Consider the following 144179-nt stretch of genomic DNA (forward strand, 5'->3'; position numbering starts at 1 on the left):
GCGAGTACCATCGATGACTCATTCGATACTTTCCAATCACCAAAGAAATCACCCAATTAAAGCTTGGTAATGTCCCAGTTTGTACTTATTGGTCTGAGCAACAGTCGAAATCGCCATCTTTGTTTATATGAGATCCATACCTCGCACATGCGTGGCGCCTTTAAGCAAACCGCTAACAACATTCGGCCGAAGTCGTCGGTATCCCCTGCATACGAACACCTATTTACACGTAGAACAAGGAACACGTTTCTGAGGTATTCGAAACAGAAATTTCTTTATTTAGTTCTTATGCCGTATTCAAGATGGCGGCCCCCAAATAGTAAATATCGATAAATTGATCGCATTTATTTTTTATTATAACGTGTACGCCATCATATTGTGATTAATTGGTAGGTGGAGTATGATTGTCCTCGGTAAGTGGAGAAAAACAAATCGAAATAACAAAACGGGTGAAAGAGGGCGTACTCTAGAGGGCGTATTCTAATTTGAATGTGACCATCGTCCCGAATATGGAAGTAATTTTTTATTTTCATAATTACATGTATGTACCGAGTTCAATTCTGCTTTTCTTATATAATTAGTCATATCACGTATTATGTACTATATTGAGATTTTGGGTCACGCCCATACCACTTCTCATGAGCCAATTCTTCTATTTAAAAATAATACATTGTAGTTCGTTTTAACACATTTCCTGACTAAAGTGCACATTCATTTAGACGACTTGGCGTCTTAAAAATGCACAAGCGTTTTACTCTTTACACCTGCTTTTTCACTTTTGATCTAAGAAATAAGAACTTTACACATAACGTTAGTCTAATTTCTCATAAATCTCTAACACAATTTTCCACTAATGATAACTTTTGCATTCCTAAATTCAGACTTCCACTGTCACAGCACAATTTTAAATATTCAGCCACTATGCGCTGATTCAGAAATGAACTTTTAAATAACATCAAAATAATAAATGCCCGTCATATATTTCAAAGCTAAATTGAAACACATTCTCACATTGTGATCCGTTTTGTCTGCATTGATGGTTGTCTATAGCGGAATTTCATCTTGAATTGTAAAGTTGTTTTGTTGTTGTTGTCGTTTTGCCTCATGGAAACCTTGAATGTGTAGTCTATATATTATTTTTCTTTTTTTGCTCGTTTCTTTTTTTTCCTATGTACTTTACTCGTACGTTGTTAATAATTTCGTTTTTGTTTCAATGGTGGCAGAGCTCCAGAAGGAGTACCTACACTTTATGCAATTTTTTTAAAATTATGCTAATTTATTCATGACGTTGCAGTTTCTGTGCTCATGAATATTCATTAATTTGTGGCTCAATACATTTTAAAAGGGGCGATATATTATTTTTGGGGGAAGAGTTAGAAAGGGGGATTAGCAATCCTTAGGGGGTCAATACAAAAGAAGGGACCCATTTGGAGGGCAGCCATGCTCCTCGTGTCTGTTGTTGCACGTGACATACAGCTGTCAACTGAGTTCGTTCTTCGACTGTGTTCGTTCTTCGACGACTTCGACTGGCTTCCATGCGGGGTAGTATTCTTGTGTTCTGTTTTCATGACTTGAGTTTTTGAATCCGCTGTTTATGTTTTTAACGTCTTTCATGTCTTTTGTAGGAGTGTCCAATCCGTGACTCGAACTTGCGATTTTTGAGTTCCCAGCGCACTGTCTTGTCCACTGTACCACGAGTGTCTTCACACAGGAGTTAGGATTTAAGTCCTATTCATAATAGCACTGTCTTCACTAGCATTCAAAAATCTAACTAAACATACTGGATTCGAACCAGCGATCGCTCACATTGCTGACATAGTACAAATCAAATGAGCTATGTGGGTGGTCATGCAAATTAAATAATTTGTTGTCATATTTAGCTTTATTGCCAAATGGTGTTTGCGAGAAAAAGATGGGCAGGCAAGGGAATTGAACCCAGGTCCTCCTGATCACTATGTAAAGAACTGACCCACAAGACCACAATAGATTAACTGGATGTGTTTGCATTTGATAAGACTATGTAGTGTGTATATATATAGAAATACAACATATTTCTATTATTGAGTTACAATTGTCCAAAAAATTGCCAATTTTGTGTTTTTACTTGTGTAAACTATATGCATGCCATAACCCGTTAGTGTACATCTTGCCAATTGGGTGTTTGCCATTTGCGTTGCCCATACCTGACCCGACCCTAACCCTAATGTCAAGACACGTTCCTGTTAATAATTCCGTTGCCCATACCTGACCCGACCCTAACCCTAATGCCAAGACACGTTCCTGTTTATAATTGCTCAATAATGATACTCTGTTGTGCACTGTCTGCGGGTACTGTAAAATGACTAATTTTCATTAGGTTTAATTTTCACTGATTTACCATTTCAGGCATATTAAGTGGGTTTTAAATTCACGGTTTCGTCATTTAGATAATGTGTTCTATGCTAAATTGTACATATTCACTGTGTTTTAATTTAGCGCATTTTCCAGTCAGCGAAATAAGCTAAATTAAAACCCAGTGAATAATTACCCCATTTACAGTAAGTTGCATTGATGTCAACTGATTAAACAAGTCGCATTTAAGTAATTTCCACTATTAACAAGTGGTTAAATTGTGACAATAAATGTGTGGACAAATATTTGAGATTAATTTTGGTGTAGACAACTCTCGTTTAATTATGTTACACCATTACAAGTTGTTAAATTGAGAGAATAAATGTATGGACAAGTATTTGAAACTTATTTTGGTGTAGACAACTCTCATTTGATTAATTCCAACAATTACAAGTTATTAAATTGACAGAATGAATGTATGGACAAATATTGACCATTATATTTGTGAGTAAATACCTGTTGTTTAATTAATTTCCACCTCTACAAGGTTGAGAGAATAAATGTGTCGACAAATATTTGATACTTATTTAGGTGTAAGAACTCGTGTTTGACCAACTTCCACCATTGCAAGTTGTTAAAATAATGAAATAAATATACTGGTATCATTGGATATTTGATTTAATTGTGAAACTTTCTAACAAAATGTTAACTGCTGGCTTCGAACCCTCAATCAACAATTCCGCAGACACGGTATAAATTCCACAACACCACAGAAGATATTCGTCTGTTGCCTGAATTGTTTTCGTAATATAGGGAACGCCATCGACACTTTAACAAAACTTACCTTGACTCTTGTTTATCTCTTGTCACAATCTGGAAACTGTTGAACGTCGTCCAGTTTAAGACGTTAGTTATTTTATTATTTATTCATTCAGTCATTCATGGAGTTTTGTGAGGTTTATTATTTTTTTGCGACGTTCTGTGTTTACTTGTTTACGGTTTGAGAGATTTCAGTTTATTTGATTTACGTTTTTACGGTAGCTCTGAGCGGGACTCGAACCCACTGTCTTTTCAAGCTAATTTTGTTTTATTTTGATGGCACGCTTGTGTACCACGCCACGACGTTGGTCGTTAAGTGGTGTTCATTTTTCTAACTACTCCAGTGTTCCGATGAGTTGAACGGAAAAGCCAAAACGATTGCTGGTTTCTGATTGCTTCGGTTCTGGTGAGTGTGTATCTAGTGTGATTCGAACCATGGAACTATAAACCCCTAGTTCCATGTTCGAACCCATGTCGTTTGTATTGAACTCATAGTTGCTGTCGACATAGGAAGTAAAGTAAGCAAATAACACCGAATAAACGGCAAGGTAAAGACTATGTCTAATTATAGTAAATACGTACTGCGTGCGTGACTCGAACCGGCGCTCGCGTACGGCACCTAATCGCCTAGCTTCACGCCACTACACGTCTTCCCCTCGGCCACCGGGCATCCCCAAAAAAGGATGCTTAATAACCGAGCTTATTACGTGCAGAGAACATGAAACCCGTCCACGCGATACGCGCCACACAGCATGGCCAGAATGCGGCAAAGGCCTTCAGATCTGGCTGTAGTAGGATGGTGAAAGTAATGGTACAGCATTTTAACAGTGAATAAGTACTGAGAAATAATTTTTAAACTCATAGTTGCTGTCGACATAGGAAGTAAAGTAAGCAAATAACACCGAATAAACGGCAAGGTAAAGACTATGTCTAATTATAGTAAATACGTACTGCGTGCGTGACTCGAACCGGCGCTCGCGTACGGCACCTAATCGCCTAGCTTCACGCCACTACACGTCTTCCCCTCGGCCACCGGGCATCCCCAAAAAAGGATGCTTAATAACCGAGCTTATTACGTGCAGAGAACATGAAACCCGTCCACGCGATACGCGCCACACAGCATGGCCAGAATGCGGCAAAGGCCTTCAGATCTGGCTGTAGTAGGATGGTGAAAGTAATGGTACAGCATTTTAACAGTGAATAAGTACTGAGAAATAATTTTTAAACTCATAGTTGCTGTCGACATAGGAAGTAAAGTAAGCAAATAACACCGAATAAACGGCAAGGTAAAGACTATGTCTAATTATAGTAAATACGTACTGCGTGCGTGACTCGAACCGGCGCTCGCGTACGGCACCTAATCGCCTAGCTTCACGCCACTACACGTCTTCCCCTCGGCCACCGGGCATCCCCAAAAAAGGATGCTTAATAACCGAGCTTATTACGTGCAGAGAACATGAAACCCGTCCACGCGATACGCGCCACACAGCATGGCCAGAATGCGGCAAAGGCCTTCAGATCTGGCTGTAGTAGGATGGTGAAAGTAATGGTACAGCATTTTAACAGTGAATAAGTACTGAGAAATAATTTTTAAACTCATAGTTGCTGTCGACATAGGAAGTAAAGTAAGCAAATAACACCGAATAAACGGCAAGGTAAAGACTATGTCTAATTATAGTAAATACGTACTGCGTGCGTGACTCGAACCGGCGCTCGCGTACGGCACCTAATCGCCTAGCTTCACGCCACTACACGTCTTCCCCTCGGCCACCGGGCATCCCCAAAAAAGGATGCTTAATAACCGAGCTTATTACGTGCAGAGAACATGAAACCCGTCCACGCGATACGCGCCACACAGCATGGCCAGAATGCGGCAAAGGCCTTCAGATCTGGCTGTAGTAGGATGGTGAAAGTAATGGTACAGCATTTTAACAGTGAATAAGTACTGAGAAATAATTTTTAAACTCATAGTTGCTGTCGACATAGGAAGTAAAGTAAGCAAATAACACCGAATAAACGGCAAGGTAAAGACTATGTCTAATTATAGTAAATACGTACTGCGTGCGTGACTCGAACCGGCGCTCGCGTACGGCACCTAATCGCCTAGCTTCACGCCACTACACGTCTTCCCCTCGGCCACCGGGCATCCCCAAAAAAGGATGCTTAATAACCGAGCTTATTACGTGCAGAGAACATGAAACCCGTCCACGCGATACGCGCCACACAGCATGGCCAGAATGCGGCAAAGGCCTTCAGATCTGGCTGTAGTAGGATGGTGAAAGTAATGGTACAGCATTTTAACAGTGAATAAGTACTGAGAAATAATTTTTAAACTCATAGTTGCTGTCGACATAGGAAGTAAAGTAAGCAAATAACACCGAATAAACGGCAAGGTAAAGACTATGTCTAATTATAGTAAATACGTACTGCGTGCGTGACTCGAACCGGCGCTCGCGTACGGCACCTAATCGCCTAGCTTCACGCCACTACACGTCTTCCCCTCGGCCACCGGGCATCCCCAAAAAAGGATGCTTAATAACCGAGCTTATTACGTGCAGAGAACATGAAACCCGTCCACGCGATACGCGCCACACAGCATGGCCAGAATGCGGCAAAGGCCTTCAGATCTGGCTGTAGTAGGATGGTGAAAGTAATGGTACAGCATTTTAACAGTGAATAAGTACTGAGAAATAATTTTTAAACTCATAGTTGCTGTCGACATAGGAAGTAAAGTAAGCAAATAACACCGAATAAACGGCAAGGTAAAGACTATGTCTAATTATAGTAAATACGTACTGCGTGCGTGACTCGAACCGGCGCTCGCGTACGGCACCTAATCGCCTAGCTTCACGCCACTACACGTCTTCCCCTCGGCCACCGGGCATCCCCAAAAAAGGATGCTTAATAACCGAGCTTATTACGTGCAGAGAACATGAAACCCGTCCACGCGATACGCGCCACACAGCATGGCCAGAATGCGGCAAAGGCCTTCAGATCTGGCTGTAGTAGGATGGTGAAAGTAATGGTACAGCATTTTAACAGTGAATAAGTACTGAGAAATAATTTTTAAACTCATAGTTGCTGTCGACATAGGAAGTAAAGTAAGCAAATAACACCGAATAAACGGCAAGGTAAAGACTATGTCTAATTATAGTAAATACGTACTGCGTGCGTGACTCGAACCGGCGCTCGCGTACGGCACCTAATCGCCTAGCTTCACGCCACTACACGTCTTCCCCTCGGCCACCGGGCATCCCCAAAAAAGGATGCTTAATAACCGAGCTTATTACGTGCAGAGAACATGAAACCCGTCCACGCGATACGCGCCACACAGCATGGCCAGAATGCGGCAAAGGCCTTCAGATCTGGCTGTAGTAGGATGGTGAAAGTAATGGTACAGCATTTTAACAGTGAATAAGTACTGAGAAATAATTTTTAAACTCATAGTTGCTGTCGACATAGGAAGTAAAGTAAGCAAATAACACCGAATAAACGGCAAGGTAAAGACTATGTCTAATTATAGTAAATACGTACTGCGTGCGTGACTCGAACCGGCGCTCGCGTACGGCACCTAATCGCCTAGCTTCACGCCACTACACGTCTTCCCCTCGGCCACCGGGCATCCCCAAAAAAGGATGCTTAATAACCGAGCTTATTACGTGCAGAGAACATGAAACCCGTCCACGCGATACGCGCCACACAGCATGGCCAGAATGCGGCAAAGGCCTTCAGATCTGGCTGTAGTAGGATGGTGAAAGTAATGGTACAGCATTTTAACAGTGAATAAGTACTGAGAAATAATTTTTAAACTCATAGTTGCTGTCGACATAGGAAGTAAAGTAAGCAAATAACACCGAATAAACGGCAAGGTAAAGACTATGTCTAATTATAGTAAATACGTACTGCGTGCGTGACTCGAACCGGCGCTCGCGTACGGCACCTAATCGCCTAGCTTCACGCCACTACACGTCTTCCCCTCGGCCACCGGGCATCCCCAAAAAAGGATGCTTAATAACCGAGCTTATTACGTGCAGAGAACATGAAACCCGTCCACGCGATACGCGCCACACAGCATGGCCAGAATGCGGCAAAGGCCTTCAGATCTGGCTGTAGTAGGATGGTGAAAGTAATGGTACAGCATTTTAACAGTGAATAAGTACTGAGAAATAATTTTTAAACTCATAGTTGCTGTCGACATAGGAAGTAAAGTAAGCAAATAACACCGAATAAACGGCAAGGTAAAGACTATGTCTAATTATAGTAAATACGTACTGCGTGCGTGACTCGAACCGGCGCTCGCGTACGGCACCTAATCGCCTAGCTTCACGCCACTACACGTCTTCCCCTCGGCCACCGGGCATCCCCAAAAAAGGATGCTTAATAACCCAGCTTATTACGTGCAGAGAACATGAAACCCGTCCACGCGATACGCGCCACACAGCATGGCCAGAATGCGGCAAAGGCCTTCAGATCTGGCTGTAGTAGGATGGTGAAAGTAATGGTACAGCATTTTAACAGTGAATAAGTACTGAGAAATAATTTTTAAACTCATAGTTGCTGTCGACATAGGAAGTAAAGTAAGCAAATAACACCGAATAAACGGCAAGGTAAAGACTATGTCTAATTATAGTAAATACGTACTGCGTGCGTGACTCGAACCGGCGCTCGCGTACGGCACCTAATCGCCTAGCTTCACGCCACTACACGTCTTCCCCTCGGCCACCGGGCATCCCCAAAAAAGGATGCTTAATAACCGAGCTTATTACGTGCAGAGAACATGAAACCCGTCCACGCGATACGCGCCACACAGCATGGCCAGAATGCGGCAAAGGCCTTCAGATCTGGCTGTAGTAGGATGGTGAAAGTAATGGTACAGCATTTTAACAGTGAATAAGTACTGAGAAATAATTTTTAAACTCATAGTTGCTGTCGACATAGGAAGTAAAGTAAGCAAATAACACCGAATAAACGGCAAGGTAAAGACTATGTCTAATTATAGTAAATACGTACTGCGTGCGTGACTCGAACCGGCGCTCGCGTACGGCACCTAATCGCCTAGCTTCACGCCACTACACGTCTTCCCCTCGGCCACCGGGCATCCCCAAAAAAGGATGCTTAATAACCGAGCTTATTACGTGCAGAGAACATGAAACCCGTCCACGCGATACGCGCCACACAGCATGGCCAGAATGCGGCAAAGGCCTTCAGATCTGGCTGTAGTAGGATGGTGAAAGTAATGGTACAGCATTTTAACAGTGAATAAGTACTGAGAAATAATTTTTAAACTCATAGTTGCTGTCGACATAGGAAGTAAAGTAAGCAAATAACACCGAATAAACGGCAAGGTAAAGACTATGTCTAATTATAGTAAATACGTACTGCGTGCGTGACTCGAACCGGCGCTCGCGTACGGCACCTAATCGCCTAGCTTCACGCCACTACACGTCTTCCCCTCGGCCACCGGGCATCCCCAAAAAAGGATGCTTAATAACCGAGCTTATTACGTGCAGAGAACATGAAACCCGTCCACGCGATACGCGCCACACAGCATGGCCAGAATGCGGCAAAGGCCTTCAGATCTGGCTGTAGTAGGATGGTGAAAGTAATGGTACAGCATTTTAACAGTGAATAAGTACTGAGAAATAATTTTTAAACTCATAGTTGCTGTCGACATAGGAAGTAAAGTAAGCAAATAACACCGAATAAACGGCAAGGTAAAGACTATGTCTAATTATAGTAAATACGTACTGCGTGCGTGACTCGAACCGGCGCTCGCGTACGGCACCTAATCGCCTAGCTTCACGCCACTACACGTCTTCCCCTCGGCCACCGGGCATCCCCAAAAAAGGATGCTTAATAACCGAGCTTATTACGTGCAGAGAACATGAAACCCGTCCACGCGATACGCGCCACACAGCATGGCCAGAATGCGGCAAAGGCCTTCAGATCTGGCTGTAGTAGGATGGTGAAAGTAATGGTACAGCATTTTAACAGTGAATAAGTACTGAGAAATAATTTTTAAACTCATAGTTGCTGTCGACATAGGAAGTAAAGTAAGCAAATAACACCGAATAAACGGCAAGGTAAAGACTATGTCTAATTATAGTAAATACGTACTGCGTGCGTGACTCGAACCGGCGCTCGCGTACGGCACCTAATCGCCTAGCTTCACGCCACTACACGTCTTCCCCTCGGCCACCGGGCATCCCCAAAAAAAGGATGCTTAATAACCGAGCTTATTACGTGCAGAGAACATGAAACCCGTCCACGCGATACGCGCCACACAGCATGGCCAGAATGCGGCAAAGGCCTTCAGATCTGGCTGTAGTAGGATGGTGAAAGTAATGGTACAGCATTTTAACAGTGAATAAGTACTGAGAAATAATTTTTAAACTCATAGTTGCTGTCGACATAGGAAGTAAAGTAAGCAAATAACACCGAATAAACGGCAAGGTAAAGACTATGTCTAATTATAGTAAATACGTACTGCGTGCGTGACTCGAACCGGCGCTCGCGTACGGCACCTAATCGCCTAGCTTCACGCCACTACACGTCTTCCCCTCGGCCACCGGGCATCCCCAAAAAAGGATGCTTAATAACCGAGCTTATTACGTGCAGAGAACATGAAACCCGTCCACGCGATACGCGCCACACAGCATGGCCAGAATGCGGCAAAGGCCTTCAGATCTGGCTGTAGTAGGATGGTGAAAGTAATGGTACAGCATTTTAACAGTGAATAAGTACTGAGAAATAATTTTTAAACTCATAGTTGCTGTCGACATAGGAAGTAAAGTAAGCAAATAACACCGAATAAACGGCAAGGTAAAGACTATGTCTAATTATAGTAAATACGTACTGCGTGCGTGACTCGAACCGGCGCTCGCGTACGGCACCTAATCGCCTAGCTTCACGCCACTACACGTCTTCCCCTCGGCCACCGGGCATCCCCAAAAAAGGATGCTTAATAACCCAGCTTATTACGTGCAGAGAACATGAAACCCGTCCACGCGATACGCGCCACACAGCATGGCCAGAATGCGGCAAAGGCCTTCAGATCTGGCTGTAGTAGGATGGTGAAAGTAATGGTACAGCATTTTAACAGTGAATAAGTACTGAGAAATAATTTTTAAACTCATAGTTGCTGTCGACATAGGAAGTAAAGTAAGCAAATAACACCGAATAAACGGCAAGGTAAAGACTATGTCTAATTATAGTAAATACGTACTGCGTGCGTGACTCGAACCGGCGCTCGCGTACGGCACCTAATCGCCTAGCTTCACGCCACTACACGTCTTCCCCTCGGCCACCGGGCATCCCCAAAAAAGGATGCTTAATAACCGAGCTTATTACGTGCAGAGAACATGAAACCCGTCCACGCGATACGCGCCACACAGCATGGCCAGAATGCGGCAAAGGCCTTCAGATCTGGCTGTAGTAGGATGGTGAAAGTAATGGTACAGCATTTTAACAGTGAATAAGTACTGAGAAATAATTTTTAAACTCATAGTTGCTGTCGACATAGGAAGTAAAGTAAGCAAATAACACCGAATAAACGGCAAGGTAAAGACTATGTCTAATTATAGTAAATACGTACTGCGTGCGTGACTCGAACCGGCGCTCGCGTACGGCACCTAATCGCCTAGCTTCACGCCACTACACGTCTTCCCCTCGGCCACCGGGCATCCCCAAAAAAGGATGCTTAATAACCGAGCTTATTACGTGCAGAGAACATGAAACCCGTCCACGCGATATAAGCAAATAACACCGAATAAACGGCAAGGTAAAGACTATGTCTAATTATAGTAAATACGTACTGCGTGCGTGACTCGAACCGGCGCTCGCGTACGGCACCTAATCGCCTAGCTTCACGCGATACGCGTGGACGGGTTTCATGTTCTCTGCACGTAATAAGCTCGGTTATTAAGCATCCTTTTTTGGGGATGCCCGGTGGCCGAGGGGAAGACGTGTAGTGGCGTGAAGCTAGGCGATTAGGTGCCGTACGCGAGCGCCGGTTCGAGTCACGCACGCAGTACGTATTTACTATAATTAGACATAGTCTTTACCTTGCCGTTTATTCGGTGTTATTTGCTTACTTTACTTCCTATGTCGACAGCAACTATGAGTTTAAAAATTATTTCTCAGTACTTATTCACTGTTAAAATGCTGTACCATTACTTTCACCATCCTACTACAGCCAGATCTGAAGGCCTTTGCCGCATTCTGGCCATGCTGTGTGGCGCGTATCGCGTGGACGGGTTTCATGTTCTCTGCACGTAATAAGCTCGGTTATTAAGCATCCTTTTTTGGGGATGCCCGGTGGCCGAGGGGAAGACGTGTAGTGGCGTGAAGCTAGGCGATTAGGTGCCGTACGCGAGCGCCGGTTCGAGTCACGCACGCAGTACGTATTTACTATAATTAGACATAGTCTTTACCTTGCCGTTTATTCGGTGTTATTTGCTTACTTTACTTCCTATGTCGACAGCAACTATGAGTTTAAAAATTATTTCTCAGTACTTATTCACTGTTAAAATGCTGTACCATTACTTTCACCATCCTACTACAGCCAGATCTGAAGGCCTTTGCCGCATTCTGGCCATGCTGTGTGGCGCGTATCGCGTGGACGGGTTTCATGTTCTCTGCACGTAATAAGCTCGGTTATTAAGCATCCTTTTTTGGGGATGCCCGGTGGCCGAGGGGAAGACGTGTAGTGGCGTGAAGCTAGGCGATTAGGTGCCGTACGCGAGCGCCGGTTCGAGTCACGCACGCAGTACGTATTTACTATAATTAGACATAGTCTTTACCTTGCCGTTTATTCGGTGTTATTTGCTTACTTTACTTCCTATGTCGACAGCAACTATGAGTTTAAAAATTATTTCTCAGTACTTATTCACTGTTAAAATGCTGTACCATTACTTTCACCATCCTACTACAGCCAGATCTGAAGGCCTTTGCCGCATTCTGGCCATGCTGTGTGGCGCGTATCGCGTGGACGGGTTTCATGTTCTCTGCACGTAATAAGCTCGGTTATTAAGCATCCTTTTTTGGGGATGCCCGGTGGCCGAGGGGAAGACGTGTAGTGGCGTGAAGCTAGGCGATTAGGTGCCGTACGCGAGCGCCGGTTCGAGTCACGCACGCAGTACGTATTTACTATAATTAGACATAGTCTTTACCTTGCCGTTTATTCGGTGTTATTTGCTTACTTTACTTCCTATGTCGACAGCAACTATGAGTTTAAAAATTATTTCTCAGTACTTATTCACTGTTAAAATGCTGTACCATTACTTTCACCATCCTACTACAGCCAGATCTGAAGGCCTTTGCCGCATTCTGGCCATGCTGTGTGGCGCGTATCGCGTGGACGGGTTTCATGTTCTCTGCACGTAATAAGCTCGGTTATTAAGCATCCTTTTTTGGGGATGCCCGGTGGCCGAGGGGAAGACGTGTAGTGGCGTGAAGCTAGGCGATTAGGTGCCGTACGCGAGCGCCGGTTCGAGTCACGCACGCAGTACGTATTTACTATAATTAGACATAGTCTTTACCTTGCCGTTTATTCGGTGTTATTTGCTTACTTTACTTCCTATGTCGACAGCAACTATGAGTTTAAAAATTATTTCTCAGTACTTATTCACTGTTAAAATGCTGTACCATTACTTTCACCATCCTACTACAGCCAGATCTGAAGGCCTTTGCCGCATTCTGGCCATGCTGTGTGGCGCGTATCGCGTGGACGGGTTTCATGTTCTCTGCACGTAATAAGCTCGGTTATTAAGCATCCTTTTTTGGGGATGCCCGGTGGCCGAGGGGAAGACGTGTAGTGGCGTGAAGCTAGGCGATTAGGTGCCGTACGCGAGCGCCGGTTCGAGTCACGCACGCAGTACGTATTTACTATAATTAGACATAGTCTTTACCTTGCCGTTTATTCGGTGTTATTTGCTTACTTTACTTCCTATGTCGACAGCAACTATGAGTTTAAAAATTATTTCTCAGTACTTATTCACTGTTAAAATGCTGTACCATTACTTTCACCATCCTACTACAGCCAGATCTGAAGGCCTTTGCCGCATTCTGGCCATGCTGTGTGGCGCGTATCGCGTGGACGGGTTTCATGTTCTCTGCACGTAATAAGCTCGGTTATTAAGCATCCTTTTTTGGGGATGCCCGGTGGCCGAGGGGAAGACGTGTAGTGGCGTGAAGCTAGGCGATTAGGTGCCGTACGCGAGCGCCGGTTCGAGTCACGCACGCAGTACGTATTTACTATAATTAGACATAGTCTTTACCTTGCCGTTTATTCGGTGTTATTTGCTTCGTTTGTATTGGGCGTTTTTTTATTTTCCATGTTAGCTACGCCGTAATATGCAACCACTTCCCCGTTTTATTGTGATTTTGAGTGTTTAATGATGTCTTCCTCACCCGTCATGCCATGACCCAGTTTCAACCACACGGCCATTTTGCAACACAGTTCGTGACCCTCGGCGTCACCCGACTGACTATATGAGCGTTCTGTTCAACTGTTAAGCTAGGATTTATTACCGTTATTATCATTATATTGTCACGTGATTTGTTTTACCTTATGTGTAATGTCTTAAGTATCTTTATTGTAATTTGTATATACCAATTCGTATATACCGAGGAAACGACCCCGATTGAAGGTCATGTATTTTATGACGTCACCAATTCGTGTGTAGGTACTGCTTCTAGATCTGTGCCCATTTATGTCTCGTTTGAAGAAGAATAAACAACCGCTCAGAAAAATATGTTGCTAATATTTAAGTGCGGTGCCTTGAAATCGCCTGCCCGACGTCCAAATTTCAAAAGGATGTTCGATTTGCAATGACGACCGTTCATATGTACTAGGCGACGTTACTAATTACTACTAGGGTCGGTGTTTGCATTAAGAATTATAGAACAAAAGATCAGCAAAGCGGTGCTTTTGTCGGCGATTTTGTCAAAGGGAATATTGATAAAATGTTGCAAAACAGAATCGCGAGTTGGGTGAAAAATTGCGCCGGCGGCATTCTCAGCGATGGCGACACCCGAGAAACACCGTGTCACGGTGCATTCGTGCATCAGTACACCGAAGAAATACATACATATTGTTGCGGACGACTATTGTAGACTGTGTTCGTGTAGTCTTCGAGTTTGTGGACAGTTAAAGTCGTGTGTGAATTTATTCAAGCCAGGAAAAGCAGGAGGGATAACTTATGGAAATCGTCTTTCCAATTTGATCCAGTGCGACGTTGTGAAAGGAGCGACTCTGTCGTCTCATCTATGTCTAGTTTGTAAGAGAAAGATTGATAGCGCAGAAAAATCCGCCAATAATGTAAAACAGTGGCGTGAAATTGTCAGTCATTCTAATATCTCCCAACCTGTGAACGAAAGGGTTAAGCGTGCTGCCTTGAAATCACCTGCCAAAACTAAAATGGCGCGTGTCACGTGACTTTGTTTACTAAAGATAGCGTGGGCGTTTGATTGACACTCAACTCATTAGTATTCCACCAATCACAGCTACATCTACTTTCTGGATGTGCGCAGTCAAATTGTATAGGAGAGAAGCTGGAGTCTCGTGTGGCGATAGCGATAACACCGGGACGAATGGTCTGGGGTAATGGCATGGTGGATGTCGGAGTGAAGTTGTCCAGAAAGAGCAAAGGGCTATTATATAAATATAACATTGTTGTCCGTAAAAAATATATGTATACAATTCATTATATACTTATTAAAAGTGAGCGTGACAATTATTTGTATATAGCGTAAGTGTAATTACAATTATTTATATACAATTTATGTACGCTTTTTTCATGATTTGCAAATAATATTTAAATATTTATCACATAATTGAACAAATTATTTATACATAATTTTGACAATACAGTTTCTTTATATATTGGAAATAAAATTATCTTGTTTACTATACACAAATACAATTTAGGATTACTTAATATGTCATACTAATAATTAGTAATAGCATTGTATTATATATAAATGGAAATTGTATTTATTACAAATAATTTAATGATATTTTTTATATATATTACATACATACATTTTGGAAGCAAAATTATATATAAATAAATAATGAGCTGTATTTTATTATATACAAATAAGTCCAATAATTCATTTGTCATGTATTATGTAAATATAATTAATTATGTAATTATAATATATAATTTTCTTATATCAATAAATGAACAAACGGCACCACATAAAAAGCAAGTGTTTTGTTATAACTTGTTTTAAACTATGCCCCTGGAGACAATGTTATTCATTCACTTTATGATTGGAATTTACTTTTTCCCACTGTTTGAAGGATACTAATAAACTTCATTGAGTTTCTAAAATCTTAACTTGTCATTTTCAGTGTACACACAACAAATCGGGAAGAGATTACTTCTTTTGTTGAAAAAAAAGATATGTTATTAGGACTATGACGCTAGAAAGGATCAGTTTCTAGTTATATGTTAGGACTTTATTGACATATCTACATTATTAAATATATAAGCTGGAAACATGTAGCAATGTATATGAGGAATAATTCAACAGGCCGTTTTCTTTTTCGTAATGGAGTCACACAGTAATATTACGTTTATTTAGAAAAAATAGATCCGTACCCCCATGCACATATGACCTTGTGCAGCAATAAGCAGTATATTCGCAAAATATATATATATATATATATATATATATAAAATTCCTTGAACTTTATTTAGCCACCTTAAAAGTACGGCTACGAGGACATTAACGGGAGTTAACGGCCGGTTTAAGGTCGAGGTTCTAGTAAACGAGACCCCAAACAGGCCGTTAATTACCGTTAGCGTCAGAGGTACGACACCTTAAAGTGCCTGTGAAATGGCTGCTATTTTCACGCCAAAATTATCAATTGATACATAAATATTATTAATTTTTATGTTTCTAAGCATGAATTATTTTTTTTAAGTGAAAAAATGTGTTTTAAACTCAGTCTACGGCAACTTTATTTTTGTGTATTTTAAAACGAGGCAACTCATTAGCTTCTCATTTGCATACAGAAATTCCCCTTGTGACGTCAAAAGGGGAAGTCGCATGGCAGCTTGCATTGCCGATACGTGTAAATAAGGCAAATTTCTTGTGCAGTTTTCTCGTCTTTGACTATATTGTCACTTATGTACTTGTTCGTCGAGGAAGAATGGACCATAATGAACACATAGTATCTTTTTTTGTTGCATGGGGTTGAGTTAGATGCGAAATAAATATGTCCGTTCTGGTGTAGCTGGTCACCGTGATCGTCACCGACACCGGCGCACGTTTGTACACGGTTGCTGGACAAAATAGAATTTGACGTCGGAATTATCTCGTTATTTAGCAGGTTACTAGGCACGTCACTACACTGTTTTATTTCATCGATGGTCTGAGTAAAACTTTCAAAATTATAATAAAAGAGAACATATTTTAACATTCTAAACATTAGACTACAGTGATCACTATAAAATAATTAAAAAAACGACAAATCACAGTTACTAAATAAATGACAGCCGCGTGGAAATAAATTGACATTTTGTTGAAATAGGTGAACGCGTCGGGTCACGGCGAGGGCAAGTGCGTTAAAAGCGGCGTTTAATTGGATAACAAAAATAATCGAGATCGACTCACATACAGATAAATTCAGAGTGGATTCGAGTTAGCGTGATCCATGGCGTGATTGTCATAATTATAACATCATATTAAAACTTTATTTGGTGGAAACACATTGACCAAGCCCGGATTCTTATTTCATAAATTATTACGCAGATCAAGCTGCAAGCATGGAGGTAAAAAAGGACAGAGGTGTGAATTCGACATTCAACACCAATCACCAAACAATTCAGAAACTTTTAGCCTTCGAAAATGAAAACAGTTAGCAGTGTGTAAGGACTGTGTAATTTCCTGTTTGTCCGACGCTTCGTTTTCGTGTCACTGTCAAAATTATTGCTACCTTTTACTTAAAAGGGCCTAAATGGCCTCTATAAAACGATAATCAGGATCGCAAAAAAAGTCAACTGATTTGAAACTCTTGCTGGACGTCCTTCTTTCTTCTGAAATCCGCCTCGGTGATCATGGGCTGGTCCGGAATCTATTTCTTTCAAAAGTGTTGCGCCTGGTTTACGTTGTCGGCGTTTCTCTTTAAACCTATTCGTTTTTTTTCATGGACGAGGACAGTTCCCCCCTCCCCAAAGAATCTAAGGTTAAGTGATGTCGCACCATCGGATCGATTAGAAACGTGTAAATACATACACTATGACTATTACGTTTCACTGCAACTGCCCACAACACAACATCTAAAAACTCTCTCTCAAAAAAAAAAAAAAAAAAAATAGACAAAAAAAAAGAAGAAAAAACGCCGACCAAAAAATGTATATCGTTTAACAGTATACTGAACGACCAGTGTTATTACGACTCAGGGGTATGACTTCCTCTCACATTTTGTCATTTGGTGGCGCACTTTTGGCGAGAGTCGGAAATCCGGAAACAGTCGACCGTTTCACGATAGGTGGGCGTGGCTACAACACGAGAAATATCCCAAATTTACTTGGATACGAGTAATTATTTTCAGCAAAAAAATCAATAACTGCCCATTTCAGTGGGACACAGATCTAAAATGGGAAACGTGAGGGTGGGCATTGCACAGGCACTTTAACGAAGTAATACTATGAGTTGTCGTGGGTTGTGCGTTGTCACAGCGTAGGTGTATTACGTAACTTCTTTTGTACTGATGGACACTAGACCCAGGGCTAGACCTGTAGAAATCACATCTGATACTTAGCTCATTCAGTAGAGTTATCATGTATCCACATAGTTCCTCGATCTGGTAAAAATCCAGACTGTTGCTGTACAAAAAATGTCCCATTTTTGAATAGTGAGGGCGAAGTTTTGGAAATAAGAACGTTCCGTTCCTAGTAAACGAGTGGTGTGGTATTGCAGAGAACAAAGAAATAAGTAAACGGGCATTGCCGAGAACCAAGAAACTACTACGGTGACTGTTTAGAATAAAGTCGAGTACTTCCCTAGGAAATACTAAACTAAACGTTATCGAAGGTTGGCGGACTGTTATAACAATAGAGGCGAGCCAAAACGTGGTATATAACTTCAGTTTATGGATATTGAAGAAATTAACCCATTATGTCTGATTGAAAATGTTAAATACACATAACCTTAATATAAAATAAAATTAACATAGATTTTTTCGGTGTAACACTTGTAGCCAGATATTTTTTTCAGTTGACCCGCATACTATGCGGCATGGTGCATGTGTGTTCGTGTAATGCATTTCCTATTATATATCAACAATATGTGACACTGTCTTTGAATATGTCTTTAGTAATTCAAACGATTTATGGCTGAAAACATTTGACTTTTAACGCCTCAAAATAATCAACATATTATTTACGATAGTCCCGTACAATATGCTTTGTCAGTTACGATATCGCTTCGACCACAATTATCATCACGCCACGAGAGGGCGGAATTCAGTATCGAACTATCAGAACCTTGGTGGACATTAACAATACGTGTTTGTTCACTAATTTTCAATGAAGGATTGTATTACTGTTATTGATACTTTATTACATCATTATTAATATGTGTTGATATTAATAAAGGTAAATAGCAGTGAATACACAAAAATATAAATATTTTACTCGATATTTATCCATGGTTTATTTTTGCTATGATTCACCGTGTCATGGTCCAGTAAAAGTTACATGCTGTGTTTGTAGGAAACTTCTTGAAGTTGATTTGTTGTTTATGTTTTTCCTTTAATGTTATGAAGATTTCGCCCCTTCCAGATTTCTTTTTATTTTTTAATAAATATGTTACATTCAGTCAAGAACGCGAACAGTGGAAAAGCAATGATAAACATTAGTTGGCACGTGACCAGTTAGCTATCTGGCTGTTCCAGGTTTTGTTGTTACCTGCGCATAGTTTCGAATCGACAACATGTCTTATGAGATATGACATTTATCCGAGAATTTGTCATAAATGTACCGTAAAATTTGTTGCAGGGCACATATTTGATAGTTTGTCTAAAGTTGTGTATGCGTTTGGAATGAAACATATGGATATACGAATTTTCCCACAGGGTGGTGTCATATGAGTGTGCCATTACGACGTCAACTACATACGCCCTTATTCTAAATACATGCGATACGTTGCGGCCATTGATGGTACCAAGACACCGTCAAAAAAACTGTTTTCGGTAGGATTTTGCAGTTAACACCTGCCATAGGAGATATCTCAGAACTCTTTATCCGTAGCAGGGGTGATAGGAGACAAGAAGGTAGGGTGGTTTAATTCTTGTTGGGGTAAACGTTTATGTTTGACGATCGCTGCAGCTGTGGGGATGGGTTCGGCGTGTGAAACGCTTGGAAACCATTCACACGCAGAATGCATAGACGACCGATCGCTTACCGTGGAATCCTAACCCTAAGGGTACATTGTAATATCCATGGTGTCTGTATTAGTGGAAAGGTACTCCAGAACCCCTCGCTATGTCACATTCACGTAAACCACGTCGATTACGTTTGTCTGTTTGATATACTAATGCACGGTAGGTACCGAGTACCAGTAGTATGAACGTCACAAGTCTGTCATATCAACAATATTTCTGTTTTTCTGCTAACTTCTGTATAATGGACGTTTTCACAAATTTCTGAAGCACCAGCGACTTCCCCCCGAAGGAGCCTGTTGTTGGAACCAACGGAAAGTACCAAATCTTGATTAAGGTCACCTATTTGAGCTGTCCTCCTCGGTAAGTTTACGCCATAAATTGTGCAAAGATGGCGACCAAAACAACTCTGGCAGCTATAACTTTTGACTTGGAAGTTTACACCTCGTAACACGGTAGTCCATATTTGAGCTAGGCATTTTTCAGTGACCCGTGTTAGATGGACTGAATCGCCTCTTCAGCCCCCGACACTTTGAGCCTAATTGGTCTAAACTATTAATTTAATCATTAAAAGCATACGTTAAAGTTGAGGGTGCATGCATATTCCATATGATGTCCTGATAAAACGACTTCTTAATGTCTCACTCTGTCTGATGATATTAACGTAATCACGTGACATTTACACTTGATAACATGTGTATTTATCATGGTTTGTTTATTTACTTAACTGTAAATGTCATAATGGATGTAAACTGTGGCATAATTTAATCAAATAATAATTACTTTGTTAAATATAATTTCCTATGTACTGTGCATATAATATATCTGGCAGTGTGCAATTTTGGTTCAGTATTGGAAATGTGTTATCATAGACAGTATTGAGGTATCTGTAATATTACTGTAAATATTTGTTGGTGGGTTCTCTGGCTTCACCTGTTGAGCTTTGTGGAATTGGGACACAAATCGTTTCGCCTTGGTGACTCCTGGAATGTGAAGGCCATTGTTAGGATACAAGTGAATGCTTTGAACTAATGAGAAAAAGGAAAAAGAGTTTCTTTTTGTTAAAAAAAGAATACTGGGTTGTAGTAAACAATGTGAGAATCTGTATCTGGTAGAGTTTTATTGTTTTTCATGTTTTGATACTTCACTGTGAAAATGCATTGATATTTAAAATGAATCGCATATAGTGTTCAAAGTTCAATACCTCAGCCATGCCGCAATGGGTTGGGCAGCTGCAACATCAGCTCATTGTTGACAACTGACCTTTATTCATTTTTCGTAAAGGTGTGTTTGAAAACTGAAATTCTTTCGCCCAGACACTTTCAGTGCAGTGTCATGTTTTGCTGGTAACAGGTTTCATTCAGATTGGATTCAAGATGGGTGTGTTCGATGGTGGTGGTCTCACCACACCTTGATCAAGGATTTTTTTGATTTAAAGTTGTGACTTATGTTCCCACCCAGTCACTCTCTGCAGTCATGCTTCCTCTCATTAATGTCTATTATTCAAATTTAAATGAGATTGAAATATACACATCTCACTGACTCATGACCCCAATAAACAGGTAGTGCATTAACTCTGTGAATGCCAATATCAACCTTTATATTACTAAAACTGCATAGTTTTTTTCATAGTTTTTCAAAAGTTTTGATCAAAACACAATGTTAATAGAAATTTGTGTCCATTTGGTTCAATTATAAAAATTATAAAAAATAATCAAAAAGGTGTAAAAGTTTGTACCTAAATTTTGACGGAAATAATTGTGACATAAAAAAGTTACTGAAAAATTCATCCCCGCGGGGTGTGCAGATTGTTTCTATAAATTCATATCTGACATTCCACATGTAAAGTTATATCTGTGTTTTTGCTACTGACTTGTATAACTTTCATCAGTGTAAGTTTTATTCAGATAGTACTGTAATATCAGCTGTTTGGTTTGTGAATAATTAATCAGATTATAGCCTTTGTACTGGCACTATCTAAATAAGTGGTATCATAAATTTGGATTAAAATATTATGTCACCAAGTGTTACCTTATGTAATGTTTTTTTTTTATTTCGTTTAATTTCTTTTGTCCTTGCATGCATGGGTTAATTCTATGATGAATACTAAATGCATTTTTTGGTTTTTCCTTTTTTTAAATGAGAAAAATTAAACTAAAACAATATAGTTTGAATTATTTTGTTTGTTCCATTATTGGAGACAATCAAGCTTGCCATGAGTTCAGAGTGCATACTGTTATCTTTTAGTGATAATTTTGTTATTGTGACTTTCTTCAAACTCATGAAATATAAATAGAACTGGTAGTTAATCCACAAGTAAATTCATATTTTATCACAATATTTTGAATTGAAGAACATGGGCATGAACATGAAGAACATAACTTTCACCCATTGAATGTCATTTTGTTTTCATCCTAAATTTTGCACATTTTTATGTATTCTGTAGATTATTTGGTTTATATTATTTATCCACATGTTCTGATCGGTTTGAAACAATTGTGTAGTTTAGTTTTGTATAAGGTCAGAAAAGTTAACCATGACATTAGATATGAGTCCCATGCAACGTATGTGTGTACACATTGCACTGTTATTGTGATGTGGTGCTTTATATCCATTTAGACCAAAATTAACAAAGAAATTATAGAAATATTGTATAAAAATTGTTGCATCAACATTTTGGCGGGAAAAATTATGCCACTTTTCTGATTTTCCTGTCACTCTGGCTCTGAGATAACTATGCTGTCAGTAATGAGAATCTAAACTGAAGAAAAATTGATAGATTAATGTATAGCCTAAGGAGAGAAGCAATTATATTACCGTATAAAGGAAATGATTAATATCATCATTTTGATATTTTCATCTTTACATTTTCTATTGTAATCTACGATAATGGTCATTATGATTTAGTGTCAGAACTTTGTTAGGATTTTGCTCGTGTTTGAAAACACTGACGATAAAGGATAAACTAAAATGTATTGAAAGATTGTAGGTTTAATTGAAGAATGGTCAAGTGAAGCGCACTTTTAAGGCAAAAAGTTTCTGAAATTTCAATTATTTTTTGAGATTTTAAAGAAAACTGAACTAGGTTTTGAATTATAACCTTAGTTGTATGCATTTTGCCCATCATTGGGAAGTATTGTTTCCATAGAAACAAGCTCAAGCACCGCCATCTTTTTATTTGCTCTTTGTTATTCATTGTTGAAACCTCTTACTCAACAAAACAATTTGAAAATTCCAAATGTAACATAGAACTGTTTTTCCTCGACAATTTTCTCAGAATAAAAATTTATTTGTCCTGATTTGAGTTCATGACACGTAACCACTGCCAAAATAACTTGAAACAACTCTAACCTTTATATGGCAACTGCATGTCTATAATAACAAATTATCTAATTATTTATATAATGTATTTATTTTAAGCTAACATAATTCATCTTATCTGACATAGCAAGATGTTGAGATTTTAATCGTTAAAAGCATCCACGTTGTTAGGTAGATTCATCGTTTTCTTTGGCATCTCATTTGCATGCATAGTACTTGTATGAGAGCACTTTACCTGTATTTTACATGTATCTGTCAAATGTATGATGTATCATACTGTATTGTGTGGATTTAATTGAATTTTACTTGTGTACACGTTTCCTGTATCATGCCTGGAATTGAACCTGATAATGCATGTTTTTTCCTTACCAGTTGACAAAGTTAAATCACGGATGTTATTATTCTGGTATGCTGGTAAACATTTGTTGCGGTAATCAAAATTTTGAGGTGAACTGCTTCTGCTCTTTTTCAATTCTTATTAATATATATTTGGTTGTTGTTCAATATAATTTTATTGCTACTGTACTGATAGAAATACTGTAATTCTAACGATGCAATAATTATTATATATGTTTGGTCATGTCTGTATGTAGAGAAATCCCTTATTTCAAAGGGTATCTATTGGTTCGTGAAACTATTTGTAAATACAATTTAGTGACTCTCATGTACCTCAAAAATGGGGGTGGGGTGTATACTGATATATTCACTCTATCATTCAGTTCACCGTCATTTAAAGATTTATTGCAGGATGAGGTAAACATGTTTGAAAAAAGCAGTTCAAGGCCATTGATACAATTTGTCATTGAATTCAAGTATGTAATCGTCTTCATCTGTTTAGAATTTGTTGCTGATTCCAGCACTGTTGACCAAAGTCAAACTAGGAGGTAAAGTCGGTATTTTAAATATCTGGTTGAAATCTAGATAGGATGTTATACCATGCTGATCACTGATGGAGTTTTGATTAAAATTTGCTTCTATATATGGTGTTTGACAAGAACAAATAAGGTACCGTTAGATTTTACAGAATACCTGTTGTATAATCGCGTACTGATATGGCAAGTTCAATGTTTGGCACCCCCAGGCTTGTAAAAGATACAAGGATGGTGTTACACTAGGTATTTATTATTGAAAGCAGTGGATATGTGATAGATTTACCTCACCCCCTGGTGAGATTATCTGCCTCTGGCATGGGGCCAGCTAAGATAAGAAATCTATGGACATTTGTTGCCTTGGTTACGGGCTCTTATGGGTAGCATAGGTTATTCAAAGCCAGCCATAAATTGATGTATCGTAGAAGCATTATTAGTCCCTGTGCGTGCGTCCGTCCGGACCTGTATCTTAGAAATGCCTGGACCAATCACAATCAAACTTCACACATACATCATACATGATATTATACATATGCACATCAATTTGTTTCACGATCTGATTCAAGATTTCCGAAGGGAAGCCATTTTTGTACTGAAAAATCATCAAAATTAAGCATTTCTCGGCTGTTTACGGATGGATTTTATTAAATTTTTGTTTTCATTATATTAACTGGATTTTAAATTCACATATTTCCAATGAACATGTATTGTAATTTTATGTTTATTTTACTGGGTTTCACTTTGCAGTGAAAATAGCAAAATGAAAACTCACCAAAAAATTAATTTTGGTTGAGAAGGAATGAATGGTTGTCTAAGGATTTACCAACTTTAATGTTTACTGTGAGTGGAATAGTAGGACAATTGAAATGGTATTATTATTATGATGATGGACTTTTGTAGATAACAATTAGAATTAAAACTGGAAAAACAACCTGAGTTGTAGCCACGCCCCCTTTCCTGCTGCCATGGACTGTTTTGGGCCTTCCACGGTTCCTGTTGTTATGATAACAGTAGAGCTTATTGATGTGACTGGCTAACATTGAAACTTATCGTGAGATTTTCTTGACTTTTACCATATGGCTTTATTTCATGCAGTTGCTCATAAAATACAGATAAAAATGTATGGCCACTGAACTACATTCAGCGTAAAAAAATGTATCAAACACCCATAACAATGGTGATTTTTGACCCTTTCACTGTTGGTTCCCATAGTAAAAAGATTATGTCATATATCAAAAATTTATTATACATTATATGGTTAAAAAACTATATATTTTTTTCAATCTTAAAGGGCGATGGTCTTTGTTAAATGTGTATTCGAATTTCATGTAAACAATGTATTTTACATGCAAAAAGGATGCAGCATGAAAGCCTTAGACCTTTAATTCATGTCACTGATCATATAACCAATACCATGCATCAAATCAAAATGTGTTTTCAACAGAATGTGTTTGTATTAATTTAACTACAGTAAACCCTAAAGCTATAATTAGTCATTGATTTTCTTCCTGAATCTACTCTAATTATAATACCATTTTACAATAATTGTTTTATGTCTAAATCCTGGTTAAAATATACATCAGCATCAAATTCTTGAATGAAAAAAAATAATACTAATAACCATGAAATAGTTTAGTATATTATTAGGCTAACATCCCGCAGAGTGTATCTGATGTTTGTTCCAACTCTACAGAGTTTGGGTTGATAGCAATGGTGATTATTAATTTATAATGTGAAAACCTGGGTACTTGATTGGTTGATCATTAACTAATATTCCATTGCCTGTTATGACCAATGCTTCTGTTTGTATGTTTACATATAATGTGATGGTTATCGCTTTTGTCAAAGTCTGTCCTATAAAGCTAAGTTATCTGCATTCCACATTTTAATTACATGAACTGTTGACACGTATACCGTATTAAATTATACTTCCAGTTAGATTGGACAAATTCTCCCATGAAAAATTTCAGTACAATTATGAATTTTCTAAAACTTTAAAACACTGAGAAAAGAGTATTCTTGTATGCATATTTAACATCCTCATAGGATTTATTTCAAATTGTTCAGTGTTTCTGTAATTGGTGGTACATTTTATCTAGCCTCCACAATACTGTGATTTTCTGTTTGTTTGTTGGATTATACACACCTGAGTTTAACGACCATTATACGTCAGCTAGCACTCTGATTTTACTGTCATCATTGTACTTATTGGTCACACTGGTACCTAGTAAATAACTATGTCAAGCATCTGTGTTTTTTAAGTCAATCATATATATTTATTGCAAATTGTAGTCTATTAGAACAATACTTTAATCGTTGGACAGAACTCTACAAGTAATGATTGAACTGCTTTTAATAAATTTTGAGGCAAATTCGCAGAATATCAAGGAATTTCGTAGCAGTGAGAATTAGACTGGTGTTTTATCGACTTGTTATGGCTATATGGATATGGCTTGGGGATATTTTTTGTCGTCTACTCTTTCGTACTTAGTCTGACTGTACCCAGATATTTACTACCAATTTAATATTTCATTGTGAGGATGTGCATTTAAATATTACCGGTATCTGCAATGGTTCAAAAGATGTGGATTGTTACTCTTGCTGTATAATTGAGTCCACCAGCCAGACAGGACTAGTTAAGTTGACCTATATTTAATTAAGTTTTGTGGAGACAACACTTGCCTGTACATTCTCACGCATGCACTCCATCACAATAGCTCGTCTTTGGTTACAACGTTTTGAGAACAACAATAAAGTTAAATTTCCTCTCAGCAGCTACCTGTGTTTGCTTATTGTTGGTTGCTCTTAAAGTCGCATTATGCTACACTCTGGCAAATTGCTGCGTTGTATGCGTTTTTGTAAGTAGAGTAGCAAGTTCTTTGTCAAGTTGCGTAACATGATGAATTGTTAAACATCAAAGAAAAGGAGTAAAGAATACGAGGTTATGATATTGACACTATAACAGTTTTTGTTGTGTGTCTCAAGATCTATGTCCCTCATTCCACTTGTTGAGTTTCTCAGCCCGGACAGCCTGTTTCAATTATCTGTGTTAAAACTCAGTTTCTTATTACTAATGTGTGGACAATTTTAGAGGCAGGTAGAAAAGTGAGCATTCTTATTTATTTTGTATTTCCTGATTGTCCTTGCATAACCACAGCGTCGTTTGTTGGTCAGTCTGTTGTCGTTTATGTATAAGTATTCGATGAAAATACTGGATGTAAATGTCAGGTATGTACCTGTAGCTGCATTGAATTCACGTATGGATTGTACTTTGGTATATCTCCCATTTAAGATAATATGCACTTCTATAGGGAACATTCCGTTCATACCTACAAACAATGAATGATATTGTCTTAAAATATGTTGGTATCAATCCACATGTGTCTCAGAGTAACACAGTAGAAGTAGTTAATGAGACTGGTGACGACGCGGAGAAAGAGCGCTCCTTTTAATTTTGTTTTAAGTGTGGCAACTGCTTCACTTTAAATAAATACAGGTGGTTGTAAATTGCTTAGGCCCTCCCTGCAGTAGTTCTAGAGACCCTGTCTGGTTAATACAGTTTAAATAGTAAAATATAACTCATTATTTACTGTACTTCTGTAAAAAAAATGTTGTTTGAAAGAAAATTCATAATTTCATCACCAGAGCAAGTTTGAACGTTCAGATTTATTTTGTTATATTCTACAACTGATCTGAATAAAGTATACTTTGTTAATCACTAAGTATTAGCCATCCACTTGAAAAGCCCCAGACATTCTTTCTCTTCTACAAGTAGTGGGTGAACTTTGTAGTATGTACATTGTTTTGTCATAATTTCTTCAAAACATTGGCATTTCAAAACCCTAAATTAACCCAGGTTATCAAGTTTGGGATGCTGAGTAACTGGTTTCTATTTATATTAAAATTCCAATGTAAATATGTAAATACTAGTAACCCAAGGCACATATATCACCAATTCTTGTGCCACGGCTAAGTAGATGACTATTAATTTCTTTCCATCGATTCCAAATGTAATGATGGTCTACACAAAATAATGTTGCTATTTCCATGTATATTCGCAATAGACAAGTTTATGTGCCTGATTTTACAACTGGTGATTCATGAGCTAGTTTGCATTTCTCAGTTTTTCAAAGTTGAAATACATGTTGTTCCCCAGAAATCTTTTACAAAGGCCTGTATGAGAATACCACACGGATATAAATGATATTTTGTATTCATTTTGAGTGTATGAATGTAAAACATGTATTTTATGAAAAGTTAATGAATTTTCATTGTAACGTTAGATCAACATGTGTGGTGCAGTACAAAACTGAAGCTAGTATAGGAAAAATAACTGCCTAAAACTGACTGGAAGTGAATCTACATCGATTTGATGTCTCTCAAATACTTGGTAGCTAAGCAACCAAGGAAATTTGGGAACCCCGAACAAGTTTATTGTGTGCCTGACTTCAAACACCAAATTACTGATGAACTCCTTAACATTATAATATGGCTTGGTATCCAAATCAGGCTTAGCGCAGTTATTTGTTTGATTTCATACTAAACTAAATCAATATTCCTCAAAGATTCATGCATACGAAGTCGTAGTAATGATTTGGGTATTGGAGCAATGTAGGGTTGTTGACATTCTGTCGTATTGTTGGTGCATTGTTTGAAAAAAAAATGGGGGTTCACTCTATTTATTTATATTGCGCTGCGTATCTTTGCAGCATTACATCACAGAATGAAATTTATTGAGGGGGATAAGGGTTCATACGTACTGACCATTTCTACTGTGTAACTGAATCTGGAGGGAGGGAGGGATGGAGATAGGTATATGTATAGTAGGTACAATCATCATGCATCATTGTTACATAGAACAACACTAATAATGTGTTAGAACTACACATAATTCAACTGCTGTTTTTATTGATATGTCTACACATGCATTCTACATTTAAGATCCTATACAAGCATGTCCTCCATTGAATCCAGTGATTCAGTATTGATTGAAGAAGTCATTTGTTGAATACTGTAGAATACTTTATTTTCGCTATTTTTGCTGAAGGGATGTTTCCGTGAAAATAAAATCCAGCGAATATACTTTTTTTCCTATATTTCACATTAAACTCATCAAAAATCAGTGACAATAAATTCCACACAAAACACCCCAAAAGCCTTTTCAGCGAAAATAAAGTATTCCACAGTAACATGACCAACTAACTAAGCTTTATACTTCCTCTAAGCCACTTCTCACAAATTCTCAGTCAGTTACCAGTGATGAATTACATAACAAATTGTCACTTTCGTTGCCAATGGCTAAAATTACTGTATACTCTTCAATTATCATTCCTAAGATATTTCATAATTTGATGGCATTCATAAAAATTTTGCGAAAATCACTGATTTGTACAAAATAAAATTAGTTTACAGTATCACAAACCATAAATTGTTCTGCTAAAATTTAAAAATACGTCATTACCATATTTGCCAAAGAGCTACACATACAAGAAGTGCAGTGTACCATATTAGCTCTGTTTGTAGCATGGGATAATGTAATGTATAGAGGTATTTCTATTGTCAGAATAAGTACTATTTTAATGATTCAGTATACAACAAATGTAATTTGGGTTTGTAGTAGAGGGGCAAGGGGGGTAGCTGGTACAGTTTTACGGGAAATAAAAAGAGCTTTTTACAATTTACAAGGAAAAAAAGTAGTTTTTACAGTTTACAGTGAAAATTGAATTTTGCAGTGAGTTGTGTCATTTCGTCGTTTTACCGTTTCGAAATTGTAATTTCCCTGGATTATTCTTTACGACTTTTTTTATTTGGATGTAAATTCTTGTAAGTACCGAGAAAAATGACACATTTTTACAGTGTACGAAAAAAATATTTGATTTATTACGTTGTATGCTAGTCTGTGATTACAGAATTATGGAATTTATTTTTTCAATTTACGTTGTACGAACAAAAAAATATTGCAATTACGTTGAACGAAAATAACCCTTGCCCCCCCTCTTTGTATGCACCTCTGTACTAGATCTGCACTTCTAATAAAACAAATACGATAGTCTTAGTTACCATGGCTACAATGATTAGATATACCATAAATGGTATGTCTAAGGTCATAAAAAATAATATTTTAATGATCCATTAAACATGTACAATAAATGCATTATTATGTGCCTATCTAATAGAGCAAATACAGTATTTAACATACTGGAAGTTGACACTTATTTCATGATTGACTATTGACTGCTCTTGATTTGTGTTCATAGAACCCCTCTCCTTATTGCATCACCATATTTGCTCTAGTAGAAGTGGGTCTTTAATAGAAGTGCATACAAACCAAAAATTGAATTTACTGAATCATAGAAATATTTTTTTGATCATAGAAATAGCTCTGTAATTCACATAAGTGAATATATTATTAATTATTATTAACCTCCCTTAAGTTGTCATTTTCATTATTATGCCTCGTATGATATCAAAAAAAGTTAATAATTTGATTATTGATTTTTTAACACAGAACAACTGATTAACGAAGTGTCATTTATGGAATATATATATATCTAAATTCTCTTTCATACTACCTCTAAAAGGTCAGAATAATAGCATAAAAATAAAACTCCCAGACAATTAAGTGGTCACTTTTCAATAGAAAAAATGTTTGCCTGAAATCAGAAGGTGTGGGTGGATAAAGTAATGGAGCAGTTAAATTGATGGCCTTTTTATAGTATTTCTACCACATTTGCTGTATTTACTTATGTAAATGATATGTGTCCAAAAGAATTAATATTTAAATGATTCAGCATACATTTAAATGCAATTTAACTGTACACATGCACTTGTAATAGAGTAAATACGGTGTACTTTTTGTTCAACAGGTGGTTCAGTTCACAGACCACCAGTGGCTGTGTTAGCTTACTGTCTCTGTATAGTATTAGCATGAATGCTTTAATAAATTTAAGATTAATTCTACTCAGTGTAATTTGAATTTGGGGCGAAAGTGTTAATATAAATGTCATTTGTTTAAAATTACCCAACGTATCAATGTGCATTAAAATTAGACTCGGTATTATTAAGGCTAATAATGTACATAATAGGTCAAAATGTTGACAGAAAACTCGTTAAAAGCACTTTATTGTAATTTTCTCTTGATGAAAGAGTGGCTTGAACCAGGGTAATATGTGTGTTCAGCTTTCCAGTTCGTAATTAGTGGGAACGCATTTTTGTTTGGATAACTTTAAATTGCGTTTCTGATTGAATTACTTTCTACATCATTGCTATAACCCTAATGCAGTTATTGGATAAGCCTTTGAGTCTCCTCTACATTATTAACTACAAGTATCACCACTGTATGGGCTTACAAGAATTACTTGAAATTAGTTTAGTAGGGGAATACTGTAAAACACAACTTTGTTCACTGTCTTGAAAGATTTCTATTTAATAATTTAACATTTAACAATGTGGATTGTTTTGCAAAAGTTGATCTGAAGAACCAAAATAAAATTCAGGATTTTCCAGATTGTTCCAACAGGATACTATAATGGTTAACAGAACCGTGTAGCAGTGTTTTCAATGTAGAAGCTGAAGCAGGGAAGTGCAAATTTTATATTACCGGTACTATTAGTCGGAGACAAGATTGATATACATGTAAATATTTAGTGCTTGTTGCTATGTACTCTATCTTATAAAAAATGGGCAGTGTGATCGCAGCCTCTTTACTGTGTGTTAGTATTTGGATTGAATATCATACCTAGTACTGTGAGATGAAAAATTCAAAGACCATCTACGCCTTTAGTAAATAGTGTTGACTACACTGCAAGTTGCTCAGAGTTACTCAGAATTGTCCTGATTCTGTGAAATCTATTTTTGTTTGACGACTTTGTATTCTGTAGTTATGGCTGTATGTTTAATATTTGTTGTAAAGCAACTGTGGTAACTGGTAATAGTGTCCTTCAGTAGTGTTGACAATCTTTAGAACTGTGTAAATAGAGATAATCATGGATGGATAACTGAACTTGAAAAAAAATACATGGCTATAGTAGATTATGCCCTCAATGTATTCAATTAAAAACAAATGCTAAGTTTTTAGTTTGTGTCTTAGTGTTATAATTTTCTGTGTTGTTCATGCAAGGGCCTTCACTCTCCTAATATTATAGTTTCGGAAATTGTATATATTAATTAAATTTATTCAACACAGCAGACATAGATAACATTTGGGGGATTGTCACTAGATGCACTTCGCATTTATTCCTTGAGTGAGTTCTTTTTTGTGTTTTCTATAAACCGTAGAGTTGAAAGTGATTGGGTGCGGCAATTTGAGGCGGAATACCAATGCTTATCTTCAACTTTTGTATTGTGGTCTTTTGAGAGTTGACTTGTGTACTTGCTAAATGTGGGTAGTGTATCATGAAAAACTACTGATGTTTATCGCTGTCGTTGTTGCAGGTTTTTTCAAATACATATTTGTGTAGTCCTTGAATAGGGAATAAACTTGACAATAGAACATTTTAGCTGGTATGGTCTGGAGTCAGTGTCTGAGCACCTCAGCAGCACTTCTGTAAACTTTTAATTTTTGTTTCCTTCCGAACAGCATAGGCGGGGCTTACAGTAAAATGTGCATAGGATTCTGTTGGAGCTATTAGGGTGATAATGACGTATATCATGTTCAGCCTGTCACATGGTTGTTAGCATAGTAGCCAGGTCATGAGATGTCTTGTCAGCAACTAAACATGAGTTTATGGATGTCTCTTAAATTAACTCTAAACCATCATTTACACAATGACGCCAAAACAAACTTTCACTCTATCGCTACCTGCATGTTGCTTCATGTTGAATGTGAAGTTGACATAACATAATGCCCCTGCTGGGCATTGAAATATCTCTAAATAGTTAAATTAAGATACATTGTTAGTAGAACTTCACTCAGTGCATAGGAATGTATTTAACGAGGCTCATCTTTTCACCTAGTACATGTACATTTCACTGCAGTGTTGTAGATCACCAGATCAGTGTATTCAGAGTCATTGATATGGTAATGAGCTATGATCAGTAAAGCTTCGGAAGAATAGCAGCGGAAATCGTCACTCGTCACGGACTATTTTTCATCATTATAAATAATGTTCTTAAGGTTAATAAGTCAGATCATCTGATACATTTCTGGTGCAAGTAACTATTTGTTAGTCTAGCTCTAGTTGCTTTTGCAGTGATTAAAAAGATTTAAAAAATGTGTAAGTTTATAAGAATAATGAGCACCTTCTAGCAGTACAATCCTGTTACCATGCACATGCATAAAATATTTTTCAATATATGTACTTTGACATCATGGTGACCATTATGTCGTAATGATAATGATGTTGAAATCATGGTTCCACTGCATTGTTTGTCTGGTGTTTTTTTTGCATAATACTTGTAAAAGTGCTTAGCAGCAGTGTTCTAAGGTATGTCACATTCCTTGGTACAAAAAGCATGTATGAATGACATCAATCACTGAATGACAGCAAGACTACCACAATACAATCCAACTCAGGGCAGGGAAATTAACCAGCCATTCACTACCCCGGTAGTCCAATTATAATTGGATGATGTCATTTCAAGGAAAAGTATATGGTGTCATTTTAGTTTCTGCTATGTTTCTGTAGTGAAAAGAACTTTACTTCAATTTTGAATATTCTATACTCTCAAATAGTACAATGTTCAAGCCATAATTTATGACTTTTTGATGACATCTCTTAACATGTTTATCGAACCGATTTAAATACTTGTTATGCATGGAATTTCACACTAGTACTTTAGATGGAAATAGCCTGAATGTGAAATACCGTACTTGTTTTATTTGAAGTGCATGTATTCTATGTACATGTCCTTTCATTACAGTTTCAACTTAATAACTTTAGGGCTCACATAGCCTCTTAATAACTTTAGGGCTCACATAGCCTCTTAATAACTTTTTGGCTCACATAGCCTCTTAATAACTTTTTGGCTCACATAGCCTCTTTTACAAAAAAGATCATTATTTATTTGTTTCTATTTGTGCTAATGTTTGTATTTGAGAAAATTCTGAGTTGTCCTTCCATGAATGTTTTACTGTGAGCTAAAGAAAGAATGGAATGGCATTATTACCAAACGCTTCAGCGTGGTATTAAGAGTTTGTTTTCAGGGGTGGGTGATACCAAGGTGGGAAATGGATGCACATAAGGGGTTAATTCCTTGAATTGCAATATAGAGGGTTCAGGCCGAAATACAATATATAGTGTTTTCATGTTTCGTCTGATATTTCTGTGGTATTCTGCTGCTGTAAGTAATGCACGATTTGTTCCGAAATTCAGTATTTTGTGTGCATTCCAGGGTTATTCGTTTTTTGCTGAAAACACCCCTATTTTTTAATGGCAGAGTCGAATAGTTTCACTCCCACTGGGAAATCTGCATTGTTGCTTGAATGAGAGCTAATTAAACACATTTCCCAGACCGGCGAAAGAGTATGCAACAGCCAATTTTAACAGCCTGTCACATGATTTTAGTCTGAATGTCAACAAGAAAGAGGCTAGTCCATTATACGCAGGAGTAATTGGGAGTAGAATATGTGAGGGATAGTATTAACAGAGATGTGTATACTGGAAAGTAATAACTATCATACTTTGCACTCTGAGCATTCCTGTTTTAGTATACTGGTTTGAAAATGTTGAACTTGCATGATTTGCAATGTGTTTTTTTTATACTGAAACTCCCCTATTGATCGAATTCCGGGTTTGAACGAGAACGACACACCACGTGATACATTTGAATACAATGCTGAAGGCAAGCATGCCGTGTTACTGTGGTACTCCACTGACGGGATGACTTACTAGTACTGCATGCTACAACTTCGCTTCTGATGTTGCTTGCTAGCCGTGGATTGAATGAATCTTGATTACCGGTTAAAATGTTGCTCATTTGGCGTTGGTAATCTTTATTTGGAACTGGGTAACGCCGCAACGTCGCCAGCAGAAACCTCCTGGTACTTCATACTATGATAAAACTCAGTCAACATACACCAAGTTCTGTCAATCGTAGTATTCCATGTGATGTACACCTAATATGCAAAAAATGTTGCTAAACTGGATAAAAATAGCAGACGAACATTTATTTACAAAATAAAAATACTTCGGTTGCCAATGAAAACAAGCCGGTAAAAAACAAGCAATATGTTTTCGGTTGTTACCATGGTAGGACATGAACGTGAAGCTAACGTCGGTTTATAACTAAAACCAGGCACCTTTATACGAGGTTCGCAAAATAACATTCAGTCTTTAGAAGTCCCTTTATTTTATTGCTAAGACGTATTCAGCCGTTAAATGTATTATTTCCAACCGTTTTGCGATAGTATTTTCTAGATTGGAGGCAGCATTTAGATTTTATTCAAAGTTCAATTGGGATTACGTCGACAGTGTAACAATGTCGTGCGCAACGTAGCCAGAATAAAAGGCATGATCATTTGGCCACTGCTATTACAAGACTGGTAGGAGGTAATAAATTTGGGGCGAAAGTATTCAAAAAACAGATTTTGGCTGTTGCCATGGTAGCGGTGGGTCAGGATTGTTTTTCCAATTAGTGATGGTACGATCTGCCTATCAAGTTTGAACAAAATCAGCCAAGCCCAAAAAAATCACAGAAGAGTTAAAAAGCCATTCCTGGTGAACAGTTACTCTAACTTTGGGGTCAAATTTCTCATTAATGAAAAAAGATATAAAAAATTCAAATAGTAACTTTGTACCCACACTCAAACCGAGTACAATGAGCTATGTCTGAGGTGTTATATCACAGGGAATTGGACAAACTTATGTATTTTAATAAATTATTGAATAATAAAATGTTATATAACTTTTCTTTTACCCCCCCTTCCTGGTATCTATTTTTAAAATCAAGTAATCACTATTTTTATTTTGTAAACACATTTCCGTCTGCTATTTTTGTCAGGTTCAAATCGTTCACCAATCGTTCATTTTTGGCATGTTAGATGTACATCACATAGAATACTAGGATTGGGAAAACTTAATGTATGTTGACCACCTGGAAACTGAGTTTTATCAATCTTGAAGGGCTCTCTGAACATCCACCCGCAGCCTGGACCCGCAGTAAAATCAGCCTTTTCACTTCGGCGCGTAGATGTTTTGACTTGACAAGTTGTTTGACAGCTAGCAAAAAGATTGTGCGACGCGCATCGTCGGCGGCGTCTTTTTTATGACGTTTTGAACACTTAGTCAATTTGAGCAGTATTTATTCGGACAATGACTCAAGTTTAGACGTCTGATTATTTTATTTTCACACGTACAGTGACACGCGTTCTACACTGACACGCGTTGCTAGGTCGCAGCACTGTCTTGGAGCATATTAATGGGCAATTGGGTTCCCCGACCTAAATTTCTATCCCGATTTGTTGCACGTTCTTTCTTTAATATGAAATAATCAAATATGGGACATATGTAATAATAACAGAACCCCATACCCTCCCAGTGGCTTCGCTCGTGAAAGAACGGCAGCAGGATACACCGCATCACTCGTGAAAATAACTTCCATACGCAATGAAAGCCACGGGGAGGGTATGAGGTTCTGTCATAATACTTCATTATCACTGAAAACAACTAAATCCTGGTATAAGCACCGGTTAGGCAGGCTTGAACTATGCATGTGAAGCCACCTGAGAGGTATATTCAATCCAATAGATTTCTCATTGTTTGGTAACTATTTGCTGCAAATGCAGCAAAAATCAATATAAAAATATTACCCACACAGCATTCTACAGGTTACTTGTTGTAGTATGAGACTGTTTTGCTAACAGAATAGCTGCATTACACAAAGTGTTGCCACAGGAAGCAATGGCTATCGTGGTATATTGTGAGCAATGTCGCTGTGCCATTAACAGAAAAGTGTCTCCTAGTGCAATATTACTGTTCTATTCGTTCTTGTAGTCGCAGTAATTCTGACATACATTGTATGTCCCAAATGTTGTGAAAGATTATGGAGTTCATAACAACAAAATCAACCAGTCTGATATTTTCCATTTAGTATTTCTAATTTGCAAACAACCTCACAAAGATTCAATCCACACTACCTCGAATTCATTGACATCCCACATATTTTCTGCTATGTGTTCATATTTGCAAATATTGCCCATCCCAAAATGCTGATGACTATTGTGGTCGCTTCCTTTCTAATGAGTTAAAAAAATACATTGTATCCTGTGTGAGAGTTTTTGTAAAGCAATTGATATACAAGAAATTGAGTTACAATAGATAATGACTGGTGCCTAAAACAACCCAAGGCTCAGAAAAAAAATTTTGGGCAATTTGTTTTTCATTCTAAAATTGTCATTAAATTTCTTCTTTTATCTTGATTTTCTCTATGAAAAACTTCTGTACACACACATGCATCTCTGTCATTGTGCAGTGACCAGAAACATAATTATTTTTTTCTGGACCTTATAGAATAGAATAAAATAGAATATTGCTTTATTACAACGTTAAAGAAAATTTGACAATTCTTTTTTGGTTTCTACACATGTAGGAGATGTACATGCATTTCTCTGGTTAGAACAAATTACAGGATTGTTCTTTGCAGATGTAAGGACATTGCCGTGTGTAAGCATCGGTCGGTGTTTTCAACTTTAAAGTGTTTCCAACTTGAAAGTGTTTCTAGAACTATTTCTAAAGTCGGTAGAAAATATTAAAGAAGCCAAACTAACAAGCACATCTATTTAGAAATGTATAAGGATAATCTTCATGAAGAAAGGCCTTATCATGAGTAATTGATCGTGTTTGATTGAAGCCCAAGAGTGCTTAGTGGATTTATTTCTTCTTTATACAGCTTGTCAGCAAGTCTCACAATAATCATAAGTACCCGGTACACTTTTATGCATGTCAGGTGATTTGCTGAGTGTGAACATGATGTTAATCTTGTCTCTCAAGATCACTGAGTTCTATACGATAACATATTCGTGTTGTTGTCCCTTGATAACCGTGAAGATGCTGAACATATCCTGCATTGAGATGATGAAAAAAGAAAAAGCCCTCTTCGAAGAATGTCTGTGCATTGTTGGTTAGATTAACAGGGACACTACAGTCGTATTTACTGGCATTCATCTTGACTGTAGCTGTACCATACACATCATTGTCTTCGTCTATATAGTTTAGTCAACTCTGTTTATTCACTACTATCTTGTGTTCTACTTATGCTTGTCAGGACTTGTCAGAATCTTTGGAATCATTCTACCAAGGTATTGTAGTCTGAGGTGGTGTTCTCACCATTGATGATCTCGTATGTAGCTTCTTCGCTATAAGTTTGACTTCTTTGGCTGCACTATAAAGATATTAATAGGGGTTTACGTTGATTATTACATCAGATCAGATAACTTTCTCATTGAATGCTAATTGTGAAGCTCAAAAGGAATTAAATACAACCTTGTCAAAATAAAGAAAAAAATTGTTCATGCACAGCTTTAGTGATGTGATTAAATATAAGCGTTAAATAAATCATTTTTGATGTCTTCTCTAAGTGAGAGGGGGCATAGTGATGACTATCTTGTCTGTCACATGCTATCTTAATTTATTCATTATTTTAAGGAAGGGGGGCAAGGGGGGATAGCTTGTACAGGAAATAAAAAAGGCATTTTACGTTTTTACAGGAAATAAAATGAAAGTTACATTTACAGTAAAAAATAGATTTTTACACTTAGATATTTTAGCAAATTCCTAATTACACTTTACATTTTTATAATATATTTGATAATTTGTGTTTAAGAATCAAAATTGGAAATACGCTTATGAAAAATAAGATCTTCATACAAATTACGGTTGAATAAAATAGCTGATTACATTTTACATCTTGGCCATGTTGAATTTACGTTTCTTATTTATTTAAATTCCATTATTAACCAAAATAAAAACAATTGATTACAGCTTACGAAAATACCCCGTGCTGACCCACTTTAAGGAAATTGTGTAACAGTAATAATCATGCATTACCAAAGATTTAGTTGAAAATGAGAAAAGAATGAAGAGAAACTGATGCAATATCTGATAAGATCCTATTTCATGTGGGTTCTATGGGCATGTGTATCAAACTTATTCAGACCACAATGGACTCTCGAAAAAGTTTGATTCTGGTTTTTAAACTCTGAATATGCAAAGACACTAGAAAAATCTGAGACGAATTGTAATCACTTTATTCACAGACTTATTTATTTGCATTAGTATTTTCTAGAAGTTGGATTTTATGTGACTTTGCATTTCACATCTTATAAATCCTTTCCCTTAACATGTGAAATTAGCAATGAACTATTTAGTTTATCAGAAAGAATAAGCTTGTGTTGCATGTAGCCAGTCTGACTGTGATAAGTCACGACTCATTCATATTCAACCACTTTTTTTTTGGTATGCAAAAGCATATCCTACTTCTTTCCGGCTGGATTCATCTGCCCCACCCCGATCTCCTCAGCTAAAACGTACCTAAAACTCCTCACCTACAGTGTCCTTTATCACAGTCCTGATCAGTATTCTACATTGTGGATGTCACTGAACAGGGTTTGTTACGTAGGTAGACACTTAAAAACAAATTGAGAGATGTGGTGGCTATTAGACTACCGTAACTTAATTGGTGTCTGCATCAGTCCTGCTTTGTCTTACCAAGTGTGTCTTGTATTTTTTGAGTGAATACCAGCGGGGATTCTCTGTAAGCTTCATTTATTTCATTGTTGGAGAATGAAGTGGTTATATGGAATCCCTGAACAGTGAAGACCTTTGTTCACTTGAACTGGCATCAAATCAATAATCTCAAGCTTGCTAGTAAAGTTTGTTTCTTTTCCCAACAGTTTATTAAACACTCCGAAATACAACTCTGATTTACACATGCAAGTTTCAAGCGAGCATATTCTGCTTAATTATTACATCCTGGCCTACTCTGCTTAATTATTTTGATCCATGCTATGTGGCTATATCCCATTGGTGTGGTCTTTAAGTAAAATTCCACCACTTGACTGCTTGACCAGGTTTGCAATTCCTGCTGCATACCTTGACATTTGTGTTATCATTCACAACTATTGTTCATATAGCTTTATTGTAATTCTGGCTGTAATGTAGAAAGTGTTGAACAAATTTGTAGCTATTTCTTTTATTCTTGATCAGACTTCTTCAACAAATATATTTAATAATACTAGCGAATAATATTGTTAATATGTAGTTATTTGTAGTGAGAATATTGAATAATATCGAGAATATTGAATAATTGTAAGCTGTTTCCATTAACTCTGTGAGTTGAATACCTAAATTCAGATAAACCAAACCTAGTTTGAGGTTGAGGATAAATTTGGGTACAACACACCAGAAACAAAACTCTTTTGAATTGTGGAGTGCACATTTCCGAATTGAGTTGTGTACCAGCATGATTGTACTTGTTAAAGTGGTCCATGGTTTTTGACTAAACATAAATAAACCTGGCCTTTGAAGGGTCAAGATGCAGCAAAGGTTAGTTGACATACATGTAGGTTCTTTGAAGCATGACATTGAACAAACCCAAATGTTTTGTAGGTGACATACCTCTACTTGATGTGAATGTGGTGTCTGTGTGTCGGTATATAACATGCTCATCTTAGAAGTGGATCTGTAGAGTTGGTCAGCAGTCATTTCTTTTTCGTAAGATTCCTATTTTATAGATTTTTTTTGTCCATATCTATCTTTTCTGAACAGAGTAGTGTGTGTAAACTGACAGTTGTTGAGTTTAGCATTGAGTCTCTTGGAATTTTCTACTTGGCCTTTATCAAAGACCTATTGTAAATAATGAAACAATTAACTGACCGAGTTTCATACTTAATTAGCAGTTAGTACACTGTATTTAGTCTCTCAACAAACTTTCTACAACATAAGTATTTTTTTTTAGGCAACTAAAGTTATATTGAAAATATTTTTTTTTCACAAATGTAATATGAAGCTTGATTAAAAAATGATATTGTTATTTTAATTCTGTTAACTATTTTAAATTGTAGATTTATCTGCTACACTTATCTCATGAATGTTCAGTTCTAAATTAGCCAAGATACTGAATGATAAATGAATGAATTCAAGGAAATTCTTGATGGCTGTCAATATTTGTTCGTTTATGTCGACAACCCCTTCTGTACTGTACTGTACTGTACTGTACAGTGAAACTAATTGTGTGTTTGTAACACTTTAAAAGAAACTATTCAAAGTGTTAATTTATGTATGTCCTTCTCCCTGAAAGTTTGAATTTATGTACATGTAAGGTCCATGTGTGTGTAAATCCAAGAAAACAGGACATATTTGAATAATGGAATTTTGGGGTCGTGAGAGATGTCAAGCATTATGCAAGCAATAAAACATAAATTGGCACACACCCTATCATTGGTGTGCTAACAAATGAGTAGGTAATCGGTAAAGGTATGTTGACGGGAACAGACAAGAGTCGCACAGACACGTACCCCCCCCAAAGTGACCTATTGTTAACTTATCAACTGGTAATAACCTGTGTTCATCAGTGATTCAATTCTATTTGCTCTTCGTTGATCGTTAACCATAAATTTAGGTCCTGCTTCTTCACATTCTTTGTGTAATTTTTTGTTTTTGTGGTATGCAAGACATTGAGAGTGGAGCTTAAGATGTATATATTTAAATTATTTTGCATTTAATAATCTGAGGTTTCCATGTCTTGATTGTTTTCTTTTGATTGTGTTTTGTCATTGTGTGGATGATTTCTTCACATGCGTCTATTTATAGTTATTGAGTGTTCAGGTCCTAGGAGTATCCTAACTGTTGATGTTCAGGTAACTGTGTGATTCAATTGTCAGTTTCCCGATAGATTATATTAAAGCATGCACTGATTGTCTGTACATGTACGTAACATGTATGTTACTATGTTTATTGTCCCGCAAGGACCACATTGATTTAATTTGAGTTTCAGAAATTTTGATTGTCCTTCTGAGAATAATTTGCAGGTAAACAAGCTGGCTTCATATTACCCATCGTGTTTCTTAGTTTCATTATAGTGGAGCATGAATGTATGAATGTGCTGAGTGGATAGTTGGATTTGAGTCAAATCGATCGGCGACTGACTGTTCTATGCCTAGGTATTAAAACTTTTTTAGCTCCACTGTCAACTTTGTCGAGCGGAGCTTATCATATGAGTGATTGTCCGTCGTCGTCCGTGTTAATGTTTTACTTTTTCGACTTCTTCTTGAAAACTACAAGCCTGAATGCTTTGATACTTCGTGTATATGTACCTTGGGTAGACCTCTCTCAGATTTGTTCATTTCATGATCATATTTCCAATTTTCTAATTTTGGTGAATATTTTTGTAATTTTTGGTAAAAAGTGATATTTTCGACTTCTTGTTAAAAAACGCAAGTCCAATTGCTTTGATATTACATATATAGGTACTACATGTGGATCTCTCTCAGATTTGTTCATTTTGTAATGATATCTTTAGTTCTCTAATTTAATGAATATTTTTGTCATTTTTGGTAAAAAGTGATATTTTCAACTTCTTGTTAAAAACCGCAAGTCCAATTGCTTTGATATTACATATATAGGTACTACATGTGGATCTCTCTCAGATTTGTTCATTTTGTAATGATATCTTTAGTTCTCTAATTTTAATGAATATTTTTGTCATTTTTGGTAAAAAGTGATATTTTCAACTTCTTGTTAAAAACCGCAAGTCCAATTGCTTTGATATTACATATATAGGTACTACATGTGGACCACTCTCAAATTTGTTCATTTTGTAATGATATCGTCAATTCTCTAATTTTGGTGAATATTTTTGTCATTTTTGGTAAAAAGTGATATTTTCGACTTCTTGTTAAAAACCGCAATTCCAATTGCTTTGATATTACATATATAGGTACTACATGTGGACCACTTTCAAATTTGTTCCTTTTGTAATGATATCGTCAATTCTCTAATTTTGGTGAATATTTTTGTCATTTTTGGTAAAAAGTGATATTTTCTTGTTAAAAACCACAATCATTTATGGTGAAAAATGATATTTTTGAATTGAAAACAGCAAGTCCCATTGCATTGATACTATGCATATTGTTCATTTTCTAATGATATCTTCTGTTCTTTAATTGAAGTGTGCATTGCTAACAGCGGAGTTATCTCAGCCGAGAGGCTGCTTGTTTTCAAATTAATTTAAAAATGAAATCAATTTTATATAAGACTTTATTCAGTATCTTGGCCCCTGGGCTTATGTACAAATTACTGAATACATTAAACACTTTTTAAGAAATACATTGCTAGGTTATGTTGTCATTACATGTAGATGATTTGAACTGATTTAAAAAAAATGTTGAATGTATGTTGTTTTTCCAATTCATTGTCTTAACCATAAAAACTTGATGAATATACGTAGTAGAATATTATTCATATTTAATATTGGGGTAATTAAAAAGCATTGATAAAAGAATTGCCAAATCATTTGTGAGAACAAAATTTGTTGGTTAATAATAATAATATTAATATAAAAATGCTAATCGATTTAAATATACAGCTCGTTTATATATTAGAGACTGATATTTGATATTTAAATTAAAAATGAAAAGGCTGGCTGAAAGAGACTGCCTTACAGCAGTTTGCTGTAAAAGATATAGTAGTAAATTATTATTTAATAACTATGGGACTTTAATATAATAACTGAATCTATTTATAGACAATGTTGTATTATCAGTTTTTATTAGTCACATATATTGAATAATTAATGTTGTCATTTTCGCATCGGGTGTTTTGTGGATAAATATAATAATTATAATAATTTTATGATACTGTCCAATATTAGATAATTTTAAATTATTTGCTTCATTTAAAATTAAAAAATTTTCTTTATGAATGATGACTTTTTATAAAGAATATTTTAGTTGTTCTCAATCCAGTACTTAGTCTTCTAAGAGGAAACTGCTTATGTGGTTATTTTTAGATTTTTCTATTAAATCTGGTATGTGTGAAATCAGTGGTTGTTGTTATTAGTGTAGATGAGGCATGCCACAACTATCTGAGATAGAGACTGAGAGTAATAGACTTTAAAGACCTGAGACGAGAAACCTCACAGGTACGTGTACTGTTGGCAGGGACAGATAAAAGTAAAGGAGGTCTGTTGAGGATTTCTACATAGACAGTAGTACATTTTATGTGTGAGAAGTGAGGATGGTAGCGCCAAAGGTCTAAGGCATCCCCCACTCCCAAATTAACACCAGGCATTTTGAGTCAGAATGCCCAATAGACCATTTTCCGTTCACTGCGAGAATCACGCGTTATGCGTGAAATCGAACGTAAAACAGGACAAACAAAGGTCATAGCGTCGTAGTGGCGTCAAACATCGCGTGGGATTCAACAAGCGCGAAAGTATTTTGGGGGACATTTCCATGCTTAATAATGTGCTGTACACATTTGATGATAGACAATTTTGATTAAGTAAGGGTATTCGGAAGCAACATTCCTCTGTCGAAGATCGGCCGGTCGATGTGAGCTACGAAATAAAGAAATTCGAGTTGAAAATCAAATCGTTCGACTTTTACAGCAGACCTTCGACGCGCGTCTTTCATGCATCTCGCGAGATCTTGCAATTGTACGGAAAATCACCTATTAGGAGTTGAGACATTCTCTAGACTTGTTGGATTCTGTTTCCGTTGTCCTCACTTACATATGATTACAACATTATAGCTTCATTGCCTGCCATACTACTGACGTTTAGCAAGTCAAATTTCAGTATACCTTTGCAACTTGCTGTTTACCACAAAATGAACTACTACTTGTCTAATTTTGGCTTACTTGTTGATTTTTTGTTTGAAGTGTGACGTTAATCGCTTTTCATAAAATTTTGTACCTGAATATTTGTCACACATAATTTTATTAATCAGAATTTGAATAACTTGATTTATTCAAGGCAAAAATTTTGTTGGGAAAATGTATGCTGTTCAAAAAATGGTTAATTTCTTTTATGAACGCATACATTAGGTGTAAGATTTACCAAGACAGCTCTGGTATTCGACAATTACGTAGCTCTGATATGATTACTAAATACAGCAGCAGGTATGAAATTCCACCTACTAAATAAATGCAACTGATATTATGCTTTAGTTTGTATACTCCATTTGAATTGGGAAGGATATTGTAAAGCCAGTGATCGGACATCCCAAACTATTGTTGACTATAGTATTCTTTGGTGATCAATTACATATCTGGGTCACCAATATTGATTATTTAACAAAAGGAAATAATCAGCTAAGCATGTCTTCTCAGGACCTTTGTAAGGATACTTATATCTGATGTTTATTTGTATTCTTATGTAAATTAGCTGTCTTTGATATGCATGCTTAAATATAAGGCCACCACACCGCTACCACTTCACCACCACCACACCACCACCACCACACCACCACCACCACGCCATCACACTGCCACATCACCACCACACCACACCACACACCACACCACCACCACATCGCCACCACACTGCCACCACATCGCCACCACATCGCCACCGCACTGCTACCACACTGCCACATCGCCACCGCACAGCCACCACACAGCCACCGCACAGCCACATCACAGCCAACGCACAGCCACCGCACAGCCACCGCACAGCCACCGCACAGCCACCGCACAGCCACCACACAGCCACATCACAGCCACCGCACAGCCACATCACAGCCACCGCACAGCCACCGCACAGCCACCACACAGCCACCACACAGCCACCGCACAGCCACATCACAGCCACCGCACAGCCACCGCACAGTCACCGCACAGTCACCGCACAGCCACCGCACAGCCACCGCACAGCCACCGCACAGCCACCGCACAGCCACTGCATAGCCACCATATGGCCTCCAGTCTAATGCTACCACACAGTCACCACATGGCCTCCACACTGCCTTCGTACAGCCACCACCTTATACACATTATGAGTTCTTAGTAACTGGCAGTGATATTGATTTTGTCTGTTTTACCTACCGGTAGTTGGAAAGTATAGTTTTTTGTGTTAAGTTTTTTATTTTTGGTTTTGAGTTGGATTGTATTTTATTATACCAACAATATTTTATAGTACAACTTGTTTTACTTTAATTCAATATAAAAATATTGACAAGTCAATAATATTATTATAGTAAACTGAACAGTATTTTTAATGTTTGTTCTTTTAGAAAAGTTTTTGGCCTATCTATGGATGGCTTTGTGTGTGGAAGTGGTGTGTGTTGGGGGTGGGAATTTAGAAGATAATATTGTATCGTTTTTGGAGAATTTAACTGCACAGCAAAAGTCAAAGGTCATATGTTTAATTATTGTGCAACTGTCGGAGGTCAGATCTATTTGTAGCTGATTTTTTGATCTCGGTCAGCATGTTGGTACGTTGCATGGGAATTGAAGTCTAGCAATCTTAGGTATGTTAGTAAAGTGAGATATTTGTGTCCTTATTTTGTTACCCGAACACACAGCTAAGCGACTATGTAGGGGGCAGACCTATACATGGCTCACCCAGGAGTGATGGGTTTCACTCCTTCTGTTTCTTAAAACTAGTTGCTCAGTTTCACTAACAAGCTGAATAAATAATCAGTTTATGATGCTAAACAGGGACGTGATATTTTCAGTAACTTTTCTAATTGGAGTACTTGTTAAAAAAAAAAGGGAGGGTGGTGGTGTTCAGGTTTGTAGATTTTCTATGTAAAAGGCATTGTTTGACAAGTTGTGGGCATGTCAGGAAGGAGCTATGTAGCTATGTGATTAGTTATGCACCCATGCAGCTACTGAATGTCTGTATTGTTGTTATTCTCTGTTTAACTGAAAAGAAGTGGCCACGGCTACCTACAGCAAAAAAAAAATTACAGAATTCTTGAACAGACCTCAGGCTCCAATGATGTCAACACATTCAAACTTAAGAATGTCTAAAAATGTTATACAGAGATTTGAGGGGAATGTCCGATTGTGGCAGTTTTCGAAGGGTCTTCATGTGAAAAAATAGTTCACAGTTGTTGTAATGTGCGCATTATGTTCAGTATTCTTATTGTTAACTGTTGAAAGAGTTTTATTTTATTGAAATTCGAAAGAATTTCAAGGTCGATTTGATTTTCCATGCTGCTGTTGATGGTGACCTCAATTCAGCTAAAGAAAAAATTACAATTGTGGAGACTATGAATATTTTAGTTTGGAAGTGACATATTGTTACTAAATATTCCATTGTTCATTTCAAAAACAGGTCTCCTATTATTATACAGGACTTGTTTATTGGAATATGCAAATTATTTGAACCATGCTTGCTTAAAGATGGGGATGGGTTAACCCAATCCCAACATGTACATAGGCATGTAGACGTGTCAATGAACATGCTTCATGTGCCAGTATATTGTTGCATCTTTTGGTGAAATTTACACTGTGTCTCCAAGTCTTGAGGACTACTGGTGAATTTACACTGTGACTCCCAGTCTTAAGGACACTGGTGACATTTACACTGTGACTCCTAGTCTTGAGGACACATGTGAAATTTACACTGTGACTCCTAGTCTTGAGGACACCCGTGAAATTTACGCTGTGACTCCCAGTCTTAAGGACACTGGTGACATTTACACTGTGACTCCTAGTCTTAAAGGCACTGGTGAAATTTACACTGTGACTTCCGGTCTTAAGAACACTGGTGAAATTTACACTGTGACTCCTAGTCTTGAGGACACATGGTGAAATTCACACTGTAACCACCAGTCTTAAGGACACTGGTAAAATTATCACTGTGACTCCCAGTCTTAAGGGTACTGGTGAAATTTACACTGTGACTTCCGGTCTTAAGAACACTGGTGAAATTTACACTGTGACTCCTAGTCTTGAGGACACATGTTGAAATTTACACTGTGACTCCCAACAGTGACTGCCAGTCTTAAGGGTACTGATGAAATTTACGCTGTGACTCCCCAGTCTTAAGAACACTCATTGAAATTTACACTGTGACTCCTAGTCTTGAGGACACCCGGTGAAATTTACACTGTGACTCCCAACTGTGTGACTGCCAGTCTTAAGGACACTGGTGAAATGCTCACTGTGACTCCCTGTCTTGAGGACAGATTTTAATATTCATTTCCTGATGATATCTTCAATTCTTGAATTTCGATGAATATTTGTGTAATTTTTGATAAAAAGTGATATTTTCGACTTCTCGTTGAAAACTGCAAGTCTGGTTGCTTCGATACTATACATATTGTTCTTTTTCTAATAATATTTTCAGTTCTTGAATTGCAATGTGCATTGCTAACAGAGGAGCTATCTCAGCCGACAGGCTGCTTGTTTACTAAGTATGGCAGCGATGTGGTGCACAAATTCGATAAGCTACATTAAACCCTATGGTTAGTCTTACTTCTTCCCCTTGGCAATATGTCACCGTTAATCATTACAAAAAACACTGTTCCATATACATGTAGGGAATGAGGGGATTTGTACTGATTGTGCATGGTGAATGTGATATTAAATGTAGGTAAATACATGCTTAGATCCCCTTGAACTGCTCAAGGTGTGTGCTTAGTAAATGTATTTCAAGGATACATTGCATGTTGACAAAACAGTTACCAGTAAATGTTTATGTTGTTATATTCTTTACCACTTTGACCATACACCCACATAGTGCACATACTCGACTATATTAAACTGCATTCGAATGATATTGGGCACAGTCTTATTTCAGTTTGTCGTCAAGGACACGGCTATGAACCTATCTCTGTACGTGTGCATGCCAATTTGTGGAAAGTCATATTTGGACACAAAATTGTTGTGGTTGTAGGCATATATTAATTCTGTCCTCACTGGTTATTACCGTAACATTGAGAATAAGAAATTCATATTATGGCTTGTGTCCCTGGTTTAAGATAATGTCCGCCGTAGGATATAATTGTTAATTTGCGGTCGCTTGGTTATAATGTACCCAATTCATCTAGGATTAGTTGACCTTGTCACTTTCAATTCCTGGGAATTTTCATCTTTTATGCAAATGCCTTTAGGAAAGTTTTGAATATTGTGGACGTTGGTTCTTTTAGTATGGGAGGTTGGGCCAGCTTTCGGCTTTAACTATTGTGGGCAATGGTTCTGTAAATACAGGACATTGGGAAAGCTTCCAACTTAAGTATTGGATCTATAAATATACAACATTTGGTGGAAAAAAATTAAATAAAAAAAGTGCTAACGCCACCCAGCCCTAAAATGAGGATCACAGACGGCCTAAGTATAGCTGAGGTAGACTGCAGAATTTCGGGTTAATTCAATTCCTGTACAACCATTTTAAGTTGATATACACAGAAATACAATAAGGTGAACTGAGGTAAAAAGTTTTAATATAATCTTGATGTTTTGTTTGTATTGACAGACAGCAGACCCCAGTGTCTTCTAGCTGGTGTCTGGTGTGCCGTGCTTTCGCCTGAGTGACGTCACCATGCCGGTATACGCAGCCAAGAGACACGACCCACCAATGGATATGTGGGACGACTCGGAGTATTCGCAGCATTCTCAAGCTTCCAATCATATGGGAATGCCAAAGTAAGTCACTGATGGTTACCATAGTTATATCTACTAAATTCTGTTTGCTGAACTTGTATGATGAAATTGAATGATGATCATATTATAACTGAAATATGAGTGTACGTAAAAAATGATAATTATTCAATTACGCAAAAATCACTATACTAAACTAATGCATTTGTGACACACTCAACGTTTATTGATCAACACATCTCAGCTTTTGATGATAGTTAAATACATAGACACTTGTTATATACTAGCCTTGAAAAGATTGTACCCATAAGTCTCTGTTTTGAACACTGAAATCTAAGTAACAAGAAAAAGTAACTAATTTTAACTACCTGGGACTATCCCATTTAAAGAACATTTTTAATGTAGAATACTTAGTAATTTGTCTACATGGACAAGTACAGCTACAAAACAGCCTTTTGCAGGCTCAAATTTTGATGTAAAAGTATGGATTATTGTTCAAATGCACATGGCTGAAGTGTTCTGATGTACTAACAACATGAATATTGAGACTGTAATTGTATCAATTGTGTCTGATATACTATTAAACTTATTTTGTAAAAAGCGCTAATTTGGGTTAAAGGGAAAACCTCAAAATGTTGTAACAATGAGTATTTAACTAGGGTATTTTAGATCATTAGCCCTGCTGGCTAACTAAGGATAAACCACAAAATGGAATATAAAGGCTTAGTCTATTACAGCTGATGGAAACTGGGGATAAAGAAAAATTTGATGAGAGATTTTTTGAAAAACAGATCAATTCCATAACAATTTTAACGATAACTAAGAACTGCTTTTGGCAATTAAAATGTTCGTAACATTCTTATGAACACTAAAACTAAAAATTAGCAAATTTCGTTTGGGATACATTGCAATTTGTTATAATCTAAATTGTAAATAAATTAGCATATTTGTCAAATTTGCTCAAGAAACATTATCAACAGACAGTTTAACCATTTGAATATCTGGTGGTTGCCAAGGAAACATACAATTATGGTTTGTAATTCAAAAACTAGTTCAAGTGCTTCCAGTTTGTTGGATTGATCAACAGCCAGTTAATATTAATAATAACTCAGCAAAGTTTCAGGAAATTCAGAACCACAACCATTCTTAAGATTAAAATTAATTAAAATGATGATTACATTAGATATTCTTACCCTGATTAATTATTCAGATGTATGCTATTGATTTTGTTCACTTGAGATTTCAATAAACAAGATTGGGCTTGAAAACGATTTCCTCAGTTGAGTGGATAGTCATAAATGAACACATCCATATATTTATTGTTGGTTAGAAATGCACCTCCATGTAGAAGTACATGTACTATATTTCTTGCATGTAAGCTCAAGTGTGGTTCAAGTACATACATCTGAGATGGTAATTTGACATAGTAACAGATACTCTAGGAATCTGAGTGGGTGTCTAACAGAGGAAATACAGTATGGTGTAAATAACCTTTTTATTGTCATAATAATTAGTGCATAGTTGATGAACTCTCTTGACCTTTCAACTTGACAATTTGTACACAAAACGGAGCAGACTGTTGATCTACTGTATTTACTTTATTAGTGAATTACAGAGGTGTTTCTATGGTCAAAATAAGTAATTTTTCATTGATTTTATACAACAAATGTGCTTTCTGGTTCATATATGATAATTTATTTATCAAATTTATTTTGACTTCAATAATATCTTATCATTAGTTACTTTTACGTATAGATAAACCTTTCTTGAACTTGAACACTGAAAGGACTGAGATAGTTATAATAATATAATTATTTATTTAAATAAATAAATAAATGAATGGAACATTCCTTTGCCTCTACCAACACTGCTACATGAAGACAAAGCTGTTAGAAAAACATATAATAGAAATAAAATGAAAAAGCATTAAGATGAAAAAAAACTTTCTGGTATTTTATACAATATAGTTAGCTTAGGAGAAGTTGTTTGGATTTACACAGGGTTTAGTTTAGACTGAACTACAGTTTACACAGAGTTCTATTTAGCCAGGTTTTACTGTATGTTCTGTTGTACCACTGATTTTCAAAACTATTACTATTTACTATTGCATCGTGACACTACACACGCATGGCTGAAGGTGCACTATATTTTGCATATCAATTGCTTTTGTGGTAGTTTAAAACTTTCAACTATTTCCTTATTGATGTCCTGATCTAATTGTCTTCGTGTCCATTACTTGGCACGTCAGTGTAAGATCTGATATGTTTACTTCTAGTGGGTATGGAAAACAGAACGGCTATGTTCCAAACGGGTATGTCTCAAATGGACCCACAAAGGGAGCAGTGTCTGCAAAAGATATTTATGGTAAGTCTCAGAATTAAAGTGTGTTTACTACGTATGTTCAGAGAGAAAAATTGAATGGAAGACTCACCAAGATAGACACTAAAAAGGACTGTGTCTGCTCAGTTTATAAAGCATTACAGCAGGAATTGTTGGTGGTCGCTTCATTGTGCAAACTCTTTTATGTTTACAGAGATAAGAACGTAACTCTTTCTGGATAATTGGAAGCTTTAATGTTTTATATTTATCACTAGCCTTCTACAGGTGTTTGCGACATTTATACCTTGGTCTGTCAGGTGCTTGTGTCTCAGACAATCTTCCAATTTTAACACTGTAATCACTATTCTGTTTTTTATGAGATCGGCATTAAAACTATTGGACCTATTGGAATGTCTGTGTAACACTTGGATGGGTGTAATGTATAGTCACAATACCCACTCTGAATAACTATACCACTTGGAGGCTGTCAATATTGCCCTTCGTCCTGATAGTTTGATAGAGCGTAGCATGGTCTGACACAGACACGGTACATCTCCGCTGATAATAAGGTGTCAGCATGTAACCTTTGTCGTATTGACTACCTGATCAATGTTTAACCCAGATTTGATTAACTAGTCCAACTAATTAGAACTGTAACCAGCTGTATACACATGTGAAAACTTGGTACAAGTGATGAGGTTCATTTTTGTTCAATATTACGTATTCAGACCTATCATTTCATACTTATTGAATTACTCATTATGAGAGAAAGCACTTTCGTCTCCGCCCATTCACTTCATACATGATTAATTGAGGAGTGTACTGTCTTTGATGACTAAATAAAATTAAAAATTGAAATTTTCCAAATTTCACGGAAGACCATAAAGGGACACCATGACAAAAATAGCAACCATGTCTGTTGTGAAATGTATTAGGTATTTGTTTGTTTTTACGACTCTCATGCAGAGATATCATACTCTTATGTTACAGCACGGCGGAAACAGTACACAGACGCAAGGCTAAGAGTTCATAGTACGTTTTTTCCATGTGTCCCAAGTTTCTTGTTTAAAACATTACCGAGTTTCTTATCAAACTCTGCCCATCACTGTACACCTTTCTTACTACAATGAGAACAGTAACTCTTTCTTCATCTCCCTGTTTGCAGTGAGAACTGTAACTCTTTCTTCATCTCCCTGTTTGCAGTCATAATTGTGTGTTCCTTCACACTAAAATGCACGCTTGTTACTAGTAGCTGAATTTTCTGTCTTTTCATTCTGTGATTTTTTTGTAAGGGAATCATGAATTATGTAAGATGCAATCTAAACTCAGTCAATTTCTTCACCTGTTCACTACTACAATATTGTTTTCCAATCAACATTTTCTAAAATTTCCTCTCAATTTTGAACCAAATATGACAATATGATATTGCTTGTGATTATGAATATTGTATTGAACAGGACTATTTTTTTTTTTTTGGAACATGATTCTACTTTTTTATTGCATGATAATTCATGCTGTAGTAAATAGCACTTCAAATGAAATGCCCCTTACTGAAATCACGGAATTGATAGTTAGAAGTTAGTTCTTATATTGAATGGACAATGTAACTATTACTTACAGTGGTCTATGGAAACCATAATTTCATGGCATGAGCTGTGTTGGCCAATTTTTCCTCCATATTTTTCAATCCATGTGATACTTTACTAAATGACTGTAATGATACCAAATATTAATACATTAGTTTTACATGGATTGAATCTATGTGTGGATTTGGAATGAATTTCTGGCTTTCTTGTCTTTAATACTTACCGGTATATGCAATACTGTAAATTATTTTATATTTTGCTAGAGACAACATTTTATAGCAGTGAACTTTTCACTCATATATTTGGGTGCCGCGTTATGCCTACTTTATATAATAGTAGTATTTTTTTTTGATTCTTTAGGACCAAATAAACAAAATTTCTTTTTGCCTACAAATTTTGATCCAAATTTTGTTAAAGATGAAAAAAATGACTTTGGTGGTGAACAGATTAAATACACCATTGAATATCAACATCATTTTGAATGCACTCAGTTATCAAATGGTAAACAGTAGAGATGAGAATCAAGTGTTCAGTAATGCATATATTTTATTTTAAAATTATTTCTGTACTTCTAGCTAGTTATAGGTAACTTTCAATAACCGATATTAATTCTTTTCCTAGGTATACTGACTGATAGTAGATGTCTTACTATACAAACTGTTATAACTTTAGTAGAGTGTCCCTTTCCCTTTGTAGTTCAATCAGTGTTCTCATCACTTGGAATCATTCACAACATCACTCACATGTTGATCTGATCTAATAATCAGTTAAATTCTTGATTAATTTAAGAAAATATTTTGTACTATACATTTAAAGGGTGAATTTCACACTGTAGTTACTTATATACATGTAACTGCATTTTGTAAATATAAGATAAAATTGTTTTTCTAAGCAGGGAGCTATTGCACCATGGGAGAACCGCAATGCACCATGGGAGCATTGCAATGCACCAAAATGACTTGTTGTAAAAATTGCAATAAGTTTAAATCTCAAGAACTTTTTTAAATTTTAGCTTCAATTAAAATTAAATTTTAATTTTGATAAAAAGGCTAAAAACCTGCACAGCTTAGATGCAGTCAATTAAGGTGTTTTTTAATTGATTTTGTTAATTGCAAAACACTACATCTACATAAAGTTTTTCTACAAATTGGATTTGATTTCTAAATTGCAGAGAACACTGATTAGTAGATAGAAAAAAAGTAAATATACCATTAATTATTTTTCAGTTTGAGTCTGTCAAACCTAAACAAACAAGATCTTGGCATGTAGATTTTCTGATATATGTATTGGCACAAATTTTAAGGGGTCAGAACATTTGAAAATTAAATTAATGGTAGATCCGACATGTTGTCAAACATGCATTCAGCATTTCTTGGTGTGAAATTGGTGAGACTTTATTTTGGTTTATTTTATATATTTTTGTATATTACTAGTTATGAATGTTTAATAAGGTGGATTATGTGTCACTTGGTTTTCACCAAGGAGTCGATGATAAAGGTGGTGATGATGAGATGGTGCTTAGGGTTCACAAATTTTAGAATGAATGAATATGTTTAGATCTGTCTTGCTAAAAAACTTATTTTCAGAATGTTAATTACAGGGTGACTAATTGTAAAATGATGTACTTTTTTTGCAGAACCTAGAAGGAATGCGACAGGTAATGAGGGTCCGGAGATGCCAATGTTCCCAGTTGAGGTATGTGTTATTGATATCTCCATATGATTCAGGTGTATGCTGTGTTGTGCCTGGCATCCTCAAACATTTTTTCAAACATGCAAACATGGAAAGTTTAAAATAAAAATATTCTCAGTTATGCGAGTACAAAGTATATGTAAAATGAAAAAAGTTCATGTCTCTATTGGTACTTCAGTAACTACGAGTGTAGAAGGTAGAAACATTCTTAAAAGATCAAAATAACTTCTAGAGAAAACTGGTGATGACCAATTGATAACCCTCCCCCTCCCCCTTCCTCCAGGATATTTACCCAGTACATTATTGGCATTCCATGAAGTTACTTGTCATGCTGTTATTCTCTTTCTTTCTTCACAAACGTACAAATGGTTGGACTTGATTGATATCTATCTCGGTATCTATACCAATATATAGACATGATTAAATCCTTAATCCATAGTGTCATTAGTGTGCTTGGTACCGAATGACTAGACTCTTCTATCTAAAGGTTTACTCAGCCTGATAAGATTTCATTATAGAATCTCACCCTGGTATACTGTGAAAAACAATCAACAACTTGCTCATACAGCAGATTCACAATGCATAACTCCCCATCTGACTAAATTGTTATGATTTGATGCGCTCCAACTCTCAGAGATCACGTAGAGGTTTTGTTTACTAGCTGCAAGCACTAGTTCTCTTCATATACCTTGTGACCAGTTGAATTTTCACTTTTTACATTTTACATTTTTACATTCACATGCGCATCGATTACTTCCCCTCTGGAAAAACATTTATGCTTTAACGCGACTGATCATTTACCACCACATAGGGATTTTGTTTACTTACTACATGCCAGGTTGATCTGTGCATTCACACCTTTAACCTCAGTGACCAGTAGAATTTCCCATTTTCTCACAAACACATTCAGTTGTGTGAACGTATTTATATCGTTCAACAAAAGTTGTTTATTGATTACTGTGTGAATTTGGAGCAAAAAGACATAATTTTAGGAACAACAGATTTTTGATAACAACAAATCTTTGAAAGTGATGTAGACAACAAATCACTGTTGTTCACATTAAAATATAGTTGTTCAGTAATTCTTTTTGTGTTTATACCTTTTGAATGCCAAGCCAATTTTTGTCATTGTCTGGTTACTATATTTGTTTCCGTGGTGTACTAATGGCCAATTACTCTCATGTTCGGCTACCCCATGTTATAGTCTATATGTAAGCTGCCACAGGAATAATCAATACATTGTGGTAAAATGCAAAACATTTCTTGTTGGAGTCAAAATTGACTGGACTATTTTCTGTTGGAGAAGAGGGTGTTTTACGATTGGGTAAGAACCTATTAGAGCTCTGGTGATTTTTACCAATTTTGTTAAAAAAACACACACACACACACACACACACACACACACACACACACACACACATTCCAAAAAATGCCTTTCATATTATATGTTTAGATTTTTCACATCTGCACATAATTCTACCCCCCCCCCCCTATCCAAGGTTACCCACGTCTATTAAATAAAAAGTTGATCATTGCAGTGATGAGATGTTGATTATGCATTGTATCTAAGCATTAGAAGCTATTCATCAACACCCATTACACAGTATCAACAATTTCAATATAAACATAAAAATATAGTAATATCATCATGTCTATCATCTTATAGCATTTGGCTACCTTCTCCGTTGATCGAAAAGACGCTGTCTTGACGGTAGAAGATAGTATCCGCAAACTCAAATTAATGGACGCCAAGGGAAAAATATGGAGCCAAGAAATGACATTACAGATTACAGACAGGGAGATTATTCTTGTGGACAATGAGACACAGGTATAGTGTTTCATTTCTCATTTTAAAATAGCTGCATTTGCTTGTATGTTGGCCTTCTGGTAATATGAACATAGTACTTGTTATATAGGTACTTGCTATGCCACAACAGTACTCATATACATGCATATACATTTGTATGTTGGCCTTCTGGTAATATGAACATAGTACTTGTTATATAGGTACTTGCTATGCCACAACAGTACTCATATACATGCATATACATTTGTATGTTGGCCTTCTGGTAATATGAACATAGTACTTGTTATATAGGTACTTGCTATGCCACAACAGTACTCATATACATGCATATACATTTGTATGTTGGCCTTCTGGTAATATGAACATAGTACTTGTTATATAGGTACTTGTTATGCCACAACAGTACTCATATACATGCATATACATTTGTATGTTGGCCTTCTGGTAATATGAACATAGTACTTGTTATATAGGTACTTGCTATGCCACAACAGTACTCATATACATGCATATACATTTGTATGTTGGCCTTCTGGTAATATGAACATAGTACTTGTTATATAGGTACTTGCTATGCCACAACAGTACTCATATACATGCATATACATTTGTATGTTGGCCTTCTGGTAATATGAACATAGTACTTGTTATATAGGTACTTGCTATGCCACAACAGTACTCATATACATGCATATACATTTGTATGTTGGCCTTCTGGTAATATGAACATAGTACTTGTTATATAGGTACTTGTTATGCCACAACAGTACTCATATACATGCATATACATTTGTATGTTGGCCTTCTGGTAATATGAACATAGTACTTGTTATATAGGTACTTGTTATGCCACAACAGTACTCGTATACATGCATATACATTTGTATGTTGGCCTTCTGGTAATATGAACATAGTACTTGTTATATAGGTACTTGTTATGCCACAACAGTACTCATATACATGCATATACATTTGTATGTTGGCCTTCTGGTAATATGAACATAGTACTTGTTATATAGGTACTTGTTATGCCACAACAGTACTCATATACATGCATATACATTTGTATGTTGGCCTTCTGGTAATATGAACATAGTACTTGTTATATAGGTACTTGCTATGCCACAACAGTACTCATATACATGCATATACATTTGTATGTTGGCCTTCTGGTAATATGAACATAGTACTTGTTATATAGGTACTTGTTATGCCACAACAGTACTCATATACATGCATATACATTTGTATGTTGGCCTTCTGGTAATATGAACATAGTACTTGTTATATAGGTACTTGCTATGCCACAACAGTACTCATATACATGCATATACATTTGTATGTTGGCCTTCTGGTAATATGAACATAGTACTTGTTATATAGGTACTTGCTATGCCACAACAGTACTCATATACATGCATATACATTTGTATGTTGGCCTTCTGGTAATATGAACATAGTACTTGTTATATAGGTACTTGCTATGCCACAACAGTACTCATATACATGCATATACATTTGTATGTTGGCCTTCTGGTAATATGAACATAGTACTTGTTATATAGGTACTTGCTATGCCACAACAGTACTCATATACATGCATATACATTTGTATGTTGGCCTTCTGGTAATATGAACATAGTACTTGTTATATAGGTACTTGCTATGCCACAACAGTACTCATATACATGCATATACATTTGTATGTTGGCCTTCTGGTAATATGAACATAGTACTTGTTATATAGGTACTTGCTATGCCACAACAGTACTCATATACATGCATATACATTTGTATGTTGGCCTTCTGGTAATATGAACATAGTACTTGTTATATAGGTACTTGCTATGCCACAACAGTACTCATATACATGCATATACATTTGTATGTTGGCCTTCTGGTAATATGAACATAGTACTTGTTATATAGGTACTTGCTATGCCACAACAGTACTCATATACATGCATATACATTTGTATGTTGGCCTTCTGGTAATATGAACATAGTACTTGTTATATAGGTACTTGCTATGCCACAACAGTACTCATATACATGCATATACATTTGTATGTTGGCCTTCTGGTAATATGAACATAGTACTTGTTATATAGGTACTTGCTATGCCACAACAGTACTCATATACATGCATATACATTTGTATGTTGGCCTTCTGGTAATATGAACATAGTACTTGTTATATAGGTACTTGCTATGCCACAACAGTACTCATATACATGCATATACATTTGTATGTTGGCCTTCTGGTAATATGAACATAGTACTTGTTATATAGGTACTTGCTATGCCACAACAGTACTCATATACATGCATATACATTTGTATGTTGGCCTTCTGGTAATATGAACATAGTACTTGTTATATAGGTACTTGCTATGCCACAACAGTACTCATATACATGCATATACATTTGTATGTTGGCCTTCTGGTAATATGAACATAGTACTTGTTATATAGGTACTTGCTATGCCACAACAGTACTCATATACATGCATATACATTTGTATGTTGGCCTTCTGGTAATATGAACATAGTACTTGTTATATAGGTACTTGCTATGCCACAACAGTACTCATATACATGCATATACATTTGTATGTTGGCCTTCTGGTAATATGAACATAGTACTTGTTATATAGGTACTTGCTATGCCACAACAGTACTCATATACATGCATATACATTTGTATGTTGGCCTTCTGGTAATATGAACATAGTACTTGTTATATAGGTACTTGCTATGCCACAACAGTACTCATATACATGCATATACATTTGTATGTTGGCCTTCTGGTAATATGAACATAGTACTTGTTATATAGGTACTTGCTATGCCACAACAGTACTCATATACATGCATATACATTTGTATGTTGGCCTTCTGGTAATATGAACATAGTACTTGTTATATAGGTACTTGCTATGCCACAACAGTACTCATATACATGCATATACATTTGTATGTTGGCCTTCTGGTAATATGAACATAGTACTTGTTATATAGGTACTTGCTATGCCACAACAGTACTCATATACATGCATATACATTTGTATGTTGGCCTTCTGGTAATATGAACATAGTACTTGTTATATAGGTACTTGCTATGCCACAACAGTACTCATATACATGCATATACATTTGTATGTTGGCCTTCTGGTAATATGAACATAGTACTTGTTATATAGGTACTTGCTATGCCACAACAGTACTCATATACATGCATATACATTTGTATGTTGGCCTTCTGGTAATATGAACATAGTACTTGTTATATAGGTACTTGCTATGCCACAACAGTACTCATATACATGCATATACATTTGTATGTTGGCCTTCTGGTAATATGAACATAGTACTTGTTATATAGGTACTTGCTATGCCACAACAGTACTCATATACATGCATATACATTTGTATGTTGGCCTTCTGGTAATATGAACATAGTACTTGTTATATAGGTACTTGCTATGCCACAACAGTACTCATATACATGCATATACATTTGTATGTTGGCCTTCTGGTAATATGAACATAGTACTTGTTATATAGGTACTTGCTATGCCACAACAGTACTCATATACATGCATATACATTTGTATGTTGGCCTTCTGGTAATATGAACATAGTACTTGTTATATAGGTACTTGCTATGCCACAACAGTACTCATATACATGCATATACATTTGTATGTTGGCCTTCTGGTAATATGAACATAGTACTTGTTATATAGGTACTTGCTATGCCACAACAGTACTCATATACATGCATATACATTTGTATGTTGGCCTTCTGGTAATATGAACATAGTACTTGTTATATAGGTACTTGCTATGCCACAACAGTACTCATATACATGCATATACATTTGTATGTTGGCCTTCTGGTAATATGAACATAGTACTTGTTATATAGGTACTTGCTATGCCACAACAGTACTCATATACATGCATATACATTTGTATGTTGGCCTTCTGGTAATATGAACATAGTACTTGTTATATAGGTACTTGCTATGCCACAACAGTACTCATATACATGCATATACATTTGTATGTTGGCCTTCTGGTAATATGAACATAGTACTTGTTATATAGGTACTTGCTATGCCACAACAGTACTCATATACATGCATATACATTTGTATGTTGGCCTTCTGGTAATATGAACATAGTACTTGTTATATAGGTACTTGCTATGCCACAACAGTACTCATATACATGCATATACATTTGTATGTTGGCCTTCTGGTAATATGAACATAGTACTTGTTATATAGGTACTTGCTATGCCACAACAGTACTCATATACATGCATATACATTTGTATGTTGGCCTTCTGGTAATATGAACATAGTACTTGTTATATAGGTACTTGCTATGCCACAACAGTACTCATATACATGCATATACATTTGTATGTTGGCCTTCTGGTAATATGAACATAGTACTTGTTATATAGGTACTTGCTATGCCACAACAGTACTCATATACATGCATATACATTTGTATGTTGGCCTTCTGGTAATATGAACATAGTACTTGTTATATAGGTACTTGCTATGCCACAACAGTACTCATATACATGCATATACATTTGTATGTTGGCCTTCTGGTAATATGAACATAGTACTTGTTATATAGGTACTTGCTATGCCACAACAGTACTCATATACATGCATATACATTTGTATGTTGGCCTTCTGGTAATATGAACATAGTACTTGTTATATAGGTACTTGCTATGCCACAACAGTACTCATATACATGCATATACATTTGTATGTTGGCCTTCTGGTAATATGAACATAGTACTTGTTATATAGGTACTTGCTATGCCACAACAGTACTCATATACATGCATATACATTTGTATGTTGGCCTTCTGGTAATATGAACATAGTACTTGTTATATAGGTACTTGCTATGCCACAACAGTACTCATATACATGCATATACATTTGTATGTTGGCCTTCTGGTAATATGAACATAGTACTTGTTATATAGGTACTTGCTATGCCACAACAGTACTCATATACATGCATATACATTTGTATGTTGGCCTTCTGGTAATATGAACATAGTACTTGTTATATAGGTACTTGCTATGCCACAACAGTACTCATATACATGCATATACATTTGTATGTTGGCCTTCTGGTAATATGAACATAGTACTTGTTATATAGGTACTTGCTATGCCACAACAGTACTCATATACATGCATATACATTTGTATGTTGGCCTTCTGGTAATATGAACATAGTACTTGTTATATAGGTACTTGCTATGCCACAACAGTACTCATATACATGCATATACATTTGTATGTTGGCCTTCTGGTAATATGAACATAGTACTTGTTATATAGGTACTTGCTATGCCACAACAGTACTCATATACATGCATATACATTTGTATGTTGGCCTTCTGGTAATATGAACATAGTACTTGTTATATAGGTACTTGCTATGCCACAACAGTACTCATATACATGCATATACATTTGTATGTTGGCCTTCTGGTAATATGAACATAGTACTTGTTATATAGGTACTTGCTATGCCACAACAGTACTCATATACATGCATATACATTTGTATGTTGGCCTTCTGGTAATATGAACATAGTACTTGTTATATAGGTACTTGCTATGCCACAACAGTACTCATATACATGCATATACATTTGTATGTTGGCCTTCTGGTAATATGAACATAGTACTTGTTATATAGGTACTTGCTATGCCACAACAGTACTCATATACATGCATATACATTTGTATGTTGGCCTTCTGGTAATATGAACATAGTACTTGTTATATAGGTACTTGCTATGCCACAACAGTACTCATATACATGCATATACATTTGTATGTTGGCCTTCTGGTAATATGAACATAGTACTTGTTATATAGGTACTTGCTATGCCACAACAGTACTCATATACATGCATATACATTTGTATGTTGGCCTTCTGGTAATATGAACATAGTACTTGTTATATAGGTACTTGCTATGCCACAACAGTACTCATATACATGCATATACATTTGTATGTTGGCCTTCTGGTAATATGAACATAGTACTTGTTATATAGGTACTTGCTATGCCACAACAGTACTCATATACATGCATATACATTTGTATGTTGGCCTTCTGGTAATATGAACATAGTACTTGTTATATAGGTACTTGCTATGCCACAACAGTACTCATATACATGCATATACATTTGTATGTTGGCCTTCTGGTAATATGAACATAGTACTTGTTATATAGGTACTTGCTATGCCACAACAGTACTCATATACATGCATATACATTTGTATGTTGGCCTTCTGGTAATATGAACATAGTACTTGTTATATAGGTACTTGCTATGCCACAACAGTACTCATATACATGCATATACATTTGTATGTTGGCCTTCTGGTAATATGAACATAGTACTTGTTATATAGGTACTTGCTATGCCACAACAGTACTCATATACATGCATATACATTTGTATGTTGGCCTTCTGGTAATATGAACATAGTACTTGTTATATAGGTACTTGCTATGCCACAACAGTACTCATATACATGCATATACATTTGTATGTTGGCCTTCTGGTAATATGAACATAGTACTTGTTATATAGTACTTGCTATGCCACAACAGTACTCATATACATGCATATACATTTGTATGTTGGCCTTCTGGTAATATGAACATAGTACTTGTTATATAGGTACTTGCTATGCCACAACAGTACTCATATACATGCATATACATTTGTATGTTGGCCTTCTGGTAATATGAACATAGTACTTGTTATATAGGTACTTGCTATGCCACAACAGTACTCATATACATGCATATACATTTGTATGTTGGCCTTCTGGTAATATGAACATAGTACTTGTTATATAGGTACTTGCTATGCCACAACAGTACTCATATACATGCATATACATTTGTATGTTGGCCTTCTGGTAATATGAACATAGTACTTGTTATATAGGTACTTGCTATGCCACAACAGTACTCATATACATGCATATACATTTGTATGTTGGCCTTCTGGTAATATGAACATAGTACTTGTTATATAGGTACTTGCTATGCCACAACAGTACTCATATACATGCATATACATTTGTATGTTGGCCTTCTGGTAATATGAACATAGTACTTGTTATATAGGTACTTGCTATGCCACAACAGTACTCATATACATGCATATACATTTGTATGTTGGCCTTCTGGTAATATGAACATAGTACTTGTTATATAGGTACTTGCTATGCCACAACAGTACTCATATACATGCATATACATTTGTATGTTGGCCTTCTGGTAATATGAACATAGTACTTGTTATATAGGTACTTGCTATGCCACAACAGTACTCATATACATGCATATACATTTGTATGTTGGCCTTCTGGTAATATGAACATAGTACTTGTTATATAGGTACTTGTTATGCCACAACAGTACTCATATACATGCATATACATTTGTATGTTGGCCTTCTGGTAATATGAACATAGTACTTGTTATATAGGTACTTGCTATGCCACAACAGTACTCATATACATGCATATACATTTGTATGTTGGCCTTCTGGTAATATGAACATAGTACTTGTTATATAGGTACTTGTTATGCCACAACAGTACTCATATACATGCATATACATTTGTATGTTGGCCTTCTGGTAATATGAACATAGTACTTGTTATATAGGTACTTGCTATGCCACAACAGTACTCATATACATGCATATACATTTGTATGTTGGCCTTCTGGTAATATGAACATAGTACTTGTTATATAGGTACTTGCTATGCCACAACAGTACTCATATACATGCATATACATTTGTATGTTGGCCTTCTGGTAATATGAACATAGTACTTGTTATATAGGTACTTGCTATGCCACAACAGTACTCATATACATGCATATACATTTGTATGTTGGCCTTCTGGTAATATGAACATAGTACTTGTTATATAGGTACTTGCTATGCCACAACAGCGCTCATATACATGCATATACATTTGTATGTTGGCCTTCTGGTAATATGAACATAGTACTTGTTATATAGGTACTTGCTATGCCACAACAGTACTCATATACATGCATATACATTTGTATGTTGGCCTTCTGGTAATATGAACATAGTACTTGTTATATAGGTACTTGCTATGCCACAACAGTGCTCATATACATGCATATACATTTGCTGTTTGGCCTCTTTTCTGAATCACTAGTTAAAGTACATGTGTATGTGTTCATTGACAGCATTTCCAATAGTGCATGTAGAGACCAGTTATAATTGGGAACACTGAAAAACTAACTCAGAGTGAATTATTTAAGATTGTCACTCAATTTATATATATTTGAAAAGAACAGAACCAGTAACAGTTGTTTCTGATGTGTTTTGCATTTAACATATAGGTTTAGTTGCAGATGAACTGTCAACAAATATCATTTTTTCCAGCTTTTGTCATAAAATTCTCCACCAAAATATTTTTGTAACTAGTTTTCTCCTATTTTCAGGAAACGTTAGAAAATTTCCCCTTGAACACAATCATCATGACAACGGCGGTGATAAACGAGTGTAATTACAACAGCGTGCTTGTGTTTTCTTGTAAAGATCACTCACAGAAAACACCGGATATGCACCTTTTCCAGTGTGATCATATCCAGGTAAGTTTTGATATTATTTCAATAACCTTTCTCTACCAAGGGTGGCTTATGAACTGGAAAATCAGATAAAGTTGGTTTCAATAAATACATTTACATTGTATCTGTAAAATAACATACAGATTTTGCATATTTTTTAATTCATGCACAGACTTGACTTTTTTAGTGAGCACCAAAAAGTGTTAATGAAAACCACTACCTCTCTATTGCCTTCCTACATTTGTAAGAAATATTTCCAAGATTATGAATGACAAAGGTGTTTCTACCGTCAAAATAGGTCTTTAATACTTTATAAATGTCATTTTTATTTCATTAGTTCTTCTCGTTCAAATACGGTATATGTTACAATTTCAAGCCAGTAACATTTTCAGCTGCACTATCCCTCATCTATTCAACCTTATTTATCCCTTTCCATGGTAATGTTTCAATGAAAAAAAAATGCACTTGGTTTGTTACTGTTAATTGTTTTGATTACATGGGTGACAGTTTTTCAGTAAATTTTAGGAGTCTGGGAACAGAATTGTGCTGCAATGAATGATTTCCTTAGGTTTTTGAAGATGCAATATGGCTATATGGCATTATAACTGTTTTAATATTTATTAATACATTGTATTGTTATTTTATACTTTATACTGTAGACTGAAGCAGACTATGAATTATTATAAACTTCTTGCATTTGCAACTCAGATGAGTGCTACAGGTCATGATAAATCACAGTCACAGTGTCATAGTTTCAAATGTTAAACTATGTATCCTGTTCTGTAAGCATCAGATTGCATGATTAATCTCGTCCCGTAATTGTTAGAATATGTCTACTCTTGATTCGCAGGCTGATGTTATTGCTGCTGAACTACAGAGCTCGATGGAATATGCAACGGGTAAAAATAAGCAAAAGAGAAAGAAACCGCAATATGGCAGACCAGTCCCTGCCGTTGTATCGAACCACCAATCGTATCAACCAAACATGAGACAGGCCTCGCATACGAGACGTGAAGAGATGATGATTCCACCCCCTCCCAATGAGCCAGCTCCTAGTCCACCAGATGAGTCCGGTAACGTACGCAGTAAAGTATTAATGTACTCCCAGGCACAAGCCCAGGCACAGAAAGGTTAGCTTGATGAATATGTCGTTATTGAGATTGACAGATTGATATGTGTATGTGTGTGTATAGTTTACATAATTTGAATGCTCAGTAGTGTCAGAACAAAGTTAAATTGATTAGTTTTTCCCCTCCTGCCTGACATGTTTTAATTTGTTACTCTATATCTGGAATAATTGCGCAATATCACTGCCCTTTTCCCCCTGCTCACGTTGAATGTGTGCCACAGAGTAGACATTCTGACTCCTTTAGATACCGGTGTTTGCTTTGCAGTCAGTTGTTGCTAACCTGCTAAATGATAAAAATGTGATTATCTAGGAATGAACTTGTCATGGTCAGATTGTGTCAGGGACATTTTCAGTAAAAACTGGCTAACACGAGAACTTTGTCACGTTTAATATTTAATTATTATATCTCAAATATTGAATTGTTTGACAGTTTTTTTTTTAGAGATTACAGCATGGCGAAGTTGAACCACTATTGGTTGATTTAATGACATACTTTAACAAAGATATATCACTGACACTAAAGCCTGCAAATGGTTAAATGTTGCATTGTAGGGAAGTTTTCAAATTGATGATTCAATGACTTGGACAGATGATTTTAATGATAACTGTTCTATTCCTTAAAGGAGTACATCAGCACAATTCAAATCGTTTTCTCTTTTCCCCATGTCAATTAAATCTTACAGCATGAAATTAATGCAATTTTTTGCTTATGTATGCTTCTATCAGGGATGCTTTTCTAATAGAGTAATTACGATATATATGAATGTAGTATATTGGCTTCACTAAAAATGAAGTAGTTTGTTGTTTGACAGAAAAGCTGTGAATTGCTGGTACCAGCAAAAGTTTTTCTCGTTAATTTAACAAGGTTTTATTGAAAATTTGTAATTGATTGTCGCTCTGACTGTGGCTGAAAGTATGTTGGAGCCACCCTGAGTTTGTTTGTGGATTCATATTAAGCCCAGTCTCTTGACATTTCTCTTCTCTTGTTGCAGTTAATGGCAATTCTCAGGGGAATCCAATGCGTGCATCTGGTCTTGTACGGCAAATGTCGGTGAGTCCAAGGGGTCCTCATGATGAAGACTCTGTTGAGATGTTAGCAATGAGAACGGAACGTGATGTGGTAAGTTGTCGCTTGACTTGTACCAGAATAGCATTTATCACAACTCAAAAAAAAAAAAAGTATTATTCTTACCTTAGAGCGTAACTGATAACTTTATTACTGTTTCTTTCCCTCCAGGAGATACTGAACCATTGCTTTAGTGACGTTGAGGCCTTCGTAGCTAAACTCCAGAAAGCTGCTGATGCTTTTAATGAGCTATCAAAGCGGCGAAAGACTCGAAAGAACAAGATTAAACAACCTGGTGATGGTGTATTACAAGCGAGATCCCGACCTCCTTCAGAGGATGAATATGTTGACGTGTTCCAAAAAATTAAATATGCATTCAATTTACTGGTAAGTGACGCTTTATTATTTATTTTGTTTTTGTAGGGATTGAAAAATGAAATTGAATAACATGCATGTACTTGTAGATCAACTCTTGTCATAATCGCAAAAGATGTTAAAGATTATATAATTACTAGAACGTGTCTAAACCAAACTCCAAATGAAATATTAAAATTGTTTGTTTTTCGATTTATGAAGGTCTGTTATTTGTGTTCATGTCTGTGTATTTGGAAAACGTTTTTAGACAGGTATTTGGTTCAGTCAGGATTTCCTTTAAATAAGTTTACTGTTGATCCAAAAAGGCAGTGGTCAGAGAAAATAACTTTGTAGTGAATGACTAAATGATCAGGTGGCGCCTGTTGATGATCATTTGAGACAAGACAGTTTTATGAGACAACAAGCATTATTTTTTACGTTTGTTTTTATTGTGAAACATCATAAAGAAAAGGAGGCAGTATCATCTGTATTTGTAGCTGTGGTTTGAAAAACAGTTCTACCTGCTGTACTTGGTTTACAACAATTCATTAAGTTACCTCCAGTATACCACTCTTCTGTCACATGTACTTGCATGTCAGTAGCACTCAAATCTGATGGAATGTAATTGATTTTATCTTGTGACTTGCCATTCAAATGTCATTTTATGTGGCATATCTCATACCAACCAAAATCATTGTAGCGTTCCCAAGTCTTTTGTCATCTCTGTGTTTAATGATGTGTGCCACATTCTATCCAAAGTTGAGTTAGGGGGTCATTGAAATATTTAATTGAACTAACCCCACTTAATATTACTAATAATAATTTTGATAGTTGCATGGCATCTTTTTCTGTTATTAAAATAAAAAGAGAAATAAAGTAATAGCTGTATCTCTCTTCAATTCCTGCATTGGTAGGAAAGTAATTTATTCCGAACCTTATTGAATAGCGTGTACATTTGATAGTTAGGCATTCAGCATAGCTCAACCAGTGAACACATATCCAGTTTCACTGGGATAGTGCAAAAAGGTTGTTTTATAATGTGTCACTGGACATTTGCTATTTCTTATCTCTAGATAATCAACCTACATTTATGACCTATAGCCCCGAATTTTGATTGGAGGCTGATTTATAACCTGAATTTTGATTGGAGGCTGATTTATAACATGAATTTTGATTGGAGGCTGATTTATAACCTGAATTTTGATTGGAGGCTGATTTATAACATGAATTTTGATTGGAGGGCAATTTATAGCCCAGCTTGTTACTGATGCTCAATATTTTATACCAATAATTGGCTACTGGTTTGATAATAATATATAGGGTACTATATTACAGGCTGTGCACAATTAAACAGCACCTAGATAGCTGCCTATGTACATATAAACAGCACCTAGGCAGCTTGCTATGCATTCGTAGCCATTACCTAGACAGCTAGAAGGTTAATTCTAGTTTGAATTCATATATAGCTAGCATACTAAGTTTAGGTCATGTGACCAAGCTATGTTCATTTGCTGCATTAAGTGTTCATTTATACAAATTAAAAACAATGACCACTATTTGAAAAAAGAGACTGCTTAAAAAAAAATTCTCTATTCAAAGCATATCTCAATATAAGTTGATATATAGTAGATAGTATTTGGTAATCGTTGTCCTAAGTAACTATTAAAAATAGTTAGACGTTTCAAGCAATGGTTCTTTTTCGATAGCATAGAAGTAAATGATTGAAAAATATTTAACTCTTATCTGGTCAAGTCAATAGAAAAGTACATACAACTTGAAGGTTAAGGGTTAAATAACACATTTTATCCAGTTCTACAGGTAGTCGTTCTTGGGGACAACCTGTAACTCTGTAATTAAGATACTTTTCATTTTGAGTCTGGATTATGAAAATAATAACTTGTTGAATGCCGTCTTAAAATTAGCATTCTCCTCAACGTTTTACTTTAGATCTAGGTTAGATATTCATCGATTTCAAATAAATAGCATCCTTCAACTGATTTCTTTGTTTTGTTACAGGCCAAGCTGAAAGCACACATCCATGATCCAAACTCTCCAGAGCTGGTACACTTTATGTTTACTCCATTGGAACTAATTGTACAGAGTTGTAATGGACCAGAGTTAGCCAGAAGTGTCCTTTCACCTTTACTTACAGTTCAGGCAGTGGAATTGTTACGAAATTGCCTCACATCCAGAGAAGGTGAACTGTGGGTATCGCTTGGAACTGCATGGACGACTCCAAAGTAAGTCAAGGTCATGATATTAAGGGCTAACACTTTTCAAGTTGATTTTGTTTAGGGGTAATGTGAGTTTTTCACTCTGCAGGAATTATAGATCCTCACCTTCCTGTATGCAGATTATTTTTTCCAGCTTTGCAGATTTATTTTTCCTGATTTTACCTTAGTTACCCCCTCCCCGTGGTAGTAATGGTGCAGCCCTAATGTGTGTTAGTTCATGTACTTTATTTTGAATAATTCATAGTGAATTTATGACATCTGTACCTCATCATACACTTTATCTGATGTCCCACTATAACTTCACCTTTGAAAGTAGGTCATTACCTTAATTTATTATTTTGTTCACAGAGCCGCCTGGCCAAAAGATCATTATGTTGCACAATATGTACCAAAATTTCGAGATGGCTGGGAGCCCCCAGTGGTGCATAGTTCACATATAGACTCGGCTCGTGAAGAGATATCTGCTGCTGTAGCTGCCAATGCTGCCGCCATTGCTAGAGCCGAGGAAGTCAGGAGAGCACAAAAGGAGGTTGGTGTGTTACATTTTTCTATGACATGCTTATTCACATATGCCATTCACAAGGCTCTACAACTAGACTGATGTACATAACTAACACATGTGAACAGCAGCTGAGACTATTGAACTTTTAGTAAATTATGAAATATTCACCAAATTTAGGGATACTGAATATTATCATTTTAATATGGAATATTGTTTATATATAAAAACTGATGTATCTGTACTATTCCTGAGAAGAAAGTATAACATGTGAAATACATAATTATTAGAAGAAATATTATGCTGGTTGCCATTTAATTTGTTGTGAATATTCTCTACACGACTTAGTAGAGTTCATTGTTTTTTTGTCAAAACTACTGGATTTGATGGATGTAATACATCACAAATATTATGGTGGCCATTGCAGCCTCCTCATGAGGGTGACACATCAGGGAAGATTAGCAGAAAATATTCTAAACTTTGACTAGCATATGATGCTTATTGAATGTCTGTTCTTGACTGTAGGGTGAGGAGCATGTGTTCCAGTTTCCTCCTCCAAGTGGAGCTAATTACAGTGCAACTTACTATGCACGTCACATTGGTAATGGTAGGACACGTAGTAATCAATCGTCAAGTCCAACCCCGGGACCACATTCAGCTGAACCAGCAAGTGTTGCTGCTTTCAAAGCAAATGTGGCTAAACATGTTGACAGGTATGTTACAATTTTAAATACCTTATGACATCAATTCATATTGTAATCAGGATTTCTTGTGTATGATTCAATCTCATTGTGCCCAATAGCATCATCAGTCTCGTTTCAAAACAAGTCTACTTGTCTTATTTTGAAAGTTTGGAATGTGTGTGGAATGTATTTGAAAGTGCTGACCCATGCAAATTGTCAGACTAGCTACTAAGTGAGAAAGTGTTTGATTGTGGTGCCATAGCTTAGGAATTGATATTTATTTTTCAAAATGTTAGAATTAACCAAGAATTTCATACAGAAACTTGTAATTATAAGAAGGAAATTAAAGGTAATATTACTCTGTTTTGAAATCTACAGGAACAAAGAAGCCCATGCACGAGTCAAACAACAAACTGAAATCGACAATGGTCGCCTTCAGTATCATCAACACCAACCTGTGCTGCCACCATCATCGCAATATCAACAGCACAGTCCCCCAACACAGTCTCCGAGGGAAGGGAGAGTAGTCGATGCCAAATATGACTTTGTTGCTCGGAATCAGAAAGAGCTGACAATCATGGCGGGTGAAGTTTTGGAGGTAAGAATATCATGGCATGTAAATGTGTATTTTCTTAGTATGTGTGAGTCAGTAGGTAGTAGTAATCAAGTGCTGTTGTGCTTCTACATGTCTGACAAATGCTGAATGATTTTGATATGTTATCTCTCCTAAACTATTACTACAAAGAGGGAAAAGATGTACATGATAAGGTTACCACGAGAATACCACAAAGTATGCACTCAGGCAGTACAGGATCACATCAACCTTTGTACTTTTGTTCGGCTGATATGCATACTTTGTAGGATTGTGGTTACTTCAATGATTTCTTGATTCACACTGTTTTTTTTTGCTGTAGGTCGTTGATGATAGTCGCATGTGGTGGTGTGTGCGCAATTCATCGGGACAGACTGGTTTTGTGCCATCTACCATATTGGACCCAACACATGCCAACACTGCAGCAAGTAGTAGGATTCCCTCGCCACCACCACAGTCTCCACCACCACCGCCATTAACGATGGCTACTGGCAACAACCAGGAACCCGTCTATCACCATCATCTACAACAAAGAGCAATCAATCAGGTATTTATTGATTTCTAGCGTACTTCACATTTTTATTTACTTTTTACTTGAACAATCAAATAAGTAAACAAAAACAGTATGTGACAGCTATATTTACAACTCGCTATGGCATCAAAATAATTTAGCTTTTGTTTTGGAAATAAAACTTACTTTGAGATTCCTGACAAGTCAATGGAAAGTCTCAGCTTAGTTACCAGTACACAGTTGCGTTGCACGCATCTCTAGTCTGTATGTTTCAAGCAGTTATGTTAGCTCTGTTTTTACTAAGGTTTAACAATCATAGCAAAAGTTGTGGAAGAAAAGGCACGTCTGTCTGCGTGAGTCTGCATCGGTTTTGTTTTTGTAAAATCTGTATTAGAAGCTGCGGCTTCAATTAAAATGGTACAATGCAACAGATGGATGCGGCTTCTATTAGAGCACCTACACATATGAGAAATGATGAATTTTTTATTCTCAGCTATTCAAAAAGAATGGGTGCAACTTCTATTAGGGGTGCGGCTTCTAATACAGATTTTACGGTAGTAATGAGTCAGTGATTGATCAGATCTGAAGGAGGCACCTCAAGCTTGTGAACAATAACTCACTGATAATATGTGTAAATATTATATATTTTCTTGCAGACCACAGTTACTCAGAACAGAGACTCGATGTATTCCAGTATGATTCCAAAACAGCCGCCACCCCAGCAGCAGCAACAGTTACCACAGCAGCATCCTGCTCCACCACCTCCTCCTCCACCATTGTCTGTGCCTCCAGTACCACCACCAACATCACACTATGCCCAGTCTAAAAAGACTAGCAGGCAGTCTTCAATCAAAAGAGGTCAGTCAGTCTCCAACAATATTGACAATTAGTTATGAAAATACTGATATTATTCAAATTTAGAAATGTTGCTACATTAAGTTCATCTATCTCTGAGAATTAAACTTGTCTTATTTCTTTTTATTTCAGACCAAGACAATGCGAATGATTTGAAAAATCAACTCAGGAACAGGCAAGCCTTGAGGAAGACAGACATGGAAATTGAAAGAGGTAAATGATTCAGAAATAAATGAGTTGAAAAGCACCCTCTATAGATTTTTTGGTGAGAGAGGACATTCATCTGAATTGTATAGTATTATGTGACATAAAGTCCACAATTTTCATATTTTTTCTTTATTTTTTAAATTTTCAGCTAAAACGACAAATGATTTGCATGAAGAACTTAAGAGACGTGTGAATCAAGGCCCAAAGAGGAATTTCCAAGCCAGACAACGAGCTCCACCTGTGAATATTAATCCTGATTCAAACCCGGATGAGGTCACTAACTGGTTATTGACTAAAGGATTCAGCAAACTGTAAGTTTTTATACAACATTACATAATAACTGACCTCATTTAAGACCCATGTGCTTTTCTTTTTTGTGTGCAGTTTGTATATACACACATGTGACTCTCTTATTTTTTTTGAAAGGACGGTGGATAGTCTTGGTGTACTCACAGGTGCACAACTGTTTAGCCTTACTAAAGAGGAATTAAAACAAGTGTGTTATGAGGATGGATCACGAGTGTACAGTCAACTGATGGTCCAGAAATCCAGGCTAGAGGTCAGTTTACATCTTTTGTTTATTTTCTCAAGTCTTTCTGCTATTTTACTTGATTTTAACAGGTGGCGTGGTAATTAATGTGGTATACTAACTTCATGGGCACTTCATAGTCTTATCCATTCTTAATCTTGATATAATACATATTCTTAAATAGAGACAACACCCCCTACCTCCACCTCCACCCCATAGAACACGTATTTGTAAGTTTGTTATTACTAATTTTGTACTTGTGTGTAGGATTCGTTGAATGGTTCGGCTGAACTTCAGGCAATTATGCAAAGACGCAAGGAAAGGGCCAACTCAGGCTCTGATATTTACGACGATACTGGTATTTTACATCAACCACCGCCAGATTTTGCCCCAGCTACCCCTCCTGGCTATGCTCAGAACTCATCTGGAGGTAGGCATAATCAGTGTGCTGGCTTCTGCTCAAAGTGATCTAGCTGACATTGGTGGCGCTTGCTTTACAGGGTTTTCATGCATATGGCGCATGATGGGAGAAATGCTATAATAATTGCTTTTTTTTTAAACAATATTTTATGGCCATTATAACAATAATGACTGATGGGGAACATACTCCATTTGATTAATACATAGATGCAAATTTCGTGGATCAGGAGGAACATTTTGCTGGTATTAATTCATTTACTTTCAAGTTTGTAAATTTCTGTACCCACAAAATCCACCAAATTATCCAATCGTGATCCTTTTTAGTGGCAACAATTTTACATTTTACCTTCGGAGCCAGGAGAGTCTGCACCAATGGGGTGTGCCAGAGTCAGTGTCCCCCTGAAGATAACATTTCTTATGGACTATTGTGACATCCCATTTTCTGATTTCATAATCTCTGCACAAAATACTGAACGAATATTAGCAGTGTAACTATGTAACAGTGGCATACAAACCGTTAATACACACACACTCAAGTGCACAAAATAACTCTTCACATTAAAGTCTATGGTTCATCTGCAATACAATCCAATAACATACACAATCTTTATACCGTAAATCGTCAAGTGTATGCATTTTGTGATTTTCATGACTTGATAATTTTATTGGCATTCACAGGGGGGTTACATTTCGTGATAATCACCATGACGCTCTCTTTATGTGTAGCAAAGTGTTCAGGATATCCTTGACTTGAAATTTGCGGAAAATGTTGTCTCTTCCAAAATTCAGAGCACTGCATGTTGTATTAATTAACAAATAGGTGCACGTAGTGTTGTATTAACATGTGAAATAATGGACATTTTGATCTATCTAACAAATGGTGAAATGTGAGAGTAAAATCAGTCATCAAAATGTATAGTGTTGGAAAAAAAATTTTACATTATTATTATAAGTACGAATTATAAATTATTATTTTTTAGTCTTAGCTTTTACAATTTTTTCTTTTTTTCTTTCTCATTTCAGACAACTCGCCTGGATGGTGAAACATACAATGGATTATATAACTCTCATCTTGATTTTTAGATACATAAAAATATATATATATATTGTAAAACATGTAACGGAACTATTGTATAAACGTTGCAGGATTTTCTCTTCACAGTTTGGACAGTGCTGCCGTTAGATTGAATATAAGATTGCGTCACCCAATCTGTTACATACATACAAAACGAATTAAAAAAACAATCAAATTTATTTTTATGAATTCACAGTCAGGTTAAAATTGTAAATAGTTTTTCTTACGATGAAGACGGAATTTGTGCGTAACCAATGGACTATTTACTATAAAGCGAATCTACAAAACATGTTACTGTATATTTCACAACTGTGTCAGTAGTTTATCTAGCGATGTAGAACCCTATAATCTGCTTGGATGTAAACTTTGTGAAACCAAGTTTTCTTCGTGGCACTATTGAAGAATGTTTTCTGCCCATACCTACAAGCTTTGTGGTAAAAGAGAGAAAAAAGGATGCAACAGTTGATTGGACATCTGCTTCTCATATATTTCTTTGAGACTACAATGCCGTGTATACAGTTTTCACCTTGAGAGGAAAACAAGTGATTTTTTTTTGTTTTATGATAGACCAACTCTGTTGTAGTTTTTAGTTTCAGCATTCTTATTGTATGTGAGTCATCAAATGTACGTTGAAAGGACGACTGATTTCAAATTTGTTTTTTCATGGAGATTACGTACATTTGATTAAACGATAGAAGCAACAGAGAGCTGTAGTTTTAATAATAAATTTTATATATATATATATATATATGTATACTGGGAGTTATGTGTTTCAAAATATGCAATAATCTTGTAATCAGTCTACCCACCTGTAGTTTAATTTTATAGCTTTTAATACCATTCATTGTAATACCGTTCATTTTAATGGTACCGATTTAGTTTAACCATTCTTATATCATTCCTATTGATACGCGAAATGTTTCAACCATATGATTTTATGTACACAGATTATTATCATCAGAGTTCCTTGATCATAATAACCTTTGACCTATTAAAGTCAAGATTTTTTTTTTAATTTGTACAGGATTTACTTTTGAATAATATTTTTGTTTGTTTGATAAATGTTTTAAAATAATGGTAATGTATATTTTTGCTACCATTCAGGCCAAAATAACTACTGATAGATTGTTGAAAACAAAGTAATGATTTTGAAGGTGGTTGTTTTTGCATTTCGCGTACGTATATACTTTCAACATATTTAGAAAAACTGTTTCAGATTATTTACTATTTAATACAGGGATGTTGGTATCTTACCCAGGATGATGTAAACAGAAATATTTATCCAATTTCCTTAGCTATTATGCCACAGATGTCGTGGAGAATTGTCTGAGGAAAATAGGTATAGGGATATTTTTTTTTTTGTGGTGATGGGACAAGCCTGTTTACCAGTCAGTATATCGCAGTATTATTCCACTTGATGAATGAGTAAAGTAAGCCCAAAATAATATACAAATTACATGCATTTAACTTGGTTTTATAACTGCTGAGTTTTCAAGAAAAAAAAATGACAACAATTTGTATTTTTAACCATATTGCTGCCTGCTTCATTTAACAATAACATGCTATTTACCCTATTATACCTCATTTTATTCACTATATCTATCTCAATGTCTTTTGTTTCAACCAAACATAACAAACTATGTACTCAGTATTCTGGATAAATTACACCTGACCTGATACTTAAAAGTTTCACCCATTGCAAGCTGTCAAATTTGTTGTGGTTATCTTAGACAGACTTGTAGTACCGGGGTATGTTGAATTAAACCATAATTAGTGATGCTACTGTATTTATTTTGGAGGCTACACACCAATGCTAAACGATAGCAGACGGTTTCCAAATATAAACAGGAAATTAAAATTTGTATTTACATTAACACATCGTCTTCTGATGCTGAGGCTTCTAGCAGTGATGTGTTTAAGAAGAAAACAAAAATTCAGAATTACCACAAGAGAGAGAGAAGTGGCAAATAATTTGTTTTTTATGGAAACCATCATGTCACCTTGAAGTGTTTTAGCAAATGAATCAGATGTAGTTGTTTTCTTTTTTTATTAGTTATTCTTAGCAAGATGGAAACAAGTTTACTATTGATTGCTTGTTTATGTTTGGTGTGATTTTCATCTTTTGGGAAGGGTAGGGGAGACTGTTAAAGCTTTCTTATAAATATGTATACATACTGTAATTATTATTCAAAGTCAAAATAACACATTCCATTTACACGAATCTTTACGTTAAATTTTACAGGAATAGGTCAGTTACTTATAGAAAGTAGACTATTTGCAAGGGTTCTATGTTGCATCATATCTGAGTATGATAATGTAGTTATGATATAATCACTCAAATCAACACCCATTTGTACCATGCTTTGTGTGAAATTGCTGGGTGATCATACCCAACAACTTCGTACAAGTTCTTAAGATATCCTCAGAGTATCTAATGCAGCTGAACACCCTGTGAATGGTATATTGGAAGAATGCTATGTTTGTGTTTTCACTGGCTGCCCAATGTTTAGATATGCAGTGTAAATAACCAGTGAGATCTAGTGAGTTAACTTGCACAGAGCTAGCTGGTCTACAACAAGTGATAGTTAAAACAAAAATAGTTATTGTATGTTAACTCAGTTTGCGGATGCTATACTGCAAGAGTGAACACCTGCTTGATGCAGGTCAGCATTCTCATTTTATTCTTCTTTTAATTTCTCATCTACCTGAGATTAAGTATATCTGTGGTATTGAATAATGTATCACTGTTTGGTTGATCCTTACGGTTCGATCAGAGGTTTCTTATATTTGTAAATTTTCGCTGAAAAATGAATTGCTTCAAGAGATCCTGAGATCTTTTCTTAGTTTGTGTTGGAACCTCTGTTTTTGAACCACACGTTTCTGTTTTCATACAAATGTCATGTAATTATTTAATTATCTATACCAGACAGTATGTTAATATTTGCTTAACTCTTGTGTATTCATTTCATTTGATATGATGGTAATTTCATTAATATGCTTTGGTTAATAAAACAATATTCAAACTAAGAGATGAGTTTTCAATGAGTGGTGTTATTTTTATCTTGCTTTTTAAACTGAATTCAATCCAGACACATTTGATTTTGAGCTGATGTAGGTAAATTTATTCAAGTAAATTGAACTTGCAAATGTTACCTTTGCAAAACCAATCTGTATCAATTCATTGTTTATTTGAATTAAATTTTTTGTCACTTAGAATATTTTCTTGTCACAATGTTTGATACACAATCACTCTATAATAGAGGATGATAGAAAGACTGTTCTTGATCTTAACATTGACTTGTGGTCTGACAGGGTTTATTTTCACACATACTAATTGCACAACACTTTACCAATCTCAATCTGCTGGTTAAAAAAAATGTCATCTCATGTACAACTCGTTTTGAAAATTCTTCCTGCTCTATTATTAGCTGGGTTTTATTTTTCCCTAAATGTGCTAAAATAAAACCCTAAGAGTATGCAAAGTTCTAACATTAGAATGTATTGTTTCCTTCACAAAACCATTAATTAAAAAGATACAGAATATCCCTGCTACACCAAGGGTGCATACCGAATGTCTCTCAAAGTTTTAGGTGCATAAGCAAATACAGAAAACCTGCTTACTACAAATAGTTTTTACACTGTCGCATATTAAACAGGATTTATTCACAAAGGACTACTATTTTCCCGTCTCTGCCCTTGAATCTAACTCAACCTAATCTTGAGCAATGTTCAAGTAATCATTATACATCTGGCATACAATCAATACTGTGATATTCATCCTTGTGATTTGCCGAAATATGGACTGGTTTTATTTCTTGTAACCGTGAAATATACAAGTTTACTGGGTCTCTTGTCTGAGGTGTTGTCTGTACACTGATTGGAGACATGATAGCTTTTCTCCTAGGTCCATCATCTAGTCAGAACACAGTGTATGATGCACAAGTGTACGAGTGTAAATGGAATATTTATGCCAGTAAATTGGACATGTATAACTGGGAGGTTGTCAGACAGTGGCCACGTAGACTTAAAACAATCCCACAACAGTGCTTAAAAATTATACTAGTATTACATTTTTGGAGAAATATGAACCATTGACCTTAAAAGCACAACATTGCATGGGTTACTATCAGTAACCTGTCTAGCATTATGGTAGGAGGAGCTTCTGTAAGTCTAAATCAACAAATATGTACATTGTTTAATCAGGGGATTATAAGTACAGCTAGGATGACTCTTTTGACATGTGAAATCCAACTCAAGATAAAATGTTGAGACATTTTATTGTGGATACGACTTTATATCAAAGAAATGTCCATACTTTTGAAGGCCTTCGGCGAGTCCTGTAAATTATTTTGCATCAAATTTGTAATGAAAAAGTAACCATGCCCCTGTTTTCAAATTGAATATGCTGTAAAAGGTAAAACACTTGTCACGGAATGTGTGAATGTAGTACACGTGTGCACGAGTGTTGCTGACCTTTTGGAATATTCAGTAATCGAACATGAGTAATCATAGAATGAAATACTAGTAGCCCAAAAGCCAATGACCGGCATAAAGGTCCAGTGCCTGCAAATAAAAAAATTGCGAGATCCGCACTAGATGCTGAATCTACAAGCACCTAAAATTAAAATTATTACCGGTATATTGGGCACGTGTTCATATAAGAACTGTGAATGTGTACCAGTAATTAAATGTGTTGAGCACCCTCTGTAGTCACGTCAAACTGATTAAAAAACTCACCACAGAGGGCGTTATCATATTCCTGTAAATTTAAACATGCTGGACTGGTTGCCATTTCTTGTAAAATGACAAGTTTAAAGAATATGCATCCCACAAACCCTTGGTGTATTTTAAATCCTGGTTTGTAAATAATATTCAGAAAAAAAAAAAGACTACGACTCCATCTCTTCCTCAATGTACGGGTACAATACAGGCAAGGTACAACACTCCTGTTTGATAATTAAACTCATAAAGTCTAAAAATAGATGTACTAGCACCGCCTAACAGTGTATATACCTGGTAGACATAAGATTGTACGTTATATGCATAGACCTTTTTGTTAGTTCAGTTTATCATATTTTGTGATTTTGAACAAGATTAGCAAGTAAAAAAAAATCTAAGAAAGCTTAGAAAGAACTGCTGTGTGCTGAAGGTATTTGAGGCATGAAGTACAAATACTGTATAAAAACACATCTTCAATACACTGAAGCAAAAACTGTTCATTGCATGCAAAATCATTGAAGTACGCCTCATTTTGACCATAGACTTGTCTTTGTCCTATATTTTTACACAAAGCACAGTATTTAAAAATTTAAAATGGCCTAATGCCAAGCATCTACACGTATATGTATCAAGTTTCATTGAAATTAATATGCACAGATTTCAACTAAAAACTAATCAGGCCTGAGCATTATCCCAGTGCATCTATGTACCGTGATAATTGGTTCATGAGATATCAGAGGAACAGATGCACACACAGACAGACAGAAAGATGCACTAACCGCAAAGACTTCTATTCGCACACAGGAGTCAAAAATCAAGACTACATTTATATTTCACGAAATGAATTTATTACTTTTTTTTCCACGCTGTACAATTACCCTCCCCCCAACCCCCATATACCCAATAGAGCATCCCTACAAGTTTAATCTAGCCGTAAATTTACAATACAAGACAATAAAATGGTGCCTCAAAGAGTCCCTTGGATTGACAAACTGATCTTGAATGACTGGGCGGTAAATAGAATACTGTATAATATTTTGTCGCTTGAAATATTTTTCTGAAAATATATGAAGCTCAGTCCTGAAAATCAGTGAAAATATTTTTTTTTTTTTTGGTAACTTAACTCGGTTACGTAAAACTACACGAGTTAACCCAAATTTTAAAATAGGTACCTCCAGTCTATGGTTTAACTTAGCTTGATATATTATAACACTATAGTGATACTTGTCTAAAGGTCTGTTGACAGGACAAAATCTGACCATGTGATTAGCAGAATTATCTTGACATGGTTGGTACACCTCTAACATAAGCTTGTGCGTGAGTGAATCTAACAGTCGGAGCCAGGGGGCTACACGACAGGCTACAGAATACTGAGATTTGACGGAAGTGACACATTTCAATTAATTTGACAATACCATAAAACAATGTAATGTGTACTATCAGACATTTTGTCTTGTTAAATCAAATTTATCTTGCTGGTATCTGAATTGACCTATAAGCAGACACCAACAGAAGCAAAAACATTGTTATCTTATAAACAAACATTGGATGGCCACCCAATCACACCCCATTTTGCACAATCCGGTCTGAGAAATCAACAGTGCAAGTCCTGACCTAGCGATTTTGAATAAATGCCAAATTACGTTTTGTGTACGTTAGCGTGATCTTGATCAGGCCCACTAGACATTCATTATCAATAGGAGGTCATCAGCTGTACATGCCAAAGCCTTTTGATCATTGATCTATGTAAATAATGCACTAATACTTCAATTAATATCAGTCTGCATAGTTTGAGGCACTAACCCACTTCCAAGCAGCAGCAATAATGACATTTAAAAGTTAAAGGACCACAGTCGTAAAGTATTTAATATGGGTGCCATCTTTATATACCAATACATGCTGTACAATGACAGACTTTTTTATAAGACAATACATCACACCAGTGACAAATTTGTGAAACTCGTGGGAATTCACAAAAATGAAAACATTTGGTGTTCTTCAGTCATAGTGACATTGACCATATTCCAAAGTCCAACAATTACCACCATTATTGTCCTTAAGATGTCTATTAGACATAAAATCGCCAAAATTATTTTTGAATATTGTACAATAAATCATAAATCAGTAACGAAAATAAATTCCATTTCCAGTAATGAAATACAGATATTTGTAAGATGAATATCACTAATTCACTCAAGATAAATATTTTTTTTTTCTGTAATAATTCTGAAATATTCACAATAATGTAATCAAAATATCCGAAGCCATGTCCTGAAACCTGAATTGTTTTTTTGTATAAAGTGAATTAGTGTATTCAAGGTTTGTGTGTGAGTGAAGTATTAAAAGAATGCAAGGCGAGATATGTAAGTAATCTACATTCAACTTAATAAATAGATGTACCGATACTCATTCATATGTTAAATATTAGTTTCATATATTAGTTTTCCCTCAAATTCAATACATTGGTTGGAAAATAAATCTTGTATAGACTACTAAATACATGTACTATGCAGCTCTGAGGCAATAGACATACTACCGTATTTGTTCTATTAGAAATGCATAGTATACTGAAATATTAATATATTACTTGATTTAAGTTTAATGCACTAATAATAGAGCAACTACAAAACCATAGTACGAAGCTAAAACATTCGCTATCATAAATTAACTCATCAAGAATTTTATGTCATCGAGTATGCTCCATGAAAAAGAGTCTTCCCAGAATGCTACATCAAATCAAACCAATCGGGAATACAAGAAATTTGAAAGTCCATATCATTTTTCATACCCCCACCCCCAAAGTCTTGAGCACAAACACTGCCACGTGATTGCATAATCTATTACCCGTACAGCAAAATCTATTGCATATATTAGTATTTATCATTACATACATTATGCCTATATATTACGCATACATATCTCACATTTAATTAAAAGTGCTTGTCATATCTACCCCTCCCCTTATATGATAGCCATATTATACAGTGTCAGTCTTGATTTAATTGCGGTGAAGTCATTCCCATCAGAGTTTGCTCATCTTGTTCTTCAGATTCCTTGCCAGTTTATCAATGAATTCAAAGGTGTTTAAGTAATCCGAGCGGTCAACTCTGTAACGAAAAAATACATCAGTTAAACCACTTGCAATTCAGTAGAATTAGGGATATAACAAAAAGACAAAATCAAAACCTGTCTGGGATGGGATTTAAAGTCTGTAAAAATTACGTCCATAAAAGGTTCTGAAATTATGATGTATGAAAATGACAAACAATTATTATCCGTATTATAAATGAATTTACAAATGAACGTGTAGTCCTCTATGTTTTAAGTATGTAATTCTTCTTGGTTCTATCGAGTTGCAATTATCTAATCACCTCATGACAAAACAGAGACATTTAATTTTGATAGTTTCAACCAATTTTATCTGGTTTTAAGGTAGCGGGACTATTATTTGCATACTTGTTTTCATCTTCTAATTGTGACTAAATGACTACAAATAGACCCGGGAAAGTACTGTGGAATACTTTATTTTCGCTGGAATTAATTTTCGCTGAAAAGACTTTTTGGGCATTTTGTATGGAATTTATTTTCACTGATTTTTGATGAGTTTAATGTGAAATATAGGAAAAAAAGTATATTCACTGGATTTTATTTTCACGGAATCATCCCTTCAGCGAAAATAGCGAAAATAAATTCCAAGCGAAAATAAAGTATTTTACAGTATATATTTTTAGAATCGCCAGACTTCAAGCTTTTCACAAGTGTATTTTGCATGCCCGTATCTGCATTCTACGACGCGTTACTCAACCAAAGGTGAAAAATTACTTTTTCTGTAAAAAAAATAATTACGCATTTATGCTGGCGATAAGAAGTATTTTTTTCACTTTTCCTAGTTGTTCAATAGTCTGGTAAATTGAATGTGTCTGGTCAGTTTTATTCAAGCAACGCGTTTTAAAAAATAGTGTGCTGAATTTCAATTACTGTTTTAGTCGCATTGCCTCCAACTCAAACCACGACTCGTTGGTAAATAATCGATGAAATAGTTTGTCTGGACACATTCAAGTTCCTCTCACTGTCACCTTAAAGCTGTGAAAATTTGGTGTTAATCCGACGATAATAAGTATACGTTATTTTTTGTTAAAGACCTTGTATTTTGAAAAACATAAACTCCTAGAAAACGTCCATGAAGTAACAGCAAAGATTTTCAAACCAAAAAAATAAAGGAATGGGATAGCTATAATTGGATAAATTCGGCATATTAAAACACCAAAATCAATGATTTTTTTCAGTGGCTGTGTGACCTTGTGTCTGACACATTCATATGCAAATGACTAATCTGTGAAACAAATAGGGGCGGAGACAAACCACTCAAATGTTTGGAAACACTAATTGTGTGTCAGATAGCTACTGATAACACATCCTAACAATGCTTTGTCTTGAGTTTATCTTTGAAACTTATAGGCACACAGATTAAACCTGTGTTGTTGATTTTGGAAAACACTACTGAGGCTGCCTTGCTTCCCTTCAGAAAATCTACATTTTAACCAACTTACATGACATTCTATGTTATGTTGACTTTATCACATGAAAGTTTATAGTGCATTTCATCAATTAATAAATAAATGTGAAAATCGTAATTTTCAACACAAATAATAGTCTCGCTACCTTAAGTTTCAAATGTGGCAGATAAAGAAAGAGTTCTATTGTTATTTGACAAGTTCACATGTATTTAATTCAGTGAATTGTACTTCAATCAACGAAAATATTGAAAATAAAACCCAGTGAGTAGGATATTAATGCATGCACAGTATACAGGATATACATTCTGGCAGTTTACTCAAGATTACATATAGACATTTATACAAGGTCTATTATACTGTGTACAAAATGAAATCAGTACTTTTGTCATGTTTACCTGTCTACATATTCTATGTGTGTGTCTGATTTGTTATGTATAACCACAAAACCAAATACATTCAAATATATAAATAGATAGAAAAAAAAGTTGCGTACTTATCCATTGATCCTTTCACACAGATTGCTAAATCTTTGGTCATGTAACCAGCTTCTATAGTTTCAATACAGACAGCTTCTAAATTTCTACAGAATCTAGCTAAAGCATCATTCTTGTCCAACTTAGCTCTATGTGCCAAACCTCGTGTCCATGCAAATATCGATGCTGAAATGAAAACAAAAATGGTGATTATAGGGTTGATGTAAATGAGTTAATCTTTTTTTGAGTTTGCTGCAGTCAGAGATGAGATTAATCTTTTCACCACCAGTTTCCTATTTTCATTACAAAATAGACTCGTTTATAGTCTGCACTTTCCTTCAGGAGATTGGAAAAAAATGGCCAAATTTTATGAGTAAAAACTGAAAATTTTGTCTGTTGGCTCAAAAATTAGGGTTCATTTTCATTAATATTGAATACAAAAAAAAAGTGCAGACAAATTTGGGTGAGAAAGTCTGGTGGTGAAAAGGTTAATGGCAATTTATTATGACAATTTGACCAAAAGTTTTGACCAATTAGTTACATAAAAAATAGGCCAATGGCCTGTTGCTCAACGGCTATTGTACAAAAGATTAGTGCTGTATATGACAAATACCCCAAAAGGCAGTGAGTGAGACAATAAAACAATGCTAAAAGTGGAATTTTTTTACAAAAATAACAGAAATATTCAATAAAATTAGAATCAAAGAGAACTTAAAAAGAACTCTAGCGAGTTGAGAGAATAACATAACATGATATTTGCAATTATCTGAATTCGTAATACATGTATATACCAAGTTTTGTTGAAATATGTTGAATGGTTCTTGAAATAGCACCCAAATAGCCTGAATTTCACTAGCTGATATGCAAATTAGATAATTTGCATAAATTTCCACTATATTCTTGGTATGCAATCACGTGATGTTACCATGGAAAACGTTCAAATTGGCGGTCAAAATAAAATACTCGCGTGTGACTCATAGAAAACACACTGACACCACAAGCTGATTTTGCCAGACCGAACGTTGGGGCTTAGTGACGTCACATGCATTGTTAACATTTTTTTTATCGTGGCGGAACGCTCGAGGCGGAAATAAAACTCTGGCGGGCGAGAATGCCACAACTTTTCGTTTAAATTTGTACTTTTAAATGAAATATCGCCAAACAACCACACAAGGTTGTCAATGGAATAATAAACACATGTAGGCCTAACACCAAATCCATTTTTATCTAAAAATGACAAAAATATTTGCCAAAATTAGAGAATTAAAGATATGGCCATGGGATGAACAAATCTAGTAGATGTCAACACAAGGTACATACACACCAAGTATCAAAGCATTCAGGCTATCGGTTTTGAAGAAGTTGAAAATAGATTTTTTGACCAAAAATGACCATTTTAAAATATTCGCCAAAATTAGGAATTTGAAAATCAAGGCATCCACACACCAAAAATCGAGTCAAACGGTTCGGCAGTTTTTGAGAAGAAGTTGGGCAAATTGAAAATAAACCAGGCACAAATATTAACAGAATTTGCATTTTGGTTACTTACCGATAGAATTGGTTGATGTTTCTTTGCCTTGTTGATGGAATCTATAATGTCTTGTTACTGTACCATGTGCGGCTTCAGCTTCAACCGTCTTACCATCGGGACATATCAATACACTGGTCATCATACCTAATGAACCATACCCTATTGAATAGATAAACCCGCCATGTTACAGTTCAACCAATGAATTGACAGAATGACGACACGCGATGTAAATTCTTCTGGTTAAAAAGGATTCCCTTAAAAGTACATGTAATATGTTATCAATAAATATTTTCAGTTCACTGTGAGATCCTGCATTAACATAAAAATAAAAACAGGGAAAACAAAGCCCTGTAATGGTGTCAAAACATTGTGTGGGATTGACAAACAGCGAAGTATTTTGGGGGTATTTCCAATGCTTAATAATGTGCAAAGATCAGAATTTCGACGTTGAGTTATAAAAGAAAGAAATGTTTGCAGCAGAAGTTTTGGACAAAAAAAAAACTGCCACAAATGTTTTGGGGCTGATATAATGTAAACACTATGCCCGAATAAAGTTGGTGAAACGACACCTGTCTCAACAAATCTGTGAAAATTTGTTTTAAGCACCATCTGAATGCCGCTTTAGAACTGATCATTCATAGTAACATCTATGGATACTTAACTGAAACATATTTATAAAATATCAAGACTATTAAATATTATCACAACAGAAACCAGTGTTTGCAATACCTTGTGCTACAGAGTCTGACTGAACATCGCCATCATAATTCTTACAAGCCCATACAAAGCCACCTTCCGATTTCATTGCATACGCCACCATGTCATCTATAAGTCTGTGCTCATACCATAAATTCTTGGCTTCATACTTAGATTTGTACTGCCTGAAAATTAATTGGAATCCGAAATTTTCATTTGTGGATTTGATCACACATTTGATTGCTTAGGAGATCAAACCCTCAATCTTCCTCAACATGCATACATATGATTTGAGTAAAATTAAGTGCAACAGTTTGTGCTCGGTGCAAATATGCTACTGAAATACAACACAATTCAGTGCAATGGTCATATCATGTTATGCCTTGTACTAGGAATGCTGATATTTCACAAGTGTCAATAATACATGCACATAATGTGATAACAATGTCACAGTATACATACATACACAACTTACTTATCATATATTTCTTGGAAAATATCTTTGAATCTACCGTCATACTTCTTCAATATGGTATTCTTAGTACTGTAAAAATGAAATGTACAGAGTAAGAAATTAAGATGAGTGATAGTCTTACACACTCCTTTCACAGCTACATGTGCCAGAAAAGAATGGATACTGTAATCTATTTAATTTTGTTATTTCACGATTGTATGGCATTTGCAAAGACAACCATTTCACGAAAGTTACTGACTGTCATTGACTCCAGAAAAAAACACAAAATCACAAAATTTACAGTATACTAAACCAACCAATGTGAAAATAATTAAAAATTTTATAAGGTTGCTAATTCCTCTTCTAGTAAAATCCACAAGAAATGTTTCAAGCAAAGGTGACAAATTTTGTAGTCAATTTCACAGTAATCTATAGCTATTTATGTTACCAATAGCCACCAACAAACAGAGTCATGCAAATTGAATCTGTGCACACATATTCGTAACATACCTAAGATAAAGTGGATAACCTCTATCCAAGGAATAGTTGAAACAACTGTGGGCAAAATCTTGGATTGAAGCATCTGTATTGTACATTCCTAGTGCCACACCCCCACTGTTTTTGAAATCAAACACAGTAAAGTTCATGACATTACCGCCATTATCGGGGGTAAACTTCAGCTCAAGTTTTCCGCTGCCTGGTACTACAAAGTCAGTGGCTTTATACTACAGAGAAATAAACAAGAAAATAATTACTTTGACAATTTATTTTAATTACTTCAAAGGATAAAAAATAATAAGTATGAAATACAAGAAAAGCTAGCTTGACTATTCATTTGTAATTTGCCTGTATGTGGTCTGTTAATAATTGAATTCAGTTTGTCCATCTGTTCTTGACAAACAGTTAAGTACATTACAGAGTATTGCAGCATATATGGTTAATTTTGAGCTGCATTTATAACAGCTTTTGACAAATTTTCCATAAAAACCATAGAATTTTGTAACAGTTAACATTTCTCTGGGACCATACATATACCCGGTACAAGACAACTTGTCAGCGACTCTAACAAAATTTTGCCTTTATGATACCATAAAAATCATCAAAAATGGCAAAAATTTCTAGCAGCAAAAATTAAGTGGTTGGCAGTAGTTTTCCTATAGAGGAATCTTTAAAGCAATTGGGATCTAATCATAATCACCTAATAATAGGGTCCTACTTTCAGTGCTTAATGTATGACAAATTATACAGAGAATATTAATATTACCAGATTCGGCTGATACCTTGCCCTGGAAAATTTGATTTTTTTTAGAAAAATGTGTGTGGACCAAAAGATCGCCCGGGCGATGTTTTGGCAGATTTTACGAAGTCCATATTGTCTGGAAAAATAACCCTGCGTTGATAAAAATAGTCTCAGAAAATATTTAGAAAAAATAATGTTTCGCGTTGACCAAATATAATCATGCAAAGTATAAATTCAAAGTGTTTTAATTAAGAGCAAATGTCTGTAAGAATCAAACAATGGTGGCAGGGGACAAAAAATAGATTTGGCTCATATTTTGCACAGTGATAGTACTTAAATTGGTCCACAACCCCTCAAAATAGCTTTCTTTTAGATCAAAACTCCTTGTTGCCATGGTAACTGGCAAACAAAGTTTTCTGGCCATTTTCCCCAATTTTCGCATGTCAAAAACACGGAAATCAGCATATTTTACGGCACTGTCTCGGCAACAACTTCAAACCTACCATAAAAACAAAACAAGATCTGAATAGACCAACATTTTGGCTTTTTCAAAATTGTTGTGCAATTTCCAAAGACAAACATTTTAGTTCTTGGGCAGCCTGAAAACAATTAGATATTTGGCCCAAATTTGTAACACTATAAGTGCCGCTCTGGTATTTTTTTTGGCTTGAAACTTGTACCATATATAGATAATTGGAACATCTATCAAAAGCATTTTTGCAAAATTTGGTACCTTGTTTGGTTGTCACGTGACTGTCCCTTAAATTAGGCCACTTTTTATGTGTTGCGAAAATTTTGAACTTTAGCCATGTTCAAAGTACGCTACATGACGAAGTAAAATATATTTCTAATTCAACTTATTATCAAAGGTGAATCTATGTATTGTCTCTATCAAATAAATGCTTGTAGAGTTTCGAGTCATGACATTCAGTCACGTGGTTGTCCCTGAAAGTAGGCCATTTTTTGAATTTGACAAGAATTGTGAATTTTAGCTTTGTTAGCGTACACTCCGTGACGAAGTGAACAATAATTCTAATTCAACTTTTGGTCAAATGTACATCTATCTATTGTCTATCAAATGAATGCTTGTAGAGTTTCGGGTCATGACGTTCAGTCACGTGGTTGTCCCTGAAAGTAGGCCACTTTTTGCATTGTGAATTTTCAAAGTATGCTACGTGAAGAAATGAAGAAGAATTCTGATTCAACTTCTGATCAAATGTACATCTTTGTATTTTTTACTGAATAAATGCTTGTAGAGCTTCGGGTCATGACATTTAATCACATGGTTGTCCCTGAAAGCAGGTCACTTTTTGTGCTCAACGAAAATTGTGAATTTTAGCTATGTTCAAAGTATGCTACTGTACCTGACAAATCAGGACTAACTCAACTTCTTCTTAAGCCAGTCATCTATGTGTTGCCTATCAAGTAAATGCTCGTAGAGTTTTAGGGAGTGACGTTTAGTCCCGGAAGGTTTCTGAACATATGCCATATTTAGAAATTGTGTATCACCTGAATGTTAGGAACTTTTGTTCCTGTGTTAGTGTTCTTTTTGATATGCATTATAGAACATAGCTGAATTTAAAACAATATCTTAGTTTCTTTATTACAAATTGATATTTACACGGCGCTTAACTAAACTTCAAGTTAACACTGTAAGTGCATTATCAGTCATTGTAGTACTAACATAATATACATTGGACATTGACAATGTTAAAAGAAACAAACTGTTCAAGATGCATCTTCTCCAAAGTAACGGAACATCCTAACAGCATTTATCTAACTAAGCCTACATAAGAACACACAAACCTCTACGTCTTAGTACACTCTAGTTTTACACAAACCAGGCAGAAACTCGAGTACTCTTGAAGTTTTGCAACAAATGCCGACTTGCGCCGACGGTCAGTGATGGAGGATACGTCGACATCAAAGTGCTCGCAAATGGACCTTAATAGTACTATGCCAATCTCATACAGGCCTCCCCTCTTTGCCAAGTCACAAAGGTTGAATGTATCGTACAGGACAGGGTGACATAGTTCGGCGTTGGTGATGATTTCCTCCTGTATGCGACTGTTAGAGGATTCGATTACAGCAGGGTCCTGTTGCTCCTCCTCGTCGTCGTCGTCGTCGTCTTCTGAAGCTTTACGGCATTTAGCTGCCAGTCGGGAGAAATAGCTAGAGACTTGCTGGCCAGTCAAAAAGTCCTGCACCTGGAATAGCCATTGGCCTTGTGCATCACACGCATGCCTCATCTTTTTGGACACAGTAGCTTGTCCAAGCCGAAACCGCTTATCAAGGTCCTTTTTTTGCTTGTGGCTAAACCTGACAGTCTTCTTCGGACTGCGCAGTGCCCATCCTTGCCGTGGCAAAGGTGTTGTTCTTCTGACAGGCCCTGTGCAAGCTTTTCTGCGTACTTCAACTTTGTCTTGTCCAGCAAAGTCTCTCTTCCAAGCCGACGTTTGTGCTTTCCGACAGCTACATGAGCCTCCAGACCTTTGCATGTTTGATAAATCTTGACGCAGCTCTCTTCTGGACAAGGGAAAAGGCTACCACTGAGTGGGTTGCACAGTCTCATGACGTGCCGCATCTTCATCAGAATCTGATTTCTTGTTAAGCTTGCACCTTCATCTGCCTTGACCTGATGGGTCGAAATGCAGAACCAGGATTTGACGGCTGACTGACAATCTTCAGCAGCGGTGGTTCTATGGCAGGCAATCGCAGCCAAGGGACAATATTCCCTTCCCCGATGTTGTATGCTCGCCAGACACGTAGACCTGCATCACTAAACTCAAAGAGTTTGGTGATTCCATCCAGTTTCATGGATGTCGATGCAACATCTGCAACCACTTCACACAGAAAGACTTTACTCCCGGGATTCTACCACAAGACTCAATGGCAATCATAAACTCCTCGGCCGTCTCAACATTGTGGCCCTCATTGATCCAGGTCTTATGTGGGACTTCACTGTTGTGGCCTGTCTGTCACATGACCCTTTCCCCCCTTGTGGGTCGCAATAGTCCAGCCGTCTGATGGTGACTCGTGCTGTTTCGTTGATATGCCTAGCTGCTTGAAGTATGAGTGTGTTGTGATAACACCCAGCATAGTCACTTCGAAGGTATAAGGACTTGGATAGATCCTTTGCTGGTATGCTACCGTGATGTGCCATGGTATGCCCCGCTTTCTAAACCAGTCTGTTCGGCTCTCCCTGTACCTCCTTGGCAGGAACTTCATGGCCCAGTCCATTACCAGAAGCACACTTGTATTATCCAGGTTATTCAGAAGTACATGCCAGGCATCATTTTGATTACACTTTGTCCCGTAGAGTACTTTGAAGATGGCTAAAATTTCATTTTTTTGGCAAATGCAAAAAAAGTGGCCCACTTTCATGGACAGCCACGTGACTAAACATTAGACCCAAAATTCCACAAGCATTCATTTGATAGACAATACATAGACCTACATTTGACCAGAAGTTGAGTTAACGTTCTAATTCACTTTGTCCAGTATAGTACTTTGAACATGGCTAAAATTCCAAAATTCTGCCTAGTGCAAAAAATGGCCTACTTTCAGGGACAACCACGCGACTAAACATTATGACCCGAAACTCTACAAGCAATTATTTGATAAGTAATTCATAGATCTACATTTGAAAAGAAGTTGAGTTAGAATTCTATTTTACTTTGTCATGTAGAGTCCTTTGAAGATGGCTTACATCCACAATTTTGGTCAAATGCAAAAAATGACCTACTTCTTGGGACGACCACGTATGAACCAAACAAGTTACCAAATTTTGGAAGATATTATTTGAAAGATATTTTAATTATCTATGTATGGTAAAAATTTCAAGTAAAAAAAAATACCGGAGCGGCACTTATAGCATTACAAAGTTGGGCAAAAAATTACACTTTTTAGAAGCTCGAAACATTGCATTGTTTTCAGGCTGCCAAGGAACTGAAGTCTATCTCTTTCAAACTTCCACAACAATTTTCAAAAAGCCAAGATGTTGGTCTATTAGGATCTTGTTTTGTTTTGATGATCAGTTCAGGTGTGGCAGAGACAATGCCGCGAATTATGCTGATTTCCGTGTTTTTGAGAAGCAAAAATTGGGGAAAATGGCCAGAAACCGTTGTTTGCCCTTTACCATAGCAACAAGAAGTTTTGATCTAAGAGAAGGTTTTTTTGAGGGGTTGTGGACCAAGTACTACCACTGTGTAAAATATGGGTCAAATCGATTTTTTGACCCCTGCCACCATTGTTTGATCCTTACAGACATTTGCTCTTAATACATTGGCGAGAGGTCGCATTTTACGTGAACAAGAACATGCACTAAGAAGGAAAAGCAGGCCAAAGTCGAAACGGGGTGCATCATAGACATGACACAACACACGCTGCGACAACTGAGTGATCAGCGACATCATTTTGGGACGCAATTGAACTTCAAGTACTTCTTTGCGAAACTTGCTGAACGGCGATGCTGACATCAAGTGTGTGTTGACCGATGTTTGACCACCCAAGTCACGCACTGAACTGGCACGCTACCTTAGCAACTTTTTTCTTTCGTGGTCCGCGCGTCGATCTAGTAAAATTGTTATTATATCCGACGGTACTGTAATTACGCAACTTGTATGCAACTCTGTACTGGCTTTGAATATATCAACGTCGTTTACTGCTTCACAGTTCACTGCTTTTCTAATTACGCAAATATGTTTACAGTATTGCACAGGCTCTAAATATTTCAACTGTGTAATGTATTGCTTTCATGATAATTACGCAAAGTTATTTTTTACTATTGTTAGGATGCTGATATTACCGATATACTGACTTGATAATGCATTGAATTCGTAATAATTACGCAAACATAAACATGGGCGCATTTAAATCATTGAAAAGGATAGTAGTCGGGTATCTACAGAAAGTCAAGAAAATATTTTAAATACTTATAATTCATCGATTTCTAATGGTGAATTATTTTATTCGAAATGAAGTGAACATGTAATATAAACCATACCATGCGTCGAGTTAAATTTTACTATAATATAATAAACTCTGGACAGCGCACTTCGATCGCAATATTCACGTACATTTCGACTGAACTCTAATAACCACGCGTTTGAATTACGTGCGGCATTGGTCAATGACATCCAGAGTTAACGCACTGATATTTAAATTCGGGCCATCCAGCTTGACGCAAATCAATATAGTTACTTGTCATTTGTTAAAAAAATCTTTCAACTCTCACAAATATAATGAACGCAAAGAGTTAACTGGGGGTTAACTGAAAGGGAATGTCTTTTTTGGACAAAAAACACATCAATACAAGATTATGTGTGCAAGGTTAGATTTATAGAACGTACATGACTGCTTAATTCTGTATTTTTTTTTAATAATCATGTCGCATGTGAAATGCAGGAGACATTTTAGTTCGCCCATTTCTTGTTTACCGATCTTGAACTTTTTGTCTGGAATGCGATACAGACAAAGATTAAATTTTACTGGTAACAACCAAGAGGCTTGAATCAGGAAGGCTTGGCTATTTTAAACTTCGTGAATAACATTCTTTTCAAGCGTAGACTTTATTCGAGTCTAATAAACGTAAGTGAAATGTATTTTACAACAATTCGTATACAGCAAGTTTTATGCTTTTCGACTTCACAGTGAAACATTTTTAGCATCATATTTGAAATGGCGCGATCGATACAAGATGTCGGACAGGAAATTGGGTCTGTAAAAATGTTTGTAGGTTCAGTTAGGCAATGTGTGGACCAAAACATCGCCCAATATTTGAAACATCGCTGATGGGCGGGGTTTAGGATGGGCGGGGTATCAGCCGAATCCGGTAAATAATTTAAACACAAATTTTGAAAAGAGTGTTCAGTTTATAGTACATGCAAGAGTTCAATCTGTTTAGTGGGATTTAGAGCTTACAGTACGGGGTTTTTAAAAATAGTGTTTCGATTTGGTAGTTAGGTGCATGAATGTAGCATTATTTGACAGCCAAACATTGAGACAAATCAGGTTGCACTCTTTATAATTTTAATCAAAATGTGATCACATTGTAACACTTCGTTTACTTGGCGTCTTTACTACAAACTACGAGGACAAGAAAGCCTGATCGTGCCCGCCGTCCGTGTCAGTGTTTCAGATTCCGATGTAATATTGGTTATGACAAACTATAATTGTCACAACAGACCCTACCAGAAGGGAACGTCACTCAGCGATGATTAATCTCAAATAATCATAAAGGAAATTGTGGAGAGTGGTGGTAATATGAATACCGACGAGGTACTGAGAGCAGTGTTCCCTGCAGTAGGGCGTAAGTTTTCAATAACCGCAGCCGGGGTCCGAAAAGTATGGCTGAGATACGTACGAACAAGTTCGACAAAACCATCAGTTTCGAATAGGGGGAGACCCACCAAATTACTGCATGGAAATTAAACATTTCTCAAAGTTGAAGCTCTTAAGCGGATAGGCCGTCAATCACTTAACGCGAGATGCAGGAGAGACTTCAAGAAGTATTGGCAACAAACGTGTCTACGCTTTCCAACGCTGTTCGCCACAGATTTACAGGTGGAGACTGGACATGGAAGAGATTAAATACTCCAGCCACAAAAAGATTCACCGAACGAAATATGATTTACACTCGAGAATTTATTGATGAAATGCGTGTTTTAGATCAGCATCGTTTAAAATACATGGATGCAAGTGGCTTCAATGTTTCGGTTGCTAATCCTAAATACGGACATTTGTTAATTTGGACTCCGCGTATTGAAATCGTGCGCCATCGTAGGACACCAAATGTCACGTTGAATATCGGGGTGTGATACATGCGAACACTTTGGATAGAGCGTCAAACTCATTATGTGAGTTTTATTGAGGACTGCACCACAGCAATAACAGTTATTGGAGAACCAGCTTTACGAGCTGGCGATATTTTAATTGTCGACAATTGTCCAACGCACCACGTCGAGGTGGCGGATGACATCATGTACTTCGCCTGTGGCTATATCGACAAGGGATCGGCGTGATGTTTTTGCCAACATACTCTCCTCATCTCAACCCAGTAGAGAATGTTTTCACCAAGTTGAAAACGTTATTCCAACGATTTCATATGCGGACACTGGCATGGGAAAACCTTCATTTCGCAATCTACAATGCAATTCGCCAGGTAACCATAGCTGACATTGAGAGATACTTCCGGAATGTTGGTTATTTACAGATATACAGATGTAACCGATAGTGAAATTATTCTGCAACTCAAACCAAACCCAACGGTTCTTTTCAGGGCCACAACATCCTCCAAAAAGAGATAATACTTTAAATTTACAAAAAATGTCCTTTTTATTTTATTGATTCTTCACTATTGTCACACAAATGAAACAAATGTGGGGTAACAAAACCAGTTTTCTTGAAAAAAAACGAGGGAGAAATTTGACTGAACAAACTGTGTTCATTAAAATTTGATGTAGTGTAGAGGATATTTTTTCATGAAAATTTTATTAATATTTATTTTCACTATACTGTATTATCATTTTTTATCATTTTTATTTTGTTCTGAGATTGTTTTATTTTTACTGACTGCTATCATAGACCGTCTAAAAGGGTCTATGCTGCTATTTAGGCGACATAATAAAAAAAAGTGATAAAAAATAAAAATATTTTCATCAACCAAAAATATTAGCCCGTACACTACCGGTACATCTCATTGTGATCAGATTGTCACATTTGATTTAGAGTGCTACTTAGGCCACATGATGAGAAACATTACATACATAATATGTTGCAATAAATAAGGCAGTTATATTGTAATGTGGCATTAGCCTATACTTCATTCTGTATACTGCCTAGTTGTTAATTGAAACACAATTTTTAAAACCCCTGTATTTATGGAACTACTCCATGAAATACTAAATTAGTTAAGTTAATCTAATAATTACAAGTATTCTGCTTCAATGCAGCCTTTATTCATATTAAATGAAAGATTCACATTCAATGTTTGGATGTTGAAACAATAATGACTACCACCATATATCTAAATTATGGTAGGACCTGTACACATTTAGGACACTGTCAAAATAAATTTACAGCATAATACCTTACTATCATTGATGGATACAATTTTCATAATGCATATAAGTAAAAATAACATCTACAAATTCAGAGCTGAATACAGTTTAATTTCAAATCAACTGAGGTGAGCACACACTAAGATATAGCCCTTCAATACATGTACAAAGGTTCTGCCGCAAGACTGCAACTACCAGTACATTAGACAACAAATGCAATTACTGTATTTATTCTATAATGAAACGCATCTCCAATAGAAGTGCACATGAACAAAATATTGCATTTATTGTAGCATAGACACACCTCAGAACATTTATGTAAGCGTATATACAATACTAATAAAGAAATATACACATTATAGATCCATCTTTATATAAATCCATACTAAATACAACCAATGTAGTAGGAATTAACATTAATTGGTATACATTTCTTTACCTGGTCTGCGTGCGCATGACGACCAATCACAATAGGGTATGTCCATCCAGGTACTAATCTGGGAATGTTCTTGCATATAATGGCTTCTCTAAACACTGTACCTCCGAGAATATTACGAATCGTACCATTTGGCGACTTCCACATTTTCTTTAATTTAAATTCTAACGAAAAACAAAAAACATATTACTGTAACTTCAAATCAACAAATATACATTTATGTTTTGTATATAAACCAATGTCTTTCCATAAACACAACAGTGTTGTTACACACTATAAATAAATAAGAGTTACATCTATTTGTAAAAATAGACGTGTAGCAGTTATATTTACAAATTATAGACATGTTTATTTTTAAGTGATAAGAGCCCCAAATTGTTTCAGTGTTTTCACTATTCCAGAATAGCAGAAATGCTTGATTTTGATGAATTTTGACATTAAAATGACCACTATTTGGTCATCTTTAATCTGATGGTCAAACAAATCCATGTACATATATGCAACTACCGGTAGATGTATGAAGAATATATAAGATTTGAACATGATCAATCAAGATACAGCTTCAGAACCACATTCTTTTAAAACAAAATGATGCGTACATGTATCCCAAAATACATATAAAATGTGTGTATAAAGTTTGCATATTATCAGCTGAGGCAAGTCCAAGATACAGGTCTGGACAGACAGACTGACAGGTCTGTACAGATGGATGCACGTACACAAGTCCCAGTTTTGGGACATGGATATAGTTGCAGTTATTTCTATATACCTGGTGTGTAATGGGAACTAGACAAATCCGTATATCATTACAACATGCAGACTGAAGTAGCATAACATACAGCTTTAATAACTAAAAGATCAAAAATACCACAACAGCAAGATATATTATATATTCAACATTTAGTATTTATTAAATAATGGTTTTGAATAAATGCATTATGTGGATCGACAGAACATCATCTGAAATCTACCATATATGACACGTTTTTACACAACAGTCATTCGACTGAAAGCACAAAATTTCGTAGCAGTGCGTTCATTAGGAGCATCAGCGAGACACAGTGACTATCACAAAATATTGTGGCAAACTGTTATTGGTAAAAATTAAATTAAAGTTTACATGGTACTATGAAATGAGTTACAAGTTACAGGTCAAATTACAGAAACAGAAATCACTGATAAACTGACGATGGCAATGTGTGATCTAACCTAGTAAACATAGACATTAAGAGGAAGAACTAGTTAATACTATTTATATTTACAAATACCAGTAGAATTCCTACTCACCTTCAACCCGTTTTTCATCCGGTGTTATAGTCGCACATTTAATACCAACGTTACATTTTTTTATTGCTTCTGCACAGTCTATTGTGACTAAAGTGAGAAAATGTAAAAAAAAATATATATTGGTATCCCACATATTGAATATATTTATTGTAAACCAGTACACACTAATAATGTATTTTAGCAGATTTAATCTTTTTTTTTGCGTAATAGATGATTACCCTTGTACACTTGGAACATTTTGCTATCAATAAAATAAGCAAATATAAATCCCAGTGAACTGAGAATATTTTATTATAATATTTTGAAATACTAAAATAGTTCTCATTATTTCAAACATTTACCCACCCATGTGGAACATGAAGAGATGTGAAGTATTATTTTTTTGCTTTATAGTGGAAATTACTGTAAAATACTTTATTTTAGCTCAAAATAGATTATTGAATGTAAAATAAAGAGAAAAAAAATGTATATTTGCTGGATTTTATTTTCATTGAATCATCCCCTCTTCAGCGAAAATAGCAAAAATAAAGTATTTCACAGTATACAGTTTTCAAATGCATGTTCATGAACTGTCTGTTTTAAAATGGCTTAGTACGAAATATTCAAGAAAACAGGGTTGTAATGTTAAATTTTCATATTTAATTTTTCATATGTCGCTTGTATTTTTCGTGACTCATTTCTTCATCAGAGAAAAAAAACGTTGGACGTTGGACAAAAAAATTTTTACGAGAACACTAGAATGCCTTCACAATGCGATGCAACCATAACACATACATGTACTGCACAACACACTGTGAAATAGTGAAATATTTACCTTGATCACTTGTGGCATCTCTGTTCTCAATTCCTAAATCATAGCTTTGAATATCTAAATCCATATAAGGAAAAATTAGCTTCTCCTTGATCTGCTCCCAGATGATTCTATGGAGAAAAGTAAGAACAATTGAGTTTAATCTCTAAAACTGAGAATTTGCTGATACTTTGTAAAAGTAAAATTGAAATCATTGCTCTACTATAAGTGATTATTGAGTTAATATATGGGACTCTATAAGGAAAGGGTGAAACAATACCCTCTCAATTACAAACACATTTTTTTGAAACAATGCATTGACAACTCCATTTTTCAAAGATAAAGGAAGTGGGTTACTGACTAGAGGCTTATATCAGTTTTATGCGAGTCACTGACCTCTGACATATTTTAGTTTGTATACTTTGCCCTGTACTGAAACAGCAGATAGAAGTGTTGTCATGTGTTCTCACTGCCATGTGTCTACTTTGAACCCATATCCTCCTATCATAGCACACAAATTAAACAGCAGATAGAAGTGTTGTCATGTGTTCTCACTGCCATGTGTCACCTTTGAACCCATATCCTCCTATCATAGCACACAAATTAAAACAAAATACTAACTTCCTCTGTTTTTTTCCAAAACTGTTTTGACATGTACATTGTGACAAGTGATTTTTATTTTTAAAACATTTTGTTTGAATCACCTAGTTTCCAAACAAAAAATTTTCCCTCACGGAATCCCTAAATCAAATATAAAGATACCTTGGTGATTTTGTTATCAAAACCAGAGAGACTATGTCAAAACTGAGGTTAGTGACAACTATTTTTGCTAATATCTGTGTATCCCACAAAAAAAACCTTCATTTATAAGGTAGTTTTGGCTACTATTAAAACATGATCAGATCTCATTTACTTGACTTTTATAATATGGATTTACTATAATCAGATATATTGTCACCAAACTAATTTTGTAGAAATGTAAATAATGCTGTAACATGGAATTTTTTTGTTCAGTGAGGTTTTTATTCAAAAAAAATATTTCATACTGGATAAATTTAAATTTATTTTATCATACAGATATATTATAGGTATTCTTATACTGCATTACAGTGACAGTGACAAAATATAATTTATGAACACATTAACTGTTTGTCTGACTCAATTCATGAAATTCATAATGCCACAGGAGTAATTATAAATCAAAGTAGAAATTAATGCAATTAGATACGTGTGAGTCTGTGAGAATTTATTTTTTATTGGTGGATATTTCCTGTCAGCAATCATATCATTTTAGAATGTGCAGAATGTTAATTCAATTCATATTTCGGGCACATTACTAGTATAATATTTCCTGTATTATGAAAAGCATAAACATAACAACAGCTGTTGATGGCTGATATGTTACCTTGTAACATTGAAATGAAATGCTGAGATTAGAGGAACCAGCATACTACTCATTATGTGTCACACAGAGTATCAGCTGTGCGTACATGCAAAGTAAATATGCTAAGAGCAATGTTGCAGCTCTCAATAGTTATCGAGTCACATATTAAACTGTACTATGGTATTTTTGTCTGCGGTATTCATGACAAAATTTTAGAAAAGGTAAATAAATGAAAATAAAAATCTAGTATGACTTTGATGTTGTTTTGTTATCACAAATCTAGTACATTACCAGTAGACAAAACAAGTCTGTACTGAAACCTACAGTACCATATGAAGTACCAAAGTGAAAGTCGCTATCACATACATAAGAATATCACATATCTCAGAATAAGTACTCATACCCTTCAAATCGAAAGGGGCAGATATAATAACATTTTAGCTGAGGACCGAATTTGCCCAGTTTGTGACAAACAAGAAATTGAAAACGAAAAACATTTTCTTCTCAATTGTGATTTATACAAGAAGGAACGAGAAATCATGATCAAGAATATTAAATACAATATAAGCAAATTGGGGACGGATGACGAAAAACTTACAAATATACTAAAAATTAAAAATGACAAAACAATCATTGAACTAGGAAAATTCATCCACACTTGTTTCAAATTACGACAAGAAAAAATCTTAAAATGCCAGTTGCCTCAACCAACCGCCAAATAATTTAATTTTATTTTTTATTTTCTATTGTCTTTGAATGTCTTGTTTTTTTTTTGTTTTGTTTTTTTTTTTTTTGCTATCTTTTTTGTATTACTTTATTGTATTTTCAACTAAGATCCCACTCCGGGATACGGTTTCAATAAAGATTATTATTATTATTACATAGTGCATTTTCTTTTATTCTATTACATATGACTGTGCTTCCAATTACTAAGGCTTCTTTCCCTGTAACTAAACTGGCTATTTTTTTCTCAATTTATTAATTATTGATCCATTAACATCAAGTTTCATGAAAATTTTTATTTATAACATATTTTAACATTTTGACATATTGTTTCAATATGTTAAGTTTAGAAAAGACTGGAAGAAATTTTTAAACAGGTAATTTTTTACCCCCCCCCATAGAGTCTCATATATTAACACTGTAATTTGTGTAAAGTAATAATAGTATACTAGTAACCTTTATCTCAAATATTTGGACCATATGATAGTCATATGACCGCCAGTATAAAAGCAAAGTATCAGCATGGAGGTATGTTTATATGTATCAGCATGGAGGTATGTTTATACCTCCATGGTATCAGCAATTTCCAAAGACTTTTGTGAAACTGTATTGTATTGAGTAAATAAATGTAAACTAAATAAACTTTAACCTCATACTTTGGACTGGTACATTTTGAGTGTATAGTTACAACTCACGTGAATAACATGTCCTCACGTGTGACAAATACAATGGTTTGTTCATGTGGTTTGTTCAATTAAAATTCAAAAGCCTACTGTGAGCAAGACCATTAATGCTTTAGAATTAAAAAAAAGAAACTACGTGTTGTTGTTTTTGTCAGCGTAATTAATTTAAGAAAGACGCATTGATTTATGTAAACTACAAAAGTACATGGACATGTATCACCAGTGATCGCAACAAACTTTTTAAAAGTCAAAGTTCGTATCTCATTCACTGATATGCAAATTTGACATGCAATCTTTGCAGGGCCCTCGCGTTGTAGTATTGTACGTACTTCATTCACGGAATTTTCCAACAGCTCTCGCACGCTAAAAAATCATATGAAGACCCTGGGATACCGATTGAAACACATGATTCTCATTAAAGCCTACAGTGAAATTAAAATCATAGTGAAAATGCAAAAACACATTATCGGTTGACCAAAGTTGATGGTGTACGACTGGGGCTTGGCTCTGATCCCCGTACAACTCGGGGGTCAACTTGACACTGCCGCAATCTGTGATGGGCGAAAATGTTCCGTGGTTTAATATCGCTTTAGAAAAACCAAATTACAATCAAAAGAATCTAGAAAACAAAAATGGATTTAAAACAGCAAAGCACCCGAAATATTGTACGTGTGTACATTCAATGAAGGTAAGCGGCGATTAGTTTCATTCATTTCCCAGTCTGCAGAGCCCGGCCCATCACTACTGAGAGATTGAATCAAAGCGATGCGAACGCCCGGTGCGAACGATCCAGTGTTGCCAATGGCAAGCTAACCAAATTGCCACTGGCATTTTAAACACACCATCCTGTACATCAAATATAACTATGAACTAAAAAAACAAACAATTTATGAATATACACTAAATAACTATTGTATTCTAATTACCAACCTTGTCATCTCGTCACCCTTCATTTCCACCACGGTTCCGGCTACAGACACAAATGACATTACAACATTAAAAACACACGTCGGCTAACAATTTCAATAATAACACACGAAACGGAAACAATTTCTTCAAACTTGCCCTGAATCTTCGACATTTTGCTGGATAATTGCTATAACAAATCGTGCTGAATATTAAATCTCGCGCAGTACCAATATACACGGCTTCTCGGTCGCGTGTCAACGAAGGGAAAAGTCCAGGCAGGAAGTACCACTCCAAATCTCGCGAGGTTTTGCTTACAACCGGGAAGTTAAAAATGGCGACCAAAAGAAAAGTAGACAGTCAAGTCCCGGCGGAAGAAAGCGACCGTCTTATTATTAGGCCGCTGTGAGTATATTATTCAATATGTTTTACTACAGCAGCGCAGAGTGTGTTTATAGATCTATATAAAGCTGCTGAATAATATATCTCTAGCATGCAGTCGAAGTCGTGTGCAGCGTTCGACTGCATCATTGTACACTGTATTTTATAACAACATAGCAAACACGTGTTTGGACGGCAGAATCGCCACCAATCACTCGCCCAATCCGCATATTTTAAATTTAGAAGAAGATTATTTGCCGTTGTATGAAAACAAACTTATTTAGTGTTTGGACATGTGCGAGGTGGTTGTTTACAAGTGCTCAAGTTTATATATGGAGGGGGGGGGGGGGGGGGTTACATATGACTACAATCAATGATTCCCGGCCAGATTCTAACTCGAACTCGGCCAGTTGTAATCTGTGGTCAGATGACACAAGTTTAAAGGGGCACCTACCAGTTAAGATTAATTTTACAACAAATTTACTTTCTGGATTAAAATAACAATGGATAACAAAAGATAGATTAACATTGTAAACAACATAAACAATAGTGTCCCATGATTCTTTGGTGCAATCCAAGGGATTGAGCGGTTCCCCTTTAAACTATATGTAACACTACACGCCCAACAACGCTACTGTTCTCCGAAATGTTGTAGATTTGAATTATTTACCGAGACTGTTGTCGATTTCATTGACGCAAGTTTACAGACACAGACATTACATCGGAAACACATACATTGAATTGACGACCCTCTGGCTCTGCTATGTAAAAACAACACGAATAATACTGGTCACCCATGTATTGTTTAGTATTTAATTTTTAAGTTTTGAATAAGATAGTCATACATTCGTTGTGTATTTAATATATTAACATTAGATATGAACACATATTAAATATGATTTACCTGTTTTGGGGCCAGAACGTCTAAACCAGGGCCGGATCGTCTTTTTTTACCTGGGCCGCAATTGGCTAGGGCCGGATCGTCTAGAAATCGACCACTGAATATGTCTACAATACATGACCATTTTTGCTGGTTCGAACCTGTAGGGCTCTGACAAAATGTTGTCGTGTAAACGCAACAAACATAATTTTACTGTTATGCATCTTGCTTTAGCTGTTAGATTGAGAGATTTGTCGCAGAGTAAACTTTGTCTAGATAGTTATTTTTAAGAATGTTTATTTGTTCGTTGAACAGTGAAATACAAATGCTCAGATATGATTGGTAGATGTTATATCAAAATAGAAACTTGTGAACAAATATTCCCAATACAGTCAACTACAGTAATTTGTCAGTTGTTCACAGTATCTTAATGCATTTGAATATATGTTAATTTGATACATCAGTGTGATTCTGTGTGTTTTTAATATGATAAAGAATGCTTACCCCAGTCCCTATAAGCATCTTTGACATTGCGCCAAGATTAACCAACTTGATTGTTTATATATTGCTTTGTTTTTTCATTCTCAGTGGAGCCGGACAAGAAGTTGGCCGATCATGTATTATGCTAGAGTTTAAAGGGAAAAAAATTATGGTAAGTTAGTAACTAAATATATGTGTGGTTGGCCTTGCTTAAATTTGTTGTTTAAGAGAAAATGTTGTTTTGTACCAGATTACGAGGGAGAAGTTTCACAACCTTTGAGGATTGAGATCATTTGCTGCATTATCAACTCGTGTCAACATCTTGTTATTCAACTTGAGGGCTCTTGCTTTATATATACCGTAAAATCTGTATTAGAAGCCGCATCCCTAATACAAGTCGCACCAATTCCTTTTGAACAATTGAGAACTAAAAATTAACCATTTCTCATATGTGTAGATGCTTGCATCCCCTCTGTTGCATTGTACCATTTTAATAAAAGCTGAGGCTTCAAATACAGATTTGACAGTACTTTTATTATTCTCTACAGCTTGACTGTGGAATTCATCCAGGTTTAAGTGGTATGGATGCACTGCCATATTTTGATTTGATAGAACCAGATGAGATTGATTTGTTACTTATCAGTCAGTAAGTATTTAGTATTATATTTCAAACATCTGTACACCGGAAATCTGTCTAAACCAAAAACTTTGTGATGTTTTTAATCTTCATTGCATGTTAATCAAAAGTAACATTCTTTGGGGAAATTTTGCAGTGCTTTACTAAGAACCTTTAGTGTCAGGTATAAGTGTTCGCGCTTAGCTCTGTAGCACGGGCTAAAAGGTCGAAAACGTTTGCCCATGCTAAGAAAATGTTCGTGAACAGTGTCCATTTGGAAGATTTACTTTTATATTCATAACTATTCATTTTGGTATGCCATTTCCAACATGAAAATGAACACAAGTACAACTCAAAACATTGTTCTTGAGAAAAAAATTAACAGAATGATTTACTTATCAGTATTTGTTCATCATTGTTCTTATATTAAAATTTTAGTTTTCACTTGGATCATTGTGGCGCCTTGCCATGGTTTCTTCAGAAGACTAATTTCCAAGGGCGTGTCTTTATGACTCATGCTACAAAAGCCATCTATAGGTGGCTGTTGTCTGATTACGTCAAAGTTAGGTAAGTTGACAGTGACTGGATTTCGTAATACACTAGTCTACCTTATACCTAGCATCGCTTTCCATGTATGATGCTTTCCCACCAATTCCTATTAACAAATCTGAGTGTGAATTTTTGATTTTTATGCTCCTCAGGAAATGTGCTACTTGATCAAATATTTTTTGTGTTTTCAGTAACATCTCAACGGAGCAGATGCTGTACACTGATAACGACTTGGAAAACAGTATGGACCGTATTGAAACCATAGACTTTCATGTAGAAACTGAAGTACTTGGAGTCAAGTTTTGGTGTTACAATGCAGGCCATGTGTTAGGTGCTGCAATGTTCATGATTGAAATTGCTGGCGTCAAGGTAAGAGTTTTATTTTGTGGAAAATTTGCCTGAAAACTCACAGAATTTAGTAGTTAAGTGTGATGCAAGACTGCAAAATAAACATACCAGGAATTATTTCTGTTCTGGGCAAAATAATTTTTAAAACTGGGTTTGAAATTATCAACAATTGGAATAATTTTAAATTTTCAGTTTTTACTTGATTGCATACAACATGGTTACTAAAAAAGATGGTTAGAAAATGCTATTGTTAAAGGTGTGAATCTGCCTAATCCTTCAAGGATGTGTGGCGCGCTGTGTACGCCCTCTATCGATTGAGATTTTAAGGCCCACCATTTTGTTTCTTTCTTGTTTTGATCACTTGATGTCCCTCGAATTTGAAATTTTCAGCTCGTTTTATATCCACGTTGAGGACAAGCTCAACGAAGAACTGTACTTACATTTCGGATGAGTACTATTTGTGACTGATAACATTCATAATCGAGAATCATCATTTATCGTTTTTACTGTAACCATGCATACAATTACTGTAGATTGTATATAAATTTCATTTGTTCACACACTATTTTGAATATCTAATTGTAACTATTTGTATTTCTAGTTACTATACACAGGAGATTTTAGTCGTCAAGAAGACAGACATCTAATGGCAGCTGAATTGCCATCAGTTAGACCTGATGTACTCATCATCGTAAGTATATTCTCTAGTTATTTACATGCAGTTCTAATACTGTATATGCTTGGGGGTGGAGCTACGTTACAAAACGTTCTGTGGTTTCTAAGACATGCACCACTGTACCTAGTATTTCAATGGGTTCTGCGCAAGATGCTGTGGAACACTGGTCCAAGAGCCAAAAAGCACAAAATCAACAATTGTGACAATCCTGAAATTTATATATGTTGTGCATATACACTGCTCACAAGAGTCTCTACAACTAGTCAAAAGTACAGTTTTTTTTGAGAGTTTTCAACCATCGTTTTCACTAGTTGTGGTTGTCTGGCAGTGAAAATGCCTCGCTCCCAAAAATAGAAATTAGATGGCATTCTTTCTGCATTCCTTCCATCTTTGTCTGTTACTATAGTTTTAGTTGTATAAAATGGCCGTTGTAAATAGCAGTAAAATTGGTGATCTGATTTGTGAAATATTGAATCTTTTCTATAGGAATCCACCTATGGTACACATATACATGAGAAAAGGGAAGAACGAGAAGCTCGTTTCACTGGTACAGTCCATGATATAGTCAACAGAGGAGGTAGATGTCTAATTCCAGTCTTTGCATTGGGAAGAGCACAAGAGTTGCTGCTTATATTAGGTAAATTATTAGGTATTAGGTAATTTTGGGCCAAATAAACATAATTACCAACTGACTACAAGTATTAATCACAATTTGGAAAATTTATGCAGAATTTTGTGGAAAGTACAAAAATGTACTTTGTTTCTTAAGTAACTTGTGATATACATTTAAGTACTTTCCAATATTATCTTTCATTAGAGTTGTGTCATGTATTTGCTATTTTCATTTATGTGGTTTCTATCGTTAATTTGTTTCTGTTGTTTTCTCAGATGAATATTGGGCTAATCACCCTGAATTACATGATATACCGATATACTATGCGTCATCGTTAGCTAAGAAATGTATGTCAGTTTATCAGACATACATTAATGCCATGAATGACAAGATAAAAAGACAGGTAAGACAATTCCACGGACATCATACGATTCAAGTTTCCTAGGCAGTGTCTGTTTGTACATTGCACAATAAATATACAATAATTCTGCAGTTGAGTCAAAGCATATATACAAGACAGAATTTGATTCGTCAAAAAACTGTCAACAAACAAGGTGTTCTTTGATTGGTCCAACTCTTAGGCGTTAGCCTTAGATACCCAACCAGACACAGTCAGTGGAGTATATCATTCTCCAACTCTTAGGCGTTAGCCTTAGATACCCAACCAGACACAGTCAGTGGAGTATATCATTCTCCAACTTTAGATGATTTAAATGATTGATATGTTTCCTTATTTTCGTGTTCAGATTACTATCAGTAATCCATTTGTATTCAAACACATTTCCAACCTGCGTGGTATGGATCATTTTGATGACATTGGACCGTCTGTTGTGATGGCCAGCCCTGGTATGATGCAGAGTGGACTGTCCCGTGAACTCTTTGAGAGCTGGTGTACTGATAGAAGAAATGGTGTAATTATTGCTGGCTACTGTGTGGAAGGAACACTTGCTAAGGTAAGGTATTGCTACGAAGTGATAGTGGTTGCTTACTGCAGGAAAAGATAGATCACATGCAATTGCTACTTATAGATTAATGAAGCCATGTGTGCATCTGTACATACATTTTGCACGTAAACATTGTAATAATGGTAGCATTTCAATTGAGTAGTCAACTTGACACAAAATATTTGACTTAAAAGATCATCTACCTGGTTACATTATATAATAAATGATTTTTGTTGTTCACATTTGGTATGCAGAATTGGATAACTACAATCATGAGTCAAGTTTGGAAAAACTTACTTTTGTTATAGAATTGGTGAGAATACAAATGTAACTGTAAATACTATTATTATATTATACCAGTGTATTATGCCTGCATATGCACAATTGGTTAAAAGAGTTCAATGCACTCTCATTAATGATTATGGTTATCTAAAGTAGACCCCAGATTATGAATAGCAAATATTGATACTAAATCATTATCTGTTGAAAATTAGCTATAAATTTGTATTATGCAACTTGTGCATGCATGTCATGAATTGTGTTGTATCCCATAGTAAACCAATTTTTGGGGGGCTATTTTTGCTCAATTATACTGCTAATATATGCAAGAGAGACTGCATCATAGTGATTGAACATGGCTATGGCTGTGATAGCAAATGTACCATCTTTTCTGTGTGCATGATGAGTTCTATTGATTTACATATAACATATGAGGCAGAAATAAGCTTGTTAAATCACTGATTCAGTCAGTCTCACATTTGTTGCACTCAAATTTTGTTTATTTTATATTTTTACTGAAAATGATCACAAATTCTGCCTGCTAGACAATGCCTGTTGAGTTCTATTGAGTACTAGTATTATTTTTTCCCCATTATTAGCATATCTTATCTCAGCCAGAGGAAGTGACCACAATGTCTGGACAGAAATTACCACTTAAGATGTCTGTAGATTATATATCATTTTCAGCTCATGCAGATTACCAACAAATCAGTGATTTTATACGTAAACTGATACCACCACATGTTGTAAGTATTCTTTCACCTTTATCATCTTAGCTTTTCAACAATGTAAATAATTTGACCGGCCCCTATTTCCTGTCATCAACACATTAAAATTACTACTTTTGGAGAATGGCTTTTTAAATAAGTTTGATGTTCAAGTAATGCTCTAAAATATCTGTTTATTTTATGAAAATATCATAGAGTACATTCATTCATTCATGTGTAGAGTACATATCTACATGCAGTGTTTTATTGATTTCAATCAAGATGGCCAACTGGCAGCCATTTTGTTTTTTGGAAAATGTGGTATAACATTTCCCATAATTGCAACTGGGACTGTGTTATTAACAATGACTTATGTTGGAAATATATTAATTCTTAATGCTCAGTGACATGATTTAATACATTATTATCTCTTGCAGATTTTAGTGCATGGTGAACAGAATGAAATGGGACGTTTGAAAGCCGCTGTGGTTCGTGATTATGAAGACAGTGATATTGACTTGCAGGTGCACAACCCTAAGAACACACAGGCTGTGGAGCTCTATTTTAGAGGAGAGAAAATGGCTAAGGTAATAAACCTGGTTTATGTCTAAGCAGTTCTGATGTTTAATACCATTTTTTTAGTTTTCTGTGTGTACTCATTAGTTCAATGAAACTGTGCGTAACAGTCAATAATTTGCATAATTATTAGCCATTTGTCTGTTTGACCTCAAAGTAAACCACTCAATGATTTCAATGTAACTTAGTACATAGGTGGTCTGGTCAGCTTTCTGATAGTAAATCTTTTTTGCATGGCTGGGCATGGCAGGGCTCATGTAACCTTAGCATTGAATGATCTTTTGCAGGATTAATGATTTGATAATTAATTTGCTATTCATCTCATTGTGTCAGGTGATGGGTAGTTTGGCATCTAAGAAACCTGAACATGGTCACAAAGTATCTGGAATATTAGTCAAAAGAAACTTCAACTATCATATAATAGCACCATCAGATCTTGGAAGTAAGCAGCCACAGTCTACTACTTTCTTTGTTAAATGCAGTGGTTGTGTATTTGATATGATTGTTGTCGTGCTATGCATGTGCCAGATATAGGTCTTGTACAAACTTTATGCAATAATCACACTTCTGTATAAACAACTTTGAGTGTTTCGCAGATCAGAGTGTGCAAGAAAACAGATGGCACCCAGGTGTTTATAGGGGAATTACAGTCCGTTTAAAGTTCCCTAATCGCCATGAGCATTGTGTCGATTTTGCTGAGATTAAAACTTACATGTACTTTGCTGCCATATTAAATTCTTAGTAGAGCGCTGTTGAAAAATCGATTTATCAACACAAATCTTGCACATGTGTGGCACAATGACCTTTGCCCTTTAACACAAAAGTTACTAGATACTTGGTGTAAGATTTCACACATACTTTTACCTTCAGTTTCTATTTCAGTTATGCATGAACAGATTATATTTAGTGTGAACATATACTGACAGAAATCAAGACAGTGTACACACCCATAAATAATGAATGAAACAAGTGAATAACAAAAATTCTTAGATAAGGACTTGTGGTTTGCCCTGTGTACGTCCGTGCACCCGTGCGTCCGTGATCACCTGTATCTCGAACATGCATGAACCGATTGAGTTCAAACTTCACTCATCCATCACATATTATATGGGACATATGCACATGCATTTTTTTTCATAATTCGATTAACGATAGCCGAATAGCGGCTATTTTAAGGCCGAAAATGCTTTGAAATTGCACATTTTCACCATTCCAGACCCGGATCTCAGTTATGCATGGACGGATTTTGTTCAAATTTGGTACATACATTAAACATAATAGGACCTTGATGCACGTCATTTTTTTCCCGGATCAAGTTCGAAATGGCCGACTGGCGGCCATTTTGTTTTAAAGAATTCAGTTCTGGATCCGTATCCGAGACATGTCTGGATTGATCAAGTTCAAAGCTTCACACACACATGGTAGATCATGTCACAAATAGACATGTGCATTTGTTTCATGATCCGCTTAACAATAGCTGAATGATGGCCATTTTAAGGCCGAAAATGCATCAAAATCTTGTATTTTCACAATTCCGGAACCGGATCTCAGTCATGCATGGATGGATTTTGTTCAGATTTAGTGCATATATTAAACATAATATAAGCTTGATGCACACCAATTTTTTCGTCGGATCAAGTTCAAAATGGCCGACTGGCGGCCATTTTGTTTTAAAGAATTTAGTTTTTGATCCATATCTCGGACATGCCTGGACAGATCAAGACCACACTTCACACACATCATACAATGTGTTGTACATATGCAGGGACATTTCGGATCAGACCACTGAAAGTGGTCTGAGATTTCGGTCATGATCTGCTTTGAATGTATATGTCACTCAAATATGACTTGTTCAATATTAAGTTCTGATGTTGTTAATTTCTGCGATTTTGTTGACAGGTTACACTGACTTAGCTGTGAGTACGGTGACGCAGCGTCAGAGTATCGCTTACAACGCTCCACTATCGTTGTTAACATACTACCTCACTCAGCTGTCTGGTGATATTGAACACACGGAAGTCCATGACAAACCGGCATTGAGAGTATTCAAACATGTCATAGTCATACACGAGGCAGCACTTGGCATGGTGACAATGGAGGTAGGTGGTTGATATTGCCATGAATGACAAGCATGTATATTAATACTAATGCGGAATAGACACTGTTGCATACTCAGTAACTCAAAACCACTTTCTTAATGTCAATTCCTATTATAGTGGGTTGCTAATGCCGTAAATGATATGTATGCAGACGCTGTCTTATCAGTAATTCTCAAAGTAGGATCAGACCCACAGGCACAGAAAGGTAAGTCATTTCATAGCTGTAAACTGATTCACAATAAAGATTTATTTATGTAGTGTATGTGGTGCACTTTCTCTCAAATAATGAATCAAGGGTTTAGTTTACTCAGATAATGCTTTTTATAGTATGTTTAATTGTAAATATAAATTACAGGCATATTAAGAACATGTAAACACATAAGACAAGATTCAAACTCACTCTTTCAATTTCAGTTAAACCAGCTCAGCCAATCAATGATGTTTTATATGCGGAGAGATTGACCAAATTACTGAAGGACATGTTTGGTGAGCAATCCATCCGCAGGAATGTATTAGGAAATGAAATCATGGTAACTGTGGATAACAAAACTGCTAGGGTACATGTAAATACTTTGGTAAGTTCAGTAAGCTAGTATTCATGGAAGGTTCAAAGCAACACTATAGAATTCCTGTTTAATCTTGCACCAAATCTTGGGCATGCATATACTCCAATAAACTTGGCACATAAATCAAGGGTCTCTGATGCATGCCATTTTTTTTATGGATCTGATTTGAAATGACTGACTGACAACCATTTTGTTTTCCAAAGTGCTGTTTCAGAGCCATATCTGTGAGATTGTAACCACATATGTCATTTTCTTTTGCAGGACGTGAAGTGTGAAGAGGATGAGAGTCTATTTCAAATGGTTTCATCAGCTGTTACTCGGCTACACCAAGCTCTCCATACTCCCTAGTTTCATCGGCTGTTACCTGGCTACACCAGCTCTCCATACTCCCTAGTTTCATCGGCTGTTACCCGACTACACCAAGCTCTCCATACTTCATAGTTTCTCCAGCTAAACCCGGCTGAACCAAGCTCTTTGTAGTTTCATCAGTTGTTACCCGGCTACACCAAGCTCTCCATACTCCATAGTTTCTCCAGCTAAACCCGGCTGAACCAAGCTCTTTGTAGTTTCATCAGTTGTTACCCGACTACACCAAGCTCTCCATACTCCATAGTTTCTCCAGCTAAACCCGGCTGAACCAAGCTCTTCGTAATTTCATCAGCTGTTAGCCGACTACACCAAGCTCTCCATACTACATAGTTTCTCTAGCTGAACCAAGCTCTTCGTAGTTTCATCAGCTGTTAGCCGACTACACCAAGCTCTCCATACTACATAGTTTCTCCAGCTGAACCAAGCTCTTCGTAGTTTCATCAGCTGTTACCCGACTACACCAAGCTCTTCATACAACATAGTTTCATCAGCTAAATCCGATTAAACCTAGCTCATCATAGTTTCATCAGCTGTTACTCGGCTACACCAGCTCTCCATATTCCAGTCTTATCAGCTGTTACCTGGCTACACGAAGCTCTCCATACTCTGTAATTTCATCAGCTGTTACTCGGCTACACCAAGCTCTCCATACTCCATAGTTTCATCAGCTGCTACCCGACTACACAAAGCTCTCCATATTCCAGTCTTATCAGCTGTTACCCGACTACACCAAGCTCTCCATACTCAATAGTTTCATCAGTTGTTACCCGACTACACCAAGCTCTCCATACTCCATAGTTTCATCAGCTGTTACCTGGCTACACCAAGCTCTCCATACTTTGTTGAGAGCCTTTTGTTATACCTACAGTTTTTGTATCAACTCACCATGAGTTGTCTTTGGACAAACCATGGTTTTTGAATCAATGCCTCGTTCGTTCGTCTTTTAACTAGTCATCTCATCTAAGCTGTTCATTGATACCCGATATGACAGCAAGTAGTAGACAAAGCTCATTATTGTATTAGTTTTTTTAAATCATCATACCAAGCCTTCAACTATCAAAGATATGCTTTCAAATTGGTATTATTCAGTTTATGTATGAATGCACACCAGCATGTTAGCAACCATCACATGGGACTCACCATTCCATTCATTTGCAACTATAATGGCAGTGTGTGTGGAATACTGAGATGAATAATCTTTACTGCTTCCAATAAGGATATATTCACTGTCTGTATATATTTATTTTGTATTTTTGAGTTGAAGACTGCCATACACTAACACAAATAATAAAAATTTGTTATAAAAACCAGTATTATTATTTTGTGTTTATGACTGTTCTTTGGTCATGTTGCTCTGTGTCTCCTAGTTACATATCTGTGTTTCCCAATTATGTGGCTGTGTTTTCCAATTATGTGGCTGTGTTTCCCAATTATGTGGCTGTGTTTCCCAATTATGTGGCTGTGTTTCCCAATTATGTGGCTGTGTTTCCCAATTATGTGGCTGTGTTTCCCAATTATGTGGCTGTGTTTCCCAATTATGTGGCTGTGTTTCCCAATTATGTGGCTGTGTTTCCCAATTATGTAGCTGTGTTTTCCGATTATGTGGCTGTGTTTTCCAATTATGCGGCTGTGTTTCACCATTATGCGGCTGTGTTTTCCAATTATGTGGCTGTGTTTTCCAATTATGTGGCCGTGTTTTCCAATTATGTGGCTGTGTTTTCCAATTATGTGGCTGTGTTTTCCAATTATGTGGCCGTGTTTCCCAATTATGCGGCCGTGTTTCCCAATTATGTGGCTGTTTTTCAGTATTATGTGGCTGTTTCCCAATTATGTGGCTGTGTTTTCCAATTATGTGGCCGTGTTTTCCCAATTATGTGGCTGTCTTTCCCAATTATGTGGCTGTGTTTTCCAATTATGTGGCTGTGTTTCCCAATTATGCGGCTGTGTTTCACTATTATGTGGCTGTGTTTACCAATTATGTGGGTGTTTCCCAATTATGTGGCTGTGTTTCCCAATTATGTGGTCGTGTTTCCCAATTATGTGGTTGTGTTTCCCAATTATGTGGCTGTGTTTCCCAATTACGTGGCCGTGTTTCCCAATTATGTGGCTGTTCCCCAATTATGTGGCCGTGTTTCCCAATTATGTGGCTGTGTTTCCCAATTATGTGGCTGTGTTTTCCAATTATGTGGCCGTGTTTTCCAATTATGTGGCTGTCTTTCCCAATTATGTGGCTGTCTTTCCCAATTGTGTGGCTGTGTTTTCCAATTATGTGGCTGTGTTTCACAATTATGTGGCAGTGTTTCACCATTATGTGGCTGTGTTTCACAATTATGTGGCAGTGTTTCCCAATTATGTGGCTGTTTTTCCAGTTTAATTGTTGTCAACTCCCCCCTAGACTCGAAGCGAGTTTGATTGCATTGAGTGACAGGTGGTGCCTGGATGCTGTTCAACCTCTTGCTGGGGCAAGTCAACACGTTTCCCACAACACAGAATGGCAAAAGATGGGTTTATGCATGTGCAACACTGCCAAACTGCAATACCTTGTGACACACAGTCAAGTAGCTGGGAGAGCCTCAAAGCTCTATTCCTGTTGATAGTGGCAACATGGAAATACTTTACCATTCTGGCCGAATGCAGGCATTTCTCTTGCTGAGAGTGGTGCTTGGTTTTTTAGGGCCACTTAGATGGTGCTCATATTTCTCCAACCTAACTACCCACTAACCAGAGCCAATGCGGGTATTACCTTGACCACAGACCTTAAAAGACGGTCTTTTAAGGTCTATGCCTTGACTTTTGTTTACAACACCAATTGTTTCCACCCTTTTATAACTCACTTATTTGTTGTACTATGTGGCTAATACTGTTCATCTACTGTTGGAAATACCAGGACTACTAAGATTAGTCCGATTGAAGCCACCACTGTGGAAACCAATGCTAAAAAGTCTGCAAAGAGAATTGTGAGAAAATGGCCTGCTTTTCTTCGGAATTCAGTCGTCCAAGGGCCAGTAAATCTGTGAAAAGAATGCTTGGATCTCAGACACTTCTGGAAAAAATGATAATGGTGTTGTAAAGTGTAAGAGACTATTCCTGTAAATTAATTGGCACTCCACCTTCATTTCGTCTGGTGAAAAAAAAAGTTCTGGAAACAAAAGAAATGAAATATTGTATATGTAGTAAAACTAGCACTGTCGAATTGTTTCAGGTGAAGTGGGGAGACTTTACCTAATGTTTGTTTGTTCATCTTACAATCCACAAATTTTTAATACAATTGGAGTTACTTGGTAATCTGTCTTCATTATTTGTTGTTTTTGTTTTGTTTTCTTTTTTTACTTTTTTTTTTTTGTATTTATTAAAGTCCTGTAACTGTTTGTTTATGAGTAATAAATATTTATCAAAAAAAAAAAAGTGTAAGAGGCATTTAAAAAAAAAACATTGCCATCTTCTGTATCCGATGAGCCTAAGGTGGCTCAGTCGCCATTTGTCCCTGTGTACATGCGGCATTGATTACTGTTGGGGTTTGCATTATTTCAACACAGCCAAGATAAATATGGAGTGCAACCCTTAACATACTCCTATATATTGTATTCGAGAATGGGACCTCGTTAATTGGCCAGAGAACTGCCAAGCAACCACACAACTAAGATAATGGTCAGGCAACTACAAAACTAGCACTAATAGTGAGTGGTTGTGGGATGTTATGATGGTACCGGTGAGTAACACAGCAGCGAGACGAATCGTTGAAGAGTTTGTTGCTGCCTGTTGAATTACGTCTTCTGCATTTGGTTAAGGAACCAGGCTATGCTGGAAGGTAGTTTATGTTGTCACCAGTCATACTGCTTTGCCTTCTTTCAACCACTGCCACTGGCGGATCCAGAAATTCGGTAAGGATGGGGGGGGGGGGGGCTTCTATTGACGTGGTATTCGGCCACGTCCGCGCACCTCCGCTTGTTTTGTCTATTGATTTGTCTTTTTTTTTTTGCGGGCTGAAGGGGGGGGGGGCACCCCTGAATCTGCGCGTGACTTTGCGCATCATCCGGGGTATGTGTGTATATCATTTTGTTTCTTTGTTATGTCTGGAACCCAATACTCGCTCTTGGAATAGACAATGTCATTTCTCAGTTGCCCGCCGATTTAACCAATGTTATTCCTGTTTTCTCGCAGCAAGTTGCATTCATGCAACCATTCTTGTTCGCAATACTTATAGCATGCATAAAAGTGACTAACATTTACAGGCTAATAAAATTAATAGTTTTGTAATTAAATAAAGAAAATGTATACTAATTTTTTAATTAACGTTGAGATTCTTTGAGTACATCCTTATCCTCATTACATGATGCTGCCCTTCAACTCAGGTTCATGGATATCGACTGACTCCATGACAGTATATTGCATAGTTCTTCGTTATTGTAAAACGTCTGAACTTCTGAAGTGCCAGACATCAAACGTGCGCAAATATGTTGGGATATTCCTCTCTCTATTCAGATGATTGTGGGTTTTTCCTCTGATTTGAAAAAGAACGGCGAAAGAGTGAAGCAACCTACGAACAGCCATTTCGTTTGGAGTGGTTGCAAATGTCAAATTTTATAGTGAGAATTGTATTCAATGTCAGCAGTGTGTGCTGGACGGACTTTTTTTTCATGAAGAACAACCTCACTCCTTTGACACCACATGGAAACGTCTTTCTAGACAATCGTCAAATATAATGGATTTCAGTTATTGAAGGGTTATTACTCCAGTCTGAATCTGTTAGGTATGTTGTGAAAGTAACTGTAACTGGGTTCTTCGTCATCGTAAACGTCATTATCATCGCCACCGGCTTTTCATGGTTGTAGGCTCAACTTGTGCGCTGTTTTTTATGTAGTCTCGGCTATATTACATAAATCATAAAACCAGCCTGTGAATGTTATAGAGTTTAGCCTATCTAAATTCATATGTACACAATATGAACATAACATATAACAACATGTCGTAGTTTTCGGAAGATAAAACTAATGCCATTCCTATTCAATAAAAAATGCAGCAACAGCAAATATTACACTGTCAACAAACTGCGATTAAACCTCGATTAAAATGTCTGGCCTTAAAATGTAATACTAGTAAACAAAGCCAAGTGGGTTATTTCGTGAATCGTTATAGCATTCATGCGCACATTACCTCATCGTGTTCTAGGATGAATAGTTATATTTCTAATGAAATAAACTGTACTTACTATTCGAAATGGGCGTAATAATCCATGTTCGCTATTAGCCCTCTGGAGGCAAAATTATGCTATGAATAATCTGCTCTTCGTCTTGTAAACCCGTTTTGTACGGCACATATTATTTTTTATTATTATCAGAATGTATTTATTGATTTCAAGTGTCATGTACAATCGCCCATAAACCTTTTTGTTTGCCTTAATTTCTGTAAAATCTATAAAAAGTGATTTTTCCCGAAAAAGGAGCCCTAGAAACTCATAATAATCTAAATGTATATAACTTTTACAGACTGTCACAATATTCTGTTTGTTTTTGACGAATTTCACTGTAATTTCAGCGAATGTATTATTTTGAAATTGTTATAAAACAACAAATAGTTCTCAGTCACGTCCCCAACTCTTTGTATGAATTCGTAGACATTGGATACTTCTACTTACGATTGTATAATATCGATTAATAGATTTTATAATTACTGTAATTAACACGTTTAATGACTCGTGAATTATTAACCAATCAATCAACATGTTTATGAGGTAATGTATATCAAATTAAATTGTTAATTAATTGTCTCTTGTATTTTATTTATCAGTACATATGAAGTGACGTGAATTACGAACCACATCACGCACTCGACGTTATGAAAGGAATGTCGTAATGTTCCATGGGAAATTGACAGATATTTCGACACCCGCTGTAACAGATATCAGTTATTTGCCCGCCACGAATACAATGATAGACAATATACTACCCAATAATCCCGTCACTAATACAATGATTGACCATTATATTACCCAGTCAGTCCGTCACAAATACAATGATAGACCATATATTACCCAGTCAGTCCGTCACAAATACAATAATAGACCATATATGACCCAATCATCCCGTCACGAATACAATGAAAAACAATATACTACCCAATAACCCCGTCACTAATACAATGATAGACCATATATGACCCAGTCATACCGTCACGAATACAATGATAAACCATATATGACCCAGTCATCCCGTCACGAATACAATGATAGACCATATATGACCCAGTCATCCCATCACGAATACAATGATAGACCATATATGACCCAGTCATCCCGTCACGTATACAATGTTAGACCATGTATGACCAAGTCAGCCCGTCACGAATACAATGATAGACCATATATGACCCAGTCATCCCGTCACGAATACAATGATAGACCATATATGACCAAGTCAGCCCGTCACGAATACAACGATAGACCATATATGACCCAGTCATCCCGTCACGAATACAATGATAGACCATATATGACTCAGTCATCCCGTCACGAATACAATGATAGACCATATATGACCAGTCATTCCGTCACGAATACAATGATAGACCATATATGACCAAGTCATCCCATCACGAATACAATGATAGACCATATATGACCCAGTCATCCCGTCATGAATACAATGATAGACCATATATGACCCAGTCATCCCGTCACGAATACAATGATAGACCATATATGACCCAGTCATCTTGTCATGAATACAATGATAGACCATATATGACCCAGTCATCCCGTCACGAATACAATGATAGATCATATATGACCAAGTCAGCCCGTCACGAATACAATGATAGACTACATATGACCCAGTCATCCCGTCACGAATACAATAATAGACCATATATGACCCAGTCATCCCGTCACGAATACAATGACAAACAATATACTACCCAATAACCCCGTCAATAATACAATGATAGACCATATATGACCCTGTCATACCGTCACGAATACAATGATAGACCATATATGACCCAGCCATCCCGTCACGAATACAATGATAGACCATATATGACCCAGTCATCCCATCACGAATACAATGATAGACTATATATGACCCAGTCATCCCGTCACGAATACAATGATAGACCATGTATGACCAAGTCAGCCCGTCACGAATACAATGATAGACCATATATGACCCAGTCATCCCTTCACGAATACAATGATAGACCATATATGACCAAGTCAGCCCGTCACGAATACAATGATAGACCATATATGACCCAGTCATCCCGTCACGAATACAATGATAGACCATATATGACCAAGTCATCCCGTCACGAATACAATGATAGACCATATATGACCCAGTCATCCCGTCACGAATACAATGATAGACCATATATGACCAAGTCATCCCATCACGAATACAATGATAGACCATATATGACCCAGTCATCCCGTCATGAATACAATGATAGACCATATATGACCCAGTCATCCCGTCACGAATACAATGATAGACCATATATGACCCAGTCATCTCGTCACGAATACAATGATAGACCATATATGACCCAGTCATCCCGTCACGAATACAATGATAGACCATATATGACCAAGTCAGCCCGTCACGAATACAATGATAGACCATATATGACCCAGTCATCCCGTCACGCATACAATGATAGACCATATATGACCCAGTCATCTTGTCACGAATACAATGATAGACCATATATGAACAAGTCAGCCCGTCACGAATACAATGATAGACCATATATGACCCAGTCATCCCGTCACGAATACAATGATAGACCATATATGACCCAGTCATCCCGTCACGAATACAATGATAGACCATATATGACCCAGTTATCCCGTCACGAATACAATGATAGACCATATATGACCCAGTCATCCCGTCACGAATACAATGATAAACCATATATGACCCAGTCATCCCGTCACAAATACAATGATAGACCATATATGACCAAGTCAGCCCGTCACGAATACAATGATAGACCATATATGACCCAGTCATCCCATCACGAATACAATGATAGACCATATATGACCAAGTCAGCCCGTCACAAATACAATGATAGACCATATATGACCCAGTCATCCCGTCACGAATACAATGATAGACCATATATGACCCAGTCATCCCGTCACGAATACAATGATAGACCATATATGACCAAGTCAGTCCGTCACAAATACAATGATAGACCATATATGACCAAGTCATCCCGTCACGAATACAATGATAGACCATATATGACCCAGTCATCCCGTCACGAATACAATGATAGACCATATATGACCAAGTCAGTTCGTCACAAATACAATGATAGACCATATATGACCCAGTCATCCCGTCACAAATACAATGATAGACCATATATGACCAAGTCATCCCGTCACGAATACAATGATAGACCATATATGACCCAGTCATCGCGTCACGAATACAAGGAAAAACAATATACTACCCAATAACCCCGTCACTAATACAATGATAGACCATATATGACCAAGTCATCCCGTCACGAATACAATGATAGACCATATATGACCCAGTCATCCCATCACGAATACAATGATAGACCATATATGACCAAGTCAGCCCGTCACAAATACAATGATAGACCATATATGACCCAAGCATCCCGTCACGAATACAATGATAGACCATATATGACCAAGTCAGTCCGTCACAAATACAATGATAGACCATATATGACCAAGTCATCCCGTCACGAATACAATGATAGACCATATATGACCAAGTCAGCCCGTCACAAATACAATGATAGACCATATATGACCCAGTCATCCCGTCACGAATACAATGATAGACCATATATGACCCAGTCATCCCGTCACGAATACAATGATAGACCATATATGACCAAGTCAGTCCGTCACAAATACAATGATAGACCATATATGACCAAGTCTTCCCGTCACGAATACAATGATAGACCATATATGACCAGTCATCCCGTCACGAATACAATGATAGACCATATATGACCAAGTCAGTTCGTCACAAATACAATGATAGACCATATATGACCCAGTCATCCCGTCACAAATACAATGATAGACCATATATGACCAAGTCATCCCGTCACGAATACAATGATAGACCATATATGACCCAGTCATCGCGTCACGAATACAAGGAAAAACAATATACTACCCAATAACCCCGTCACTAATACAATGATAGACCATATATGACCAAGTCATCCCGTCACGAATACAATGATAGACCATATATGACCCAGTCATCCCATCACGAATACAATGATAGACCATATATGACCAAGTCAGCCCGTCACAAATACAATGATAGACCATATATGACCCAGTCATCCCGTCACGAATACAATGATAGACCATATATGACCCAGTCATCCCGTCACGAATACAATGATAGACCATATATGACCAAGTCAGTCCGTCACAAATACAATGATAGACCATATATGACCAAGTCATCCCGTCACGAATACAATGATAGACCATATATGACCCAGTCATCCCGTCACGAATACAATGATAGACCATATATGACCAAGTCAGTTCGTCACAAATACAATGATAGACCATATATGACCCAGTCATCCCGTCACAAATACAATGATAGACCATATATGACCAAGTCATCCCGTCACGAATACAATGATAGACCATATATGACCCAGTCATCGCGTCACGAACACAAGGAAAAACAATATACTACCCAATAACCCCGTCACTAATACAATGATAGACCATATATGACCAAGTCATCCCGTCACGAATACAATGATAGACCATATATGACCCAGTCATCCCGTCACGAATACAATGATAGACCATATATGACCAAGTCAGTTCGTCACAAATACAATGATAGACCATATATGACCCAGTCATCCCGTCACAAATACAATGATAGACCATATATGACCAAGTCATCCCGTCACGAATACAATGGTAGACCATATATGACCCAGTCATCGCGTCACGAATACAATGAAAAACAATATACTACCCAATAACCCCGTCACTAATACAATGATAGACCATATATGACCCAGTCATACCGTCACGAATACAATGATAAACCATATATGACCCAGTCATCCCGTCACGAATACAATGATAGACCATATATGACCCAGTCATCCCATCACGAATACAATGATAGACCATATATGACCCAGTCATCCCGTCACGAATACAATGATAGACCATGTATGACCAAGTCAGTCCGTCACGAATACAATGATAGACTATATATGACCCAGTCATCCCGTCACGAATACAATGATAGACCATATATGACCCAGTCAGCCCGTCACGAATACAATGATAGACCATATATGACCCAGTCATCCCGTCACGAATACAATGATAGACCATATATGACCCAGTCATCCCGTCACGAATACAATGATAGACCATATATGACCAAGTCAGTTCGTCACAAATACAATGATAGACCATATATGACCCAGTCATCCCGTCACAAATACAATGATAGACCATATATGACCAAGTCATCCCGTCACGAATACAATGATAGACCATATATGACCCAGTCATCGCGTCACGAACACAAGGAAAAACAATATACTACCCAATAACCCCGTCACTAATACAATGATAGACCATATATGACCAAGTCATCCCGTCACGAATACAATGATAGACCATATATGACCCAGTCATCCCGTCACGAATACAATGATAGACCATATATGACCAAGTCAGTTCGTCACAAATACAATGATAGACCATATATGACCCAGTCATCCCGTCACAAATACAATGATAGACCATATATGACCAAGTCATCCCGTCACGAATACAATGGTAGACCATATATGACCCAGTCATCGCGTCACGAATACAATGAAAAACAATATACTACCCAATAACCCCGTCACTAATACAATGATAGACCATATATGACCCAGTCATACCGTCACGAATACAATGATAAACCATATATGACCCAGTCATCCCGTCACGAATACAATGATAGACCATATATGACCCAGTCATCCCATCACGAATACAATGATAGACCATATATGACCCAGTCATCCCGTCACGAATACAATGATAGACCATGTATGACCAAGTCAGTCCGTCACGAATACAATGATAGACTATATATGACCCAGTCATCCCGTCACGAATACAATGATAGACCATATATGACCCAGTCAGCCCGTCACGAATACAATGATAGACCATATATGACCCAGTCATCCCGTCACGAATACAATGATAGACCATATATGACCCAGTCATCCCGTCACGAATACAATGATAGACCATATATGACCAAGTCAGTCCGTCACGAATACAATGATAGACCATATATGACCAAGTCAGCCCGTCATGAATACAATGATAGACCATATATGACCCAGTCAGTTCGTCACAAATACAATGATAGACCATATATGACCCAGTCATCTCGTCACGAATACAATGATAGACCATATATGACCCAGTCATCTTGTCACGAATACAATGATAGATCATATATGACCAAGTCAGCCCGTCACGAATACAATGATAGACTACAAATGACCCAGTCATCCCGTCACGAATACAATAATAGACCATATATGACCCAGTCATCCCGTCACGAATACAATGACAAACAATATACTACCCAATAACCCCGTCACTAATACAATGATAGACCATATATGACCCAGTCATACCGTCACGAATACAATGATAGACCATATATGACCCAGCCATCCCGTCACGAATACAATGATAGACCATATATGACCCAGTCATCCCATCACGAATACAATGATAGACCATATATGACCCAGTCATCCCGTCACGAATACAATGATAGACCATGTATGACCAAGTCAGCCCGTCACGAATACAATGATAGACCATATATGACCCAGTCATCCCTTCACGAATACATTGATAGACCATATATGACCAAGTCAGCCCGTCACGAATACAATGATAGACCATATATGACCCAGTCATCCCGTCACGAATACAATGATAGACCATATATGACCAAGTCATCCCGTCACGAATACAATGATAGACCATATATGACCCAGTCATCCCGTCACGAATACAATGATAGACCATATATGACCAAGTCATCCCATCACGAATACGATAGACCATATATGACCCAGTCATCCCGTCACGAATACAATGATAGACCATATATGACCCAGTCATCTCGTCACGAATACAATGATAGACCATATATGACCCAGTCATCCCGTCACGAATACAATGATAGACCATATATGACCAAGTCAGCCCGTCACGAATACAATGATAGACCATATATGACCCAGTCATCTCGTCACGAATACAATGATAGACCATATGTGACCAAGTCAGTTCGTCACAAATAAAATGATAGACCATATATGACCAAGTCAGTTCGTCACAAATACAATGATAGACCATATATGACCAAGTCAGCCCGTCACGAATACAATGATAGACCATATATGACCCAGTCCTCTCGTCCTGAATACAATGATAGACCATATGTGACCAAGTCAGTTCGTCACAAATACAATGATAGACCATATATGACCAAGTCAGCCCGTCACGAATACAATGATAGGCCATATATGACCCAGTCATCTCGTCACGAATAAAATGATAGACCATATATGACCCAGTTATCCTGTCACGAATACAATGATAGACCATATATGACCCAGTCATCCCGTCACGAATACAATGATAGACCATATATGACCAAGTCAGCCCGTCACGAATACAATGATAGACCATATATGACCCAGTCATCCCGTCACGAATACAATGATAGACCATATATGACCAAGTCAGTTCGTCACAAATACAATGATAGACCATATATGACCCAGTCATCCCGTCACGAATACAATGATAGACCATATATGACCCAGTCATCTCGTCACGAATACAATGATAGACCATATATGACCCAGTCATCCCGTCACGAATACAATGATAGACCATATATGACCAAGTCAGCCCGTCACGAATACAATGATAGACCATATATGACCCAGTCATCTCGTCACGAATACAATGATAGACCATATGTGACCAAGTCAGTTCGTCACAAATAAAATGATAGACCATATATGACCAAGTCAGTTCGTCACAAATACAATGATAGACCATATATGACCAAGTCAGCCCGTCACGAATACAATGATAGACCATATATGACCCAGTCCTCTCGTCCTGAATACAATGATAGACCATATGTGACCAAGTCAGTTCGTCACAAATACAATGATAGACCATATATGACCAAGTCAGCCCGTCACGAATACAATGATAGGCCATATATGACCCAGTCATCTCGTCACGAATAAAATGATAGACCATATATGACCCAGTTATCCCGTCACGAATACAATGATAGACCATATATGACCCAGTCATCCCGTCACGAATACAATGATAGACCATATATGACCAAGTCAGCCCGTCACGAATACAATGATAGACCATATATGACCCAGTCATCCCGTCACGAATACAATGATAGACCATATATGACCCAGTCATCCCGTCACGAATACAATGATAGACCATATATGACCAAGTCAGTCCGTCACGAATACAATGATAGACCATATATGACCAAGTCAGCCCGTCACGAATACAATGATAGACCATATATGACCCAGTCAGTTCGTCACAAATACAATGATAGACCATATATGACCCAGTCATCTCGTCACGAATACAATGATAGACCATATATGACCCAGTCATCTTGTCACGAATACAATGATAGACCATATATGACCAAGTCAGCCCGTCACGAATACAATGATAGACCATATATGACCCAGTCATCCCATCACGAATACAATGATAGACCATATATGACCAAGTCAGCCCGTCACAAATACAATGATAGACCATATATGACCCAGTCATCCCGTCACGAATACAATGATAGACCATATATGACCCAGTCATCCCGTCACGAATACAATGATAGACCATATATGACCAAGTCAGTCCGTCACAAATACAATGATAGACCATATATGACCAAGTCATCCCGTCACGAATACAATGATAGACCATATATGACCCAGTCATCCCGTCACGAATACAATGATAGACCATATATGACCAAGTCAGTTCGTCACAAATACAATGATAGACCATATATGACCCAGTCATCCCGTCACAAATACAATGATAGACCATATATGACCAAGTCATCCCGTCACGAATACAATGATAGACCATATATGACCCAGTCATCGCGTCACGAACACAAGGAAAAACAATATACTACCCAATAACCCCGTCACTAATACAATGATAGACCATATATGACCAAGTCATCCCGTCACGAATACAATGATAGACCATATATGACCCAGTCATCCCGTCACGAATACAATGATAGACCATATATGACCAAGTCAGTTCGTCACAAATACAATGATAGACCATATATGACCAAGTCATCCCGTCACAAATACAATGATAGACCATATATGACCAAGTCATCCAGTCACGAATACAATGGTAGACCATATATGACCCAGTCATCGCGTCACGAATACAAAGAAAAACAATATACTACCCAATAACCCCGTCACTAATACAATGATAGACCATATATGACCCAGTCATACCGTCACGAATACAATGATAAACCATATATGACCCAGTCATCCCGTCACGAATACAATGATAGACCATATATGACCCAGTCATCCCATCACGAATACAATGATAGACCATATATGACCCAGTCATCCCGTCACGAATACAATGATAGACCATGTATGACCAAGTCAGTCCGTCACGAATACAATGATAGACTATATATGACCCAGTCATCCCATCACGAATACAATGATAGACCATATATGACCCAGTCAGCCCGTCACGAATACAATGATAGACCATATATGACCCAGTCATCCCGTCAGGAATACAATGATAGACCATATATGACCCAGTCATCCCATCACGAATACAATGATAGACCATATATGACCAAGTCAGCCCGTCACAAATACAATGATAGACCATATATGACCCAGTCATCCCGTCACGAATACAATGATAGACCATATATGACCCAGTCATCCCGTCACGAATACAATGATAGACCATATATGACCAAGTCAGTCCGTCACAAATACAATGATAGACCATATATGACCAAGTCATCCCGTCACGAATACAATGATAGACCATATATGACCCAGTCATCCCGTCACGAATACAATGATAGACCATATATGACCAAGTCAGTTCGTCACAAATACAATGATAGACCATATATGACCCAGTCATCCCGTCACAAATACAATGATAGACCATATATGACCAAGTCATCCCGTCACGAATACAATGATAGACCATATATGACCCAGTCATCGCGTCACGAACACAAGGAAAAACAATATACTACCCAATAACCCCGTCACTAATACAATGATAGACCATATATGACCAAGTCATCCCGTCACGAATACAATGATAGACCATATATGACCCAGTCATCCCGTCACGAATACAATGATAGACCATATATGACCAAGTCAGTTCGTCACAAATACAATGATAGACCATATATGACCCAGTCATCCCGTCACAAATACAATGATAGACCATATATGACCAAGTCATCCCGTCACGAATACAATGGTAGACCATATATGACCCAGTCATCGCGTCACGAATACAATGAAAAACAATATACTACCCAATAACCCCGTCACTAATACAATGATAGACCATATATGACCCAGTCATACCGTCACGAATACAATGATAAACCATATATGACCCAGTCATCCCGTCACGAATACAATGATAGACCATATATGACCCAGTCATCCCATCACGAATACAATGATAGACCATATATGACCCAGTCATCCCGTCACGAATACAATGATAGACCATGTATGACCAAGTCAGTCCGTCACGAATACAATGATAGACTATATATGACCCAGTCATCCCGTCACGAATACAATGATAGACCATATATGACCCAGTCAGCCCGTCACGAATACAATGATAGACCATATATGACCCAGTCATCCCGTCACGAATACAATGATAGACCATATATGACCCAGTCATCCCGTCACGAATACAATGATAGACCATATATGACCAAGTCAGTCCGTCACGAATACAATGATAGACCATATATGACCAAGTCAGCCCGTCATGAATACAATGATAGACCATATATGACCCAGTCAGTTCGTCACAAATACAATGATAGACCATATATGACCCAGTCATCTCGTCACGAATACAATGATAGACCATATATGACCCAGTCATCTTGTCACGAATACAATGATAGATCATATATGACCAAGTCAGCCCGTCACGAATACAATGATAGACTACAAATGACCCAGTCATCCCGTCACGAATACAATAATAGACCATATATGACCCAGTCATCCCGTCACGAATACAATGACAAACAATATACTACCCAATAACCCCGTCACTAATACAATGATAGACCATATATGACCCAGTCATACCGTCACGAATACAATGATAGACCATATATGACCCAGCCATCCCGTCACGAATACAATGATAGACCATATATGACCCAGTCATCCCATCACGAATACAATGATAGACCATATATGACCCAGTCATCCCGTCACGAATACAATGATAGACCATGTATGACCAAGTCAGCCCGTCACGAATACAATGATAGACCATATATGACCCAGTCATCCCTTCACGAATACATTGATAGACCATATATGACCAAGTCAGCCCGTCACGAATACAATGATAGACCATATATGACCCAGTCATCCCGTCACGAATACAATGATAGACCATATATGACCAAGTCATCCCGTCACGAATACAATGATAGACCATATATGACCCAGTCATCCCGTCACGAATACAATGATAGACCATATATGACCAAGTCATCCCATCACGAATACGATAGACCATATATGACCCAGTCATCCCGTCACGAATACAATGATAGACCATATATGACCCAGTCATCTCGTCACGAATACAATGATAGACCATATATGACCCAGTCATCCCGTCACGAATACAATGATAGACCATATATGACCAAGTCAGCCCGTCACGAATACAATGATAGACCATATATGACCCAGTCATCTCGTCACGAATACAATGATAGACCATATGTGACCAAGTCAGTTCGTCACAAATAAAATGATAGACCATATATGACCAAGTCAGTTCGTCACAAATACAATGATAGACCATATATGACCAAGTCAGCCCGTCACGAATACAATGATAGACCATATATGACCCAGTCCTCTCGTCCTGAATACAATGATAGACCATATGTGACCAAGTCAGTTCGTCACAAATACAATGATAGACCATATATGACCAAGTCAGCCCGTCACGAATACAATGATAGGCCATATATGACCCAGTCATCTCGTCACGAATAAAATGATAGACCATATATGACCCAGTTATCCCGTCACGAATACAATGATAGACCATATATGACCCAGTCATCCCGTCACGAATACAATGATAGACCATATATGACCAAGTCAGCCCGTCACGAATACAATGATAGACCATATATGACCCAGTCATCCCGTCACGAATACAATGATAGACCATATATGACCCAGTCATCCCGTCACGAATACAATGATAGACCATATATGACCAAGTCAGTCCGTCACGAATACAATGATAGACCATATATGACCAAGTCAGCCCGTCACGAATACAATGATAGACCATATATGACCCAGTCAGTTCGTCACAAATACAATGATAGACCATATATGACCCAGTCATCTCGTCACGAATACAATGATAGACCATATATGACCCAGTCATCTTGTCACGAATACAATGATAGACCATATATGACCAAGTCAGCCCGTCACGAATACAATGATAGACCATATATGACCCAGTCATCCCATCACGAATACAATGATAGACCATATATGACCAAGTCAGCCCGTCACAAATACAATGATAGACTATATATGACCCAGTCATCCCGTCACGAATACAATGATAGACCATATATGACCCAGTCATCCCGTCACGAATACAATGATAGACCATATATGACCAAGTCAGTCCGTCACAAATACAATGATAGACCATATATGACCAAGTCATCCCGTCACGAATACAATGATAGACCATATATGACCCAGTCATCCCGTCACGAATACAATGATAGACCATATATGACCAAGTCAGTTCGTCACAAATACAATGATAGACCATATATGACCCAGTCATCCCGTCACAAATACAATGATAGACCATATATGACCAAGTCATCCCGTCACGAATACAATGATAGACCATATATGACCCAGTCATCGCGTCACGAACACAAGGAAAAACAATATACTACCCAATAACCCCGTCACTAATACAATGATAGACCATATATGACCAAGTCATCCCGTCACGAATACAATGATAGACCATATATGACCCAGTCATCCCGTCACGAATACAATGATAGACCATATATGACCAAGTCAGTTCGTCACAAATACAATGATAGACCATATATGACCCAGTCATCCCGTCACAAATACAATGATAGACCATATATGACCAAGTCATCCCGTCACGAATACAATGGTAGACCATATATGACCCAGTCATCGCGTCACGAATACAATGAAAAACAATATACTACCCAATAACCCCGTCACTAATACAATGATAGACCATATATGACCCAGTCATACCGTCACGAATACAATGATAAACCATATATGACCCAGTCATCCCGTCACGAATACAATGATAGACCATATATGACCCAGTCATCCCATCACGAATACAATGATAGACCATATATGACCCAGTCATCCCGTCACGAATACAATGATAGACCATGTATGACCAAGTCAGTCCGTCACGAATACAATGATAGACTATATATGACCCAGTCATCCCATCACGAATACAATGATAGACCATATATGACCCAGTCAGCCCGTCACGAATACAATGATAGACCATATATGACCCAGTCATCCCGTCACGAATACAATGATAGACCATATATGACCCAGTCATCCCGTCACGAATACAATGATAGACCATATATGACCAAGTCAGTCCGTCACGAATACAATGATAGACCATATATGACCAAGTCAGCCCGTCATGAATACAATGATAGACCATATATGACCCAGTCAGTTCGTCACAAATACAATGATAGACCATATATGACCCAGTCATCTCGTCACGAATACAATGATAGACCATATATGACCCAGTCATCTTGTCACGAATACAATGATAGATCATATATGACCAAGTCAGCCCGTCACGAATACAATGATAGACTACAAATGACCCAGTCATCCCGTCACGAATACAATAATAGACCATATATGACCCAGTCATCCCGTCACGAATACAATGACAAACAATATACTACCCAATAACCCCGTCACTAATACAATGATAGACCATATATGACCCAGTCATACCGTCACGAATACAATGATAGACCATATATGACCCAGCCATCCCGTCACGAATACAATGATAGACCATATATGACCCAGTCATCCCATCACGAATACAATGATAGACCATATATGACCCAGTCATCCCGTCACGAATACAATGATTGACCATGTATGACCAAGTCAGCCCGTCACGAATACAATGATAGACCATATATGACCCAGTCATCCCTTCACGAATACATTGATAGACCATATATGACCAAGTCAGCCCGTCACGAATACAATGATAGACCATATATGACCCAGTCATCCCGTCACGAATACAATGATAGACCATATATGACCAAGTCATCCCGTCACGAATACAATGATAGACCATATATGACCCAGTCATCCCGTCACGAATACAATGATAGACCATATATGACCAAGTCATCCCATCACGAATACAATGATAGACCATATATGACCCAGTCATCCCGTCATGAATACAATGATAGACCATATATGACCCAGTCATCCCGTCACGAATACAATGATAGACCATATATGACCCAGTCATCTCGTCACGAATACAATGATAGACCATATATGACCCAGTCATCCCGTCACGAATACAATGATAGACCATATATGACCAAGTCAGCCCGTCACGAATACAATGATAGACCATATATGACCCAGTCATCTCGTCACGAATACAATGATAGACCATATGTGACCAAGTCAGTTCGTCACAAATAAAATGATAGACCATATATGACCAAGTCAGTTCGTAACAAATACAATGATAGACCATATATGACCAAGTCAGCCCGTCACGAATACAATGATAGACCATATATGACCCAGTCCTCTCGTCCTGAATACAATGATAGACCATATGTGACCAAGTCAGTTCGTCACAAATACAATGATAGACCATATATGACCAAGTCAGCCCGTCACGAATACAATGATAGGCCATATATGACCCAGTCATCTCGTCACGAATACAATGATAGACCATATATGACCCAGTTATCCCGTCACGAATACAATGATAGACCATATATGACCCAGTCATCCCGTCACGAATACAATGATAGACCATATATGACCAAGTCAGCCCGTCACGAATACAATGATAGACCATATATGACCCAGTCATCCCGTCACGAATACAATGATAGACCATATATGACCCAGTCATCCCGTCACGAATACAATGATAGACCATATATGACCAAGTCAGTCCGTCACGAATACAATGATAGACCATATATGACCAAGTCAGCCCGTCACGAATACAATGATAGACCATATATGACCCAGTCAGTTCGTCACAAATACAATGATAGACCATATATGACCCAGTCATCTCGTCACGAATACAATGTTAGACCATATATGACCCAGTCATCTTGTCACGAATACAATGATAGACCATATATGACCAAGTCAGCCCGTCACGAATACAATGATAGACCATATATGACCCAGTCATCCCGTCACGAATACAATGATAGACCATATATGACCCAGTCATCCCGTCACGAATGCAATGATAGACCATATATGACCCAGTTATATCGTCACGAATACAATGATAGACCATATATGACCCAGTCATCCCGTCACGAATACAATGATAGACCATATATGACCCAGTCATCCCGGCACGAATACAATGATAGACCATATATGACCAAGTCAGCCCGTCACGAATACAATGATAGACCATATATGACCCAGTCATCCCATAACGAATACAATGATAGACCATATATGACCAAGTCAGCCCGTCACAAATACAATGATAGACCATATATGACCCAGTCATCCCGTCACGAATACAATGATAGACCATATATGACCCAGTCATCCCGTCACGAATACAATGATAGACCATATATGACCAAGTCAGTCCGTCACAAATACAATGATAGACCATATATGACCAAGTCATCCCGTCACGAATACAATGATAGACCATATATGAACCAGTCATCCCGTCACGAATACAATGATAGACCATATATGACCAAGTCAGTTCGTCACAAATACAATGATAGACCATATATGACCCAGTCATCCCGTCACAAATACAATGATAGACCATATATGACCAAGTCATCCCGTCACGAATACAATGATAGACCATATATGACCCAGTCATCGCGTCACGAATACAAAGAAAAACTATACACTACCCAATAACCCCGTCACTAATACAATGATAGACCATATATGACCCAGTCATACCGTCACGAATACAATGATAAACCATATATGACCCAGTCATGCCGTCACGAATACAATGATAGACCATATATGACCCAGTCATCCCATCACGAATACAATGATAGACCATATATGACCCAGTCATCCCGTCACGAATACAATGATAGACCATGTATGATCAAGTCAGTCCGTCACGAATACAATGATAGACCATATATGACCAAGTCATCCCGTCACGAATACAATGGTAGACCATATATGACCCAGTCATCGCGTCACGAATACAATGAAAAACAATATACTACCCAATAACCCCGTCACTAATACAATGATAGACCATATATGACCCAGTCATACCGTCACGAATACAATGATAAACCATATATGACCCAGTCATCCCGTCACGAATACAATGATAGACCATATATGACCCAGTCATCCCATCACGAATACAATGATAGACCATATATGACCCAGTCATCCCGTCACGAATACAATGATAGACCATGTATGACCAAGTCAGTCCGTCACGAATACAATGATAGACTATATATGACCCAGTCATCCCATCACGAATACAATGATAGACCATATATGACCCAGTCAGCCCGTCACGAATACAATGATAGACCATATATGACCCAGTCATCCCGTCACGAATACAATGATAGACCATATATGACCCAGTCATCCCGTCACGAATACAATGATAGACCATATATGACCAAGTCAGTCCGTCACGAATACAATGATAGACCATATATGACCAAGTCAGCCCGTCATGAATACAATGATAGACCATATATGACCCAGTCAGTTCGTCACAAATACAATGATAGACCATATATGACCCAGTCATCTCGTCACGAATACAATGATAGACCATATATGACCCAGTCATCTTGTCACGAATACAATGATAGATCATATATGACCAAGTCAGCCCGTCACGAATACAATGATAGACTACAAATGACCCAGTCATCCCGTCACGAATACAATAATAGACCATATATGACCCAGTCATCCCGTCACGAATACAATGACAAACAATATACTACCCAATAACCCCGTCACTAATACAATGATAGACCATATATGACCCAGTCATACCGTCACGAATACAATGATAGACCATATATGACACAGCCATCCCGTCACGAATACAATGATAGACCATATATGACCCAGTCATCCCATCACGAATACAATGATAGACCATATATGACCCAGTCATCCCGTCACGAATACAATGATTGACCATGTATGACCAAGTCAGCCCGTCACGAATACAATGATAGACCATATATGACCCAGTCATCCCTTCACGAATACATTGATAGACCATATATGACCAAGTCAGCCCGTCACGAATACAATGATAGACCATATATGACCCAGTCATCCCGTCACGAATACAATGATAGACCATATATGACCAAGTCATCCCGTCACGAATACAATGATAGACCATATATGACCCAGTCATCCCGTCACGAATACAATGATAGACCATATATGACCAAGTCATCCCATCACGAATACAATGATAGACCATATATGACCCAGTCATCCCGTCATGAATACAATGATAGACCATATATGACCCAGTCATCCCGTCACGAATACAATGATAGACCATATATGACCCAGTCATCTCGTCACGAATACAATGATAGACCATATATGACCCAGTCATCCCGTCACGAATACAATGATAGACCATATATGACCCAGTCATCCCGTCACGAATACAATGATAGACCATATATGACCCAGTCATCTCGTCACGAATACAATGATAGACCATATGTGACCAAGTCAGTTCGTCACAAATAAAATGATAGACCATATATGACCAAGTCAGTTCGTCACAAATACAATGATAGACCATATATGACCAAGTCAGCCCGTCACGAATACAATGATAGACCATATATGACCCAGTCCTCTCGTCCTGAATACAATGATAGACCATATGTGACCAAGTCAGTTCGTCACAAATACAATGATAGACCATATATGACCAAGTCAGCCCGTCACGAATACAATGATAGGCCATATATGACCCAGTCATCTCGTCACGAATACAATGATAGACCATATATGACCCAGTTATCCCGTCACGAATACAATGATAGACCATATATGACCCAGTCATCCCGTCACGAATACAATGATAGACCATATATGACCAAGTCAGCCCGTCACGAATACAATGATAGACCATATATGACCCAGTCATCCCGTCACGAATACAATGATAGACCATATATGACCCAGTCATCCCGTCACGAATACAATGATAGACCATATATGACCAAGTCAGTCCGTCACGAATACAATGATAGACCATATATGACCAAGTCAGCCCGTCACGAATACAATGATAGACCATATATGACCCAGTCAGTTCGTCACAAATACAATGATAGACCATATATGACCCAGTCATCTCGTCACGAATACAATGTTAGACCATATATGACCCAGTCATCTCGTCACGAATACAATGATAGACCATATATGACCAAGTCAGCCCGTCACGAATACAATGATAGACCATATATGACCCAGTCATCCCGTCACGAATACAATGATAGACCATATATGACCCAGTCATCCCGTCACGAATGCAATGATAGACCATATATGACCCAGTTATATCGTCACGAATACAATGATAGACCATATATGACCCAGTCATCCCGTCACGAATACAATGATAGACCATATATGACCCAGTCATCCCGTCACGAATACAATGATAGACCATATATGACCAAGTCAGCCCGTCACGAATACAATGATAGACCATATATGACCCAGTCATCCCATCACGAATACAATGATAGACCATATATGACCAAGTCAGCCCGTCACAAATACAATGATAGACCATATATGACCCAGTCATCCCGTCACGAATACAATGATAGACCATATATGACCCAGTCATCCCGTCACGAATACAATGATAGACCATATATGACCAAGTCAGTCCGTCACAAATACAATGATAGACCATATATGACCAAGTCATCCCGTCACGAATACAATGATAGACCATATATGAACCAGTCATCCCGTCACGAATACAATGATAGACCATATATGACCAAGTCAGTTCGTCACAAATACAATGATAGACCATATATGACCCAGTCATCCCGTCACAAATACAATGATAGACCATATATGACCAAGTCATCCCGTCACGAATACAATGATAGACCATATATGACCCAGTCATCGCGTCACGAATACAAAGAAAAACTATACACTACCCAATAACCCCGTCACTAATACAATGATAGACCATATATGACCCAGTCATACCGTCACGAATACAATGATAAACCATATATGACCCAGTCATCCCGTCACGAATACAATGATAGACCATATATGACCCAGTCATCCCATCACGAATACAATGATAGACCATATATGACCCAGTCATCCCGTCACGAATACAATGATAGACCATGTATGATCAAGTCAGTCCGTCACGAATACAATGATAGACCATATATGACCCAGTCATCCCGTCACGAATACAATGATAGACCATATATGACCCAGTCATCCCGTCACGAATACAATGATAGACCATGTATGATCAAGTCAGTCCGTCACGAATACAATGATAGACCATATATGACCCAGTCATCCCGTCACGAATACAATGATAGACCATATATGACCCAGTCAGCCCGTCACGAATACAATGATAGACCATATATGACCCAGTCATTCCGTCACGAATACAATGATAGACCATATATGACCCAGTCATCCCGTCATGAATACAATGATAGACCATATATGACCCAGTCATCCCGTCACGAATACAATGATAGACCATATATGACCCAGTCATCTCGTCACGAATACAATGATAGACCATATATGACCCAGTCATCCCGTCACGAATACAATGATAGACCATATATGACCAAGTCAGCCCGCCACGAATACAATGATAGACCATATATGACCCAGTCATCTCGTCACGAATACAATGATAGACCATATGTGACCAAGTCAGTTCGTCACAAATAAAATGATAGACCATATATGACCAAGTCAGTTCGTCACAAATACAATGATAGACCATATATGACCAAGTCAGCCCGTCACGAATACAATGATAGACCATATATGACCCAGTCATCTCGTCCTGAATACAATGATAGACCATATGTGACCAAGTCAGTTCGTCACAAATACAATGATAGACCATATATGACCAAGTCAGCCCGTCACGAATACAATGATAGGCCATATATGACCCAGTCATTTCGTCACGAATACAATGATAGACCATATATGACCCAGTTATCCCGTCACGAATACAATGATAGACCATATATGACCCAGTCATCCCGTCACGAATACAATGATAGACCATATATGACCAAGTCAGCCCGTCACGAATACAATGATAGACCATATATGACCCAGTCATCCCGTCACGAATACAATGATTGACCATATATGACCCAGTCAGTTCGTCACAAATACAATGATAGACCATATATGACCCAGTCATCTCGTCACGAATACAATGATAGACCATATATGACCCAGTCATCTTGTCACGAATACAATGATAGACCATATATGACCAAGTCAGCCCGTCACGAATACAATGATAGACCATATATGACCCAGTCATCCCGTCACGAATACAATGATAGACCATATATGACCCAGTCATCCCGTCACGAATACAATGATAGACCATATATGACCCAGTTATATCGTCACGAATACAATGATAGACCATATATGACCAAGTCATACCGTCACGAATACAATGATAGACCATATATGAACCAGTCATCCCGTCACGAATACAATGATAGACCATATATGACCAAGTCAGTTCGTCACAAATACAATGATAGACCATATATGACCCAGTCATCCCGTCACAAATACAATGATAGACCATATATGACCAAGTCATCCCGTCACGAATACAATGATAGACCATATATGACCCAGTCATCGCGTCACGAATACAATGAAAAACAATATACTACCCAAGAACCCCGTCACTAATACAATGATAGAGCATATATGACCCAGTCATACCGTCACGAATACAATGATAAACCATATATGACCCAGTCATCCCGTCACGAATACAATGATAGACCATATATGACCCAGTCATCCCATCACGAATACAATGATAGACCATATACGACCAAGTCATCCCGTCACGAATACAATGATAGACCATATATGACCAAGTCAGTTCGTCACAAATACAATGATAGACCATATATGACCCAGTCATCTCGTCACGAATACAATGATAGACCATATATGACCCAGTCAGCCCGTCACGAATACAATGATAGACCATATATGACCCAGTCATTCCGTCACGAATACAATGATAGACCATATATGACCCAGTCATCCCGTCACGAATACAATGATAGACCATATATGACCAAGTCAGTCCGTCACGAATACAATGATAGACCATATATGACCAAGTCAGCCCGTCACGAATACAATGATAGACCATATATGACCCAGTCAGTTCGTCACAAATACAATGATAGACCATATATGACCCAGTCATCTCGTCACGAATACAATGATAGACCATATATGACCCAGTCATCTTGTCACGAATACAATGATAGATCATATATGACCAAGTCAGCCCGTCACGAATACAATGATAGACTACATATGACCCAGTCATCCCGTCACGAATACAATAATAGACCATATATGACCCAGTCATCCCGTCACGAATACAATGACAAACAATATACTACCCAATAACCCCGTCACTAATACAATGATAGACCATATATGACCCAGTCATACCGACACGAATACAATGGTAGACCATATATGACCCAGCCATCCCGTCACGAATACAATGATTGACCATATATGACCCAGTCATCCCATCACGAATACAATGATAGACCATATATGACCCAGTCATCCCGTCGCGAATACAATGATAGACCATGTATGACCAAGTCAGCCCGTCACGAATACAATGATAGACCATATATGACCCAGTCATCCCTTCACGAATACAATGATAGACCATATATGACCAAGTCAGTTCGTCACAAATACAATGATAGACCATATATGACCCAGTCATCCCGTCACAAATACAATGATAGACCATATATGACCAAGTCATCCCGTCACGAATACAATGATAGACCATATATGACCCAGTCATCGCGTCACGAATACAAGGAAAAACAATATACTACCCAATAACCCCGTCACTAATACAATGATAGACCATATATGACCAAGTCAGCCCGTCACGAATACAATGATAGACCATATATGACCCAGTCATCCCATCACGAATACAATGATAGACCATATATGACCAAGTCAGCCCGTCACACATATAATGATAGACCATATATGACCCAGTCATCCCGTCACGAATACAATGATAGACCATATATGACCCAGTCATCCCGTCACGAATACAATGATAGACCATATATGACCAAGTCAGTCCGTCACAAATACAATGATAGACCATATATGACCAAGTCATCCCGTCACGAATACAATGATAGACCATATATGACCCAGTCATCCCGTCACGAATACAATGATAGACCATATATGACCAAGTCAGTTCGTCACAAATACAATGATAGACCATATATGACCCAGTCATCCCGTCACAAATACAATGATAGACCATATATGACCAAGTCATCCCGTCACGAATACAATGATAGACCAAATATGACCCAGTCATCGCGTCACGAATACAATGAAAAACAATATACTACCCAGTAACCCCATCACTAATACAATGATAGACCATATATGACCCAGTCATACCGTCACGAATACAATGATAGACCATATATGACCCAGTCATCCCATCACGAATACAATGATAGACCATATATGACCCAGTCATCCCGTCACGAATACAATGATAGACCATGTATGACCAAGTCAGTCCGTCACGAATACAATGATAGACCATATATGACCCAGTCATCCCGTCACGAATACAATGATAGACCATATATGACCCAGTCAGCCCGTCACGAATACAATGATAGACCACATATGACCCAGTCATCCCGTCACGAATACAATGATAGACCATATATGACCCAGTCATCCCGTCACGAATACAATGATAGACCATATATGACCAAGTCAGTCCGTCACGAATACAATGATAGACCATATATGACCAAGTCAGCCCGTCACGAATACAATGATTGACCATATATGACCCAGTCAGTTCGTCACAAATACAATGATAGACCATATATGACCCAGTCATCTCGTCACGAATACAATGATAGACCATATATGACCCAGTCATCTTGTCACGAATACAATGATAGACCATATATGACCCAGTCATACCGTCACGAATACAATGATAAACCATATATGACCCAGTCATCCCGTCACGAATACAATGATAGACCATATATGACCCAGTCATCCCATCACGAATACAATGATAGACCATATACGACCAAGTCATCCCGTCACGAATACAATGATAGACCATATATGACCAAGTCAGTTCGTCACAAATACAATGATAGACCATATATGACCCAGTCATCTCGTCACGAATACAATGATAGACCATATATGACCCAGTCAGCCCGTCACGAATACAATGATAGACCATATATGACCCAGTCATTCCGTCACGAATACAATGATAGACCATATATGACCCAGTCATCTTGTCACGAATACAATGATAGACCATATATGACCAAGTCAGTCCGTCACGAATACAATGATAGACCATATATGACCAAGTCAGCCCGTCACGAATACAATGATAGACCATATATGACCCAGTCAGTTCGTCACAAATACAATGATAGACCATATATGACCCAGTCATCTCGTCACGAATACAATGATAGACCATATATGACCCAGTCATCTTGTCACGAATACAATGATAGATCATATATGACCAAGTCAGCCCGTCACGAATACAATGATAGACTACATATGACCCAGTCATCCCGTCACGAATACAATAATAGACCATATATGACCCAGTCATCCCGTCACGAATACAATGACAAACAATATACTACCCAATAACCCCGTCACTAATACAATGATAGACCATATATGACCCAGTCATACCGACACGAATACAATGGTAGACCATATATGACCCAGCCATCCCGTCACGAATACAATGATTGACCATATATGACCCAGTCATCCCATCACGAATACAATGATAGACCATATATGACCCAGTCATCCCGTCGCGAATACAATGATAGACCATGTATGACCAAGTCAGCCCGTCACGAATACAATGATAGACCATATATGACCCAGTCATCCCTTCACGAATACAATGATAGACCATATATGACCAAGTCAGTTCGTCACAAATACAATGATAGACCATATATGACCCAGTCATCCCGTCACAAATACAATGATAGACCATATATGACCAAGTCATCCCGTCACGAATACAATGATAGACCATATATGACCCAGTCATCGCGTCACGAATACAAGGAAAAACAATATACTACCCAATAACCCCGTCACTAATACAATGATAGACCATATATGACCAAGTCAGCCCGTCACGAATACAATGATAGACCATATATGACCCAGTCATCCCATCACGAATACAATGATAGACCATATATGACCAAGTCAGCCCGTCACACATATAATGATAGACCATATATGACCCAGTCATCCCGTCACGAATACAATGATAGACCATATATGACCCAGTCATCCCGTCACGAATACAATGATAGACCATATATGACCAAGTCAGTCCGTCACAAATACAATGATAGACCATATATGACCAAGTCATCCCGTCACGAATACAATGATAGACCATATATGACCCAGTCATCCCGTCACGAATACAATGATAGACCATATATGACCAAGTCAGTTCGTCACAAATACAATGATAGACCATATATGAC

The 144179-nt window shown here is 36.9% G+C and overlaps 3 protein-coding genes across 7 annotated transcripts; 2 read left to right on the plus strand and 1 right to left on the minus strand.

Annotated features, from left to right (window-relative positions):
• Positions 1-19287: 19287 nt before the first annotated feature.
• Positions 19288-78505, plus strand: LOC100377331 (epidermal growth factor receptor kinase substrate 8-like). 4 transcript variants are annotated; one of them, XM_085500987.1, is made up of 21 exons: positions 19288-19438; positions 49099-49268; positions 51499-51587; positions 52533-52574; positions 54765-54823; positions 56487-56648; positions 65199-65348; positions 66175-66454; positions 67446-67573; positions 67691-67906; positions 69890-70113; positions 70456-70636; positions 71132-71319; positions 71668-71887; positions 72204-72428; positions 73049-73250; positions 73380-73460; positions 73603-73765; positions 73881-74013; positions 74251-74413; positions 75427-78505. In XM_085500987.1, exons 2-21 carry the CDS (start codon positions 49165-49167, stop codon positions 75444-75446), a joined length of 3030 nt encoding a protein of 1009 aa, XP_085357113.1. In that variant the 5' UTR covers positions 19288-19438; positions 49099-49164; the 3' UTR covers positions 75447-78505. The 4 variants fall into 4 exon arrangements, with proteins under 4 accessions (XP_085357113.1, XP_085357116.1, XP_085357115.1 ...); XM_085500988.1 differs by lacking the exon at positions 19288-19438 and adding an exon at positions 48068-48088; XM_085500990.1 differs by lacking the exon at positions 74251-74413.
• Positions 78506-81022: 2517 nt separating this feature from the next.
• On the minus strand, positions 81023-103673 carry LOC100377033 (isocitrate dehydrogenase [NADP] cytoplasmic-like). Of its 2 annotated transcripts, XM_002736572.4 has the most exons (11): positions 103537-103673; positions 103402-103441; positions 99706-99812; positions 98892-98978; positions 97608-97768; positions 88379-88593; positions 87890-87958; positions 87448-87599; positions 86737-86877; positions 85208-85373; positions 81023-83304 (listed from the first exon to the last, which is right to left on the minus strand). In XM_002736572.4, exons 1-11 carry the CDS (start codon positions 103550-103552, stop codon positions 83220-83222), a joined length of 1239 nt encoding a protein of 412 aa, XP_002736618.1. In that variant the 5' UTR covers positions 103553-103673; the 3' UTR covers positions 81023-83219. The 2 variants fall into 2 exon arrangements, with proteins under 2 accessions (XP_002736618.1, XP_006818812.1); XM_006818749.3 differs by lacking the exon at positions 103537-103673 and having other exon boundaries at positions 103402-103460.
• LOC100377481 (cleavage and polyadenylation specificity factor subunit 3) lies at positions 103625-114773 on the plus strand. The gene is made up of 16 exons (XM_002736575.4): positions 103625-103782; positions 105227-105290; positions 105667-105764; positions 106173-106301; positions 106475-106652; positions 107233-107322; positions 107794-107944; positions 108196-108323; positions 108667-108873; positions 109743-109889; positions 110288-110437; positions 110760-110868; positions 112326-112525; positions 112643-112730; positions 112940-113100; positions 113353-114773. Exons 1-16 carry the CDS (start codon positions 103712-103714, stop codon positions 113437-113439), a joined length of 2058 nt encoding a protein of 685 aa, XP_002736621.2. The 5' UTR covers positions 103625-103711; the 3' UTR covers positions 113440-114773.
• The last annotated feature ends 29406 nt before the right edge of the window (positions 114774-144179 follow it).

The sequence above is a fragment of the Saccoglossus kowalevskii genome, chromosome 7, assembly GCF_978046115.1.
Source record: "Saccoglossus kowalevskii chromosome 7, keSacKowa6.1, whole genome shotgun sequence".
In the NCBI taxonomy this organism is placed as follows: Eukaryota; Metazoa; Hemichordata; class Enteropneusta; family Harrimaniidae; genus Saccoglossus; species Saccoglossus kowalevskii.

Excerpts from the sequence above, each read along its gene's own strand:
- LOC100377331 (XM_085500987.1), top strand. The coding sequence starts at position 49,165 with ATGCCGGTATACGCAGCCAAGAGACACGACCCACCAATGGATATGTGG. Across the intron at positions 54,824-56,486 it reads TGCCAATGTTCCCAGTTGAG|CATTTGGCTACCTTCTCCGT; the intron begins GTATGTGTTATT and ends ATCATCTTATAG. Across the intron at positions 73,461-73,602 it reads AGACATGGAAATTGAAAGAG|CTAAAACGACAAATGATTTG; the intron begins GTAAATGATTCA and ends TTAAATTTTCAG.
- LOC100377033 (XM_006818749.3), bottom strand. The coding sequence starts at position 103,460 with ATGTCATTTGTGTCTGTAGCCGGAACCGTGGTGGAAATGAAGGGTGAC. Across the intron at positions 97,769-98,891 it reads GGATGAAAAACGGGTTGAAG|AATTTAAATTAAAGAAAATG; the intron begins GTGAGTAGGAAT and ends GTTTTTCGTTAG. Across the intron at positions 87,959-88,378 it reads GGTTATCCACTTTATCTTAG|TACTAAGAATACCATATTGA; the intron begins GTATGTTACGAA and ends TCATTTTTACAG.
- LOC100377481 (XM_002736575.4), top strand. The coding sequence starts at position 103,712 with ATGGCGACCAAAAGAAAAGTAGACAGTCAAGTCCCGGCGGAAGAAAGC. Across the intron at positions 105,765-106,172 it reads GATTTGTTACTTATCAGTCA|TTTTCACTTGGATCATTGTG; the intron begins GTAAGTATTTAG and ends TTAAAATTTTAG. Across the intron at positions 110,869-112,325 it reads AGCACCATCAGATCTTGGAA|GTTACACTGACTTAGCTGTG; the intron begins GTAAGCAGCCAC and ends TTTTGTTGACAG.